At 44.3% G+C, this 144,179-nt stretch overlaps 1 protein-coding gene across 1 annotated transcript; it reads left to right on the top strand.

Annotated features, from left to right (window-relative positions):
* Positions 1-47,131: 47,131 nt before the first annotated feature.
* Positions 47,132-127,540, top strand: LOC309551944 (ADP-ribosylation factor-like protein 8B-A). Its single transcript, XM_082252675.1, has 7 exons — positions 47,132-47,462; positions 72,623-72,703; positions 94,349-94,422; positions 96,393-96,486; positions 111,251-111,318; positions 121,321-121,391; positions 127,337-127,540. The coding sequence occupies exons 1-7, from the start codon at positions 47,340-47,342 to the stop codon at positions 127,384-127,386; spliced, it is 561 nt and encodes a 186-aa protein (XP_082108801.1). The 5' UTR covers positions 47,132-47,339; the 3' UTR covers positions 127,387-127,540.
* Positions 127,541-144,179: the final 16,639 nt, after the last annotated feature.

The raw sequence follows: 144,179 nt of genomic DNA, 5'->3' as shown, positions 1-144,179 counted from the left end.
CTTCCACCTTGTATAATCTAATAAAGGTCTTTAGGGTACTCCACCTGGCTGCTTTAAATATCGCCTCTGGCAACACTTTAGTGTATGCTGCCCAAGACATTGCTGCTTTACTGGTGGAATGTGCCCTGATTTCCTCTGAAGGTGAAAGACCTGCTGAGATGTAAGCAAGTTGATGAGTTCAGTCCTGCTCAGGTAAGTTGAGAAAAGATGCTCTAAGTCCAGCCTTTGCAAATGCACATCTGCTGAGGATGAAGCAGAGGGATCAAAAGATGGCAGAATAGTCTCTGTAATGAAAAAGTATTCGGAAGACCTTTTTTGGCAGAAACTCTGGGAATGGTCTTAGTAGCACTTTATCCAACAATTGACAGAAGGGCTGCTGGCAGGAGAAGGCTTGACATTTGAAGACCCCATGGGCCGAACTAGTGGCCGTGGGACACACTGTCAGCAGAGACAGCTACCAAAGGGAACAGGAAGTGGATGGATAATATGGTCCTGCAACGAAGATGTTCAGCACCAGAGGAAAATCCCACTTTGGTAACACTGGCATGACAGGAGGCCTAATCTTCAAGGCTGGCTGCAGAAATGTAATCACCAGAAAGTTCCAGCCCAGCGGGTGCCTGTTAAAGCTGACAATGCCTGTTCTTTAATTATGTTGTAGCTCAACCCTAGATCTAGGGTTGACGGGGGAAGTTCAAGACATGGAAGGGTTTTTCCCAGTCTGATCCCTTCAGGATTATTCCAATCAGAACTTTTTTCTAGATTCTTTGAAGAGTAAATTTCTTAGGGCTCTTTGTTGCTTTTAGTAGCGTTTTGATAACCGGATCTGAGAGAGCTAACCCTTGAAACCTCTCCCTCTCAACTTCCAGGCCATCAAATTCAGATGACTGACATTAGGGTGTTTCAGTCGCTCTGGGCATAATAGGTCGCTTTCGCAAAACAACAGTGTTGATGGACACTCTAGCTTCTCAAAGAGGGAAGGAGACCAGGGCCCCCACAGTTAAAGGGGAAGTATCACGACTGCTGAGATGTTCTCCTACTGAAACATCAAAAAAGACCTGAGACCTGGAAACAGGTATACTAATCTGAACTTCCAGGAAAAGCAGAGGTCATCTTGACCCAGGGTTTTGCAACAGTAAAGTTGGGTGGAAAAGTTCAGCAGAGGGGCATTCATGGAAGATGCTGTGAGATTCATATCAGGAGAATCCCACTGCCATAATTTACTTTGAAGGCCCTTGTTGTTTAGTTACCACTTGCTGTTGCAGATAAATCAGTGACTCAGGGCATCCACCAAGGTGTTCTTCAGACAGGGAAGGTAGGCAGCTGCAAGATATTATAAACAAGTAGGAAAAAAAATCTTTGCAATCTGCAGAAGACATATGCCTCGTACACACGCAACGATTATCGGCCGACCGATCGTCCGACTTTTGTCCAGAGTGGTGTTTTGCTGGTTGGAATGTGCCTAGACTGCACGCGGATTTTCTCGGCCAACAAAAATCTACTTCAGAAGTGATGTCATATGCTGGTTTACTTTCCGTGTGTTTTTTCTTCTCTGAGCATGCCCAGTCTTGCTCACCAGATTTTTGTCTGCCGAAATCTGTACTGACTGATGGAAAATCGGCCGTTGTGTTGACGGCCAACAAAAATTTTATAGCCTGCGCACCAGATTTTTTTCGGCCGAAAAGTCGGAGTCGGTTGTCGGAAGCATCATACTAACAAGCCGAAAATTGGCCCGATCGGACGTTGGCCGAAAATTCCCGGCCAATAATCGATGCGTGTGTACGAGGCAATAGACTTCTAGCGCCTCCCTGGTAAGACACGTAATCCAGCCCAGTTTTGTTGTCCATTATGAGCCTTACAAAGCGACCAATAATGACTGGAAAAAACGTTTGAGAACCTGTAGGGCTGCCTGAAGCTCCAATAGGTTCAAGTGAGTGATGGCTTGGCTCCACCACCTGCCCTGGGAGTAGAGGCCCAGACAGAACTCCCCAGTCCTGGAGACTGGCATCTGAAGTAACAGTGATCCGATCTCCAGGGCTGAGGGGCACATGCCTAGCCAAGCACTGCAGAGCTGAATCCCAGGTCTCTAACTAAGCTTTACCCTCCCTTCAGCAGATTCAATCTGATAGTCAGACTGGTCTTCTTGTCGGGCTTAGCCCACTCCTCTTCTATCAAGTCTTTGATCTTGTATATAGGAGAGAGGGATGGCAATGTCCTCTTCAGGCATGGAAAGTATTTCCTCACCCTCTGTGGGGGGATCATCTGCCTCCTTCACCAACCCTATGGTCTCGCTGAACACAAGACAAGGGGAGGCATAATAGAAAAGGCAAAAGTAAACAAGGTCTCACAGGTCAACCCTGCGGACGAGGGGAATGGGGATTTTAGTGTGCCCAAGAAAACCAATTAAATAGAATACAAATGATAAAAATACAAATTTTATTTAAGGCAAGAAGATAAAAACATCATATAAAATTACAGAATCTAGACGGTGTATTGCAGTACATCCTATAATATGATGGATCGACGCGTTTCACCCATATTTCAGGCTTCCTCAGGATCCAGATGTGTAGCAGGCTTTTCTCAAAGTATGTATTTATACGCCCTCAATAGAAAAAATCAAACTAAAATTCATCGGCCGCTGTAGAGTCTGAACTGGTATATTCAAAAATGTCTCGGTCAGCCTGCTGTCAGCATGGATGCTGCACAGTGTGACCCCTCTGCATGTTAATATGAATGTTTTTCCTCTATTGGACATATAGCCTTAACCATAGATGATTCTTGGGACCTGTGAGCTCCTTTTTCCTGTGTATACGCTGTGTACATTTTTGAATATACCAGTTCAGACTCTATGGCGGCCGATTCATTTTAGTTTGATTTCTTTCTATTGAGGGTGTATATATATATATACATTCTTTGAGAAAAGCCTGCTACACATCTGGATTCTGAGGAAGATTGAAATATGGATGAAACGTGTTGATCCATCATATTATAGGATGTGCTGCAATACACCTTCTAGATTCTGTAATTTTATAAGATGTTTTTATCTTCTTGCCTTAAATAAAATTTGTATTTTTAAAATTTGTATTCTATTTAATTGGTTTTCTTTGGAACACTAAAATCCCCATCCCCCTCATTCGCAGGGTTCACCTGTGAGACCTGGTTTACTTTTGCCATTGAATTTATAGGGGATTGTGCTGGTACTCCTCTTGGACAGATATTTACTCTCCACTCAATCTTCATATAGGCATAATAGAAAAATGTACTACTACTTTTATTTACTACTGAGGGGCTGTCCTATGGGGTCAGGGGGGTGGCACTAACCTATACGTATGCTGACATGGGGTAAGCAAGAAAATTGTTTTACATTCTTTACTGCTGCATAGTAGGTTGTAGCAGCAATGCACTGATCATTTTCTTTCAGTGTGGGCATTTTGACACAGATAATTTAAGGTGTTATATAAGAGTGGCTATATAGTTACATAGTTACATAGTTACATAGTTAGTGAGGTTGAAAAAAGACATCAGTCCATCCAGTTCAACCTATGATGTGTGTGTGTGTGTGTCTACTGTTAACCACATATATTTTACTTTCTTACACCAAATATTTGCTGTGGCACATTTGTTTTTTTGACATGATAGTATTATTGGTGATAGCTGTACACATCTAATATAATAAAGTCCAAGTGTCTCTGCGTCCAGTCCCTGTGTCCGTGGGATTGCGCTACTGCGCATGTGCCCCACGGACAGCCGTTGGGACTTGGAGCGCAGAGACTTTGGGCGGCCGGCCGGCGCTGGGTGGGCGTGTACAGGAGCAGATCCCGCCCACTGGTGTGACAAGTTTTATAACACCTTTCAGCATCCTCCTCAGGATTGGCTGGCGTTCCGATCACGTGCTCAGTGAGTACGGGTGATGTTGCTAGGTGACAGGTGCCATGCCTGGAGTGGGCAGTCACCTGTTTGTGGGTGGGAGGAGATACAGGAGGTATCCCCGCCCCCCCGGTGTGCGGAGTTTATATTAGCACCCCCGCCCCCCAGTCCTCTCACACACTTCTCTTCGCTATCGGCGCCATGGCTCTCGCCCAGCAGTCACAGACTTGGTTCCCCACACACGTCCAGGTCACCGTCCTACAAGCCAAGGGCCTGAGAGCCAAGGGGAAGGTCGCCACTAATGACGCTGTCCTGTCGGAGCATCTGACGGACAGCGTCATACGCGGTAAATGACGTCACTCCAGCTGACTGCTCCGCTCAGCTGGGGTTGACGTCATTATTGTGCGTGCGCAGTCCGTCAGATGCATTTTTCGACGGGAGACAGTGCGGGAAGAACAGCTGACTGAGAAGAGGCGGGGAGGCATTATCTGACAGGACAGCGGCCGTGTAATGAGTTCATTAAAAGCAGCTTTTAAGTATACTAAATAATAATAATAAAAAGTAAATAATAAAAAATAAGAAATTAACAAATACTAAAAATAACGAAATACTAAAGATACATATTAAAAACCAAATATGAAATATTAGTATTAAAAAAAATAATATATATATATATATATATATATATATATTTTTTTTTTTTTTTTTGTTTTTATATATAAATGGAAGAATTAAAAAAAATATATATAAATACATATATATATCTACTATAATAAAGTAGAAGTGTCTCTGAGTCCAGTCCATGTGTCCGTGGGATTTCGCTACTGCGCATGTGCCCCACGGACAGCCGTTGGGACTTGGGGAGCAGAGACTTTGGGCGGCCGGGCAAAAATGTTGAAGCGGCGGGTGTGCGCGGGCACGTGGTGGGTGCGTGCGCTCGCACGCAAGAGCCGCTCGGTTAGCTCTGCGCGTGTCCCCGATGTTGCTAGGGCAACAGGGAGGCTATGCGCAAACAAGTCTGTTTTTACAAATGTTTGACTACATATGTTCTAGCGCCCGTTAATTTAATGGGCTTAATGTCTACATACATAAAAGGACAATGACAGTTTTCTATTCCCATCCCAAGTCTACTATTTAACATGAATCAGGGTATGGTAATGTGTTGAGTAAAGTCTTTAACAACTTCATTAAAATCATTATGTCTAAAAATGACAAGTAATTTATGTAGCTTTGTAGAACTAAGCTTTGTAACACCTTAATTTTACCTTCACAGTTGGTAACAAACATTGTTTAATTTTGTGCACATGATTCATCGTAATTCCACTGTTTAATAGGCAAGTTACCATCATTATACTGTATAACAGGTACAGGTTAAAATTCAAAAGATGAGTAATAATTTGTTTTGAAATATAACCCAGGATGTAACTGGTGAGAATGCTTAGATCTTCGTTTCTGAAAAAAGTATGCATGAAAAATACAGCAAGGATAGTTCTCAACTTACACCCCCAATTCCAAAAAAGTCAGAACGATGCGTAAAATCTACAAAAAGAGGGAAAAAACAAAATGCAATTATTTGTAAATTTCATAAACCCATATTTTTTTAATAGAAAACATATCAAATTTATACATTAAGAAAAAGTACTATTTTATGAAAAAACAAGGTAATTTTTAAATTGATGTCAGCAACACGTCACACAAAACGTTGGCAAAGGGCAACGTTTAACACTGCCTTTTATCCCCTCTTCTTTTAACAACACTCTGTAAACGTCTGGGAACTGAGGAAACCCATTGCTGGAGTTTTGGAAGAGGAGTCACAGTCTTGCTTGATGTAGGATTCTAATTGCTCAACAATACTGGGTCTTCTTTGTCAAATTTTTCATTTCAAGATGCTCCAAATATTTTCAATTAGTGAAAGGTCTGGACTGCAGACAGGTCAGTTAAGAACTCAGACTCTTTCACTACAAAGTCATACTGTTGTCATAGATGCAGTTTTGCATTGTCCTGCTGAAATATGCAAGGACTTTTCTGAAAAAATACGTAGTCTGCATGGGACCATATGCTGCTCTAAAAATTGGATACATCTTTTAGTATTCATTGTGCCTTTCCATTTGTGCAAGCTACCCATTCCGTATCCACTAATGCGCCCCAATACCACACCATGCAGGCTTTTGAAATGAGTGCTTATAACAAGCCTGAAGGTCGCTTTCTTCTGTAGTCTGAAGGACACGGTGCCTATGGATGCAAAAAAGAATGTCAAATTTTGATTCGTCTGTCCACAGAACAGTTTTCCATTGTGCAACAGACCATTTTTAAATAGGTTTTGGTGAAGAGAAGACAGCTGCGTTTTTGGGTCATGTTCAGATATGGCTTCTTCTTTGCATGATAGGGCTTTTCCTTGCATTTTCAGAGGACAAAATGTATTCACAGACAGTGATTTTCGGGAATATTCCTGAGCCCACCCAGTGATGTCCATCACAGAATCATACTGGTTTTTAATGCACTGTTGTCTGAAAGCCCAAAGATCACGGGCATCAAATATTGCATTTCGGCCTTGTCCCTTGTGCACAGTAATTTCTCCAGATTCTCAGAATCTTTTGATGATAGTATGTTCTGTAAATGATGATAAATTTAAAATCTTTGCAATTTTATGGTTCAAAAAAGGGGGATAGGTGGGACTTTAGAGTCATATGCCTCCATCCCTGGTACAGATAAAGGAGGAGGGAGGTTTGGGACATTGAATGAAGCATATGGCTATAAAGTGAGGAAAAATCAATGTACAACAGGTTTATTTGTACATATACACATATTGAGTAGTTTCAAAATACAATGAACAAATAGTATTGCTCATAAATAACACATAGTAAATGTATAGACAAATCGCCACACCACGTGGTGTGGGTGGTGTCATTCAATGACCTAGACCTCTCTATCAAGATACATTGATGGATAATGATTGTAAAAATGAGTAATCGATCAGATGGTAGTAATAGCGCAGCATCGAATAGGGCTCTACGCTTTTCGTGGGTTCTTTCCACTCATCAGGAGCTGATGCAGGGTAAATATGCTTGTATCTACAATAGAGTGCATATATATGTAGTCTGAGGTTAAATACAAAAAAGTGGAAAGAAATGAAAAGAGGAGAGAACCCCCCCCCTCCCCCCTGGTTACTCACAGGTCAGCTAAAGGTTCCAAATGAGGTGCTTCATTCAAAGTCCCAAACCTCCCTCCTCCTTTATCTTTGCAATTTTATGTTGAGGAACATTATTCTGAAATGTACTATTTTTAGACACATATGCATAGTTACATTAGTCCAAGCTGGATAAGCACGTATACAAATATCCATGCCTGAAATTCTTCTTTAAAAAACCAGAGAGTTGGTAAAAAAAAACAGGAGCACATTATTTTCAAATGCGGTTTAATTTTCAACTTTTTGGTGCACTGTTTTGCTGGGTTTACTCCCCAAAGGTTTTGTAAGCAGAAACAGAACCCTTTGTGGTTATGCTGAAAATGTTTGTCCCAAAAAAAAATCAATTTATATAAACCCCCCCTTTGCACAAAGCAGCTGTCACATAGTTTGGATCAGAGTGCATTCTGAAAAAGTGTATGAATTATTTAAACAGGTCTTTGTGTTCTGTTACAAAAACAGTGAATTGTTGAGTACGAGATAACAATTAAATAAAGGTAATAAAAGCCTAAAGGAAAAGAACAGACGTTTGACAGAAGCATTTAATGTTACGCCACACTGGGGCCTATTTTTAAAGAGCTAAAAGTTGCAGGCATTTCCTTGCACACTTCAGGAAGTTTGTCAACTATCCATTTCCACCACATTTGAAAAGATAACTGGCTTACTGCAAACATGGTGAATAGGTGCTGAAAGGACTACTGTAGAGTACAGTATATTCACTTTACAAAGTGAATTTTCCTTTAGCTTAGTAAATTAGATGATGGTTTCTTTGTGAAAATTCACTTTACTAAGAGTGCCTAATTATGTACAAGAAAAAAATAGGATTTTTGCTTGCATGTGATTGCATAATTAAAGTCAGCACAAAGTGCTGTGATATTTTAAATTTCCAAAGCAAACTTTCAGTAGAGGTGCATGATCCATGTCAGTCACTGCCAGAGTGTGTTGCGAAGAAGATAAGTACGCTAATGGCAAAGAATGCCCAATCGTGTACCAATAAAAGAAAAAAAAAATTAAGATTTTTGCAAGCACGTGATTAGATGATTGAAATCAGCACAGCGTCACCTCATTTAGTAATGTGAGACCTTAAAGTAGAACAGCACGAATACCGAAACAGAATGAGGAAAAAAACAAACTTTTTTTTAATGTTTTTATCAGATTTTATATCAAATGACTGGTTAGGTAAAGTGGAACTTCACTCTTCATCCCCCGTCCCCTCCTTTACATTTGGCACAATATTATTTTTGGGGGAGAGTGGCAATCGGAGTGTAAATTCGGCCCCCCCTCTTTTCCTCACAGCCTTCTGGGACACATCACAGGTCCCAGAAGCCTGCGGGACCAATTACAGGTCCCAGAAGACTGCGGGACCAATCACAAAGCAAATTGCGACTCGTGAATGCGAAATTTGGAAGCCGGGTGTGAAGTCGCAAGGATTCATTGACGGTTTCCATTAGTGAAGATGCCGGCGCCTTGACCCGAAGCCAATTTAAGAACCGGCTTGGGTAAGAGCTTCAGTATTTGTAGCTGCTGACTTTTAATTTTTTGGAGTGAGGCTAGAGCTCTGTTTAACCTCCCTGGGGGTATTCCCGAGTGTGGATCGGGGTGGAATTTCAGTGCAATTAGCGGTAACCCCGAGCCACACTCGGGGTACCGCCAGGGAGAAGTCGCTGGATCCTGGAAGAGGTTACTTACCTTGTTCCCAGGATCCCGCGATGTTTTCTGGCAGTGTACGGCGGCCAGATCTTCCGCCTGATGCTGTGTACCCCGGCTTCCTTTCACTGCGAGCGTCGCGTCGCAGGGGGGTGGAACCAGCGGCAAATTCAAAACATAAAACACACTGATATATTGTAATCCTATTGGATTACATTACTAAATAAAATAAATTGACCTTAGTTTGCCCCCCAGTGCCCTTGCCTGCAGTTTTACTGTACTTTATATATATATATATATATATACATACATACATATATACTTTAACTTATTTATAGTTATTTTTTATATTATAATTTATGATTTTGTGTTTAAAACGTTATCCTACCCGATATGTTATAAAGAAGAATGCACAGTAAAAGAAAAATCATATGTTAATAGTTGGATTGGGCTGCTCGTCCTTAAGAATTACTTGCAAAATAATGGTACCGCTTCCAGCACCTAAAATCTGAAATAATCATACCGCCAGGGAGGTTAAAAACTAGTCTTTCAATTTTCAGTTAGCCCCGGTTCACACTTATGCGATGCGGGAAGGCTGCGAATCCGCAGCCTGTTCCCGCATCGCAAACGCACCCCCGGCAGTTCACACTGCCATATGCGATACGCTGGGGGGTGTCAATGTAATCTTAACGACACCCCCAGTTTGATCGCATAGCGCAGTGCGATCTTGCAGTTTGCACAGGATCGGATCGCACAAGTGTGAACCGATGTGCGATCCGATCTTGATGCGGCTGCAAAAAAGAGTCCTGTGCGTGTTTGCTGCGGGTGCGGTGCGAATTTAGCCATACAAAGTGTATGGCTAAACTCGCACCGCACAGCTGATCGCCTTCTTCTGTAAGCATGTGGAAAGGCACAAATTCAGGAGCTTCTGCCCGAAGGGTTCCTCTTTCAACCAGTTCGGATGAAGACAGGTACGCAGTCGTGGGTTCTGGTAACTGAGATGACCACATCCAATCAGGTACCTCCTCTTCATCTTCCAGATCTTCAATTAGAGAATCTCCATCCCTCACATCTGGAAATTCTGTTTGAGATCTGGTAACTGGCCTGTGCCTTTGAGACGTTGAGGGGACTTCATGTGAGACTGGGTCAGGAGGTAGGCAAACTGCTTCTGAGAGAGGTAATAGGTGGTTCCTAAGCCAAGTTTTCAGTGGGCCCACTCTCCCTTCCGGCCTAATCTGATACACAGGAAGGTTTGGCAGCTGCTTACAAATGACATAGGGCTGGGATTTCCAACGGTCAGCCAACTTGTTTTTCCCAGGGATACCCAAGTTCCTCAACAACACTTTATCCCCTGGCTGCAAATCCTGGATCCTAACTTTTAGGTCAAAGTTTCTTTTATTTCTCAGCCCCCGTTGATCAGATGAGACTTGGGCTTTTTCATAGGCCGTTTTTAGGCTCTTCCTCAACCGGTCCACATACCCCTTGTGAGATGCTGCTGAGGTGTGATCAGGTGATATGCCGAAAGCCAAGTCCACTGGCAGCCGAGCCTCCCGACCGAACATTAATCGGTATGGGGAGTATCCTGTAACATCACTGACAGTACTATTGTAGGCATGTACGATGGCAGCTACATGTTTACTCCAGTGCTGTTTTTCTTCTGAGCTCAGGGTCCCCAACATGTTCAAAAGAGTCCGGTTAAACCGTTCAGGCTGAGCATCCCCTTGTGGGTGGTAGGGAGTAGTCCTAGTCTTTTGGATGCCTAACAAGTCTAGCAACTTCTTAATCAGCCGGCTTTCAAAGTCTCTTCCCTGATCTGAATGGAGGCGTTGCGGTAAACCATAGTGCACAAAGAACTTTTCCACTAATACCTTGGCCACTGTTGTGGCTTTCTGGTCTTTTGTTGGAAACACCTGGGCGTATCTGGTGAAATGATCTGTTACCACAAGGACATTCCCTTGACCACTCAAGTCAGGCTCCAGGCAAAGGAAATCAATGCACACCAGTTCCATAGGCCCCTGACTTTGCAGATGGCCCATTGGGGCTGCTTGACGTGGCAAAGTTTTCCTCTGGATGCAGCGAGCACAAGAACGACAGTATCCTTCAACTTCACCCTGCATACAGGGCCAGTAAAACCTGTCTCTCACAAGTTGGAAAGTCCTTTCAGGCCCCAGATGACCATGATTGTCATGGAGAGCAGCCAAGACTCCTTCCCTGAATTTAGCTGGTAGGAACAGTTGCCACTTCTCTTCCAGATCATCAGAGGGGCCCCTTCGGTAGACCACCCCTTGGCGTATCTGTAGCCGGTCCCATTCTTTATGCAACAATCGGGCTTCCCGAGGGGAGTCTGTTAGAAGCAGCTCAGGGCGCTGAGTCTCCATGGCCTTCAGCAAAAGTTTCCCCAAAGGGTCTTTTAACTGCTCCTTCCTCAAGTCCCCTTTCGATAGCCTAGGCAAACCTTCTTCTTCAACCTGGGTCACCCTGCAATAACACCTGGGTACTCCAGCAGCTGAGACCCCAATCTCTTCGGCTCTTGCTCCTCCACTGGATCGAAATTCCGTTCCCTGACATAGGGCGCGCACTCCCTCCGAGGTCAAGTGGGCCCATTCTTCAGTAAGATCGTTGGGGGGCATGAGACCTTCTGGAGAGGGCGTCTGCATCCCTATTCCCAACACCTGGTCGGTATTTTAAACTGAACATAAAGCTAGAGAGAGCAGCTAACCACCTATGTCCTGTAGCGTCCAGTTTGGCAGTGGTCAGCAGGTAGGTAAGTGGATTATTATCCGTTTTGACTATGAATTCTGCTCCATATAAGTAATCTTTCAGTTTGTCTACTACAGCCCACTTCAAGGCCAGGAATTCCAGCTTGTGTGTGGGGTAATTCCTCTCGGAAGGTATCAGACTTCTTCTCACATAAGCAACGGGCCGCAGGTGACCGTCATGCTCCTGGTACAACACCCCACCTAGCCCATCTCTGCTGGCATCGACATGTAGTTCGTAGGGTTTTGAGGGGTCTGCGTAGGCCAACACAGGGGCAGTGGTCAGGCTCTTCTTCAACTGAATGAAGGCTTCCTCACATTTCGAGGTCCACTGATCCTGAATAGATTCCTTAGGCTTTCTAGGCCCCATGGCGGGTTTCACTGGTTTGACTAGTTCTGGAACATCATCTTCCCCTTCAGTTCTGAGTAATTCATTGAGGGGTCGGGCAATTTTGGCAAACCCTTCCACAAATCTCCTGTAATAGGAGCAGAAACCCAGGAATGATCGGAGCTCAGTCACATTTGTGGGCCTCGGCCAGGAAGTAACAGCATCCAGCTTCTCTGGGTCGGTGGACACTCCTTCTGCAGACACAATGTGACCCAGGTAATGGACCGAGGACTGGTAAAACTGGCACTTCTCCGGAGAAAGTTTCAGGCATTCTTCATATAACCTCTTTAGGACCTTTTCCAACCTCTCTTCATGCTCTTCTAGGGTTCTGCTGAACACAATAATATCGTCCAAGTATACCAGTACCTCTATCAGGTTCATATCCCCAACAGTTCTCTCCATCAGTCTTTGGAAGGTGGCTGGGGCTCCTGACAACCCTTGAGGCATGCGGTTAAACTCAAAGAACCTCACGGGGTTGATGAAGGCTGTCTTCTCCCTATCCTCAGGGTTCATGGGGATCTGGTAGTATCCGCTCTTCAAGTCCATCACACTGAACCACTTGGCCCCTGACAAACTTTGTAAAGCGTCTTCAATCCGGGGGGTGGTATACTGGTCTGGAATAGTCCTTCTGTTCAGTGTTCGGTAGTCGATACAGAGCCTCAGGGATCCAGTTTTCTTCCGGACTACCACTATTGGAGAAGCGTACGGGCTCCTGGATTCTCGAATAATCCCTGTTCTCTTGAGTTCCCCCAACTGCTCCCGTAGATCTTCTAAGTCACCCAAGGGAACCCGTCGGACTCTCTCCCGAAAGGGTTTATCTTCATGTAGGCGGATATTATGGGTGGCACTCTTTGCACACCCCACATCGAATTCATCTTTAGAGAATATTTCTTTCCATCGAATCAGTTGGGCCCTGGCTCTCTTCTTCCATTCCGGTGGGAGGGCCGTATTTCCAGAGCAGAGCTCCTCTATGGTGATTTCGCCCCCGTCTTCCCTCTTCAAATCCGATGGGGCAACTGGGGTGGCCGGGGTCACCTGGCCCAACAGCACCCTGGCCGGCACCTTCACCGGAGTAGTAGCAGTATTTCTGACACTCACCAAAACCTTCCCATGACTTTTATGTAATGCCTTCAATGGGATCACTTCGGGGATCACTTCTATCCCTTTCTGTGCCTCCGATGGGCCTGATTCAAGAACCATGAAAAGGCCTGGCTGCTTCCAAGTGAGCTTGACAGAAGCCCTCAAGCAGGTCACCTCTCCCGGCTGCAACACCTTCTCTGTTTTATCCAGCTTCCAGATCTTTCCAACTCCTTCGGCAGGGGCCTTCTGTTCCAGTCCTAGACCTGCCTTAACATGGGATGAACTTTCAGAGTTGGGGCATCCTGTCCCTGGACTAGTTGTGTCAGCAATCGCCTGACTAGGTCAGTGTTGGTCCCTATAATGAGGGAACTCTTATTGGCCCCTGGTGGGCGAGGGCATACCACTGCTAAAGTATCGAAGGTTTCGGTTTTCCTGGCCAAGGAGGGGTCAAAAGTTAACTTGATTGGCAAATACCCGTCATAGGGAAAACTTTGTGTTCCAATACCCCATATCTCCAGGTCTTCCAGCCTCTGCAGGGGCAGATGTTTGAGGTGTCTATCATAGAAATCCCTATACAGGAGAGTCACCTGGGCTCCTGTGTCCAGTAAAGCCTTTGTATAAATTAATTCCACTTGGATTGAGACTACAGGGGAAGGCCCCACTAGATTGACAGGAAATTCTTTTGGAGTAGCCCTTCTGCCGGGCTCAGCTACCTGCACCCGTACTCCTTTCCTTTTTGAGTTTCTACTGGGCCTCATCTCCTCCTGGGCCTGATGTGCATTGATTTCCCGCCTCTTATCGGCCCAAGTCATGGAATGAGAGGCATTTAAAGAGGGCTTTACTCCCTGACTGTGGCTCTTGAATTTAAGGGATCTCTTGGAGTCCGTTAAAACTGTTGGGCGCCTGAATGACTCCTTCACCGGAGCCCTCTGAAGTTTTTCCGCCGGCTTTCGGTGTTTGGAGGCAGCCTCCTCTGGACTGGGACATACTCCTCTGACATGCCCTACCCCTCCGCAATTGAAACAGGTTATCGGCCTCCTAGATTTCTGTTCTGGTTCAACACTGGAACTAGGGTGTTTAGCGGGCTTCTCTTCTGCGTTTCTATTGGATAGAGCAGATGCCTGACTGTTCAGGATGGATACCATTTCTATTAGCTGTGACACCTGAGTCTTTAAGAGCTCAACTTGTGAGTCGCCTTCTTCTGCACTTATCACTCTAACTCGGGCGGTGGTTTCCCGTTCTTGGCTCTTCCTTTTGTTATCCAACATGACCTCTTCTTCCCGGACCATCCTGATCAGATCAGGGTATTCCAGAATGCCACCGTCCTGGCGAGTTCGCAACAGTATAGCAATAGGGTCTAGAGGTTGAGCTCCCCTCAGCACCTGTTGTGCTCGAGTCTCATCCACCTTCCGGGGATCCAACCCTTTTTTTAACAGAATCTGATGTATGATCCTATCCAGACGCCCAATGAATTCAGACAGTTTTTCTCCTTCCTTCTGGTAACAGTGCTCCAGTTGGTAAAGAAGTTCAGTAACCTTTTCTGTACGACCAAACACATCTTGTAGAATATCCAGATAGTCTTGTGCAGTACAATCCTTCTTACTTAGCTTGAGGTTGCGTACGGCCTCCAATGCAGGCCCCTTCAAACTCTCTGTGATTCGCTGCTTCTTATACTGTTCTGGTATCTCCCACTCCTCCAGGGCCTGAGTAGCGTTATCTAGCCACTCCTTGAATCCATCTTCCACTGAAGGTACAGGTTGCTTCCCAGAAAAAGTCCTGAGCTTCCTGTATCCAGTCATCAGATAGTTTGGAGGATCCTTGTTACATTTGGCTACTATTTCCCCCAGGACAGCGCATAGTTCTGAGCTAAGGGTAGTCAAAGGTGGTGCACTGAATCCCTCCTTTTTGGCACTTTCTTCTGTGCTCAGTCCCCCTGTAGTAGTGGGTATAGGGTCTTCCTCTGAACCTTCTGGATGTATCAGGAATAACTCTACTTGATCTATAGTTTTTATGCTGGTGCCCTTGAAGTGATCTGGGACCCCCTTCTTCCATTCACACAATGCGTAGGTGTGTTGATTGGTGGTATCTGTCCTCATGTCCATCACCCAAGTTTCCTGTCCTTGGAGTATGTTCTCAGAACTGAGAGTAGTTGTTCCTCTGTCCAGTTCTCTCCTTTGATTCCAATCACCAGACCATGGCCAATAAGGACATTTTCTTCTCTGCACCACCGGGCTGCAGTGGCAGGGTCCATTTCTGTGCGAACAGGGATTTTGTCACTGAGAGGGACTGTTGCAGGACCGTAGATATCCCAGGCGAGCCCCCACGTGTAGCACCACCCCCGCAGGAGCTGCTGATTAGATTATTGGGTCTACGTCCTGCCTTCCAACCCCTGAAATTGGCTTGAACCCTCCCTAGGCACAACTGACATGAAATGGGACTATAATACCAAATGGCTACAGGAGAACACAATTCAGGATATATCACCCCAATAAGTAATAATAACTTGTTACCTTTCTCCAGCCGCAGTCCCTCTGGGTGACACAAGGTGCAACACACAGACTTTTGCTTAACCAAAGTAGCTTTACTGAGAGTTAAAGTACAAGTTGACTCCAAAAGACATCACAAGAGTCAACTAAGAAAGATAAAGTTATTGACACAATAATAAACAATATGATTAAGATAGCTATTTTTGTATACTTATGCAACTAAAGGATAAGCTTTCTTTTACCCAATTCAGGCTATACTTTACACGCGCCTAGTCTCTTGTATCAGGTAGGCAGAACCTATTTAAATCCCACACACAGTTCCTTCCTTTTGGTTTGGAATATTCGCTAGCAATCGTTGGTGCACAAGCTATTTGTAATCCAAAAGTAAGGATATAAAGGGTGAGAAAAAAAAGTTACAATCACCCGCAATGTTACTGCGTAATTGGGCGTATTAATCTTCTTAGTGGTGCATATATAGGCCCCTGACACCTTATGTACTTGTGTTTAAATGCTTAGTCTCCTAGAAGGTGCACTAGGCCGCTGAGTGTACTGCGTACTATCTGAAGTGTAGTTAGCACCGGCTAAAGTTACTTTCTTCCAAGCGAGAATCAGATTTGGGCATGTGCCCTGCTCACCAAATGGCCTCTTTCTTCAGGAGCTCTCCACCTCCGATTTCTGTCACCAGCCGCGCTTGTGGTTAGATGTGGGCAACACCAGTCTCTGCAGAGCATCAATGGGTTCTCTGGGAAAGCTCCTTTACTGAAGATGAAATGCTTCCACTCAGTCACTTCAGGCCCAGGCTTCAGGCCTAGTCCGCAGCATCAGCCCACAGCACTTGCTTCCTTCTAGTTGTTGTGTGAGGAGCCCAGAGAGAGAGCCTGGCTCCTCCCTTCCTTTATAAAGCCTCCCCCAAAAGGCTGTGCGGTGAAGCAATGCACCCTGGTATTCCAACTGAATTGTGGGTATCGTAGTATAAAAACGTCTGATTAATATCACCAAGCTGCAGTGTGGCAGTTTGGCCACTAGAAACTTCTGATGAAAATCACCAAGCTGCAGTGTGGCAGTTTGACCACTAGATGGAGCCGAGTTCCTTAAAATGTCCAGCAGCAGTCTTTTACAACTTGTATAAGGGGAAAACCTCGCTACACATGTAATGAAGGAGCAGTGCACTCCGACATTACATGCGAACACCGCAGCCGCACAAATGTGAACCGGCTCTTAAAGTAAGAGTAACAGTGTGAATAAAGCCTTACTCCCAAACTCCCAGTACTTACTTCCAAAACTGGCATCAGCTTATGATGCCATATCCACTGGGTGAACACATGAAAACAATAGCTTTCAATGTTGGATAGCATATACTTGGACAATAGCTTGCCTGATCCAGCATGAGATAGTAGCAATCAGCCCTATAAGGGCCTTACTTGGGCCCTCTACAACCATGAACAGGGAATCTGACCTACTACTGGACGTGACATTCAAACATTTAATTGTCAGGCTCTGGACTAAGCATTACAAACACAATAGGGTTGATTTACTAAAACTGGAGAGTGCAAAATCTCATGCAGCTCTGCACAGAAACCAATCAGCTTCCAGTTTTTTTTTTTTTTTTTGTCGAAGCTTGATTGAACAAGCTAAAGTTAGTTGCTGATTGGCAGCTACCATGCACTGCTGCACCATATTTTGCACTCTCCAGTTTTTATAAATCAACCCCAGCGTCCTCATTCAAGTTGAATGCTGATACCACCATAACAACTTGATAAAAAATATACATTCCGCACTAATAAATATGCTACCAAAGTTAGTGTGTGCTGTAAATTGCCTCCAGCATTGCTCCTGTTTCTTCTTGCCGGAGAGGGCCATTTTGCTGAAGCCCAGAGCTCCAGCATTAAATTTAAAAAGCAGAAATAAACCCATTGATTTAACAATTTAAAAAAACGGTTACATTCCTGGAATGCCGGGATTGCTAACTGTAACATTTGCTTGTGTCCTCAACCAAACTGTCAAACCATCAAATAGCTGGTGTCATAACTGATCACATGTGCAGCACCATGACAGTTGCAGATCAAACAGAAGCAGCTTCTTGGCTGTAAAGTTTAGGGGGGTTTAATTTGGCTTTAGGGCTGTCAGCAGGTCAGCCTCTACAACCTCGTTAGTGCCTAAAAATGGACAGCAACTGAGCATGTGCAGAGTAGGGTGAGATGATATTACTGGATTTTAAACAGTATAGGCACTTATTTTAATGTTTTACATAGATATACCTGCAAAAAGGTCAGCCTGAAGTCATCCAGCAGGACTTAATTGTCTGACTAAATTTCCACTTTAAGCAGGAAAAAGACTTTCCTCCCAGTTTATTATGCAATCAGTTTTTTCAAGACATAGAAACATATTTATGCATTGTATATATAGATAGAAAAAGAGAGATGGATGTAAATAGAGTGTGTATATGCAATACGGAGATCAGAAAGTATTAGAAATGCTGCACTTACTTTATGAGCAGAGTATATTTCATTCTTCGTACTTAGCAATGTGGAAGCAGTAAAGTATTACACATAAACTGTGTGAGCAGTGAGTGTAGTGCGCATGCAGTATATAGCAGTGTGAATAGTGTACTACACATCTAGAATGTGGCAGTGTGAGTGGTGGTGCATTCAGAGTCACGTGACCTTGGCATTAATCAGTAGCAGACCACATGCATAGCTTGCTCTTTCTGAGCAGCTGTCGCCCACCTCTCTATTTTTTCCTGTCTGCCCCAGTCTCCTTTTTTCGCCCATAAAGGAGAGCTGAAGGGAGAGTGCGCAGGCATGAATCAAGCCACCTCAGTTGAGTGACAGAAGAAGCGAAGGAGCAGTTAGTCGAAAGGGAGCACAGAGATGGAATACAGAAGGATGGAGAAGATAGCTTCAATGAAGCATGGAACAATCAAACATCTAGAGCAGCCTTTCTTAACTTTCTGCTCATGGAACATTAGCATAATCAGTGAGTTCTAGAAAGTAAAAAAGAAACAGAAAAAAACGTAGCTTACCTAAAGTATAAGACAACAATTATATTATCATAAAACATAAACAATAATAATATTGCCCATTAGGGAAAAAAGACTGTCCCCTTGCATTTGTAGTGAAGATCTGGCTGGCTTTCTGGCAGGGGTGTTTGGATTAAAACAGTGGTAGCACATAACAAGAAATCATTTGACAGGTAAAAGAGCTCATAAAGAAAAAGAAAAGTTACAATAATATTTTAATGCCTATATGTTTTATGCATATTGTCTCTGCTCTCCCAATGCTTGAAAATAGTCTATTACAGTAATCCCCCGCTACATCGCGGTTCAGTTTTTGCGGTCCCGGTAATTCGCGGTTTTTTTTGTAATGTTATTTTACTATATAAATCATTAAAAATGAAAGATTTTTGTGTTTTTCATAGCTCTTGCTATGTCTCTCAGTATCTTTTATGTGTTTAAATGAGTTTCTATTGTTTTAAAAGTGTGTTTAAAGACCTTAAAATGCTTCTACACGTACAGTGACAGTAAAAAAATCATGCCTACAATGCATTTTAATAGGGTTTTTCTATTTCGCAGAATTTCACTTTTCGCGGCTGGGTCCGGAACGTAACCCCCGCAATGGAGGGGGGTTTACTGTATACCCTTGATGAAACTGTCGTCTATAGCAGCCTTTTTCAACCAGGGTGCCCAGGCACACTGGGGTGCCTTGAAGTTTCTTCAGGGGTGCCTTGGCAAAATGCCTAAAAATTGATCGAAAATTGTATACATGCCAGCTGGTGGATCAAGCCTGCCTGTTAGTTACACAAAGCCACAGGTTTCCATTATGCACCATTATGACTTTCTAGACACTGGCATCTTAACCAATGGCATCATCAATTAATAAGAAGGAAGTCTGTTGCCTCCACAGCATCCTTGTTCTACCCTCTTGTGCCCTCTCCCTCAGCACGGGGGTGACATTAGCTGATTGATGGAGAGAAATTGAGGGAGAAGAGAAACATTGGAATACTAGTCAGTACCAGTTTGCAATAGTCTTTTTGCTCTGGAAGAATAAATCACCTCTAACTTTGGGTGTCCTATGTGTCGATGGTTGCTGCATTATGTAAATCTATTAGAATATTTTTTTTACATTTTAGAATGGGGTGCCTCGAGACTGTCCATAATTTTAAAAGGTGCCTTAAGATTGTCGCGGGTTGAGAAACACTGGTCTATAGCCATCAATTAGGTTTCATTCCTTATTCAAAGGGAGAAAAACAATAAATCTGACTGGTTGCTATTGGCAACTCTTACATTGTTTTCCAGATTACGTTGCTTATTTTCACAGGTACCACAGTAGTCTTAGGATCAAGTTTAGCATTTTAACTCTCCTCCCCTCCGACTGATAGTAAATTAGGTAAATGCGGTAACTGATTATATTTAGTAATTTGAACAGCATCTTATGTTAATAAATGATTCTGCTACATTATTTGACTTAATTGAAGCTCTACTCACATAAAGCTTGTAATCCCAAAATGGAACCTTACTGGTTGGACCTGTTTTATTGCACACGGTCTCCACCCTGTAAAACTATAAGCAGTGCAGAGCAGCAGATGAAATATGCCGCCCATAATGTGACATCAGCTCAGGCTGGTCCTCTTGCTCTTCCCTTTCACTAAATATCAGATATTTCATCTTGTGTGCATGTCTGGAAGGACGCTGGGAATGCCACTTTTCATGTAACAGGGCATTACATGAAAAAACAGCATTGCAGTGTCACTACAGATGTGCATTCTTTACATTCTCGGGGATCTCTCCCCTCCATATGAAAACACTGCACCCAGGGCAGCTGCCTCTTTTGCCCCTCATTCTAGCCTTGTAGGATATTTTTCTTATAAAGGATGCAAGACAGCACCACCAGTTCAGAGCCTTTACACAACACAGTAATGGCTACTAGGAATGCCACTTTGTGAGACAGTGTTAGCAGCTGTATCCCACTAATATCAGTTTTGACCAAGCAGTTTTTGCAACACTGTCAATTCCAGGTCAAGATCCCATAAAAACAGTGGTGGTCGGACTGGAGGGGCCACATGTGTATATGCCCTGAATAAAAGTGTGGAGAAGTGGCAACGACAACAGAGGGTGCTAAAATAAGACTGCCTACACTAACATCTGACCCTTAGTTGAGTGACAAAAGCAGCTCCACTCCACCCTGGGGAAAATCCGGGAGATGGGCAATCGAAAAAAAACTAGAGCATACCCCTAGGGACTCACACCACACAAAATACATCTTCCAAGTACAATGAAAAACCTTATTAGATGTGAGACCCTTAAGCATGGTGTGGATTACTCCATCTGATGACCTACTGATCCATTTACCATTACCTGCAGGGCCAATGTAGAGTCACTAGGATTACCTAAGACCTCTCAACTTCTATTCAGTGTAGTAGCCACAGCAAATGTTTTGACAGTGGGTACACATATATAAGATTGCAAAAATCCCAACCCCAGAGCCACCAATGCTTCCACTGCATCTGCCCAAGGGTCCTTTGCCCTTGGTACATATTCATCCTCCTTTTAACTGAGTCACAACACCAGAAGATTAGTATATTGTGTTCTCCATCACTGGTAGATTTATTGAAAGATTTATTGAAAGAATCAACTGAAGGACCCACTCTCCATGACTCAATAATAAAAGGTCATTCAGGTACCCCACAATCTGCTTTCCTCTCAACGTCAAGATGGCTAACACTGGAGTCAATGCTTTGATAAACACATGCAGGGGCCATGGTTAAGGCAAGGCTGCAAACTGATAATGCTCCTCCCCTACCACCTAAGCGCAAGAACAGCTGGTGTCCCTGGTACATTAGGTATGCAACCTTGATATCTATGGATGGCAGAAAGTTTACCTGACGCAGGGATGCCAGTATGCCGCATGGCTCGATCCATCTTGAATTTCTATATTTTGACAAAAGGGTTCCATTCTTTAAGATCCAAGACAGGTTGTACTCCACCCTTGTTGGACACTGTAAAGAGGTTTTAGTAAAACCCCTAGAAACTTTTCACAGGTGGAACTGGAATCCCCATTCCCTGGGTCAGATGTCCCTCAACGGCCTAATGTAAATTTGATAACTACTGAGGAAAAAGTGTGGGTTACAGCCAACAAATCTCTGTAGAGGGGTGTCTGAAACCCGAGGCTACCAATCTGCGAACCTATTTATCAGACACATGGGTTTGCCAAATGTGCACTAGCAATCAACCCCCCGCCTTTCAGTGAACAGATGGGGCAAAACTTCTGTCACTCTCTCATTTTCTTTCCCTCTTGTTCTCTCACTGAATTTTTCACTCTCATTTTTGCTCACTTCCATTATCTCTCTTTCATTCTTTTTCTATCACATGCTTCTCTCTCTCACTTACTCATGGTAGATGAAATAGCAGCAACCCCGCAGTTCACTGAGCGTGCAAGCAATCAGGGAGATCTGATATTGTCATGTGACAATTTCAAAACTTTGCTTATTGGCTGTCTGGAGCATCAGAACCTATTTGCTATGAGAAAAGCACAACTATTGTGCTGCCTATTTACTAAGAGAAAACAAAGAGCTGTTACCAACATTACTGTAGCATTCAGTCCCAAAGGAGATGCTGTTTTTAGGGTCCACTGTTTTCTGTGCCCACAACTCTGCAAGTAGCACCATGCAGGCTGACATACCTGGGCTGAAGGTAAATATTTATTGCAAATATACTGTTTATATTGTATATACATTTAGTACCTCAACAATATAAAGGAAAAAAATAATGCACATATGGTATACACTTGGTGACAAACAAGTGAAACAAAGAACAGTCCTTAAACCCAATCCTAGGGGTAGTCCTGCCTAAAGGGAGTAGTACCACAATTATAGTTTTTCAGTCTATAATAAATGCCTTTCCCTGCTGGTCAGCACAATGAGGCCCAAAACTGATGATCGAGCACACAGGAAAGTTTCTCTAAACACTGGTGAAGGCAGCCACACTGTGGCCAGTGTCCTTTCAATGACTCTTGTGATGGCAGCAGATGACTTTTCTCTGTTCCCCATCAGCATAGGCGGCTCTCTAATTAGGCAAATTAGGCGGTAGCCTAAGGCCTCGCACCTACAGGGGCCTCGCGGCCAGTGGCGGAGCGACAACATTTAGAAGGGCGCAGTCAGGGAAATCTCCCAAGTAAAAGATTGTTTTAAATCTTCGGATATAAAAGTTGCAACAGTGTGCTGCAGTCCCTTCACTGTGGCTGCCAGGTGTCTGTTGTCCGCTGACACTTACCCCGCCTTCTCTGCCTGGGGATTGGCTGTCTGATCATGTAATTCTAAGATGTGGAGGAATCGGTGGGCGTGTGCCTGCATCAGTAGGCAGTGACTGCCCGGTGAGCTCACTCTGCTATCATCGGTTGTTGCTCTGGGAGTAGAGCTCTGCCCTGGCCCAGGAACATACAGGTAACCAGGCCCGACTTGTCACTCTGCAGGCTGGTCATAGATTTGTGGTGTCTACTACGCAAAGAGGGTGAGTAGCCCCAGGGAAGTTGGAAGAGCCTTACAATGGTTGGTGGAGGAGGAGAAGAAGAAGGCCCTGGGTGCCTTGGGAAGGAGAGGGTGGCTGGAAGAGAAGGAGAGGGTCCCTGGGTGGCTAGGGAAAAAAGGAGAGGGTCCCTGGGTGGCTAGAGGAAAAGGAGAGGGTCCCTGGGTGGATAGGGGAAAAGGAGAGGGTCCCTTGGGTGGCTAGGGGAAAAGGAGAGGGCCCCTGGGTGGCTAAGGGAGGAGAGGGCCCCTGGGTGGCTGAAGGAGAAGGGGAGGGCCCCTGGGTGACTGAGGGAGAAGGAGAGGGCCCCTGGGTGGCTGAGGGAGGAGGAGAGGGCCCCAGGGTGGCTGGGGGAGAAGGAGAGGGCCCCTGGGTGGCTGGGGGAGAAGGAGATGGTCCCTGGGTGGGCTGGAGGAGGAGAAGGAGAGGGACCCTGGGTGGCTGGAGGAGGAGAAGGAGAGGGACCCTGGGTGGCTGGAGGAGAAGAAGGAGAGGGCCCCTTGGTGGCTGGAGGAGAAGAAGGAGAGGGGCCCTGAGTGGCTGGAGGAGAAGGAGAGGGCCCCTGGGTGGCCCGGAGGAAAAGGAGAGGGGCCCCTGGGTGGCTGGGGAAGAAGGAAAGGGCCCCTGGGTGGCTGGGGGAGGAGGAGATGCCCCCCGTGATGCCAGAGTCAGTTGCCAGGGAAGAGAGTGGAGCTGAGCCAGTCCTGCATATCTGACATCAAAGCCAAACATGGGGGAGCTGGAGCCCTTTGCCCTACACAATGACAGCACCCGAGGTAGAAGGTGAGGGGTAGCGGGGCTTTGACATTATATAGAATATGAACTCTGTACATCATTGGTAGTTTTGGTTGGAGGTGTCCTTTAGATGTTTAACTCTGTTGTTTTTCCCCCCAGCTGTGAGGGACTAAGGAATGACAGCCCACTATGCTGGGACTTATAGTGCCCTAGAATGTGGAGGACTGAGGAATCTTCAGTCCCTCACAGAGGGCACTACAAGTTCCAGAATAGCAGGCTGCCATGCCTTTGTCCCCACAGAGGACACTACAAGTCTTAGCATAGCAGGCAGTAGTTCCTCAGTCCCCTACAGAGAGCAGTACAAGTCCAAGCATAGCAGGCTTCCATTCCTCAGGGAGGAATGGCAGTGCACTATACTGCAATATACAGTGCCCTCTGTGGGGACTCAGGTATGGCAGCCTTCTGCAGTGGGACTTGTCGTGCCCTAGACTGTGGTGGACTGAGGAAGGGAAGTGTAAGGGAGTCTCTGGAAACTCTGATGCAAGGGGGAGCTTTGGTGACCACAGAGTTCCCGTTTACACCAGAGTCCCCAGCTTTCCCCCTCAAATCAGGGTTCCCAGAACTCTCCTTAAATCAGAGTCTCCAGCATTCCCCCTTAAATCGGGGTTCCCAGAACTCCCCTTGCTTCAGAGTCCCCAACATTTCCCCTAAATCAGGGTTCCCAGAACTCCTCTTACATCAGAGTCTTCAGAGTTCCCTATTACAGTGTAAGGGGGAAACTCTGGAGACTCTGATGTAAAGGTGTTCTGTGAAATTTGATTTAAAAGGGGGACTCTAGTGTAAAGAGGAATTCTGTGGACTCTGATGTAAGGAGGAGATGCTTGGGGCAATCTGATTTAAAGGAGAACTCTTATGTAAGGGGGGACACTGAACTCTGATGTAAGGAGGGACTCAGGGAATCATGACCTATAGGGAAATGATGGGGACTGTGATTTAAGAGCAGACATATATATATATATATATATATATATATATATATATATATATACATACATACATATCCGATGTTTAATGATCTTTGATTAAAGAAGAATTGGTTAGAGAAAATTCTAGAAACTGTGAATTCATAGAACAAAGGTTAAGGCTTTTAATATATGCAATTTATACAGTTAATTTTTATCGCTTGAACTATTTTTCCCATTATGGGCGTGAGTGGGGCCTCATGTCCAAGTTTTGCCTTAGGCCTCACAAAGCCTAGAGCCGCCTCTGCGCCATGAGCAACTCAATCCAGTGTGAGACCACAGTGTTCAACCCTGATAGCTGGGCAGTGGGCTCAGACAGCATCAGTGACAATCTTCAATACCCACCGGTTTCCTCGCCTTCCCAGAGGCATTATGGGTTTTGCCAGCGACCAGATGCATACACTCTTTCTTAAAGTCCTCCTTGAATCACTCTGAGCCGGGGAACAAACCACCTACTTTTGCTCTCCCCAGCGCTCCAATGACTCTGGGATCTCTGCTCAGTCCACAAATCAGGCTTAAGCCAGCCATACATGTATCGATATTTGGCCGGTTCAGAAGGGACCGGCCAAATTTTTGATCTATGTATGGGCAGGCTGATTGCACACATTTCGATCCATCGATCAACTTGGGTACAACCAGTCTATTGGATTTTTTTACATGTGATTACTGCCAGCCGCTATAGCTGCTAGCAGTAATGATTATGTTCTGCCAGCCGTGAAGGCCCATCACCCTCGCTGGCTGAACACAGTAGCCCTGGGGGAGGCATTTCCCCATCAATACTGACTGTGTTGATGAAGGAATAGAGTGGAGGAATTAAGTGATTTTCTTTCCTTCCACCCGAGGAAAGAAAATCAAATCATCAATGGGTACCTTAGTCTGTCTGGAACTATCACTCCCACAATCCCCCCAGTGTTAACAGCAGTTTAAGAAGTTCACATCCTCTTCCTCTGCCTATCAGTGCAGGGGGCAGACTTAACGGCTACACAAAGCTCTGTAATAAGTCTCCAATTACAGCTATGCATGTCTTTCTGTAAACACAAGCAATGAAAGTGCAGCTCCTCTCTGCAAGCATTACGGATCGGAGCTACATCATTTATTTATGGAAAGTTCAAATTACCTACAAAGCTCCATTACAGGCTAAAGCTGACAGAGTTAAAATAACATGCACAATAAACACAATAAACACAGTAAAATAATGCAAACTTATATGTGCAGTAACTTATGTCAACCATATTTATCTTTCTATAATAAACTAAAACTGCTTTGGATTGCTGAACTTGGGTATATTATTGTACATTGCACCATAAACCATCTACAGTTTCAATCCAGCTAACAAAATTGTGCAACCATTACAGCCAGCACAAAAGTGCACAAATCCACATTATTGACGATTCCAGACGCCAAAGCATCGGAAATAAAACTAATGCCTCTCTGACCCTGGTATATACAAATAGTGCTTGTAAAACTACTTTTGCTCAATAAAATCTAAATTGTTTAAAAAAATAAAATAAAAAAAAATAGGGATACCTATAATCATAAAAATAACACATTTAGCCCAGTTCCACCTCATTCTCCCTCTCATTGCTGAAGCACAGGCAGGTCGCCTGCTTCTTGTAGCCCTCCCTGTTGTAGGTCGTGGGCTAGTTCACCTTCAATCATAAAGGTAGCTGCCAGTCTCCCCTCTCCGAATGCGGCTATCGCTGCAAAGGAGGAGAGCTGGTCCAAGGTTAGAGAAGGCTGCTATAGCGGTAGTCCTGCTAATGCCCGGCAGACAGGCAGCTGCAGCACAGCAGGAGGGAGGCTGCAGGCCTGGCTCTGGTCTACCCCTGATTCTTGAAATAGAATAGCTTAGACGACTTTGTCTTAATGACCAGCAAAAGGTTATGGGCTGAAAAGGTAGGCCCAGGTTTGTGATTAGAATCATGGCCTTCCTAAGCTGAAGCAAGAAGGTACTCTTTTTTCTGCTCTCCTCAGTAATATATCACTAAACCAGCGATCTACTGCTGCAGGGAGAGGATGGACAGTGCTGTAACTGCTCTGCCTAAGCCTTTATACTGACACAAAGTGCTATGATGTCACTACATCCCTAAGTAAACACAATCCAGAAAAAAATATTTTCCATTCTTTTCTTCATCATACTCCTCTGCTCTGGCATTCTGTAGAAGGATGAGAAACCTAGGTGCTGATTTTAGCTCCTGGGCCTAAGACTGGACCCTGACTGATGGCACTTTTGGCGCTAAAAGCCATCAGGACCCACAGGAGCTGCCCTGCCTTGAGTTTGTGCAGGGCAGACAGCCCTATGAGAGGAAAGCTGACCTTGTGAACACAGAAGGCTTTTGTGTTTACAGGTGACAGTGGTGAGTGAGGACTGGAGGGCGAGAGCCGATGGTGGCAGAATGGAATTCCACCGCATTCCAGCTGAAAAAAGGCCACATGAAATTGCCTGATGGGCTGGATTTGACCCATGGGCCTTGTGTTAGACACATGTGCCATAGACTGTTCAATAGTCCCAGTTGCTTAACTATTTGCAGACTTGTGGAGTGCTACACATGCTCAAAAAAACATCTTCATTGTACACAGGGCATGTGTATGTCCAGTCTCTCTGCCCTGCTTCTGGGGCTCTTCCTCCCAGTATAACGTAATTGTCCGCTCTGTTTAATCAAAGCATTACAGTATACACAGAGAAGAAGTTGGCAGCTCTAAAAGCCGGTTCACATTCATGCGGCTGCGGCGTTCGCATGTAATGTCGGAGCGCACTGCTCCTTCATTACATGCGATCGGCTGTGCGGTGCGAGTTTAGCCATACACTTTGTATGGCTAAATTCGCACCGCACCCGCAGCAAACACGCACAGGACCCATTTTTGCAGCCGCATCAGGATCGGATCGCACGGCGGTTCACACTGGTGCGATCCGATCCTGTGCGAACTGCAAGATCGCACTGCGATATGCGATCAAACTGGGGGTGTCGTTAAGATTACATTGACACCCCCAGCGTATCACATATGGCAGTGTGAACTGCCGGGGGTGCGTTTGCGATGCGGGAACAGGCTGCGGATTCGCAGCCTTCCCTCATCGCATAAGTGTGAACCGGGGCTAACTGTCAAAAAAGCAGTCTGAATCAGTGTTTATAAACAACACTGCTCCAGACTGTAATTATACAAAGATACAAATTAACATATTGTTACATTTGTATCTTGCTGTTCATTTATGTGCAGATCAAAGGAATGAACTTAGATCTGCAGATGATAACCAGTGTTTTATTTTTAAATAAAATGATTCTCTGTTTAACCCCTTATTACATATTGACCCTTAGTTTACTTTAACCAGCCCTAATTAACTCCTCAGTCCCCTTCTCTCTTCAACTATTATTTTCATGCTGATTTGGTGGTTTGTTTGTATTTTATTAGCTAATAATATTTAAAAATATTTGTTTTGTTTGTTAATACTTTTACACATTTCCCATTTTAAAAAGTGCAAAATTAAAAAAACAAACACTTTATTTAATTTGTAAATATGCATTGATGTCTACCAGAAACATAATTTTATTGTCATTTTAAACAGGGTAATTTGCAGAGTAAATTTGTTTATTTTTTAAATAATGCTGCTCAAAAAAAATAATAGTCCATTTTATTTAATTCTGCTGTGTGTATTGCAAAAAAAAAAAAAAAATCATTGTTGGAGAACATTATCATGAAAAGAAAGCCTTATCAATTCAGCACAACACTACTTTAACTGGCGACTGCGTGGTCATGCAATGCTGTACGCATCAACATTTTTATAATTTTTTTCACACAAATGGAGCTTTGTGTCTTTATTTTTTGCGATATAAACAGAAAAAGACCCAAAAGTTTACAACAAAAAAACCCAATAATTTTTACTTTCTTCTATAAAACATATCCAACAAGAAATAGATACCAGAATTTTTATTTAGTTTTTATACAACTAATGGAGGCAATCAGCAACTTATAATGGGACTGCGATAGTGTGGTAGTCAATCTGACACTAAGTGATACTGGGGGGGGGGGAACTGACTAACTGCCACTGACTTCTCCAGTAACAGTATTACAGTGATCATTGCTAAAAATATATATAATAAAAAGTGTAGCGCTAAACCAAATCTAATAACAAATATCATAAAAGTAAGTGTGCAAATATATCAATGTAAAAAATGCGCAAAGTACTAATAAATAACAAAATTGCACAGTAAAGATAAGACAGTGCAGTCTGATTATTAGTAGTAAAGTCCAAAGACTCAAAACATGATCCTCAGTGCAGGAAATATTGTAGAAATAAACCGTGCTACTTTTTGAGCTTCGGTCCTCATTGTGAAAGCTCCACCACTTATAAAAATCGCTGCTTACCAGAACATGTGGACTCAGTTACCCATACAGGTACTGGGTCAGCCACATTTAGAATATGTTCAGAGGATGGCTCCAAAATGTTTTGTCTTCAAAGACATCATCTGGGGTTTTAACCACTTGCCGACTGCCGCACGACTATTTACGTCGGCAGTCAGCCCCTCACAGGCAAAGCGACGTAGGGCTACGTCGCTAGCCTGTAAGGGTTTTGGGAGCGAGCGCGCCGCCGGATGCGCGCTCCCGCTCGGTCACGGACCCCCCCGCGCGTGTGCCTGGCGGACCCGATGTCCGCCGGGCACTCGCAATCGTCCGTCACAGCGGGAGAAAGGCAGGTGGCTAGTGTAAACAAAGCTGCCTGTCAGTCTCCCCTGTGTAAGAATGGTGATCAAACGGTTCTACTTTGTAGGACCGTTGATCTCTGTTCTTACACATCAAGCCACAGCCAATCACCGTTAGAATCACGCCCCTAGGACACACTTAACTCCTCCCTCTCCAATACAGTTAACTCCTTCACTGCCATTGTCATTTTTACAGTAACAGTGCATATGTATAGCACTGATTACTGTAGTAATGTCACTGGTAACCCCAAAAGTGTCAAAAATGTCAGTCAAGGGTCCGATCTGTCCGCCGCAATGTCGCAGTACCGCAAAAAAATCGCAGATCACCGCCATTACGCGTTAAAAAAAAACAACAAAAATGACAAAAATCTTTCCCTTAGTTAGTAAACGCAATAACCTTTGCGCAAACCAATTAAAATACGCTTTTTGCGATTTTTTTTACCAAACATATGTAGCAGAAAACAAATTGGCCTAAAATGTTAAAAAATTTAGATTTTTACATTTTTTTGGGGAATTTCATATAAAAAAAATGTGAAAAATATTGTTATTTTTGCAAAATTGATGCTCATTTTTTTGTTTATAGCGCAAAAAGTAAAAATCGCACAGGTGATCAAATACCACCAAAAGAAAGCTCTGTTTGTGGGAAAAAAAGGACGTGAAATTCATTTGGGTACAGCGTCGCACGACCGCGCAATTGTCCGTTAAAGTCACGCTGTGCGAATCGCAAAATAGGCCCTGGTCAGGAAGGGGGTAAAAACTTCCGGGGCTTAAGTGGTTAAGGACACACACCCTTAAAAGAGAATTATAAAAAAAAAAAAAAAAAAAATGATTAGTGCTTTTTTTTAACCACTACTATTCCCGTATACTGGCTTTTGAAATTTGCAAATGCAGCACCTTAGGCTACATTCACACCTAAGCGTATCATTTTCAGGCGTTTTTTGGCTGTTTTTCAGGCGTTTTTTGCAGGTGTTTGGAGGCAAGCATTGACATCTAACAAAAACGCTGGTAATCTGCCAAAAAAGAAGCTCATGTACTTTGAGCTTTAGGCATTTTGCTTCAGGTGACAAAACGCTTTTATGTGAACAGAGGTGATTGAAATGAATGGGATTTTGCTTGTTGGCCGTTTTGAAGCTTCAGAGATGAGCGTTTTACGAGTTGAAAAACGCTTAGGTGTGAATAGGGCCTTAGAAATTGGATGAAGGATTTGGCACTAGGACACTTTTTAAAAGATAAAAACTGCATTTTATATATAACTTTATAGATCAGACTAAAATGAGGGACAAATAAGGAGGAAAGAGGGACAGAGGAACTTTGTTCCAAATCAGGGACAGTCCTTCAAAAACAGAGACAGTTGGGAGCTATGCCAACATGCTTACCATTTTGAAGTATTCCATGTCCTAACCCCCCCCCCCTTTTCCTATTACAAGTTTCACAATCAATAAATCACAACAAAAGACAACCCCTAGGCAAGTGATGGGGAACCTTGGCACCCTAGATGTTTTGGAACTACATGTCTCATGATGCTCATGCATTCTGCAGTGTAGTTGAGCATCATGGGAAATGTAGTTCCAAAACATCTGGGGTGCCAAGGTTCGCCATCACTGTGCTAGGCTGTTTATTGGACCCAGAGTGAATGGATTATTGCTTGGGTGGATGGCGGCCTCTGTACTGTTTGGGTGAGAATAGCCTAAAATCAGAGGTGCCTCCAGGGGTAGTGTTACACAAGTATTGATATTGGGAGTTTTGACTTTATCTTTACTTTCAAATATGTCTGCTTATTATAGGTCAATGATTAGGAAAGTTCTAAAAAAAAAAAAAAAAAAGGTAGAAGGTCAAGAATGGTAGTCCCTGTATTTCTCTTAGCACAGATTTCCTTTAACTGGTCTGGCAATCACTTGTTTAGTGCTGTCCAGCAAAAGGCAGATGGGGACAGAGCAGGTATTGTGACAACATTCAACCAATGACATAAGTAAAATGATTCCAAAATGACACTATTAGGTGTGGGTTAAAATGATGTAAGTCTTACGTCAACCTTTTCTAAAGGTCAGCAAGGATAAAAACAAAGAAATAAAAAACTGCAGTAAAATCTAAAATCATTATTAATAAAACATCAGATTGCTCAAAGGAAAGAACGAGTCATGAACGAGGATTACAAGAATCTCATGCAAGTCACTCAGCTGAGTCATAACACAAAAGAAGATGTATGTCACTTAAATTCATTTTATTTTTTATGCAGATACATAGGTGGCCTAACTGACCAGTGAATTGTAAAGCAGAAATTCTAGAACCATGCAATCCCCATGCAGTACATTTCCCTCTATAGGCTGAATGCATTGTACTGTGGGATGCAGTGGGAGGGGGTGAAGGCCGGAAAACTAACATATTGCTGAAAATATTTTTTGCCTATTGAGTGCATCTAGGACGGTTCTCGGTCTTCCATGACACTCGCAACAGAACTTGAGATTGGACAGCCTGGTCTGTTAAAGGAAGTTTTAAAATAACAGAATTACTGATCAGATCACCAGGTAAAGATAAAGAAAAAAAAAACTAAAAGAGAAAACAATATGTATTCATATTTAAAGTGGAACTAAACCCATCCATTTAACTGTTTCTCACAACAGTTAAAGTGTTACTAAACCCACAACAGTAAAATCAGTCTGTATTTGCAGTAAAGCATGCTTGTTATACTCACTGTGGAACCTAAGGGGTAAATCCTCTGAATTGTGTAAAAAAGGCTGTTGGATCCTGTCTTCCCTGATCCTCCTCTTCTTCCACTGCCCGCTTAAGCCAAATCAATAGAAACTGGCTGACATTCGGCCCGTGTGTACTGCAGCCGTTCTGTCGAAGGGGCATGACCAAAAAAGGTCAGCCAATGGCTGAGAGCGCTGACCGCAGTGTTCTGGCGGGGGGGGGGGCTGACCCCTGTCAGAACACAATAGCACAGCATGGGAGATCCCTGTACTAACACCAGATTGTTAGTACAGCGGCTCCTCCTGAGCTGTCAGTTTTGTTTTCATCCAGCCCTGCTGGGTTGAACGAAAACAAAAATACTAGTGTGGCTTAAAGTGTTACTAAACCCACAACAGTAAAATCAGTCTGTATATGCAGTAAAGCATACTCACTGTGGAACCCAAGGGGTAAATCCTCTGCATTGTATAAAGAAGGCTGTTTGATTCTGTCCTCTCTGATCCTCTTCTTCCACAGTTCCCAAATTATCTCCTGATAGAACAGAGCTTTGATGACACTCTGCACATGCTCAGTTTGGTGTGTATTTTTTTTTTTTTTTGGGAGGTGCATGTGATCAGCACAGGGCCAATCAGCACTGTTCAGATAGAGGGTCAGGGTCCTGCAGCCTTATAGGACAGTCAGATTAGAATGAAAACTCTTCCTACAAGCTTTAACCAAACACTGATACAAGTCATAAGACTGTTATATACTGCTGATGAGAAAAGGTATTTTTTTTAAACAGATCATTTTTTATTAAGATTTTCATACAAAAAAAAAATATAAAAAAGAGGGGGCCTATACATGTGTTCAAAGTTATACATGTTATGTAGTACAAGTATAATAAAACACCAAGAAAGAAGCACGTTTCTGGGATACAGCTTATTAGTTAGATCAATGATTAATATACGTAATTTCTTTCTTGTAAACAATTTTCACAATTCACTTAAAAGAGGAAAAGACATGTAATATGCATTACCTGGTAGGTGAATGAGACACATATATAGGCCACAATCCTTTCCCTGTTCCCTAAAAATAGGGCGAAAAGAAAGGAAAAAAAAAAAAAGAGAGAAAAGGTATTTAGTAGTATATATTTACTAAAATAATTGCATTTCCATGTTCGGTGTAGTGTGGGAGACCAGATATAGTGAATGCAGGGTCCTGGGTTTAGTAATACTTTAAATTCAAGACTTGCCGAAAATGATAACTGTCAAATTTGCTGTTACCCTCAGCTATCAAATGGCTGATGTCAAAACTGATCACTTATGCAGCGCCAAAGCAACTACAGATCGGACAGAAACTAAGATGGCAGCTTCAATGCCTGTAAAGTATTGGAGGATTTAGTTCCATTTTAAAAAAATCTAAACCCAATGATTTAACTGTTTTCCAAAACAGTTACCGTATATTTTTAAAGCATGCCTTAGAAGGTAACCATTGAGCTACATTCATACTAACGATTAAGGCCGGTGCAAACAGTAGTGGCAGGAATCAGAGACTCCTGCTGCAGCTACCAGTGGCTAGGTGCAGCCGCTGGCCCCATTCACCACAATGGCAGGCTGCCTGCGACCGCAGTTATTTGCTATACACACATTTGTGTCCAGCAGCAATCACTGCAGGTAATCAAGGCCTGTGCAGAGGGCCATCAATAGCTGCGGCTACTGGCTACCTGTCATTATAGTGAACGGGGCCAGTGGTCACACCTAGCTGCCGAGAGCTGCAGCAGGAATCTGTGATCCCTGCCTTTACTATTCTCACTGGCTCTGATCGTCAGTGTGTATGTAGCCTTAAAGCGGAGTTCCGGGCACAGAAACCATTTTTCAACAAACATACCCCCGGGACAGTCAGGGCTAGTACATTCCACAATGGCTAGCCTCTGATCTGTCCCGGTTCGCACTTACCTGCAAGAAGAAATACTCACTTATAAAATTTCTTCCACAGCGTTGCCATCTCTGTTGTGGGCAGCTGAAGCCAGCGCGATCCTCTTCGGCGTCCTCTTCCGCGTCTTCTTGTCCCAGAATGCGCCTGGACCGGCCCCTCTCGTCACTTCCGGGGCGGCGCCGCATTCCTCCACAGCTTCTGGGCATGCCCAGAACCTGTTTAGCGGGGAATGCGGCGTCGCCCCGGAAGTGACGAGCGGGGCCGGTGCCGTCGCATTGATTGCTGGGAGCGATGACGTTCAGCTCCCAGGAATCATCGCAAGACAGGAAGTGACGTCTGAGCCGCGGCACCGAGGGAGGAAGTAGAGAATAGGTGAGTATATTCAATCTCCAATTACAAGGTGAGTAAAAAAAAAAAATGCCTAACTATCCAATTCCTTTTCAGGTGAGGGAGACCAAGCGGATGGGCACAAAAGAAAAGTTTGTTTTTGTGCCAGGAACTTTAAGCCCCGTACACACGTACCGAATGTCGGCCGAACGATCGGCCGTCTTTTGTCCGGTGCTGTCCTGTCGGTTGAAAGGTGCTAAAGACTGCACATGAATTTTGTCGGCTAACAACAGCCGACTGCAGAAGTGATGTCATGTGATGGTTAACTTTCCGTGTGTTTTTTCTTCTCTGAGCATGCCCAGTCTTGCTCATCTGCTGTTTGTCGGCCGAATTCTGTACTGACTGGCGAACAATCGGCCGTTCTGGTGTTGGCCAACAAAAATTTTAATGCCTGCACACCAGATTCTGTTCGGCCGAAAAGTCGCAGTCGGTTGTCGGAAGCATCATACTAACAAGCCGACAATCGGCCGATCGGTCGGTGGCCGAATATTTACGGCCGACAATCGCTACGTGTGTACGGGCCTTTAAGCTAGCCATAAATTACTCAATTTTCTTCAATTTCCTTTAGATTTACCTTCCACTATGTAGTGCAAGGGCTTGCCTGACTGCACACAAATTGAAAATGTTTAAGTTTGACCTCATATTATTTGTTTATGATAAATCTAAAGTGAAATTGTACGAGAAAGTTATATAATGTATGGCCAGCCTTAGAGTTAAGCCCCATACACACACGCAGATCGTCGTCATACAAATGTTCATCTTTTCTCCCCGGGATTTCGGTGTCTGTTGAAAAGTGCAAAGACAGCACAAGGACAGCACAAGAATTTTGTCTGCAGACTTCAGCTGACTGCAGAAGTGATGTCATGTGATGGTTAACTTTCCCTGTGTTTTTTATTTTCTGAGCATGCCCAGTCTTGCAAATCTGCGGTCTGTCGGCTGATTTCTGTACTGACAGGCAAACAATTGTCCGTTCTGGTGTCTGCAGACAAAAATTTTCATGTTTGCAAGAAAGACTCTTGTCCGCAGATTGTGTGCAGACATCTGTCGGAGGCACCATACTAACACGCATACAATCGGCAGATCTTTCGTCCGCCGACGTTTGTATGAAGACGATCTGCGTGTGTGTACGGGGCTTTACTAGTGCACTTATGTCAACTCCAAACCAAACTGTCAATGTCTGGTGTCGTGGCTGATCACATGTACAGCGCCATGAAAACTGCTGATCAAAAAGAGTCTAATATGGCAGCTTCCTTGGTTGTAAAGGGGAGGAGAGCTCTTCTCTAAGAATAAGTCAGTTGGAATATACTATATAGTACATTTGGGTGTGTTTAGTACCATTTTAATTGCATACACAGCTGTAGCCTCTGTTGCACCCTTTCATTGACAATAACTTGGAAATGCATTAGTATAGCAAGCTATAGACTGATTCCATGAAACAAGTGTAGCACTGCCCCCTTGGGAGCTGCTGAGTGTGGATTCTCCTGGGTTACCCATAGCAACAGTCTGTCAAAGGTATCACTTTAAAGAGGAAGTAAACCCTCCTCGGCACCTTGTACGTATAGGTAAGCCTATAATAAGGCTTACCTATAGGTACTGTAAATATCTCCAAAACCTGCACCGTTTAGGACATATTTACTTTGCATGCAGCCAGTGACATCACTGGCGCATGCGCTCTGAAGGAACGGCCTCTCTTTAAGACTTGGCTCAGACAATGAACAGTCAAGGGGATTTGGTTTTTGTGTTTTATTTTAGAACTTGGATGGGAGAAGGGATGAGTGGGATACTCCAACTTTAACTATGCACAATTTCTGAGGACACTAACTGTACTGAGTGCGGCAAGGCCGCTGCTTCACCTTGCCACTGCAGTGAAGTAGAAAATAGGTTCCTGACTGAATTTCTCTTCAGGGTCCTGACTTGGCACCCCCTTTCTCACTTCCTGTGCATGCTAGCCCCTTGTCCACTGACTCTCCACTGGAGTGGTCTCCTTCCTGGGCAGACCCCTGGCAAGCTTCCTGGTAATCACGGACACTGTTTTCCCTGGGTTGCTCTGCCTTCAGCTCCACTTGTCAGTATCCTGGACCTCCTGGCTCAACATCACACACTTGGTCCGCTAGGCCGACTGCCTGTGACCACTTTCCTTGCTGACAGGAGGTGAGACAAGCCATCACCCTCCTCCTGGGACCTGGCTTCCCGCCCAAAGATGCCCTGTCACATGTGCCCTTGGCTTTTATAGCCAATCCCAGGATGCACCACTCTCTGTGCCAACCCACTGGGACAGCTACAAAAGCCTGTGTGTCACTGGCTGGGATTCCTCCACTGTCCAACAAGCTCCTCTATTGGATACAGTGGGGACACTCCCTCAGACCAAGTAAATCACACATGGACAAATGTAACAGGCAAAACTACTGATCAGGCTCCCCTGAAAAGCAGATGGAGCAAAACTGAAGGAAGAAAACACTGCTCCAGGTGTGTGATGGTAGCTGGGAGGTGGAATATCACATGGAGTGCTAGCCCTGGCCCGCCTCCGTGGAAAACTTGTAAGAAAATAAACGGCTGCACATCCAGGAATTCCAATTGCCTTTAATTTCCAAGGTGATGACAAAATGATGACACCAAAGGCACCAACAGAGGGTCACGTAGACCCTATGTTGGTGTCTTTGGTGTTATCACTTTGTCATCACCTTGGAAATTAAAGGCAATTGGAATTCCTGGATGTGAAGCCATTTCTTTTCTTACAAGATGGAGCAAAACAATGCCTTTACCTAGCACCTACCTAGGAGGGTGCTATACAAGTACCAATCAGTGAGCTCATTTAAATAAATGGGCAGCCTTAGCACAACGCATGTAATATGCAATGTAAAGCGCCGCCGCCGCATCAGACTACATGCCTGTGAAAGAGCCCCCAAAGTTTTAAACTTTATTGAAGTGTCATTAAGCCTGACAAGTCACACCCTATTGTCGGCAATGGAACTGTTCAAATCTGTACAATGCCGACTTTGCAGTGCTGCACCGATTTGAAAAAGAAGTTCCTGCAGTAATTTTGCCGATTTAAAGCGGAGTTCCAGCCTTTTCACTCACCTGTCCAACGGTCCAGCGATGCGGCCGCCCGAAGCCTCGATCCTCTTCCCTCTGGTCTCGGCGGCGCCGGCATCACTGCTGTGGGCACCAGGCTGTGACAGTTTGCGGCTTCACAGCCGGGTACCCACTGCGCATGCGCGAGTCGCGCTGCGTGCCTTGATTGGCCGGCAATCTTCTGGGACCTCTGACATGTCCCAGAAGATTGCAGGGAGGGAGGGGGAGAGGAGAACTTCCGTTCAGGGCGCCGCGGCGCTCCTAGCGGAAGTGGGAGCGGGTACCTGTCAAAACTAGGTACCCGCTCCCCCCCCAAAAAAATGACATGCCAAATGTGGCATGTCAGGGGGTTAGAATACCTAAAGCGGAAGTTCCACTTTTGGGTGGAACTCCACTTTAAGGAGCAACTTGCATAGACATGTGAAATCGCACAGATGTCAGCCAAGTTTCACTGACATGCGGCTCTGAAATCGTGCGATTTCTAGTGAAGTCGCACAATTTCAAAGTCAGATTTGGTGTTACCAGGGGCTGAATGACATTTCATTCATCTCCATGCACTGCAGCACATTGTACCATGTTACGGTATGTGTAGTGCGTTGTGTGAAAATGTAGCATGTCTGCGCAAAGCACCTCAATGCAGCATTATGGTGGGAACAATAGTATACATTTTCTTTCTATGTGCCCATGCTTTGAATCTGAGCAGATGAAAGTGGTTCAGCCAGGAGCAGTGACATGGTTATCATTCTTAGAGTAAGACATCCTTTCGCAACCTTTTCAACACAGAGGAACTCTTGAAATAATTTTCTGGTCTCGGGGAACCCCTGCTAAAAATTAAAAATCTACAACTCATGACACATTAGTGTGACAGTCAGTGGGAAGAATGCTCCTTACTCTTGTCATCATTGGGAAGAATTATCCCCTTACATATAGCTAAAAGGAACAATGGTGTCATTGGGAACTTATCTGAGAGGCAGAAATTGCCCATTGCTCAAGGAACCCCTAGCAACCTCAGGAGGAACCCTAGGGTTCCACTGAACTCTGGTTGAGAAACCCTGGTGTAAGATCTCATTCTGTGGTTAGGGTTACTAGTAGGGTTAGGGTTTTTTTTGGCACAAGCACAAGTCCACAATAGTTTTACCTCTTGCCTCTCATGAATGCAGCGTTGTTCTGTTACACCTTCAACCCATTCCTGCACCGCCATCTTCCTCTCTTACATCATCAGTAGCTGGCTGTCTCCTCCTGGTTATTGTAGTGGGCCCCCTGATAAAGTGCCACAGTGTGTCATCAGGAGCAGGGATGAGCTCTGGCGTGTTCCAATACTAGTCTGAGCCTATCTAATTTATCCTACCAGGAAGTTGGCACGGCGATCCGCCAATCATAAGCCATGCCTATACACACCCAGGGGCTAATGTACCGCGAGGCAAGCAAGGTGTTTGCCTTAAGCTGCATTTTTCAGAGGGGCGGTGCCGCATCCAGGCAGAAGAGCAGAGGTGGCTCTTTGACCACTTGCCGACTGATATATAGCTTAATGATGCCTACAACGTGGTCGTCCAGTACTTGGAAGGAGTCTAATGAAGTTCTCCCAGAACTGGGTCCGCTGTGGCGCGTACCTGGCGTTCTGTGATTAATGTGTCCTTCGGACACAGCCGATTACAGCTCAGGGTAAAGAGCCAATGTCAGTGGGTCTTTACCACGTGATCAGCTGTGTCCAATCACAGGTGATCATGATGTAAACACACTTGCCAGTTATCAGCATTCCTTTCCTCATGCTGTCACAGCGTGAGGAGAGGAGAGAGCCGGTAACCGGCCAGTGTGAAAGAGGACATCTATTTCTTCACACATATAGAGCTTTCTTTTGGTAGTGTTTAATTACTTTTAATTTTACTAAAAAAAAACGAAAAAAGATCAAAAGGTTTTTCTCAGTTTCTGTCAGCAATTTTTTTTTTTAACCACTTGCCGACCGCCGCACGACTATCTACGTGGGCGGTCAGCCCTTCACAGGCAAAGTGACGTAGGGCTACGTCACTAGCTTGTGAGGGTCTAGGGAGCGAGCGCGCGCCGCCGGAGGCGCGCTCCCGCTCCCGCGTGGTCACGGACCCCCCCGCGCGTGTGACCGGCGGACCCGATCGCCGCCGGCCACTCTGCGATCGGCGGGGGAGAGGGAGAAAGTCAGGCAGCTTGTGTAAACAAGCTGCCTGTCATTCTCCTCTCTGTATGAGAGATGATCACATGGATCTACTATGTAGATCCGTTGATCACTCTGCATACAGTTGAAGCCACAGCCAATCACAGTTAGAATCACGCCCCTAGGGACACACACAGCCCCTCCCTCTCAAATAAAGTTAACCCCTTCACTACCAGTGTATTTTTACAGTAACAGTGCATATATATAGCATTTTTTTTTTTTTTTTTTTTCTTTTCTGTTACTATGCTGTATACATTGTTTTTTGAGTGGATATGGAATCTTTAAGGGTGATTTCCTGGAACACTAGAGGTTTGAATTCCCCACAGAAACGCTCTTTAGTGTTTCAATATTTAAAAGCGTTTAAGCCCCACATATGTGTCCTGCAGGAGACTCACTTGTTGGGTACTCGAACGCTGGCTCTTAAGAAACCGTGGGTTGGGCATCATTACCACTCTACGTTTTCTACGTATTCTCGGGGAGTCAGCGTTCTTATCCACAAGTCTCTCCCGTTCAGACTAATGGGTCTCTTCTCGGACCCGGATGGACGATTTGTTTTACTCAATCTGCAGATATCATCTTTTACTTTATTGCTGGTAGGGTTATATATACCTCCGCCGGCCTCAATCAGGCTGTTATATAAAATTTTTAAAGAAATTGCAAAATTTGAGAATGATAATATACTCATTGTGGGTGATTTTAATATGGTCCCAGATCCGAACATGGATAGAATGACTGGAGATTCTTCCTCTAGATCGGATCTCACTGAATGGGCTGAGATCTATGGGTTGACAGACCTATGGCGTTGGCACCATCCCCATGCTAGGGAATATACCTGCCACTCCGCCACTTATAAAACCTTCTCTCGAATTGACTTAATGTTTGCAAGTGGGTCATTACTATCTCGGGTGCGGGAGATTCGGGTTCTTCCTCGAGGGATATCCGACCACGCCCCACTTCTCTTAAAAATGGAAATATCTGGTAACCCCTCTCATAGATTATGGCGCTTATCCAGATATTGGATCGCTGATTCTGATATAAACCCTTTAGTCGAACCCCAGATAGCGGCCTTTTGGGAGATAAATCCGGGCACGTCATCAGTGGCCATGGTCTGGGAAGCTTTTAAGGTTTGCACCCGGGGGTATTATCAGACAGCTATTGGGAAGATCCAACGATATAGGCGAACAAATCTATTGCAAAAAGAAAAGGAAGCTAGAGATATGGAAAATCTATATGTCCAAACTAGAGACCCCACTCATTATACACGATCTCAATCCTTGACTAAGGAGGTAATGGGAATACGAACAGCCCTTACACAGAAAAAACTGCTCTCTCAAGCCCAACATATTTTTGTACATGGCGAGTATAACGGTAAAATGCTGGCGCAAATTTCTAGGGAACAGACAAGTGGGTATAGTATAGCACATATTCAGGATCAATCAGGCACTCTTCACTCTAATCCAGAAACTATTAATCACAACTTCACTGATTATTACCGGGCCCTATATAATACTAAGGTTAATTATTCAGGAGATGAACTCGATCATTATCTACAGGCAGTGGACTTTCCAGTCTTAACTGATAGAGATAGGGCCAAACTAGACGCCCCTATTACTCTTTTGGAGATCCAGGAAGTGGTGGCCTCCCTAAAACCCGATAAGACACCAGGACCGGATGGAATTCCTGTTGAATTCTATAAGGCACATATGGACCTTTTGGGCCCATATTTATTAGCCACTCTTCTAGGATCTCTAAAGGATGGGGAACTCCCTAAAACAATGAGCGAAGCGGTTATTGTTGTGATCCCTAAACCAGGGAAGGACCCATCACTATGTTCATCATACAGACCTATCTCTTTATTAAATGTTGATGGGAAGATCCTTTCAAAAGTCTTGGCCAATCGACTTAATAGTGTTATTACAGGATTGATCCATCCTGACCAAACTGGATTCATACCTGAGCGGGGTACTGATATCAATATCAGGAGATTGTTCACACATATTGGCGTCCCCTTGGCGTCGGGGGGAGGAACAGGTGTGGTCGCCTCCCTCGACGCCGAGAAAGCATTCGATTCTGTTGAGTGGCCATTTCTCTGGAAGATCTTATCTAGCTTCGGGTTTGGCCCTAATTTCGTCTCATGGATTAAGCTTCTCTATGAGAACCCTACAGCTAGAGTTCGTACTAATACATCTCTGTCGGATAAATTCCCTCTATTGAGGGGTACCCGACAGGGATGTCCGTTATCCCCAGCCTTGTTTGCCTTGGCTTTGGAGCCGCTAGCGATTATGTTGCGGGCGGACCCACAAGTCCGAGGCATTAAGGTGGGGGTCATTGAAGAGAAGTTGTCTTTATATGCAGACGACACCTTGATTTATTTGGCGGATGCATCCACATCATTACATAGGGCCTTACAATTATTTGACATCTTTGGCCGTTTTTCAGGTATAAATAATAATTGGTCTAAGTCCGTCCTTTTTCCACTACACCCATCGATATCTTTAATTGATACTCATACACCGTTGAAATGGGTACAGGATATGGTGTACTTAGGCATCAAAGTGGGTCCAACACTGGAGGTATATCAGCAAAATAACATTGACCCTTTAGTTTCACAATTAAATAAAAAGTGCGCGTCTTGGCGCATGCTTCCCTTGTCCCCCGTTGGCAGAATTAACTTAATAAAAATGAACTATCTTCCGAAATTTCTGTATTTCTTCCGTAACTCCCCCATTGATATGACTAGAACCTTTTTTTCGAGATTAGAAAGTATTATAACAACTTTTGTATGGGCCGGGCGTACTCCACGAGTCGCAAGACGCACGCTATACCTTCCTCTTGCAAGAGGAGGATTAGCGCTTCCTAACTTTAAATTGTATTTTTGGGCGGCTGTCCTGGTGACGGTCCGGTGGTGGTTCTCTCAGCCCAAAACTAATTCTGCAGTTACACTAGAAGCAGCACTATTGGGTTCATATGCGGCCCTTAGTAATCTTGTTTTTCGGGGGGAACAGGCACATCCTCAAATAACCAGTCTGATGAAGACTGTCCTGCGGATATGGACTCGGGCGCGGGTGATATATAACACACCATTGCATATATCCCCCCACACTCCGTTGTGGGGTAATCCTAATTTAAAACATTTATATCATCTCCCTGATCCACAGTTATGGGCTGCTAGAGGGATTGTGACTATGAAACATGTTATTAAAGATGGAAGACTTCAAGGCTTTAATGCTCTTCAGTCCACCCATTCATTACCTTCCACCATGGGGTTTCGTTACCGCCAGCTTAGTCATGCTATGCGGGCTCAGTTCCATGGCCCTGTTGTCCTGGAATCAGACCCCTTGGAGAAAATGTTAACTTTTAAGGTAATAGGGAAATCTCTCTCTGCTATATACTCCATACTCTCAACAGATCATAGTCAGTCCCTTGAGAAAACCTATAATAAATGGAAGGAGGACATTCCAGATCTGACTATTGAAGAGTGGGAGGATTCTGTTAATAATTATATCCCCTCAATGATAGCGGCTAGGGACAGATTTATACAACTCAAATTCTTACATAGAGCATATTATACGCCACAACGTCTTGCCAGGATATTCCCCACGAAAGATCCTTTGTGCATTAGATGTGGGCATGAAATAGGTACATTCTTACATGTTGTTTGGTCGTGCCCTGACCTGGCAACTTTTTGGAAAGAAGTGACGGACACTATTGGCGAAATCTTTGACATTATGATTCCTTTGGACCCAAAGGTAACTTTATTGAGTAACCTTACAGAACTGGCTGGGGATAAATATGCTAAAATGTGCATTACATATACCCTGTTTTATGCCAGGAGAGAAATCCTTTTGCGATGGAAGTTACCCGAACCTCCCACCCGATTATCCTGGATAGTTGCCATTACTAAGACACTCCCATTCTACCGTTTTACATACGGTAGTAGGAACTGTCCAAAAAAATTCGATAAAGTCTGGTCAGCCTGGATCGACGCTGTAGGTGAGCTAAAGTCACCGGTTCCATAATGATATAAGTAGGCTCTTATTATTATAATTAAGAATTTTTTTTTTTTTTTTTTCTTCTCTCCTTGTTTCTAAACTGGTTTATTGACATTCCCCTTCCCTCCCTCTCCCTAAGAATTTTTTTTTTTTTTTTTTTTTTTTTTTTTTGTGTGTGTTAGTAGGTACGGATAAAACTATTCCTTGTGCAGAGTAATGTATTGTATTGGAATGTTTGTGATGTTTATATGTGTAACAATAAAATAAAAATTTAACTGTTAAAAAAAAAAAAAAAGAAATGTCACTGGTAACCCCAAAAGTGTCAAAAATGTCAGTCAAGGGTCCGATCTGTCCGCCGCAATGTCGCAGTACCGCAAAAAAAATCGCAGATCGCCGCCATTACGCGTTAAAAAAAAAAACAACAAAAATGACAAAAATCTTTCCCTTTGTTAGTAAACGCAATAACTTTTGCGCAAACCAATCAAAATACGCTTTTTGCGATTTTTTTTACCAAACATAGGTAGCATAAAACAAATTGGCCGAAAATATTAAAAAATTTTGATTTTTACATTTTTTTTGGGGGAATTTCATATAAAAAAAAGGGAAAAATATTGCTATTTTTGCAAAATTTACGCTCTTTTTTTGTTTATAGCGCGTGATCAAAAAATCGCACAGGTGATCAAATACCGCCAAAAGAAAGCTCTGTTTGTGGGAAAAAAAGGACGCCAAATTCGTTTCGGTACAGCGTCGCACGACCGCGCAATTGTCCGTTAAAGTCACGCAGTGCCGAATCGCAAAATACCCTCTGGTCGTTTAGCAGCCAAATCCTCCGGGGCTTAAGTGGTTAATAAGTAATTTTTCTCCTACAATGATGTGCGCTGATGAGGCTGCACTGATTTTAACTGATAGGCGGCACTGATAGGTGGCACTTATGGGCAATGATAGGTGGCACTGATGGGTGATGGATGGCACTGAAAAGCAGAACTGATTGGCATAACCTATATGCACTGATAGGTAGCACTTATGGGTAATGATGGGTGGCACTGAAAGGCCGAACTGATTGGCATAACTTATGAGCACTGATAGGTAGCAATTATGGGTAATGGTAGGTGGCACTGATGGGAACTGATGGGCGGCACTAAAAGGCAGAACTGATTGGCATAACTTATGGGCACTGATAGGTGGAACTGTTGGGGTTGCATTGTAATCAGGGCACTGAGGATCAGTGCCCTGATTACCTTTACAAGGCTTCCCTGTGAGGAGATGCCACAGCTCTCCTCACACTCACGAAAGGAAAAGCCGCTAAACGGCACTTCCTTGTTTATACAGTGCCTTGCGAAAGTATTCGGCCCCCTTGAACTTGGCAACCTTTTGCCACATTTCAGGCTTCAAACATAAAGATAGAAAACTGTAATTTTTTGTGAAGAATCAACAACAAGTGGGACACAATCATGAAGTGGAATGAAATTTATTGGATATTTCAAACTTTGTTAACAAATAAAAAAAACTGAAAAATTGGGCGTGCAAAATTATTCAGCCCCCATTAAGTTAATACTTTGTAGCGCCACCTTTTGCTGCGATTACAGCTGTAAGTCGCTTGGGGTATGTCTCTATCAGTTTTGCACATCGAGAGACTGAAATTTTTGCCCATTCCTCCTTGCAAAACAGCTCGAGCTCAGAGAGGTTGGATGGAGAGCGTTCGTGAACAGCAGTTTTCAGTTCTTTCCACAGATTCTCGATTGGATTCAGGTCTGGACTTTGACTTGGCCAAAAGGTCGCAAAGTTCAAGGGGGCCGAATACTTTCGCAAAGCACTGTATGTGATCAGCTGTGATTGGACACAGCCGATCACATGGGCAAAGAGCCACAGCTGTGGCTCTTTGCCGAGATCGGGGTCACAGGAACATGGTGCCCTTTGGGTGCACCATTTAGTCTAAACTGGGCACCGTCATATGACCGCACCACTCTGCCGTCAAGGTAAGCTAAGAATGCAAAGTCGCATGACAAGTCGTACTCCGTGATTTCCAATGGGCACCGTTCATATCTGTGCAACTTCGAGTCGCAATGACTTCAAACTATAACCTGCACTTCTTTGGGTCGATTTTAACCACTTGCCGACCGCCGCACGACTATTTACTGCGGCGGTCAGCCCCTCACAGGCAAAACGTCGCTAGCCTGTAAGGCTCTAGAGAGCGAGCGTGTGCCGCCGGAGGCCCGCCGGGCACTCACGATTGTCCGTTACACTGGAAGAAAGGCAGGCGGCTAATGTAAACACAGCCGCCTGTCATTCTTCCCTGTGTAAGAATGGAGATCACACGGTTCTACTATGTAGGACCGTTGATCTCTGTTCTTACACCTCAAGCCACATCCAATCACAGTTAGAAACACGCCCCTAGGGACACACTTAACCCCTCCTTCTCCAATAAAGTTAACTCCGTTAACTGCCAGTGTCATTTTTACAGTAACAGTGCATATGTATAGCACTGATTACTGCAGTAATGTCACTGGTAACCCCAAAAGTGTCAAAAATGTCACTGGTACCCCAAAAGTGTCAAAAATGTCAGTCAAGGGTCCGATCTGTCCACCGCAATGTCGCAGTCCCAGAAAAAAAATTGCAGATCGCCGCCATTACTCGTTAAAAAAAAAAAAACAACAAAAATTACAAAAATCTTTCCCTTAGTTAGTAAACGCAATAACTTGCAATAACCAATCAAAATACGCTTTTTGCGATTTTTTTTACCAAACATATGTAGCATAAAACAAATTGGCCTAAAATGTTAAAAAATTTTGATTTTTACATTTTTTTTTGGGGAATTTCATATAAAAAAATGTGAAAAATATTGTTATTTTTGCAAAATTGACGCTCTTTTTTTGTTCATAGCGCATGATCAAAAAATCGCACAGGTGATCAAATACCACCAAAAGAAAGCTCGGTTTGTGGGAAAAAAAGGACGTCAAATTTGTTTAGGTACAGCGTCGCATGACCGCGCAATTGTCCGTTAAATTCACGCAGTGCCGAATCGCAAAATAGGTCAGGAAGGGGGTAAAATCTTCCGGGGCTTAAGTGGTTAATCCGTTTTGAGGTCCATAGACATGGGCATTGCTTTAAGTCCAGTCAAAACCGCGGCAAAATTTTTTTCGCAAAATCACACGACTTTTAGGTCGCATAAGTGTAAAAGGAGCTTAAATATGTACTCCCTCCTGGATTGTAAGCTCTAATGAGCAGGGCCCTCTGACTCCTCCTGTATTGAATTGTATTGTAACTGCACTGTCTGCCCTCATGTTGTAAAGCGCTGTGCAAACTAGTAATGGCGCTATATAAATCCTATCACACCTAATCCTACAATAATAATACTCCCCCTGGCTTTCATGTATCTCCTGCTCATACACTGTACATGGGTAGCTCACACATACGATGTGTACAGCACACTAAACCCATCCATGACCCATCACGTCACCCTGTAAGCACGCCCTTTGCTGTTAGTGGGCGTGAATACGCATCATGTGATCCCGCCGTCACCTGACAGGGTCCCGTGCCTTGCCTCCTTCCTCTATTGACTCGCTATTACTAAGCCACACCGGGTGCTGTTGGGCCGTGACGTCACGTTAGTCATATGACTGGCGGCCGCTTGGGACTGTGCAGCAGCCGTAGGGTTCCGGGGAGTCGGAGCGGCCGCGTTCAGCAGCACTAAGCAGTCTACAGTCCTCCTGCCTCGGCGGCACCATGCTGGTCCTCATCAACAAGCTGCTGGACTGGTTCAAGTCCCTGTTCTGGAAGGAGGAGATGGAGCTGACGCTGGTCGGGTTGCAGTATTCGGGGAAGACCACCTTCGTCAACGTCATAGCGGTAAAGGACCATAGCCAGCTGTGCTTACCGTGCGGTGTGACTGCTAGGCCTGTATATGTCTTCTACTCCCATCCCTATAGAGAATGCCCATCCCCCCATTCCTCCCCCTTTGTGTGAGTGCTCAGTGCCAGGCTCTTCTTCCTTGTCTACCTACCTGAGCCCCACCTCCCAAGCTCTGTGCCCCTTCCTGTACACTGGGCTCCATTCACCACAGTGTGGGGACCAGCAACTCCAGGAGACCTTCCACTCCTCCCTTGTGATGGGGCTGTGCCTGGGCTCATTTAGTCTGGGGGATTTGGGCAATCATTTGTAATTGCCCGATCCTCCTGCAGGCTCCTCTGTGCTCCCAGCCCATGTCTCTGCAGACTCCTCTCCCCCATGCCCTGGCAGTCTAGGGTCACCGGATGTCATCTAGATGGATGCCAGGACCATAGCTCTGCATTGGACATGAGGGTACCATGGGACAGTCCACTGCTGGAGTGCTGTAGGGTCAGCGGATGGTCTGGTAAGTGTTTTACTGCCTGCCCTGGGGCAGCCCCACTGCAAGGGAGAATTTTTAGCCACATTTGTGGTGAACTCTGAATCCCAGAAATTCAGCAACTTTGCACAATGTACAAGCAACTCCTGAGTTGAGGGCATGTTACTTCCGGGACTTATTTCTATTACTCATATGTGACAGGTTTACCACAATCCTGGAATACCCACTCTGGCTGTCAGGGACGAGTAGTACCCACAGCAGCTATGCTCATCCCTCCCCTCTACTGCCCTTTCACAGAGGCCTTTGTAATTTGAATTAATTTGTATAATACAAAGGCTTCTGTGAATAGGCAGAAGGAAGGGCCAGGCGTAGTTCCAGGGACACTGCTCTTGAAGGAATTGAGACCACAGTGAGCAGCAATGGAGCTCTGGAAGTTATCTCCCTGGAGCACAATAAATCTGTTAAGATATGAAAATGGAGATTGCTCATCCCTCCCCTCTGCTGCCTATTCACAGAGGCCTTTGTAATTTGTGAATTAATCTGTATAATACAAAGGCTTCTGTGAATAGGCAGAAGGAAGGGCAAGGCGTAGTTCCAGGGACACACTCTTGAAGGAATTAAGACCACAGTGAGAAGCAATGAAGCTCTGGAAGTTATCTCCCTGGAGCACAATAAATCCGTTAGATATGAAAAATAGAGATAAGTCGAGGCGGTGGCAGGAACCTTATTAAACTTAATTTGTGGTATCCCTGCGGTTTTTACAAAGTAGATGTATTCCTGGAATTCAGCTTTAACCCCTTTGAGCCAGCGCTACCCTGGCCCTTTTAAGTTTTTAGGGAGGCGGGGTTTCTGATCATATGATCAGCAGAAACATGATCTAAAAGCTCCCAATCGCATACCACGATCAGAAGCTTTCCATTGACAAGTGTCTGATCGTGAGTGTCTAGATGCAGATGGCCATCATCCCTAATTAAGTACCAAGAAGCTTTCCGTTAGCCGCCGGTAACTGCGCCAAGGGTGTGCGCTCTCAGCCCAGCTGTATTTGCTCTAATGCACGCAAATATGCGCCTGCTCGGTGCCAAGGCCTATTCGCCGAGAGGCCGCATATTTGCGCGTGGCCGGTGCAAAGAAGCTAAAGGACGAGTTCACCTTTTTATAAAAAAAAAAAAATAAATGTGTACATTTTTGCAGGCCAAAAAAAATATGCAATAATAAATTTTAGAACTGAAGCCTAGACAGCATGGCACCTGGGATCAGAAGATCACAGGTGATTTGTTAGGATCCCGCAGACACTGCCTACAGCTTTGTTTCTCAGAGCTCTGTATAGGCTGTTGTTTTCAGAGCTGTAAGCAGTGTGACAGAACTATGGGTGTGCTGATCAGTTCATTGAAAATGCAAGTCTGCTGCGGTGGCAGGTGGTACCCGTAGTTTATTCATGCACAAGAATCTGACCACACAACTGGGGTTTCGAACCCCTGCCTGATTTTCACAGAGAGAGGTGGCAGGGGCTGGCACATGTTCCATCTTAAATATGTGTGTAACATGTTCCAAAGGTGAACTTACCATTTACCAAGAGAACTGCAGGAGATGCTTCAAGGAGTTCAAAGATTGTTTATAGTTCAGGAGTAATAACGCCACTTCTCCTTTCTCATGTATAGTGGTCTGTACACTTCCAAGGTAAATGTACATATAAAGTAGACCACATGCAATCTGTAAAGAGGAGCCTCGACCCCCCCCCCCCCCCCCCTTACCTAGTTTCCTGGGTATTCCATGTCCACCATTGCCCTGCTGTTATGTGCTAAAGGCTGCCGCACACGAGTTGCACGTTTCCATCTTCTTCCCTTATGTCATCAGGAGCTGGCTGTCTCTTCTGGGTCTTGAAGCTGACTCCCTAATGACACATGACAGCGCATGTGCAGTGTTCTACAGTACCCCTTGAAGCCTCCTGGGATGCGCAATGTAAGTTTCTCAGGAGGCTTTGGGTGGCTGGGGAATGCCGTTCTTGCCTAGGTGAGACAGGTAATAGAGCAAGTTGTGCAATCCCAAAAATACTATATCTGCAATTTAATTAAAGGATGGGGAAGGAGCAAGATTCTTTAAAGATGGACTTTAAAGCGGTGTTCCAGCCTCCCCCCCCCCCCCCTCCAAAAATGAAAAGTCAGCAGCTACACATACTGTAGCTACTAACTTTTTATATTAGTGCACTTACCTGTCCTGGAGTCCAGCGATGTTGGCACCACAGCCGATGTTTCCATCGGCAGTCGGGTGCTCCCGCTGCCATTGCCGGTCAGGGAACCTGGCAGTGAAGTCTTGCGGCTTCACGGGCGGGTCCCTACTGCGATTGGCTCAGTGGCGGAGGAGGGGTCCTTACTTCGCCACGGTGCCGTTCCTGGAAGTGGGGGAAGGGTACCTGTCAAAAACAGGTACCCGTTCCCTCTGAACAGTGCTAAATTTGGCACCAGAGGGGGGGAGGAAGCAAATGAGCGGAAGTTCCACATTTGGTTGGAACTCCGCTTTAAGTCTGAAAACGAATTCCTGTTAGATCACTTCAGGCTGTCATCTTTTGTAGGTATAGCTATGTAAAACCTTAAAGCGGTAGTATCCCGCATTTTGACACTTTTACCTACAGGTAAGCCTATAATAAGGCTTACCTGTAGGTACAAATAATATCTCCTAAACCGGCATGGTTTAGGAGATATTTACAGTGCATGCAGCCGCTCGCGCGAGCGGCGCATGTGCTCTGAAGGTCCGGGGGGACCTTCAATTAGTTTGCCGGGAGCTTGCCGGAAAATCACTCCCGCGCATGCGCGGGAGTGACGTCATCGCGGCTCCGGCCAATCATCGCGCCGGAGCCGTCTCTTCCGGCCAATCACCGCGCCGGAGCCGCCGAACCCAGAAGAGACGGCGAGGGATCATGGCAGCGCCTGCAGCGATGTCCGGGGGTCCATGTCAGGGCTTCGTTCTAAGGTAAGTTACACATAATGGGCTAGTATGCGATGCATACTAGCTCATTATGCCTTTGTCTTGCAGGTTTTTATTTTTTAGGATTTACAACCGCTTTAAAAGTGTCTATACTGTTTAAATACACTCACCCTGCTCTGCGCATGCTCAGTTGCTCTCCTTCTCTCCTTATTTAGAGACTGCTAAATTTGGAGAGGCCAATCTGCTGACAGCCTTAACATGAAATTAAACCATCCTATCCTTTACAGCCAAGGATGCTTCTTCTGTTTGATCTGCAACTGCCATAGGGCTGCACAATGTGATCAGTTATGACACCAGCCATTTAGTAGTTTGACAGTTTTGGTTGAAGACGCAAGCAAATGTTACAATTAGCAATCCCGGCATTCCAGGAATGTAACTGTTTTTTTTAAACTGTTAAATCAATGGGTTTAGTTCAGCTTTATGATTTACTGCTGTTCAGGGGCTCTGGGCATCAGCAAAATGGCCTCCTCCAGCAAGAAGAAACGGGAGCAATGCTGGAGGCAATTTACAGCTCACACTAGGTGTGGTAGCATAATGTGGAATGTATGTTCTTTACTAAAGAACATTATTTTTTATTAGGTTGTTATGGGTAAAGTTCTGCTTTAGAGAAGAAAAGGGAGTGAAGGTCTGCTTTAATAGTGCATTTTGGAAGTATCTTTTATTATGACACACCAAGCAGTGCAGTCAAAACATAAAAACATTTAGGGGTGTCTAGGGCAATGTGATGTATAAATATGGCCTGACTGCTTCAGTGTTTTCATGGTCTACCATATTCTTGCTGGTTTACATGTACACATGTGAAGATGGATCTAATGGCTTACTTCACTTCTGGGTCTTTTAAATATGGTTGTAGCATGAAACGGGGCCATATTCTCAACCCCTCCCAATCCTTAAACTGCCCCCCATATATCTGGGTGATGGGGTGCTTCTACCTGCAGCCTTCTGTCGGTTTTTGAATTTGACACTATTGTGCGTGGCTCTGCTCACATTATCCATTCACAGATCTGCCGCCACTCAGAGGGACTCAGAGCCTCAAAGGAGCACAAGTGTGGTGACGTTATGCTCTTGTAGTTTATTTCCTCCAACGCCATAATGGTACATCCATACCTCCAAATGGACCTGGGGCTTGAATATAAATCCTGCAGGAGCACCTTTCCTCTCTTGCACTGGAGTGTGTTTTGGAGAACTGCGTGGCCTGATTCTCAAACTAGGTCTTCTTTTTTTTTTTTTTGTGTTCTGATTGCAGGCAAAGGCTCTGGACAAGGTCCAGGTGCAACCACCCAAGAGGAAATGTGCAGTTTGCGGGGCAAAGCTAAGCTCCTCATGGAGTAAAGTGGTTAGCCGCATGTGCATGGACAGGTTAGCGGAAGATGACCCAGTATATCCTCTCAAAAGATGCTCACTTAAGTTAGAGATGAGCTTTACTCTTCCTTCAGTTCCTTCAAAACCCTGATTGACAAGATGCAGACTCCTACTCAGTCAGGTCTCAGATAGGACTGCCATTTTGGCTGGAGCTCTGCCACAGGGTGCAGGGAGTGAGGAACCAGAAGTGTAGACTAGGTCTCCCCATATCTGACAGGAAGAATCAGGATCAAGGGAAGAGTCTAAGGATGGGGAATCTGTCAGGGGCTCTAGGTACAAGTTATCACTAGAAGATGTTGATGATTTGATGTTGATGATTTGTTACAAGCTATCTGTCACGCTTGAAATTGAAGAGAAGATGCAATTGTCAAAGCATGATGTTATGTATGAAGGAATGCATAAGAAGGCCAGGGTTTTTCCTGTGCACAGCTCTCTTCTATATACAAATTAGAATGGGAGAATACTGAGAGGAAACCTTTTTTTTTTTTTTTTTTTCTTCCAAGCTACCTGAAAAGGTTTCCTTTTTGATAACACGGTGCAGCCTTGAAACGAGTATCTTAAGTTGGATGCGCCTCTCAAAAATTTCCATAAAATATGGATCTAGCCTTTGATGACAAGGGTACCCTTAGAGACCCCATGGATAAGAGGGGGATATCCTTTTACACAGGGCCTGGGAGGCATCCATTATGGGTCTTACATGGGCTTAAGCGTCTACTTGTGTAGCCAGAAACCATGAGTTCTGGCTTGCACAGATACAGACTCTGCTGTCTGCCGGGACAGCAAGGGACCAGATCATTACATTTTTTCCAGGCAGTAGGTTTTCTGGCTGATTCCTCGGGTGAGTCGATTAGGATGGCAGCTAGGATCTTGGCTTTGATTAGTTCGGCCAGAAGAAATCTCTGGCTTAAGACATGGTCAGCAGACTCCTCTTCTAAGTTGCATCTGTGTGGTCTTCCCCTAGTGGGTGACTATCTTTTTGGCCCCGGGTTACAAGAAGCTCTGGAGCATACGGCTGACAGAAAGTTGTTCCCAGAAAAGAAAAAGAATCCTTCTCCCTGAAAATGGGTTTTGGGGGCAGGCAACAGGTTCCACGAGAGGAGGCCAGACCCAAGAAGCCTTGGACAGGCCTCAAAGGCAGAGGTGGGGAGGGGTGATCTTATTTAACCCTCCTCCACAGCCCACCAAACTTCAATGACTCCTGTCGCAGAGTGGGAGGACTATTAAGTGCCTTCCTCCCAGAGTGGACAGGGATCATCATCACTTCAAGCCCTTTTATTTTGGATCTGGCGACTAGACTGGAATTTGATTCCCAGCCGCCAGATTGTTAGCACCAGCCTGCCTAGAGATTGAGTAAAAGCAACTGCCTTGGGTCTCCAAATAGGAGACTTGGTAGATCAGAACGTTCTGGTTGCGAGGGCAGGGGTTTTTACTCCCGTATCTTTGTGTTAAAAAAGGCCTTGGGGAAATGCCGCCTGATATTGATCCTTCGTTCTCTAAATCACTTGATCAAATACAAACTCTTTTGCATATAATCAATATTTTTCCATACAGTATCTGCTTTACCCAGGGTGCTTTATGGCAGCGCTGGACTTAAGGATCCCCACTTGCACATCCCTATTGACCCAGCATACGAAAAGATTTTACGACTAGCTGTAAAATTGGGATCAGAGATCCGTAATTTTCAGTTCCAAGTAGGGATGCACCGATCCGATATTCGAATCGGATATCGGCGCCGATATGGCCATTTTTGATGGATCGGTAACCTTGACCGATCCACTGGCCGATCCTGTTTTTGCTGAGTAACGGCTCAGCCATCCCTTACTGGGTGCAGTAGTATTATGGGATGGGAGCCGCTACTTCCTGTATAGGTCCGGCTCACAGGCGGAGTGATATCAGATGCACTCCGCCTGTGAATGGAGGAACCACACACATGCGCAGCGGCTTTGCTCTGTACTGCAGCTGCTTGCTTTGTGTGTAGCTCCGGATCGGTATCAGCGATTTCACAACGCCAGATATCGGTATCGGATCCAAAAAAGTCGGATTGGTGCATCCCTAGTTCCAAGCGCTGCCCTTCATTCCCACGCATCTTTACAAAGGTCCTGGAGGAAGCGTTGGCCTAGTTAAGACAAAACTTTATTATGATCATCCTCTACCTGGACATCCTTCTAGTAGTGGCAGTCGCATCAGAAACTAGACGGGTCTCCAAGTTCTTTGAAGGTATGATTCCCTCCAAGGTAAAGAGAACCGTGTGGTGGTGGAGGTTGCCACTTCACCTGGCCTAGGGCTGGACTGGGAAATTCCAATATCTCATAACGACGGATGCAAGCTCTTATGAATGGGAAGCCCATCTACACAATGAGATAGCGCAGGGAGAATAGTCCCCAGGGGAAGCAAGAGCATCCTCAAATCAAAGAGAGCTTCTGGCAGTGCAGAGGGCCTTAGCGGTTTTTCATGCAGAGGTCAGTGGTCACCATCTGCAGATTTGATCCGACAAATTGCAACAGTAGCGTACCTCAACAAACTGGGTTACAAGAAGTTAGACTTTACAATTCACAGCCCAAAAGATTTTATCTTGGGCCGTGGTGAATCTAGCCTCCATTTCAGCACTTCATCTGAAAGGAACTCAGGATTGTTTGGCAGATTACCTCAGCTGCTACCATGTGTTTCGGGACAATTGGTCCCTCAACCCGGAAATTTTTACTGAGATTGCTAGCAGGTGGGGTTCCCTGGAGATGGACCTGTTTGCAGCCCAAACTAACAGCAAGACAGATGATTTTTTTTTTTTTTTTCCCCTGAATCCAAGGGATCAGTCTCTAGGGATCAACGCTTTTAGGAATCCCTGGTCATTCAGCCTTTGCTAAAGCCTTCCCTCTTATCAGACTAATCCCAAAAGTTCTTTGGAAGTTTCTTCTGGAAAGAACCAATTTGATCCTGATAGCCCCCTTTTGGTCCAGAAGGCCATGGTTTTCACTCCTGCAGGCCCTAGCCTCAAAACCTCCAGTGACTCTCCCTATGAGACAGGACCTGTTGTCCGGTATCCCATCCTCAGGTGGCATCTTTAAACTTAACAGCTTGGTATCTGAAGAGCAGTTACTAAGCCCCAGGGGTTCTCGAACAAGGTTGTCAAGACCCTAGTTAATTTGCGGAAGCCTGTCGAAAGAGCTTTATACTCCAGAATTTGGAAGAAATGGAACTCTTGGTTGTCTGAAAATTGAAGATTTTCTCCCAATGTTCCATCTATTCTTGAATTTTTTCAAGATGGTGCTGACAAGGGTATATCCCCTAGTATTTTAAAGGTTCAGGCTGCAGTAGAGCTGCACGATTAATCGTATGAAAATCACAATCTCGATTCACCCCCCCTGACGATCTAAACCTAACATTTGCTGATTCTTTGCATAGCAGAGAGAACAGCTGTGAAAAAAAAAAAAAAAGCCTCCAGGCAAATGCCTATCAGCATTAAAGTCTCCCAGTAACTATAAACAAAAATGATTACATTGTATCTTTTCCTTCCCTCTGCCAGGGAGAAAGGAAGTTTAAACTCTTAAAGACTAGACCTTTCTCTGACACTTGTTGCTTGCAAGTTAAAATCAGTTTTTTTTTTTGCTAGTAAAGTACTTAGAACCCCCAAACATTTTATATATTTTTTTAGCAGAGACCCTACAGAATAAAATGGCGATTGTTGTAATATTTTATGTCACACTGTATTTGCGCAGCAGTCTTTCAAACGCAATTAATAGACTTTAATGAATAAAAAAAAAAAACGTAACAGTAAAGTTATCCCAATTTTTTTTTTTTGTTACACAGAGAATCGTGAGAGAATCGATCTTTATTCCAAGCTAAAAAATCGTGATTCTCATTTTGGCCAGAATCGTGCAGCTCTAGGCTGCAGCCATTAGTGTTTTCCTCAAGTACTCCCTTTTTGGAAAAGCCTGGGTCAGCCAATTGCGGGCTCTCTCAATTGGGGTTTTCCCAAAGGTAGCCACTTCCTTTCATAGAGCACAGGATACTGTGCTATTTACCGTTTTGTAATCTTCCTAAAAATGAGAGGGATTTTTCTATTGTCCATTGACAGACGCAGCTCCATATCTTCTTAGACCATAGGGTTATGCTCCTCCCATCAGGACTAGGACACTAGGCAGGAAAAAGCTTTACCACGCCTATGTGGGCTGTCCCTGCAGGCATAACCCCACACACTCTGCTACAGCTTCCAGTTTGTTTCTGTAATTTTTTTTTTTTTTAAGAGTTCCTGGAGAACTACAAGCAGCAGCTGGCTGAGGTTTCGGACTGGATAATCTAGATCCTTAAGGTCTCCTATCCTGGTCAGCGAGCGTGAGCAGGTTATAGTCCAGCACTAGGCCTCGCCATGAAAGAGCCCCAAAGGATGGGGACGAGCCCACGAGTGGACCGTCTCGCTGGGAAATAAAGACCTGGAACGCCCTGAGTTGCAATGTACCCCCTGGCTGGCAGCATCCCCCACCCCGGGTAGGAGGTCTGTTTGGATTGGTGCCCACCTTGTACCGTGGTATGGTTAGTAATGCTGTCCCCCCCACTCCTCTAGCAGTCTCAGGGTTTTTGTGCTCATTATTTTCCATTGACATGTATGGGCAGCCATTTTCTGTTAGTTCCCCATAGGAATGCATAGGGCGGCCATTTTCTTGTGGTCCAGTTCGCTGGACAGGCAGCAGGCATAGCACAGTTTAATCTAGCAATGACCCAGGCATTTCTTCTGTTTCCATTTGTGTGTTTCATGTGTCAGAACATTTTTGCTTTCTGTTTCACAGAACGTTTCCAGCAAGCCTCCTGAGAGGTTGGGTAATGTTTTTGGGGTCCCCTGTAGGTTTTCCCTACTCACTCTGTACTGGATTGGGATTTGTGATAACGCTAGTGCGGTGCTAAGTTCGCGATTTGCAATCTTTTTAAAGTGACACTGCAATATTTTTAATCAGTGAAAAGTGGAGTCCCAGGACAGTGTTTCACCTGCAGACCCCCTCAGTGTGGCTGCAGAGCCCTCTGGGTCACAGTCTGTCTGCTTTTACAGCAGTTCTTGAAAGCCTGGTGTCAAAGGTAGATTTTGTGTTCAAACGTATTGATAGCCGCAAACATCCACCTTCACCTGCATTGGTGGTATCCTCAGATTCTGTTCTGAGGCAGATATGGCCGCCACCGATGCCCCCCATCCTGATGGATCTGTGTCCTTGCATTCTGATGGTGGAAGCACTCCGTTCCATGCGGGAAACTTTAAAAATGGCAGAGGAATCTACAGTGTCGGGTACGCAGGTGTCTTTTGGCTTCTGCAAAGCCCAGAAGTTAGACAAGGTGTTTCCTTGTCTGGAGCATTTTGATATTGTAAATGAACAATGGCGGCGCATCAAGAACATGATAGTGGTGCCCTAGCGCTTTAAACGCTGTTACCCCTTTGCAAAGGCGGTTTCCACTCGATAGACCGTGCCACCGAAGGTGTATCACCAGGTTTCCAGATTTAAATAAGTCTCTACTGTAGTTCAGGTGGAGGAATCCCCGGCTTTTACCGACTCCGTGCATAGATGGGTGGAGTCTCTGTCCTGCCATCTACACCTCTTGGCGGGTTCCCTACTCGAAAACCAATTTTTCTGAACGTACTGGTGTCAGACACTGTCACTGAATGGAAAAAGTTACCTAAGGGGAACTTAGAATCTGAATAGATTCCTCCAGCTCTGATTGAGCTCCTGAACTAGATGGCTCAAGCCCTTGTTTTCGTGTGATGCGTCCTTACATGCGGCCCCACCCCTAGTGGCCAGGGTGTCTGCAGTGGGGATTTCCATTAGACGCATGGTGTGGTTAAAAAGCTGGTCGGCGGACCAGGCTACAAAGTAAGCCTTGACGGACCTACCCTTTACGGGAGAGAGGTTGTTTGGATCTTCTCTGGATGAACTGATCAAAGGGCTTACGGGTGGGAAAATTACTCTTCTCCCTCAATCATCTAAAGGCAAAGCGCCACGTCATAAGCGGGGGGCCTTCCTTCACTGCTCATAGGCAGCTTTTTCTTACCTCCAGGTCGCAAGAAAAAGGAAAGCCATTCAGGTCCTCTGGGGGTTCCAAGAAGCCATGGTCAGGTAAATCCAAAACCGGCCAGTCTGGTTCTGCAGACAAATCTTTGTCTGCATGAAGGGGTGCCCTCACCCGCTTCTGGGGTGGGGGGACGTCTTCGCTTCTTTCCGGAGCCATGGACTTCCCTGATTCAGGACAAATGGGTTCGCAAACTGATCTGATCAGGGTACAAGATCGAATTCTGGTCTCGACCGTCGGACAGGTTCTTTCCCCCCTCCAATCTCCAGACCAGTTAAGGGATCTACAAGAGGCGGTACAAGTTCTGCTTGCACAAAGAGTGATTGTGCCAGTTGCCTCTCAAACGCTTTCAAGGTTTTTATCAAACCTGTTTACTGTGCCCAGAAAAGATGGCAAGGTGCGTCCAATTCTGGATCTCAAGGCTCTGAACCGCATTGTGTGGGTACAGTGTTTCGGATGGAATCCATTCGCACGGTAGTGGCGTCCCTGCACCTGGGAGACTTCTTGGCCTCCATAGATATCAAGAACGCATATCTACACATCCCTATCTACGCTGGGCATCAGCGATTTCTTCGCTTTGCCGTTGCAGAAGAGCATTATCAATTTGTGGCGTTACCCTTTGGTCTTGCCTCCGCAACCAGGTTTTTTTTTTTTTTTTACTAAGTACTGGCCCTGGTGTTGGCATTACTGCTCCAACGGGGGATTGTGGTACTGGGGTACCTGGATGATCTCCTTTTGAGAGCGGACTCTCATGCAGCCCTGTTGGGTGATCTGCCGCTCACTGTCGGAACTCTGCAAGAGTTTGGGTGGAATATCAATTTCAAGAAATCCACCCTGATACCCTCTTTGAGGCTGGACTATCTGGGCCTGACTCTGGATTCCGCTTTGGCAAGGGTCTTTCTTCCCCCGGCCAAGCTACAGAAGTTGCATGGGGGGATTTGGTTGCTGTTGGCAAACAATCTGTCCTCTCTGCGGATTTGCATGCGGGCTTTGGGTCTGTTGGTATCAACCTTCTGAGGCGGTTCCATTACCTCAGTTTCACATGAGACCTTTACAAAGGGAGATTCTTGTCAAATGGAACAAGGATCCTGATTTGGTTAAGCCACAACAGTCTGCTCTGTTTGTGGCTTCAGTAGCTGGCGCTGTGCCAGGGCAAGTCTTTCCTGCCGTTTTGGACGGTGGGGACTATGGACGCCAGCCTGTCGGGCTGCTGGGACAGCTCTGTGCCCAGGGAACCTGGACAGAAGAGTCAAAAATACCGATCAATGTTTCGGAGCTTAGAGCAATAAAGCTGCGTCTGAGCTACTGGACTACTCTCCTGCGAGATTGAATCCGAATCAGACAACGCCACAGCTGTGACTTGCATCAATCATCAGGGTGGCGCCAAAGAAGTGACCGAGATTCTGGTTTGGGCAGAAGTTTGTTCCGGCCCTTTTTTTTTTGCTGTGCACATTCCATGTATGTGGAACTGGCAAGCGGATTACCTGAGTCGTCAGGTGTTGGATCAAGGGGAATGGTCTCCATCTTGAGGTGTGTTTTTTTTTTTTTTTACTCCCGTGTCCAGTGTGGGACACCCGAGGTCGATCTATTTGCTTCTCATCTCAACAAGAAGGTTGAGGTTTGTAGCCAGGTCTCGGGATCCTTTGGCCGATGCCACAGATGCACTGGTGGCTCCTTGAGGTTGGGATCCTCCGCTGAAACTCCTGCCGAGGCTTCAACGCAGGATAGAGGTGGAAGGGATTCCGGTTGTTCTGGTGGCCCCAGACTGGCCTCGTCGGTGTTGGTATGCAGACCTAGTAAGGTTGGTCGCCGATGCTCCTTGGGAGACTTCCTCTGAGGGAGGATCTGCTGTCTCAAGGGCCGATCTTCCATTCTGCTTTACAGTCGCTGGCTTTAATGGCTTGGCTGTTGAAAGCCAGATGTTGAGAGATGGGGGTCTTTCTGACTCTTCCTACACTCTTGAAGGCCTGGAAGTCGACTGCCAGTAAGCTCTATCATCGTACATGGAAATCATACATTTCATGGAGTGAATCGCGCACCCTCGCTTGTTTTCAGTAGCTAGGGTTTTGACCTTTCTGCAAAAAGGGATTGAACAGCGGTTGGCTTTGGGCACAATCAAAAGCCAAGTGTCGGTTTTGGCTATATATTTCCAACGCCCGTTGGCTATGAATGCCTTGATTCGCACTTTCATTGAGGGAGTATGCCATTTGACTCCTCAGACTCTCCCTGCTACCTCCATGGGATCTTAATTTGGTATTAATCTGTTCTTCAAAAACCTCCCTTTGAGAACATTGGGGAGATTTCTCTGCTTGCTTTGTCTCAGAAGGTTGCATTTTTGGTGGCTATCACTTCTGCCCGCATAGTGTCTGTCTGAATTGGCGGCGTTGTCCTGCTGCTCCCCTTATTTGGTGGTCCACAGAGATAAGGTGGTACTCCAACCTAATCAGTCTTTTTTTCCTAAGGTATGGTTTCTGATTTTCATTTGACTGAAGACATTGTGCTGCCTTCACTCTGTCCCCAAGCAAATTGCCTTGCATTCTTTGGATTTGGTTTGGGCGATCAGGGTTTTACCTGGCAGCTACTGAATCTTTCTGAAAATCAGATGCTCTTTTTGTCCTTTACCAAGGGACCTCGTAAAGGATTGGCTGTGTCTGCTGCAACCATATCCATATGAATCAGGCAGATGGTGGTTGAGACTTATTCATTAAAGGGTCAGGTTCCTCCTTTCCTTGTGAAGGTGCAGTCTACTAGGGCGCTGAGTGCCTCTTGGGCTTTTCTTCATCGGGCGTCAGTGATGTGAGTTTTCAAGGCGGCAAGTTGGTAGTCTGTGCATACATTTACATAATTCTACAGAGTAGAGGTGTTGGCATCCCCAGATGCCTCTTTTGGTTGCAAGGTTTTGCAGGCTGCTGTTTTAAAAGAGAACCTTTTTTGTTCTCTCTAAGCGTGTGTGTGTTGAGCTCCATGTTACCAGGTTGGCTACTTTGGGGGGGAATTACGTTCTTCTTTGCGTTGTTGTTTCCACCCCCTCATGCATATACTGCTTTGGGACGTCCCTATGGTCTAAGAAGATATGGAGCTGCGTTTTGTCAATGGACGATAGACAACTGGATTTTTTGTACTTGCTGTAAAATCCCTTTGAAGTCCATTGACAGACGCAGCACCAGCCCCCTCCCCTCTAATTTTGAGTGAAATTTTTTTTTTTTTTTTGTCTCCTAAACACTGCTTGCAATGAAACTGGAAGCTGTAGCAGAGTGTGTGGGGTTATGCCTGCAGGGACAGCCCCCATAGGCGTGGTAAAGCTTGTTCCTGCCTAGTGTCCTATCCCTGATGCGAGGAGCATAACCCTATAGTCCAAAAAGATATGGAGCTGCATCTGTCAATGGACTTCAGAGAAAAGGATTTTACAGTAAGTACAAAAATCCAGGTTTTTTTTGGGGGGGATTTTGGAAGGGTTCTTCTCGCATACCTAGAGGTTACCAAAACCTTTAGGAAATCCTAAGGCCTTTTTTTGTACTTTTTTTCAGGGACACACACGGGTAATGGAGCCTCTAAGGTCACCATAGCCAGGTGGATGAAGCAGATAATTGCTGACGCCTATAGAGTTATGAATGTCTCTGCCATTTGTCAATGCGTATTTAACAAGAGCCTTATCCGAGTCCTGGGCTGGAGCCTCACCGAAACAAATATAAGGCGGCCACCTGGTCTAATTTTTCTACCTTTTGTCAACGTTATCGCCTGGACCTACCCTCTCCCCAGGAGCAGGCGTTTGGTCAAAAGGTCCTCCAGGCAGCAGTCCCTCCCTAGACTGGTAAGTTCTTGCTCATTGGCTGTCCTGGAAGACGACTTGAGAAAAGCTGAGTTAGACTTACCTGTAGCTCTTCCAGGACAGCCAGATTCCCACCTGGTGATGCCTTATAATATTAATTCTACATATGTTTTGCATAGATGTCCCACAGTTCTTGAGAAATACTGAATGGGGGGGGGGGGGGGGCGCCAAGAGGACCGCTTTTTATCTGGTGGGGTTAATGTGTTTCCTGTCCTGGTAGGAGGAGCCCTACTCTATTTGCCCACTCTTTGCAAAAACACTCCAAATCTTTAGATTGCAGGGGCATCTCCTGTGCACAGCCCTCCTCAGATCACCCCACAGATTTTCAATCGGATTCAGGTCTGAACTCTGGCTGGGCCATTCCAAAACTTTAATCTTCTGCTGAAGCCATTCCTTTGTTGATTTGGATGTATGCTTTGGGTCATTGTCATGCTGAAATATGAAGTTCCTCTTCACGTACAGCCTTCTAGCAGAAGCCTGAAGGTTTTGTGCCAATATTGACTGGTGTTTGGAACTTTTCATAATTCCCTCTACCTTGACTAAGGTTGTTCCAGCTGAAGAAATCAGCCCCCGAAGCATGATGCTGCCACCAACATGCTTCCCTGTGGTGGTCTTTTGGTGGTGATCCGTGTTTTTGCACCAAACCTCTCTTTTGGATTTCTGGCCAAAAAGTTCAACCTTGGTTTCATCGGACCATAACACATTTTCCCACGTGCTTTTGGGAGACTTCAGATGTTTTGTTTTTTTTCAAAATTTAGCATGTCTTGGGATGTTTCTCTTAGTAAGAAAAGGCTTTTATCTTGCCACTCTACCCCATAGCCCAGACATATGAAGAATACGGGAGATTTTTGTCACCACGCAGCCAGTACTTGCCAGATATTCCTGCAGCTCCTTTTTGTTGCTGTAGGCTTCTTGGCAGCCTCCCTGACCAGTTTTTCTTCTTGTCTTTTCATCAATTTAGGAGGGACGTACAGATTTTGGTTATGTCACGGTTGTGCCATATTTTCTCCACTTGATGACTGTGTTCCATGGTATATCTAATGCCTTGGAAATTCTTTTGTACCCTTCTCCTGACTGATACCTTTAACCATGAAATGATCTATATCACACAAGTGAATACTCCCCTCCACATTTTTGTAAATATTTTGTCTTTTCATGTGACAACACTGAAGAAATGACACTTTACATTGTAGCAAAGTAGTGAGTGTACAGCTTGCAAAACTGTGTCCATTTGCTGTCCCCTCAAAATAACTCAACAACACACCGCTGTTGGGCCCCGTTCACATTGCAGCGACCCGACTTTGCCGGGCGACCTCACAGGTCGCGGCGCGCTGCTCGCCCCGCGACCTCGGAGCGGCCGGCACGGACTTCATAACATTGAAGTCTATGCAGGTCGCTCCGGGTCGCCCCAAAGAAGCTCCGGACCCTTTTTCTAAGTCGGAGCGACTTGTGTCGCTGCTATTAGAACGGGTCCATAGCTTCTGTATGGCAGGCGACCTGTGAGGCGACCAGGTCTCCTCACAGGTCGCCCCAGTGTGAACGGGGGCTGAATGTCTAAACCGCTGGCAACAAAAGTGAGTACATCCCTAAGTGCAAATGCCCAAATTGGGCCCAAAGTGTCAAAGTTTTTGTGTGGCCACCATTATTTTCCAGCACTATCTTAACCCCCCCCCTTGGGCATGGAGTTCACCAGAGCTGTACAGATTGCCACTTGAGTCCTCTTCCACTCCTTCATGATGACATCACAGAGCTGGTGGATGTTAGACCTTGCACTTCTCCACCTTCCGTTTTGAGAATGCCCCACAGATGCTCAATAGGGTTTAGGTCTGGAGACATGCTCGACAAGTCCATCGCCTTTACCCTCAGCTTCTTTAGCAAGGCAGTGGTCGTCTTGGAGGTGTGTTTGGGGTCATTATGTTGGAATGGTAAAGGGAGGATGACCAGCGCTATGGATTAAAGATATATGAGGGGACAGATAGATAAATAGAAGGTGTGAGCTGCCACCAATCAACCCTTAAGTGCAAGGGTGAAAGTGAAATGTATAATGTGGCGATTGGTATCGGCGCTACCTTACAGTATAAAAACGTGACTACCCCAAAGTGTAGGTGAAGATATATAAGGGTGTCAGCAGAAAATGTTTATTTGTGAGGAAATTAAATGAGATAATACGTGTGTGTTTATTAAGTTTCAAATAAAAAACAAATATAGTGATACATGTGCAATATGCATATCAAAAACGGTGGAAAAAAATATATAATGGGGGGAGGGGGGGGGGAGGGTGTTCCCACAACCACAAGTGTTATATCAGGTATATACTTATTCCTGATATATTTGTGCCACACAAGTATTGAAAAATAAACAGGTGCTGCTGTGCAGAGTTCGAAAATGACCACAACCACAAGTGTTATATCAGGACTTCCCTGATATATGTGCCACACATGTGCTAACAATAGGCAAAAGCTGCTGTGCAGAGTCCAAAGAGTCCACTAGGTGGCGTCTGCAATACGACCTGTGTAGCTGTATGGGGGGTCTCTTCTCCGTATTTGGGGGAGCACTTCCGAGCCGGTGGTCTGGTGCCCTAAATGCTCATAACGAAAGAAGGCCCCAAAGTGAATAGATAATCCATACAATAGCGGCAAAAAAGCGCAGTACACTCACTGTTAAGATGATCTGGATCAGAGTAGACAAAAACAGTCCGCGCCGGGATGCTTCCGCGTTCCACGGCCGACAACCGGAAGTGACGTTGCACGTTCTAGACTCCGCCCTACGCGTTTCGTCAGAGGGACGTCAACTGGAGCGGCCACTCCAGTTGACGTCCCTCTGACGAAACGCGTAGGGCGGAGTCTAGAACGTGCAACGTCACTTCCGGTTGTCGGCCGTGGAACGCGGAAGCATCCCGGCGCGGACTGTTTTTGTCTACTCTGATCCAGATCATCTTAACAGTGAGTGTACTGCGCTTTTTTGCCGCTATTGTATGAATTATGTATTCACTTTGGGGCCTTCTTTCGTTATGAGCATTTAGGGCACCAGACCACCGGCTCGGAAGTGCTCCCCCAAATACGGAGAAGAGACCCCCCATACAGCTACACAGGTCGTATTGCAGACGCCACCTAGTGGACTCTTTGGACTCTGCACAGCAGCTTTTGCCTATTGTTAGCACATGTGTGGCACATATATCAGGGAAGTCCTGATATAACACTTGTGGTTGTGGTCATTTTCGAACTCTGCACAGCAGCACCTGTTTATTTTTCAATACTTGTGTGGCACAAATATATCAGGAATAAGTATATACCTGATATAACACTTGTGGTTGTGGTCATTTTCGAACTCTGCACAGCAGCACCTGTTTATTTTTCAATACTTGTGTGGCACAAATATATCAGGAATAAGTATATACCTGATATAACACTTGTGGTTGTGGGAACACCCTCCCCCCCCCCCTCCCCCCATTATATATTTTTTTCCACCGTTTTTGATATGCATATTGCACATGTATCACTATATTTGTTTTTTATTTGAAACTTAATAAACACACACGTATTATCTCATTTAATTTCCTCACAAATAAACATTTTCTGCTGACACCCTTATATATCTTCACCTACACTTTGGGGTAGTCACGTTTTTATACTGTAAGGTAGCGCCGATACCAATCGCCACATTATACATTTCATTATGTTGGAATACTGCCCTACAGCCCAGTCCCTGAAGGGAAGGGGTGATGCTCTGCTTCCGTATGTCACAGTACATGTTGGCATTCATGGTTCTCTCAATGAACTGTAGCTCCCTAGTGCTGGCAGCACTCATGCAACCCTAGTCCATACTCTCCCACCACCATGCTTGAGTGTAGGCAAGACACACTTGTCTTTGTACTCCTCACCTGGTTGCCGCCACACGCGCTTGACACCGTCTGAACCAAATAAGTTTATCTTGGTCTCATCAGACCACAGGACATGGTTCCAGCAATCCATGTCCTTAATCTGCTTGTCTTCAGCAAACTGTTTGCGGGCTTTCTTACGCATCATCTTTAGAAGATTCTTCCTTCTGGGATGGCAGCCATGCAGACCAATTTGTTGCAGTGTGTGGTGTCTGGTCTGAGCGCTGACGGGCTGACCCACACATACCCCTTCAACCTTTGCAGCAATGCTGGCAGCACTCATACACCTATTTCCCAAAGATAACTTCTGGATAGGATGCCCTGGTCGACCATGGCGAGGCCTGTTCTGAGTGCAACCTGTCCTCTTAAACCACTGTATGGTCTTGGCCACCCTGCTGCAGCTCAATTTCAGGGTCTTGGCATCTTAAAGCCTAGACCATCCTTATGTAGAGCAGCAATTTTTTTTTTTTTTTTTCCAGATCCTCCGAGTTCTTTGCCATGCGGTGCCATGTTGAACTTCCAGTGTCCAGTATGAGAGCGTGAGAGCGATAACCCCAAACTTAACACACCTACTCCCTATTCACACCTGAGACCTTGTAACACTAACGAGTCACATGACACCGGAGAGGGAAAAGGGCTAATTGGGCACAATTTGGACACATTCACTTAGGGGTGTACTCACTTTTGTTGCCAGTGGTTTAGACGTTAATGGCTGTGTTGAGTTATTTGAGGGGACAGCAAATTTACCCTATTATACAAGCTGTACATTCACTACTTTACATTGTAGCAAAGTTTTCTTCAGTGTTGTCACATGAAAAGATATATATGTAATAAAATATTTACCATAATGTGAAAGGTGTGTGTGTTTATAATATGTGGGCATATGTGTAGCAATTTGTGATAGATCGAGGTACAATTGATTTATCATTGATTTAAAATGTCAAACCGTGCAACAAACATATATACTATTGTTTTGCACATTGCAATCCACTAAAAGTATGAATTAAAAGTATGAACTGAAAATACAACCTATCAGTCATATCCCAAAATGTTCTATTAAAAAAAAAAAAAAAATCTTATAAAGGATCTGCATTACGATTAGCGCTCCAAAACATGCAGATGTTTGATCAGAAGCAATTGTATAACTCTGCCATGGGTGATTGATGTGGCTAAATGAATATTTTGATCAGGAGCTTTGTTCTGTTTTTTGCTTTGTAATTTTTCTTTGTTACATTTTAAAGTATAACTAAAGTACGATTATCACTGAAAGTAAAACCTTTTGGGTTGTCAACAGGGGATAGAGGGGGAAATCTTCCAATGTCAATGGGCACACTAGCTCTGGTGACCACCAAGGATTCCCTCACTTGGAGGGATTTCCTCTCATTATGGTGATGGGACAGTGAAGGTAAATCTTCAGAAGAAGATGCAGATGGCAAAAAACTTGTTACCCTCTTCTTACTCTATCCAAAACGAAAAAAATCACTGTGCAGAACTTAAATGAACACGTGTGGCTTGACATGCTGTGGTAAGACAGGGAAAGAAGCAAAGATAAAGCGCAGTTAATGGAATCCACCTTGCATTGGTCTGACATCAGTGAAGGGAAGTTATTGGTTTATGTGGATTTTCTGTATGGCCTATTTCACTTATTGCTGTGTTTCTACAATAGGCTTGATGCTGTCTTTTGTTTCCATGTCTTGGCTTCTACATTATGACTTGTAGAGTTTTGTGCTGTTTTCCTATAAATCTGAACACTGCTTTTCCTGCCTGCTTGCATATGCCCCTCCCTTCCTTTCCTTGCTGATCATCCTTTTTGGGCCAATTGGGGGTGCCCTTTGCTGTCTTTCTGGGGCCCTCTGATCCATGACTACCTTTTTGGCAGGGCTGTTTGTTGAGCCTCAGTGTATTTGAAACAACTGATGCCCTGAGCTAGATAGTACACTTTGTTGGGTTTACAGTGGTGGAAGCACCACATTTTACTGCCCCCCCTCGCCAACCTGCTTTCTTTATTATGTTTGAGAATAGTAACTTAATTCATTGCACATCATCCTATCTCGCTATCTTCTGAAAGTCCCATCAAATCCATAATTTCTCATGCTGGGAATTGCCCCTTTACTTTTATGCCGTTCTGTTTTTCGTTAAAAGTAAATGTGATTCCTTACCACAAGGAGCATTATTATTATTATTATTTATTATTATTATTATTATTATATTTCAGGATTTATATAGTGCTAACAGTTTGCACAGCCTTGTCTGGATCTTCCATAATGTATACTTGTTTAGGCCCCTTAACACTTTTTCGACTTGTCCTGCGACTTTGGACTGCAAAGTCTCATAAGTTTTATACTCCATGATTTTCAATGAGTACCGTTCATATCTGTATGACTTCAAAGTAGTCCCTGCACTACTTTGGGCCCTTTTTTTTTTTTTTTTTTTTTTTTTAATTTTTTTTTATGCTTTTTGAGGTTCATAAGCATTGCTTCAAGTCCAGCCAACATCGCGGCAAATAAAAATTGCAGTAAAATTGTGCAACTTTTACAACCCATGAGTCTGAAAGGGGCCTCAAAGTATAACTAAGCCCCAAAACAAAAGTTCTATTATCTTGTAGCTTAAAGTGGTTCTAAAATCAGGACTGCATGCAACCCCCCCTTTAATGCTTACCTTAGCCTGTTCTTGATCCAGCGATTTGCACAAGAGCAGAGATTTAAATACACTAACAAATTGAAGCCAAACTCCAGCTCACACGTTATAAGCGGGTTCAGTAAACAGTTTTTTTCCTTTTTGGAGAAAAAAGGCTTTTACATTAAGATTTTTTTTTTTTTTTTTTTTTAATCACCTCTGCCAGTGGTAAATGATTTTTCCATGTAATGGATACAATCTGCTGGAGAGCTTGTGCTTTTGAAAAACTGGATCACCAGATCTAAATAGACAAGCGAAACCCTAAAAAAAAAAAAGGAAATGAATGCAGCTTAAAAAAGTAAACTAGTACAGCCATCACATCTAAGAAATGGTAAGCTGCAATATGTTTGCTTTGGGGTTGAATAGTGCTTTAGACTTTTAGGTTTAGTGGAACTAAACACTTTTTATTCTTTACAGCCAAGGAACCAGTCATATTAGCATCTGTTTGATATGTAGTTGCCATGGTGCTGCACCAGTGATCAATTATGAAAACAGCCATTGGAGGGCTTGAGAATGGGGGTTGACAGGGATCATTCATGGTATGCCTTGAATGTAAAAATGTTGTTTATACTCGGTGCAGCGCTTTAATAACTTTCTATAAAAAAGAAAATTGAATATATACCAAACCTATCAATCAACATGCTTTCAAAAAATGGATAAAATGCTAAACATGTGCCAGTAATAAAAAAAAAAAAAAAAAAAAAAAAAAAAAAAAATAAAAAGTGACAAATGATGTCCACTTTTCTTAACCACTTCCAGCCCAAGGACGTCATATGCTGCCCCCCCTCCCGCCGCCCTCTGGTGCTTCTATCAGCTCGCCCGTGCGATTGGCAACCTGGAGAAGAAATCCGCCGGAGGCAGAAGTTCACCATAGAAAATACAGAGGACCAGATGATCCCTGGCAGTCTCTGACTCAGGGCCGCCTGGGGGCGACTTTTTGTCAAATCCAGCCTGGCAGTTGTAAATACTGCCGCGATCTCGGCTGAGATGGGGTTTTTCTTTTTATCTTGGTCTTTCCTGCCTAGAGGAGAGGTGTGGGGTACTTAAAGACCCCAGCTCTCCATAAAGAGGACCTGTCATGCCCTATTCTTATTACAAGGGATGTTTACAATCCTTGTAATAAGAACAAAAGTGATAAAAAAAAAAAGTGAAAGTGTAAAAATTCAAATTTCAAAGCACCCCCGTGTGCTAGCACACAGAAGCGAATGCATACATTCGTCGCGCCCACATATGTTAAAGGTGTTCAAACCACATGTGAGGTATTGTCGCAAACATTAGTGCTAGATCAACAATTCTACCCCAAGACCTCCTCTGTAACTCTAAACTGGTAACCTGTAAAAAATGTTAAAACCTCACCTATGGAGATTTTTAAGTTTTCATTCCAGGAGTGTGCCCAATTTTAAAGCGTGACATGTTGGTTATCTATTTACTCGGCGTATCATCTTTCACATTAATAGAAAAAAAATTGGGCTAACTTCAGTGTTTTTTGTGTGTTGTGTTTTCCCCATGCTTTAAAAATTGCTGCGCAAATACTGTGTGACAAAAAAAAGTTGCAACGACCATTTTATTCTCTAGGGTCTAAAAAAAACATGTATAATGTTTATGGGTTCTGAGAAATTTTCTAGCAAAAGAATGATGATTTTTTATTTATTTATATATATATATATATATATATATATATATATATATATATATATATATATATATATATATATATATATATGGGCTGGGCGATATGGCTGAAAACTGTATCACGATATCAGTGTTTCATATCGGTCGATATCGATATATATATATATTGATATTTTTTTACCCATTTAAAATAAGGACCCTAGGGTGAGAATGCAGGGCGGCGGGCATGGTGCAGGAGAATGCAGGGTGACTGGCATGGTGCAGGAGAATGCAGGGTGACTGGCATGGTGCAGGAGAATGCAGGGTGACTGGCATGGTGCAGGAGAATGCAGGGTGACTGGCATGGTGCAGGAGAATGCAGGGTGACTGGCATGGTACAGGAGAATGCAGGGCACTGGCATGGTACAGGAGAATGCAGGGTACTGGCATGGTACAAGAAAATCCGGGGTTGTGGGCATACTACAGGAGATGCAGTGCTGTGGGCATGGTACAGGTAGACCATGCCCGCAGCACTGCATCCCTTGTAGTATGCCCGCAGCCCTGCATAACGGCAGGTAGTGAAGCTGTTTCACTTACCTGTTCCAGAGGCGCCTTCGTTTTAAAAATGGCGCCGCCCGGCGCCGATACGTCATTGCGCATTCGCCTTCACCGCTCGTGTAATTTCGGCTATTCCCGGCCTCTCCCGAGCGGTGGCGGCGCGTGCGCAATGACGTTGGCGCCGGGCGGCGCCATTTTTAAAGTTTAAACCCGTCGGAGCGGACTTTTCCATTTATCGTTCAAGTTTTCTTATTGCTATCGAGCACGGGACTATCGCGATACATATCGGTATCGTTTTATTGCCCAGCCCTAATATATATAATATAAAAATATGAGAGGTGTGCCAAAATAGGCCAGGTAAATCCAATACAGTGTAATGTGTTGGAGTTCCACACTTAAACAATGTTCCTCTCCAACCACCACCGTGACCAATCGGGTGTACTCTCACCTGTGCTGATGTACCTCCGCATACAATAGGAGGTCCGAAAAGACTTGACCGCCGCACGACTATTTACTGCGGCGGTCAGCCCCTCACAGGCAAAGTGACGTTGAACTACGTCGCTAGCCTGTGAGGCTCTCGGGAGCGCGCGCCGCTGGAGGCGCGCTCACGGACCCCGCCGCACCCGATATCCACCGGGCACTCTCGATCGTCCGTTACACCGGAAGAAAGGCAGGCGGCTAATGTAAACCAAGCCGCCTGTCATTCTTCCCTGTGTAAGAATGAAGATCACACGGTTCTACCATGTAGAACCGTTGATCTCTGTTCTTACACTAGTAGCCACAGCCAATCACAGTTAGAAACATGCCCCTTGGGACACCCTTAACCCCTCCCTCTCCAATAGTTAACTCCTTCACTGCCAGTGTCCTTTTTGCAGTAACAGTGCATATGTATAGCACTGATTACTGCAGTAATGTCACTCGTAACCCCAAAAGTGTCAATGGTCCGATCTGTTCCGCCGCAATCCCGCAAAAAAAAAAAAACGCAGATCGCTGCCATTACTCGTTTAAAAAAAAAAAAAAAAAAAAGACAAATCTTTCCCTTAGTAAACGCAATAACTTTTGCGCAAACCAATCAAAATTTTTAAGGTTTGACACACTGGGGTATCTTTACTTGGTGCAACCCCATATTTTATATTTCACCAAAAAATGGGGTAATCAACGTTTTTTTTAATTTTAGGACACACAAATGTAGTCAGTGTATTTTTTTACTGAAGTTTTGCGTTCTCTAGTCCTTTGCATTGACATAAAAAATTGGAACTACCACTACTTTATTCTGTATGGTGTATGCTTTGAGAGAAAATATATCACACACACACACACACACACACACGTACGTGTGTATGTTGGGGCCTTTTTATATAATCTTAAGACCTCCAAATTTTATTTTTTTAAGACTGTGTTTAAAAAAAAAAAAACAGTATGGGTGCTAGAAGAAGCCGGTGAAAATCTGAAACTTTGTATAATAGTTTACAATGGTTTATTTTCCAGTTAGCACATGAAAGAAATACTACACATAGAAAATCAATGGAAGACTGTAGTCTCAAATTGTTCATAGTGGTCATACATTCTCCCAGTCCCATATTGTAGAATGAAAGAGCCTTATTACTTCATATATTTTAATAAATTGGAATTATTGAAGTGTGATTTGCAAGTTAAGTGTGAGTGGTGTTGTGTGGGTGTGTTTTTTTTTTTTTTTTTTTTTTTTTTTTTTTACATGGAATTAATATTTTGTTTCTTTTTAGTCAGGTCAGTTCACAGAAGACATGATTCCTACTGTTGGCTTCAACATGAGAAAAGTTACCAAAGGCAATGTTACTATCAAGGTAAGATTTTTCTGGGGTATTTTATACAGTAGCTTCAGAGTGGTTTGCAGCTCCTCTTCCCGCTCCTTTTTTCCACTTGCACAATCATGGCAGGGGATAAATTATGGGAACCCATTCACAAAACAATTTTTTTTTGTCAATGGGCATGGGGGGGGGGGGGTAGAAGTAGAGGGGCTGCTGTGTGGCAGAGCAAATTCCTTGTAGCAGAGCACTAGGAATGTAGTGATGGGGGTACTCCTTGTGCTTAGTAAACATGTAAATAACAGAAGTCTGAGGTGGCTTAGACCTTGTTGTATTAACTCTTTTTATCACTCAGCTTAATTCTAAAATGTATTCCAATTTCTGGAGTTCCACTAGACTAACAGCTAACCCTTTGATCGCCCTTGGCATTAACTCCTTCCTAGCTAGTGTCATTAGTACAGTGACAGTGCATATTTTTTAGCACTGATCACTGTATTGGTGTCACTGGTCCCCAAACAGTGACAGTGTCTGAATGTCTGCCCCAATATCTCAGTCCCGCTATAAGTTGCTGATCACCACCATAACTAGTAAAGAAACAATTAAAAATATCCCATAGTTTTTAGATGCTTTAGCTTCTGCACAAACCAATCAATGTACACTTATTGGGATTTTTTTAAACAAAAATATGTAGCAAACTACATATTGGCCTAAATTTTATGAAGAAATTTGATTTTTTTTTTTTATTGGATATGTTTTAATGCGGAAAGGAAACCATTTTATTTTTTTCAAAATTATCAGTTTTTTTTTTTTTGCAAAAAATAAAACCCACAGAAGTGATCAAATATCTTCAAAAGAAAGCAATATTTGTGGGATGGGACATACATTTTATTTGGGTACAGCGTGGCATACCTGCACAATTGTCAGTTAAAGAAGCGCAAAAAATGGCCTGAAGGGGTAAATCTTCTATGGCTGAAGTGGTTCAAGAACATCTAGAGGGGAATATATGAAGACTGAAGCAGCTGTGTATGGCACCAAATCAGCTTCTAACTTTCATTTTCGAAGCTTTACTGAAGTTGAAACCGGTTTGGTTACTATGCACAGATGCCTCTCGCTACTGTCTAGCTATTCAGGCTGTCTGCCCCAGGTGTGGTAAACACCCCTGTAGTTTGTCGTTGTAAAGATAGATAGATGGATATATATATATAATGTATTCCCGAATGCTGGCTATGATAAATAAGGGGGTTTCATTATAATCCAGTAATGGATCTCCGCTTGGGAGCTTATCACGCAGCAAAATTAAAAACTTTTTTTTTCTGAGAGAGAAACATGCAAAGTGCCACTGCTGCCTTCTTAAGCACCTGCCAGTTGGCTGACCAAATTGAGTGAAGCTAAAGTGTCAGCATGGTAGCCAAGCAGCTAGCAACTGTTAAAGGATGTCAGCAGCAATAGCCTTATTTATATAGTCCTCCTCTGTTACTGCTGCCTGCTTGCACATGGCTGGCATCTCATGGACTGGTGTAGAGGGGGAGCCACTCATAGGCTGGTGCAGAGGGGAGACGACTTAAGGGATGGTGCAGGGAGAAGAATGACAGGCAAAGCGGCAACTAATTTGGAATGGGGTTTTATAGCTGGTACTCCATGTCTTCTCCCCAACCGCTGACTATAGAGGGGATAGAGCCAGAGTGGGCAGTTATCAGGTTTGGTCCGGAAGGAAAAGCAAAGCAAGAGGTGGATATCAATTAAATGGGGATAGGGAGGCAGACTGGAAACTGTTGGCGGTGGAGGCAAATTAATGTCTGTGGGGGTGCAGTGAGCAATGTTCCCTCTAATTTTTTTTACTGTGCTGAGCAAAGAAAAAAATTTCTGAGCGCAAACCTTTAGACTGAGCAATTTCATCAAAAATCTTATATTGTCACAAAAAGTGCATGTTGCCATTAACTAATGGGCTATAGTTTGATAGAATATTAGTAAATCATATTAACTACTCATCCACAGTGTCCATACAAAATGCAGAGTGCCCACTGCATTGCGCCCCCCCCCCCCCCCCCCCGCGAGACCCATGCACTTACCTCACAGCAGCTTCTTTTCAGTCCCCGCGTCTCCTCAGTCCTCACGCCTCCTCCTCGGTCAATGGCATAGGGTTTGCCTTTTCGGCCAATCGGGAAGTTGGAGGACCCGCTCCCTGATTGGCCAGGAGGAGGATCCGTGTGACAATAGCGAAATTTCATTCGCTATTGTCCCACAATAGGCGGGCTCGGGGAGCACTGCTCTGCTCCCAGGCCGCCACAGTAAAACCGCGGCCCAGTTACCTTCACGTCGTCTGCGGCTGCGCGGTCTGAATTTGTGCTGCGCAGGACCTTCAATTAGACTGTGCGTCCGCGCATGTGCGCAGCTTAAAGGGAGCATTGGCAGTGAGACACTAGAACAGTAAAACAGTGGGGGGGGGGGGGGGGCTTTGGGTTAAGGACAATTAGTAGAACTTAGTGATTCAGAATTTTTTTTCTTCGCACTCCTACTAGTGAGTCAGTGCTGTTAGAGGAGCTGTCATTCTTCCCTGCCACTAAGTTAAACAAAGGGGCAGGATCATCACTGGGTGACCCCTCCCCTTTGTTTACCTTAGCTGTGGGGCAAAATGAGAGCTCTGCTTCTCCCAGCACTGTCTCAGCTTGGGATAATGTTCAGGACTACAACAGCTAATGCAGACTGCCTCTGCCGGGGAGAACCGGCAGTGTCATTAGTAGCTGGCAAGCAATGAGGCCTCTGTACCTCTGTACATCCTACCTCCCCTGCCAACCCCCCCCCCCCCCCAACTTTCTCCCTGCACACGATGTCCCCCATTGTCTAAAGTAAACAAAAGGGCATGGTCACCAGATGTCACAGGTTGACCCCGTCCTTTTTGTTTAGTGATGGGGGAACCTGCAATGTCATTGAAAGCCGGCAAGCGATGGGAGCAGTCGGGTTCAGCAGGCTTTTTTTTTTTTTGTGCGAGCCGGTGGGGCTGTTCATCGTGATTGGCATGGACCTAATTTAATGGGCAGCGTGATTGGCGATGGATCTACATTGGGAGGACTTTTCAAAAACAGCGTTGTGTGTTTTACAGGAGTAATTTCCTCATGAATAAGTAGGGATATACTCATTCAGTGGCATCTGGGGGCCCCCTTTTAGAAACGGACCAGGTTTGTGAGGAGGAGGCCCCCTGTCTTCATCAGCATGGGGACAATGTCCTTTGCTAGGGAGTTCCCCCCCCCCCCCCCCTCCCCATGTTGAGGGCGTGTGGCCTGGCTATGTTCAGGAGGCAGGATGCATGCTTGTATCCCCCTCACTTTCCTGGCCAGCAAAGCTGCATGCTTGGGTAAGGGTCTGGTATGGATTTTGAGGGGGGGACCTCATGCCAGTTACTGATCTGAACTGAAAGCCGGTGTAAAAACCTGATTTGTGATTAAACTGAATTTCGGTTTAAAAACTCATCACACCCAAGTGAAAGGACCATTAGGCAAATTCAGGTACTGATATATTTTTGGGAGTGCCAAATAGTGGCATCAGTTTAATTGTAAAAGACAAGCATACACCTCCTCAGGTTTAAAGTGAGGAGGTGTATTTACCTTCACTTTCTGTCTCTTAGCCAAAACAGGAAGTGAGAGGAAATCCCCCCCCCCCCCCCAACGGACGCGCACCAGAGCTAGTGACCCTCATTGAAAGATTTCCTTGGTTACTGTTCTGGGGACAACCCTAAATTTTAGTAATTTTACTTTTGATATTAATGGTAAACAGGTGTTCTAATCCCTCTCCTCTATCCAAAACTAAAAAAAGGAATAAAAAAATGCATTTAGTTATTATACTTGAGTGGTTTTAAACCTCAGACCTGAAATCTAAAAAAAAAGCTTATACCTCGAACTAGTGTGCACCTGTCTCAGTCCAGAGCACTAAGTGTCATTTGTCTGCCGCTCCGTTCCTCTCCTATCTGTAGGAGTCACTTCTGACAAATTATCCCCACAAGAACCAAAAAAGGTCACCAGGGGAGAGATCTCCAGCACATAGCCTGTGATTGACAGCAGAGTGCTGTGTAAAGGAGGATATGTTCCTTCCTTCCGATCATCTCTCAAACTCTGCAGAGCTCAGTGAGGAGAGACAGAACTTCAGCACTCTGGTCTTAGAATGAATGTAGAGAAGACTGCATATGGACATATACAACTTATGTAGGAAGATTTGTTTTATATATGTATCACCTGAAGCCAGGCAAAACTTTGTCTTTTTTTGGATAGAGCAGGTGATGGTTATATTTTTACCATTTGGTTCACATTGGGGAGATTTTCATTCACTTTCTGTCCCATAGCCAAAACTGCCAATGAGAGGAAATCCTCCAAAATGAGGGATTCTCTACCCTGTTGCAAGATTTTTATTTTTTTTTCTATTACTGTTCTGGGGGAAACCCACAATTTTGGGGGTTTTTCTTTTACTTTTGGTTATAAAGGTAAACATGACCGAGAGGGTGAATCTAAACTCTTTCCACTCTACCCCAACCCCACTCTACCTACAAAAACTGTAGCTGCTGACCTTTTAATAAAGTCTTGTCCCAGGATCCAGAGATGCTCACTAAGCTGTCCCTTACCACGGGCTTCTCTCCCCGGTGCCAGCATTTTAACTGTGGGCGCCCAGCTTTAACAGCTTGCCCTGCACTTTGCGAATGGACCTGCAGTCTTCTGTGACGTGTCCCAGAAGACTGCCGGCAAGGAGGGGGAGAGGAGAAATTCTGGATGGATCACCTAGGTGATCTGAGCGGAAGTGGGAGTGGGTACCTGTCAAAACCAGGTACATGCTCCCTCCACCCACAAAAAAAGTGCCATTTGTTGAAGAGGAGTAGGGGATGGAGGCTTGGAAGAGGAGGAGGGGATGGAGTCTTGGAAGAGGGGTAGGGGGATGGAGTCTTGGAAGAGGGGTAGGGGGATGGAGTCTTGGAAGAGGGGTAGGGGGATGGAGTCTTGGAAGAGGGGTAGGGGCATGGAGGCTTGGAAGAGGGGTAGGGGCATGGAGGTCTTAAAGCAGAAGTTCCTCTTGGGTGGAGATCCGCTTTAATGTGCTTTTTAAATATTTGCTTCCAGCATATGTTAACCAGGCTGTTTTCCCACAAGTCTGCAATGACCCATAATTGTGTGGGACAGTGCTTTCAGCTTTAGGACAAATCCTTCTGTATTTTTGAAGCAGCATTGGGCTATGTTAAACCAATGCCAGGAGTGTTCTATGAAATTGTGTGCATAATGATACATAGAAGTTGCCTCTCACAAACCTCACTCTGGTGTGTATATGCTGTCCCTGGTACTCAGGAACTGTTCAGTGTAATTGGCATTTAGCTATGGACTGTAAGTGGGCAGACGTTCTAAACCAGGTGTCTCCAAACTATGGCCCTCCAGTTTTTTAGGAACTACAATTCCCATCATGACTAGTCATGTCTGTGAATTCAGAGCTTTACAATGCCTTATGGGACATGTAGTTTTGCAACAGCTGTAGGGCCGTAGTTTGGAGATCCCTGTTCTAAACTATTATTGTTAAAGTATAAATGCCACTGACACAAATTGCAATTTTATGTCTTGATAAAAACGTTTTGACCGAACTTTTACACCGAGAAGTCTTCAAAACTGTAACCCTGAGATTGATGTGTAGTTTCTGAGCTGTTGCTGATGATCTTTCAGTATTCAGTCATATGATTGTAATCTTAGGTCATGTGCTAGTTGTCCTATAAATGTCTGTTGCATGAGCTAGTTCTTCAAATGACTAATACTTATTTAAAGAAGCAGTTTTTTTTTTTCTTATCCTATTTTTAAATTTTAAAGCAGTTTTAAGGGTTTTTAGAGGATTTCAACATTAAACTCCTAACTCTGGAAGGAGTAGGCCTAAAGTGGTTGTAAAGAAGTGTGTATGTATGTATGTATGTATGTATGTATGTATGTGTGTGTGTATATATATATAATAATAATAATAATAATAATAATAATAATAATAATAATAATAATAATAATATTATCAAGGTATACACACCTGCTCTGTGCATTGAATTGGTATTGCACAGCCCAGAACCTCTTCTGGGGTCACATGCTGGCACTCTTGGCACTTTCTCTTCTTGTGTGCTACCATTGGAAGTGCGTTCCAATGTTGGCATACCTGTGTGCTTGCTCCAGAGCCATGCTATGTGTGCCTATTGACTCCAACCCCTGCTCTCAGGATTGGAGTGACAGCAGCAGGAGCCAATGGCTCCCTCTGCTCTTTCTAAACCTGTGAGGAGAGATAGACTAGTGCTGCTGTAGACTGACACAGCACTGGCATGAGATGGTGCTCAGGTAAGTACAAATGGAGGTGAGGTGGTGGCACTACTTGTGGAAATTTTTTTTTTTTTTTTTTTAACCTTCATGCAGGGAATGCATTCAGGTAGAAAATATCTAGCCTTCAGAAGCATTTTAAAAAATTTGACTTTTGTATATCCAATGTGCAACATTTACTTGGTTTTATGTATTATGTGAATCAATGAATTAGAAGGATGCGATGACAAGTTGAAGAAAATTTGAGTTTCTTTAAAAATGCAGCGCATAAGTTGGCCCACCCTTTGCAACTATAAACAGCTTCAACTCTTCTGGGAAGGCTGTCCTAAAGGTTTAGGAGTGTGTCTATGGGAATGTTTGACCAATCATCCCAGAAGTGCATTTGTGAAGTCAGGTACTGATGTTGGACGAGAAGGCCTGACTCAGTCTCTGCTCTAATTCATCCCAAAGGTGTTCAATCAGGTTTGGCCCCTTAGTTCCAGTGAAGGAAACTCTTGGGCATCGGCATACCAAGACATTTTTAGACAAGTTCATGCTTCCAACTTTGTGGGAAAAGTTTTGAGGATGGCCCCTTCCTGTTCCAACATGACTGTGCACAAAGCAAGGTCCATAAAGACATGGGTGAGCGAGTTTTTGGGGTGGAGGAACAGAGTCCTTACCTCAACCTGATAGAACACCTTTGGGATTAATTCGAGCGAGACTGCGAGCCAGGCCTTCTCGCCCAACATCAGTGCCTGACCTCACAAATGCCCTTCTGGAACATTTAAAAGGTATAAATTCACCCTAACTGGGAAAACAAGGACAATAGAAGGTATCTGGCATTCCTTTATAGTGAACAGTTGGTCGAAATACCAAAATAGCATAAACAATGAGGAATGGGAAAAAGATGAGACAGTAGGTATAAAGTGCCCCAGACGGTATGCAGTCTAAAGAAAGCTACAAATTCAAAAAACTTGATTTAAAAGTGTAGAAAAAATGTAAAACTCCAATGTGTTTTAGTAAAATAACAAACCCACAGCGGGCCCAGTCACACAACAACTTTAGGGGGGTAAGTGGATTTTCAACTTGGGTACCCTTTCCCGAACAGTATGAACCGTGGGCTAAACTTTGGGGTCTTTCTGGACCAGTAGTTCTCTGCTAGATCCTTGAAAAAGCAGAATGTTCCATAATGAAGGTATACTTTATCTGCCTAAATGAGTACTACCCCCCCCCCCCCATTCTATCTGCACAGTCAGCAGTTATCTTTATTTTTATGTTGAGTTTTTATAAGTGTTCCCATCATGGAGTGCATTGCGAGGTCAAAATATGGGCCTCACGTATGCTGTTATGCCCCTATGGTAGGCAAATGCATCACATCTCTTGACCTCTATAAATAGACCTCTCTAATGTGTGCCCTGGAGGTTCTGAAGAAACTTTCTGAGATTCAGGGCTAGCCAAACATATCAACCGTGGGATGCACCACCTAGACCCCATGGATCACACTACAACCGTTGGAAGGGGATAACGGAACCAAAAGATCTAGGAACCTTCTTGACCGAGTTTTTGAGCAGACCGTTTGCTGTATACACAGTGAAGCTAACAGGAGTGTTGGGACTGAGATGATTGGCGTTGTTCCAAGTAACTGCTGGAGAGCTAGTGCCCCAAGATGCAACTGACGGTACTTAAATTGTTGGGATTACCTTTTACCCTGCGTGTACTGCTGATCTACTTACTAATGCCCCGTACACACGCATCGATTATTGGCCGTGAATTTTCGGCCAACGTCCGATCGGCCGATTTTTGGCTTGTTAGTATGATGCTTTCGACAACCGACTTTTCGGCCGAACAAAATCTGGTGTGCATGCTAAAAAATTTTTGTTGGCCGTCAACAGAACGGCCGATTTTTCTGTCAGTCAGTACAGATTTCGGCAGACAAAAATCTGATGAGCAAGACTGGGCATGCTCAGAGAAGAAAAAACACACGGAAAGTAAACCAGCACATGACATCACTTCTGAAGTAGATTTTTGTTGGCCAAGAAAATTCGTGTGCAGTCTAGAGCACATTTCAACCAACACAACAACACTGGACAAAAGTCGGCCGATAATCGTTGCGTGTGTACGAGGCTTTACTGTGAGTCCCGCTGAGATCACACGGCAATCTCTCTTGGCTACATACCACTTACCACTTTGATTTTGGACTCTCAGTGATTGTAATTACCACTTAGGATCATTAATTACCACTTAGGATCATTAGTGTATTTCAGTCTGTGCACTGGAGGAATTTAGTCAGTATTTCTGCTCCTCTATATAAAACTCGCCCATGAGATGAACATTTTAGGCTGATGATTATAATCAAAATAAGGTACAGCGCTAGTAAGTGATAAGCATCAATACTATTATGCAAATCAGCTAAATAAAGTGCTTGAGGATGTTTGAAAATATATAAAGTGCAAAGGTAGGTGCAAAATAAGATAAAGTGCATCAAAAGGTTTTAAAGTGACAATGTGCCGAATAAATCACATGGTGCATAAAGCATACATAAAGTGCAAAGGAATGTCCAAAAATTCTTAGTCCATAAATAGCTTCTTTTGCCCTGTGCAAAAAAAAAAAAAAAAGATTTGGAGAAGGTGCTTGAAAGTGCTAGTGCTTCCGCCACCACCTAAAAGATGGTCTCGCCTTTAAACTCTGACACATGTTTTACCACTAGGACGAGTGGGCAGTTCCTCTAAGGGTTAAAGATCCTCTCCTAAGGCTCGTTTTTCTATATGGGTTGCTCAATGGATAGGATATATTAGCTTCTGGTCATTCTCAGCATTATCCGGTGTATCATACAAAAGAGACAAAGAAATCGAATGCTCTCCAAAGTACATTTGTTTGGGCATTCGCATTAAAAAAACTCACATGGGGTGGCACTTTTTAAGAAAAGCAGACTATCAGCGCTCGTCTCATCACTCAGACGGAGCTGGCTGCTGGGTTCCTGGTTCATATGGAAGTCTCCGCCCCCCTTTTTGCACATTTTAAGTTGATAAGCACAGTACGATGCACCATAGTTTGAATTTTGGAATGCCTGAATAACCGCTTCCTGGAATTACCTCTCCTGGATGTACGGATAGTGCACCGTTGTCCCTCACCGCTACGAGAGGACTACTCAAGTTCCAATCAGCAATATGCTCTTATCCATACAGTGATCGATGTAGGAACCCCCTACCATGAGTTGACTCTGAGATGATGGTTTTTGTTGCCACCTTCATGGACACAATCATGGCCTCTACTTACAGGATGCTTTAAACACTGCTCAGTTGAGCCAATGACCTGATTGATGCGAATACCCGGTTAGACAACTTGCCTCTTAAAACTGTTGTTTGACTGGGTGGTGTGTTTATTTACTAATAACGTTGTGGTGAAAGGTTTTAACATTTTTCCATGCTACTAACATGTGATTTTTTTTTTTTTTTTTTTTTTTTTTTTAAAAATGTAGTCCAATAAAATTTATCTTTAGACCGCATACTGTCCGGGGGTACTTTATACCCATTGTCTCTTGGGTCTCGTTCCCATCCCTCATTGTTTATGCTTCTGGAACATTCCCATAGAGACACTCCTAAACCTTGTGAACAGCCTTCCCAGAAGAGTTGAAGCTGTTATAGCTGCAAAGGGTGGGCCAACTCAATATTGAACCCTACGGACTAAGGCTGGCCATAAACTATACAATTTTCTTGTTCAACTTTCCTTTAGATTTACCAAAACCATGTAATATAGGATCAAACCTAAACACTTTCAATTTGTATGCAATCAGGCAGGCCCTTGCACTACATAGTTTAAGGTAAATCTAAAGGAAATTGAATAAGAAAATTGTATAGTGTATGGCCAGCCTAAGACTGGGATTCTGTTAAAGTTCATGTGTGTGTAAAGGCAGCCGTCCCAATGCTTTTGACAATATAGTGTATCTGCACTTATAAATGAACGCTGTGCATTCCAGTAATGTTCATTAAAAAAAAAAACAATATTTTTATATTGAACTACCAATAATACCTGAACCTATTGCAGTGACAAATGCGTGTATTTCCCTGCACAGCACCTCTTCATCTGGGAGAGGGCAGAACTCTGAGCCTCTGAGGGTTGTTCTCCATGCACATATGCTGTTAAAATGCTTAACATGCTTATAAGAGGAGAAAGCAAATTGATGACATGTAGCCTATCACTTATTGTCTAGTCACAGGCTAAAGACGGGTTATTAACCAAGACCTGTTTATCTGCAGAAAAGTGAGGTCACTGACCTGGCTTTACTGTTTGGCATTGATGTCTGCATCACAAGATTGACTGACACAACATGTTCTCTTACAAATGCCAATATACACTCACTGGCCACTTTATTAGGTACTCCTGTTCAATTGCTTGCTAACACAAACTGCAAATCAGCCTATCACTTGGCGGCAGCTCAATGCATTTAGACATCTGGATGTGGTGAAGATGACTTGCTGAAGTTCAACTTGAGCATCAGAATGGGGTAGAAAGGGGATTTAAGTGACTTTGAATGTGGCATGGTTGTTGGTGCCAGACGGCTGGTCTGAGTATTTCAGAAACTGCTCATCTACTAGGATTTTTACACACTACCATCTTTAAGGTTTATAGAAAATGGTCAGGAAAAAGAGAAAATATCCAGTGTGCGGTGGTTGTGTGGATGGAAATGCCTTTTTGATGTCAGAGGAGAATGGTTCAAGAGATGATAGGAAGGCAACAGTAACTAAACCACTCGTTACAACCAAGGTATGCAGAATACCATCTCTGAACACACAACACATCGAACCTTGAAGCAGATGGGCTACAGCAGCATAGGACCACACTGGGTGCCAGTCCTGTAAGTTAAGAACAGCAAACTAAGGCTACATTCACACAGGCTCATTAAAATTGGACAATAGAAAATGGAAAAATGTTGCTTGGTCTTGGTGAGTCTCCATTTCAGCTGCGACATTCAGATGGTAGGGTCAGAATTTGGTGTATACATGAAAGCATGGATTCATCCTGCCTTGTATCAACGGTTCAGGCTGGCGGTGGTGTAATGGTGTGGGGGATATTTTCTTGGCATACTTTGGGCCCATTAGTACAAACTAAGCATTGTTTAAATGCCACTGCCTACCTCAGTATTGCTGCTGACCATGTCCATCCCTTACAGTGTACCCATCTTCTGATGGCTCCTTCCAGTAAGATACTGCACTATATCACAAAGCTCAAATCATCTCACCACTGGTTTCTTGAACATGACAATGAGGTCACTGTACTCCAATGGCCTCCACAGTCACCAGATCTCCATCCACTAGAGCACATTTGGGATGTATTGGAATGGGGGATTCGAATCATGGATGTGCAGCTGGCAAATCTGTAGCAACTGCGTGATGCAGTAAGTCTGTATGGACATAAAGCCCTAAGGAATGTTTCCAACACCTTGTTGAATCTATGCCACGAAGAATTAAAGGCAGTTCTGAAGGCAAAAGGGGGTCCAACCGGGTACTAGGAAGGTGTACTTAATAATAATAATAATAATAATAATAATAATAATAATAATAATAATAATAATAATGATGATGATGTGGCTGGTGAGTGTATATGCAGTGGCATACCTCTTTATTCCTGGCCTGTTTGGACAGTATGACTGTCTGTTGTTTGCTGACTTGACAAAATCACCAGGCAGCTTAACTACCTCACATCTGTGCTACAGCCTATATACGGCTGCAGCGTGGACTTGAATTTTCGGGAGGCCGGAGGCACTGATGAGCACTGACTGGCAGCACTATGGGCACTGAGTGTGGGCACTGATGGTGCTGCCCATCAGTGCTCAGCAGTGCCATCCGCCAGTGCCGCCTATCAGTGCCGCCTATCAGTGCTCATCAGTGCGGCATATTAGTACCTCCTCATCAGTGCCCATAAGTGCCACCTCATCAGTGCCCATAAGTGCCACCTCATCAGTGCAGCCTATCAGTGCCACCTCATCAGTGAAGGAGAAAAATTTATTTTCAAAATTTACTCGCGGAAAATAATTTTTTTTTTTTTTTTTTTTTTTTTTTTTAAGAAATAAAAAACCCAGAGATGATTACATACCACCAAAAGAAAGCTCTATTTGTGTGAAAAAAATGATAAAAATTTCATATGGGTACAGTGTAGCATGACCGCGCAATTGTCAGTCAAAGTGTGACAGCGCTGAAAGCTAAAAAAGATATTAATGATCTTTATAATATCAGTATGTGCTGTAAATTGCCTCCTGCAATGCTGCTGTTTTTTCTTGCTGCAGGTTGCCACCTTTTTGAAGCCCATATTGGTCTCTAACTCTCCCCCTCTCCTTGGTCTCAAACTGTCCCTTTTTTTTCTTTTGTTAAAATTAAACTTCAGATCAAACCCCCCCCCCCCCCCCCCCCAACTCTTCCTTCCCTCTGCAGGCTCTCGGAACACGTCACACATCCAGGAGGCAGCAGGGACCATTCACAGGGAGCAGTGGGCAGCCGGCTGGGAAGCTGCAAGTAGTAATTCATCTGCCCGCAGTTAAGATAATGGCACCTGTACCCCAAAGACCGGCAAAGAGCCGAGTCAGTTGCGGACCTGGGGTAGTTAGGTGTGTTTTTTTTTTTTTTTTTTTTTTATATTTTAAAAGTCAACAGTTGCATGTACTGCGGCAGGGCAGCCCTTCAGCGTGACACCTCGTAGTTCATCTTGATTTCCGTGTCTGGGGTGCACATGCGTGCCGCCAGCAACCCCGCTCTTGCTGTAATTGGACACAGCAGGAGCCAATCAGCGGGTTCGGCACCCGATGTGCACCGATGATCGTTCCCAAGCAAGGCAGAACAGTGGTCTGCCTATGTAAACAAGGCAGATCGCTGTTCTGTGAGAGGGGAAGATGGGAGATCCTGTCTTTCTGCTAAGCACAAACACGCATCTGTCTTCCCCCTGTCAAAGCACCCCCCCCGCACAGTCAGCAAGCACTCCCCAGGGACCACATTTAAGCCCTTTTATTGCCCCTGATGTTAACTCCTTCCCTGTCAGTGTTAGCACAATGACCATGCATATTTTTTAGCACTGATCACTGTATTGGTGTCACTGGTCCCCAAAAGTGTCACTTAGTGACCCATTTGTCCCCCGACATGTCGCAGTCCCCATTAGAAGTCTCCGATCACCATTACTAGTAAAATTTAAAAAAAAAAAAAAAAGTTCCATTAAAAAATTCCCATAGTTCAGACTCTATAATGTTTGCACAAACCAATCAATATACGCTTATTGGGGATTTTTTTTTTTTTTTTACCAAAAACATGTATCAAAATAAATATTGACCTAAATTGATAAAGATTTATTATTATTATTATAATTATTATTATTATTATTATTTTTGATAGGTTTTATAGCAAAAAGTAAGTTTGTTTATTTATTTGTTTATAGTTCAAAAAATAAACTGCAGAGGTGATCAAATACCACCAAAAGAAAGCTCTTTGTCGGGGTAAAAAAGACATCAATTTTATTTGGTTACCGCATCGCATAACCGCGTAATTGTCAGTTAAAGTAACGCAGTGCCATATTGCAAAAATTGGCCTGGTCATGAAGGGGGGCTGAAGTGGTTAAAATACATTTCTAGTCTTGGTTGTAGGTCTTGGCTCAGATAGCGAGGAAGGCTGACAGAACCTTTAGCCTCGGTTCACATTACTGCAGCTGCGGCATTCGCATGTAATGTCGGAGCGCACTGCTCCTTCATTACATGCGATCGGCTGTGCGGTGCGAGTTTAGCCATACATTTTGTATGGCTAAATTCACACCGCACCCGCAGCAAACACGCACAGGACCCTTTTTGGCAGCCGCATCAGGATCGGATCGCACAGCGGTTCACACTTGTGCGATCCGATCCTGTGCAAACTGCAAGATCGCACTGCGATATGCGATCAAACTGGGGGTGTCAAGATTACATTGACACCCCCAGCGTATCGCATATGGCAGTGTGAACTGCCGGGGGTGCGTTTGCGATGCGGGAACAGGCTGCGGATTCGTAGCCTTCCCGCATCGCATAAGTGTGAACCGGGGCTTACAGTGCTGAAGTTCACAGGATGCCCAGAAAGGAGGGGAGATAAGACAAGATACTATCCTACTCTTTGTATCTCTCTGGCAGCAGAGTTTTGCCCTGTCACCTCTCCTGCTTTTCTCTTCTCTGTCCCTGCTCTGTGCCCCCCCCCCCCCCCCCCCAGCCTCCAGTCAGGCTCTGATTTTAGGCACATTGCTGAGAATCGAGAGCAACTGAGCCTGTGCTGGGTGGGACAGCAGAGCCTTACTGTATTTTAAACAGTATAAGCATTTATTTTGTTATGTTTTTACATGGCTATACCAGCAAAAGGGGCCAGCCTGAAGTGATCTTTCAGTACTTAAATTTAAAATTAAATAGTTGAAAAAAAAAAACACAAGTCCATCCGGTTCAGCACATCATATACACACGCCTATAACCACAATTGATCCAGAAGAAGGCAAAAAAAAAAAATCAAATTTGCTCCAAGAGACAATCTGGATATTCCTTGGATCAATGTTACCTATAAGGCCTAATGCACACTAGACCTTTTTTACAGCTTTTTTTTTTTTTTTTTCCCCTTCTGTAGCCAGTAAAATTCCCCAGCATGTTATCCTGTGTGTCTGTGCACATCTAGGTCTTTATCAGCGTTTTTTGGCAGGGGTGTCTTCTGGCTGGAAAAAACCCCAGAAATAGTGGGTTTTGAGTTTTTTTTAGCTGTAAAAATACTCTGCTAAAAGCTGAAAAACACTGCTATTCGGGATTTATCAGCATTTTGCTAAAAAAAAGCTACAGCTGAAAAAACGCTATTGCAAAAACGTGGAAAAACTAATTTTACAGCTAACTCTACTGACCTTTTTATAATGTCCAGTGTACGTGAGGCCTAAATGTTAGTATCCAGTTATTTTCTGCATTAACCCCTTAGCGCTGACGGAATGCAAATATGCAGCCTCGACTTTAAGGGGTTGTACCGGGGTGATGCCTAAAACTAGAGGCATCACCTGGGTACCGTTGTTCAGAGCCGACGGTCTGCTTTCTTGTAATGACTGGTGTCATTACAAGGAGCGGGAGGGGATGCCCCCCCTTTCCTTCCGCGTCTCCCGTCCCACCAAGTCCGCCAGCTGGTCGAAGACCTGAACAAAGCCTAATTCAGCTCTAATCAGGTCTCTAATGTAAAAACTCCGGAAGCGATGTCATGACATCACTTCTGGTTACTGTAGCCTTAAAGGCGCCAGATATAATAAAACAGCCAAACTTAGCGTTTTGAATGCTTTTAAGTGAAGAGGAGGGGTTTGGGGTCTTTTACATCCCTCCATAAAGAGCACCTGTTACTCCCTATTACTGTCACAAGTGTGTGTGTGTGTGTGTGTGTGTATGTATGTATGTAAATCAATGTTTTGGGGTTCGAAGTAATTTTCTAGCAAAAAAAACTGATATTTTTTTTAACATGTAAGTGACAAATGTCAGCAAAAAGGCCTAGACTTCAAGGGTTTAAGCGACATTGTGTCACTTCTACAATCCCCTCTTATTACATTAACTGGCGCTCGGCATTCAGGTGACCGGCCACCTCTGTCAGATAGCCACAGCTGGAGGGCCGAGAAACTCCCACTGATGTCAGCTGGGAGGAGGAGAGAGGTGGCTGGTCACAAGAGTATAGAATGGCTTATTTTTACAAAACCACATACACTGGGCACATCAGTTAATGTAATAGAGGGGATAGTAGAAATAACACTCACAAATTATTGCAGCAGTCTGCCCTAACAGGAGGGGAGGGAGGTGGATAGTGTCTTACAAACTGACCACGGTGTTAGGGCTCAGCAGCCATTATAAACCGTGGTCAGTTTACAGGGGGTAAGATAGAACCAGGCAGGATTAGCCAGGTATTTCATGTGATGCAGGGGGCCAAATTACACAGCACAAACACTGTGCTGTATAACATGCCTTTAAAGGAGATATATATATTTCTTTGGCCATAACCAGCTCCTGAGGGAGTCTTTCACATTTTAACAGCTCTTACTTTCAAGAAGCCTTTCCATACTTGGAGGTTAAATCTCTTTTCCTCCAGATGTAAGGAGTGCCCCCTTTGTCCTCTGTGATGACCTTAACCACTTGCTGACCAAATGATGGCTACAGCACGGCCAGCTAGATCTAGGAGGCTTTCATATGACTTCCTTCTGTGATCGCGGGGCACAGGCGGCGTGCTCCAATCAGCGGCTCTTTGCCACGTGATCAGCTGTGTCCAATAAATTTTGTTTGGTCACAGTGTTGCATGACCGTACAATTGTCATTTAAAGTGCGACCGCCCTGAAAGTTGAAAATTTGGCCTGGACAGGAAGGGGTTGAAAGTTTCCAGTAGGTAAGTGGTTAAAGTGAATGCCTACACCGAGTTCACTATATGGACCACTTTTGTATTTTATATATGTTGATCATATCCTCCCTTCATCCCCTCTTAGGAGAATAAATTCAGCTCCACTAATCGTTCCTCATAGCTGAGCTCCCCCATGCCTCTTATCAGTTTGGTTGCCCTTCTCTGCACTTTCTCCAGTTCCCAGATATCCTTTTTGAGAACTGGTGCACAAAACTGAACTGCATATTCCAGATGAGGTCTTACTATTTTTGATTTGTACAGGCGCAAAATATCTTGATTAAGACACAAGTTGGAATTCAATGTAATTTTACTGCATATACGGTGCAGTACAGAGGCTGCTATTCTGTACTGCACCGTATATGCAGTTAGAGGCGATCGAGTGCTAAAATCTTTGCTTTCGTATTCGCGGCGATACCTCACGTGTGGTGTGAATACAAGTTTACGTATGCGTTCTCTTCAGCGCGCAGGAGGGATTCTGCAAGGGATGTTGTGTTGTGTTTTTTTTTTTTTTTTATACGATCACTTCTATTCCTATTGCATTCCTTATAATAGAAATAAGGATGATGGGTCCTTTTTTAAAGCGGTTGTAAACCTAAAAAAACAAACAAAAAAAAAAAACGACCAGAAGATAATGACTTTCTAAAGCCCTAGGACTGCTTGAATTAACCACTTGCTGACCAGGCATTTTCTGGTACTTGTTTTCTGGTACTTGTTTGGTACTTACCTGTAGTTTAAAAGTGGAAAAAAGCTGTATACTACCGCTTTAATGGAGAGATAAAGGGTTTAAAAAAAATCAAAGGATCAGGAAAAAAAATATATATATTTGACGAGACTGGTCATTGTGTGCATGTGACAACAATATCACAAATTATCCACAAATATAGCTTGTATGGGAGGGTTGCAAGAAAAGAGCCGCATGCAGTCACGACTGAGCTTTGCCTTTGCAATTATTTGGCCTCAACACCAAACGATCTGTCTGGCGGAAATCCAATACAGCTTTCCATCCAAATAACCATTCCTATCATTTCCGACAGAACACACCAGTCAGCGCTCTCAGTGGTTTGCCAATACAAAAAAAGTATTTGTATAGTGTAGAGTTTTTTTTTTTTTTTTTTATTTTAAAGTTCACACTGGCATTAAAAGCAGGCGTTTAAAAATGCCCCTCAACTGCCTATTTGCAAATGATACAATGGACAACACACAGTGCTGTTCACACTATCAAAACATGAAGTGTTACTGTCGCTTCAAAATAGAAACCTTTAACGCCCCCCATTCAAGTCTACGGTAACACTTGCAAAGGCTCTGACAGACAGGTGCGGTTGCGGGACGTTATGTATAGTTTATTGCCTGTAATGGAATCGGCATTTGGTTTTAAATGCGCCTTATTGCTCATCTATTGCTTCAAAACTGCCCATGGTGCATTTTGAGGAGCATTTTTAACTCGTCATTCATGCTTGAAAAAAGCCAGTCTAATGCTCATTATAGCGAGTAACGCCTGTACGAACGCTATAGGAACATTTGTTTAAGCATTAGAAATTTTGTAAAGTGTGAACACGCCCTTACGGTGTATGTTGTGTGTTTTTTGTGTTTTTCTTTTTTTGGGGTTTTTTTTTTTTTCCCCCTTCATAGGTCATGTGACTCAAAAATCACACCAAAAAACACCACACAGGTGCGATTTTTTTTTTTTTTTTTTTTTTTTTTTTTTTTTTTTTTAGGTGTTTTTGGTGTGGGTTTTTTTATTTTTTTAACCAAATATGCACCAACAATGCAGAAAGCAGAATTTTTAACACCAACGGGAGCGCAATGGATCAGTGTGGAGACATACATTAAATTTAACCACTTGCCCTCCTGGAAGGTTTTACTCCCCCCTTCCTGACCAGGCACTTTTTTGTGATACGGCACTTCATTATTTTAACTGACGAATGTGTGACGCTGTACCCAAATAAATGTGTCCCTTTTTTTTTTTTTTTTTTCACACAAATAGCGCTTTCTTTGTTCACCTCTGCAGTTTTTATTTTTTGCGCGATTAACAAAAAAAATTTTTTTTTGTTTTTTTTTTTTTCAAAATTAATATCTTTCTTTCTGCTATAAAACAAATGCAATAAAAAAATCGAAATTCATCAGTTTGGGCCAAAATGTATTCTGCTACATATTTTTGGTTAAAAAAAAAAAAAAAAACCCAATAAGCACATATTGATTGGTTTGCACAAATGTTATAGCATCTACAAACTATTGGATAGATTTACGGAATTTTTTTTTCTTTGCACTTTTAACCACTTCAATACAGGACCCTTTCACCCCCTTCCAGCTTTCAGGGCTGTCACTTTTTGAATGACAATTGCACGGTCATGCTACACTGTACACATATGAAATTTTTATCATTTTATTCACACATAGAAAGATCTATCTATCTATAGAGCTTTCTTTTTGTGGTATTTAATCACCGCTGGGTTTTTTTATTTCTTACTAAAACAAAAAAAAAATTTTGAAGGGAAAAAAAGTGTTTATTTTTCTGTCAGTAAATTTTGAAAATAAGTAGTTTTTCTCCTTCACTGATGAGGCAGCACCGATAGGCTGCACTGATGAAGTATTAATATGTGGCACTGATGGGCAGCACAGATGAGCAGGCACTGACTGGCAGCACTATGGCCACTGATGGTCACTGTTTTTTTTACTTTATGTAATCGGGGTACTAATGATCAGTGCCCTGACTACCTGTCCTATACTCTGCTTTGAGGAGGTTAATCACAGAGGCACTTTAAATAATGGCAGCTGTGTACTGACTCCTACTTAACCACTTTACCACTAGAGCATTTTGCTGTCTTACGTCTGGGCCACTTTTTGCGATTCGGCGCTGTGCGACTTTAACTGACAATTGCGACGCCATACCCAAACGAAATTTACGTCCTTTTTTTCCCACAAACAGAGCTTTCTTTTGGTGGTATTTGATCACCTGTGTGATTTTTACTTTTTGCGCTATAAACAAAAAAAGAGCATAAATTTTGAAAAAACAACATTCTTCACATTTTTTTTTCACATTTTTTTTATATGAAATTCCCCCCCCCCCCCCCCAAAAAAATGTAAAAATCAAAATTTTTTTTAAATTTTTGGCCAATTTGTTTTCTGCTACCTATGTTTGGTAAAAAAAATTCACAATAAGCGTATTTTGATTGGTTTGCGCAAAAGTTATTGCGTTTACTAACAAAGGGAATGATTTCTGTCATTTTTGTTGTGTTTTTTTTTTTTTTTTCTCGGGACTGTGACATTGCGGCGGACAGATCGGACCCTTGACTGACAATTTTGACACTTTTGGGGGTACCAGTGACATTACTACAGTAATCAGTGCTATATATATGCACTGTAACTGTAAAAATGACACTGGCAGGGAAGGGGTTAATTTTATTGGAGAGGGAGGGGTTAATGTATGCCTGGTGCTTACTGACGTGTGTGGGGGGGAGGTGACTGAGTGACACAAGGACAGATCCAGGGTTCAGCTATGCTGAACCCTGCAATCTGACCCTGCCTGTCACTTGGGAGATCCGCCCGCTTGTGTTTACACAAGCAGGCGGATCTCCACACTAGATCCCCGACCGTGGAAGAGCAGAGGCGATCGCCGCTGCTCCTCCCCTGGCCCGACTCCCGCTGTAACTGAAAACAGCAGGAGCGAGGCTCTGGCGGCGCGCGAGCGCCGCCCACAAGGGGAGTGTCTGATGACGTAGTACTACGTGGTCAGACGATAACGAGCCACTTTGCCGCAGCAGTACTACGGTACTCAGCGGTAAAGTGGTTAACATGAGTTTGAATGGGAGTGCTTAATTCTGAACACAGCTACATCTCCAGTTATAAGAGGGTGTGCACACTTCTACAACCACCACTCCCCCCACCCACCCCAAAAAAAAAAGTTTGTTTTTCAACTGAGCTGTACAGTTTATAGGTCACTTTTTAAAGGTGGGAAGAGTAATTATTTTTGTCTTTTTGTACATAACAGAAACCTGACATTTTAACAGGGTTGTGTAGACTTCTTATATCATGTAATATGTGTGTGTATGTGTGTGTATGTATGTATGTATGTGTGTATATATATATATATATATATATATATATATATATATCTCTCTCTCGTGTGTGTGTGTGTGTTTTTATTTTATATATATATATATATATATATATATATATATATATATATATATATATATATATATATATATATATATATATATATATATATATATATATATATATATAAAATTAAAGATAAGAGTATTACATGTAGAGCCAACGCATTGTGGGGGAATTGTCCCCCCCTTAATGGGTTGTATTTCTTGGACAATGGTTGGTTAGACTTTGAGAGAATTAGATGCAGGCAGTGGCTTTGCAGGATTTCGGTGTTGTGGAGCAGCAGAGAACAGTACAAGTGTTTTTCTCTTTTTTTGGTGAGGTAGAGAGGAAAGATGGTTACATTTTTTTTTCATTGCAAGAAGAAGAAAAAATTGTGTAAATGGCAACAGTGCTGAGTGAGTCAACCTTTTGGTCCATGTACAGGAAACTGTGTAGCACAGGACTTGGAAGATCAGTAGCACAGAATACTACATTCATTGTCCACTTCCCAGCAGCTTCTTAGGTGTGAGGCATGAATACTACTTTGGTCCAAACTGGGTCAATGTAAGTATGCAATAAAGATCTCACCTGGAGTTCAGCTTTAAGCATCGCAAGTTGAGTTCCTCCAGTCTGGTATAGAACTACATGTTTTTATTTTATTTATTTTTATAAAGCACTGCACATTCACAAGCTGTTGGCGCTATTTAAATTTTTTTATTTTTTAATACATTTGCAAAAAAAAGTATATAACTTTTTTTTTTTTTTTTTTTATTATTATTTAATCACCTTTTATACATTAATAATAATGTTGATAATTTTACTGGAATGTTATACATGAGATTTCTAGGTTTTTTTTGCCCCTTGATCACTTTTTATTTTAATACATTTTTATTTATTTCTAGGTTTGGGATATTGGAGGTCAACCAAGATTTCGCAGTATGTGGGAGCGCTACTGTAGAGGTGTTAATGCAGTTGTGTAAGTACATTATTTTGTTCCTTTTACACTTGCCAAACCGTTTTCGCTGTTGTAAAAGTGTCTTATAAGATGATTACTTTTTTTTTTTTTTAAAAGTTTAGCCAAGGATGGTGAAGCATTAAAATTTTAGTGTCCTGTTTAATATTTTACAAGCTTAAAGTTATAGTATGCTTAACATGTAAACGAAAACACTGTATAATTCCATGAGGGCCCACAAAAAGCCCAAATGGAAAAGATTGTGCGAATGTAAAAGTACTGGATTCCCTGCACTTTTTGGATCCTAGAGTGCCTGGCTGACTGGATGTGCCATGTGAGACGCACATCATCGGTTTCACTGGTTGGTTCTTTAGATTGTTGTGCTTGTTTTTGTGACTTATTTAGATCTAATTTTACTAATTTTATTTGCATTACTTCAGACGAATACCTTTAGTGCTGTAAAAGACATTATGCTGTGGAGAAAATAAGTAAAGATTGTAGGCAACTTTTGTAACTACGAAGATCTGTCCAAGGCCTGAATATGCAATTAAGGAATTCCTTGCATGAGGTGCTCCTCTGTTGTTGCTAAAGATTAAAGTGTAAATTCACCTTTTACAGAAAATCTAACCACTTCACTGGTCCGGAGATTTGAAACCCCCGTGCCTTAAAGCGGTTGTAAACCCTATATAAAAAAAAAAAAAAAAAACCTGCAAGACAAAGGCATAATGAGCTAGTATGCATCGCATACTAGCCCATTATGTTTAACTTACCTTAAAACGAAGCCCCGACACGGACCCCCGGACATCGATGCGGGCGCTGCCATGATCCCTCGTCGTCTCTTCCGGGTTCGGCGGCTCCGGCGCGCTGATTGGCCGGAAGAGACGGCTCCAGCGCGCTGATTGGCCGGAGCCGCGATGACGTCACTCCCGCGCATGCGCGCGGGAGTAATTTTTCCGGCAAGTTAATTGAAGGTCCCCCCGGACCTTCAGAGCGCAGGCGCCGCTCGCGCGAGCGGCTGCATGCACTGTAAATATCTCCTAAACCGTGCCGGTTTAGGAGATATTATTTGTACCTACAGGTAAGCCTTATTATAGGCTTACCTGTAGGTAAAAGTGTCAAAAAGCGGGATACAACCGCTTTAATCGCATGTCCATATTGCTTAGCCAGTATAGATTACAGGGCTTCTATTTGGTCAGCACTGTCACATGGATGGTGCTGACCAATCAGAAGGCGTCTAGTTTGTACTGTCAGCACTGCGAGGAGAGGAGAAAGCCGCTGAGATTTCAAATCTCCAGACCAGTGAAGCGGCTTGTTGGTGTCTGACAGCAGGGGATTGCTGTAATCTGGTACAGCGGTACGAAGTGTAACGGAAAGGGGGTTCGGTGTAAAGACACCCTTCAGTTCCTTTGTAACGCTGAACTTGCACATAAAAAAAGAGTAAAAAAAAAAAAAAAAAAAAAAAATAAATAAATAAATATATATATATATATATATATATATATATATATATATATATATATATATATATATATATATATATATATATATATATATATATATTACATACAGAATGTAGCAACACAGCATTAAGATGCAAAGTGTGTGTGTGTGTTTTTTTTTTTTGGGTGTGAGACTCCTACTTGCCAGCTATGATGTGCAGAGAAGGAAACGTATCGTATGTAGATGGAACGACTACTGTACAAACACCCTGTTGGTTTTTCCCACTCGAACAGCACTGCAGGCCTGTAATATATTCCCTGTAATGCTGTGCATTGTATTCTGACGGCAATGAAGTACCACCTCCTAATTGAGCAATTGTATTCTGACAGCTGGTTGAACAACAAAAAATAAATCGCTAGGCTGCCTAGGGTAAGGATAGTTTTTATGTATATTTTATTTCCTTTTATACATGTCCAGATCTAGAGTCCTTTTTATTCTTTTTTCCCCCAAACAAAACGTATTGCTGCAGTGAGATGCTTGCTTTATTGTTTCAGGTACATGGTAGATGCAGCAGACTTGGACAAAGTGGAAGCATCTAAATATGAATTGCACAACTTGCTAGACAAACCACAGTTGCATGGAATCCCTGTAAGTAAATGTTTTGTATTTGTCATAGTCTAATAAAAATCATAAAAAATCTATGTACATGTATAATTTTAGGTTCATTGTATGTATAAACATTTTTATCCTATGACAAAATTGTATCTAATAATATAGAACTTGTATATTGGGTCAAGCAAAATAATGGGTACTGTTAAATCTCCAAACTCTGTGCTTTTTTTTTTTTTTTTTTTTATTTTAAAAGCCATCAATTAAACGCACTGTTGCTGGGGGCATGTGCCACATTAACAAAGTAGATAGATCTGTTATAAATCTATCTAAGCCACCTGTGCCTGTTTTTCAGGATGCAATAAAACTGACATGAGCTCGGTACCTAATTACCAAAGGGATTGCAGCAGTTTTTGACATAGAAAATCATTATGCCACGCTTTTTGAATGGCTCAAGTCACTTTTACGGAACAATAGCCTATGCAGTCAGAGGGCCCAAATAGATCTTAAACTGCTGCTGTGTAAAACGCTCATAAAATTTGTCATACCTGTAGGCTACAGTGCATCCGGAAAGTTTTCACAGCACTTCAATTCTACAAACACAACGTGAGACGTTTGTTTGAATTCTTTGCAAATTTATTAATAAAAAAAAAATCACATGAACATAAGAATTCACAATTTGCTCAATACTTTGTTGAAGCACCGTTGGAACCAATTACAGCCTCAAGTCTTTTTGAGTATGATGCTTCAAGCTTGGTATGCATATTTTTGGGCATTTTCTCCCGTTCTTCTTTGCAGGACCTCTCAAGCTCCATCAGGTTGGATAGGGAGCATCTGTGCACAGCCATTTTCAGATCGCTCCAGAGATTTTCAATCGGGTTTAAGTCTGGGCTCTGACTGGGCTACTCAGACATTCAGAGTTGTCCTGTAGCCACTCCTTTATTATCTTGGCTGTGTGCTTAGGGTCGTTGTCCTGTTAGATGAACCTTCACCCCAGTCTGAGGTCCAGAGCTCTCTGGAGCAGGTTTTCATCAAGGACGTCTCTGTACATTGCTGCATTCATCTTTCCCTTGATTCTGACTAGTCTCCCAATTCTGCTGCTGAAAAACATCCCCACAGCATGATGCTACTACCACTATGCTTCACTGTAGGGATGGTATTGGCCATGTGATGAGCGGTGCCTGGTTTTCTCCACATATGACGCTTGCCATTCAGACCAGAGAGTTTAATCCGTTTCGCCAGACCAGACAATTTTGTTTCTCATTGCCTGAGAGTCCTTCAGTTGCCTTTTGGCAAACTCCAAGCAAGCTATCATGTGCTCATTTATAAAAAAAAAAAAAAAAAAGTTTGAAAATATTTTAACCACTTACCGGGCCATAGCCGAATGACGCCTAAAGCGTGGTTGGCTTATTCTGCGAGGGTGTACAATGACGTCCTCCCAGAATCTCTCTTCCTACGCGCACACAGAAGTGTCCGTGCTAGACCCGGCGCATCACAGATCATAAAGGGCTAATGACAGCGGCCCTTTACTACCTGATCGCTCCATCTAATGATTGGGTTACACCCTCAAGGGGGCTATGTCCTAGTATGCCCGTGTGTGTGGTGTTGTGTTTTTTTTTTTTTTTTTTTGAGGGTTAAATAGGTGTTCCTTTTGTGGACCTTTGGCCAGCGTCTCCTTGCGGGTCTGTGGTCGGTGAACCCCCCCCCCCCCGCCCTGCTTATGTTCTCAGGGTGAGCCTAGTATATAGCGACTCTGATGGGTTTGTGTCCACACACTTCGGGTGCTCTGACAGTAATGATGATTCCTCTTTTAATGAGCATGCAAAGGCACTGGTGGATACACTGATTGTATCAGTGTGGGTAATTAAAATATTGGGATGCTGCTGCATCAGAGGCGCCGGTCCCCTTGGGGCCAGCAGTTCCTTAAAAGCGGCAAAGGTATTCCCCTTTTCCCGCCTTCTGTGACAAAATTGTTGCGAATCAGTGGACTTGTTCTAAACTCAATATGGCTGTGCCTGAGCTTTACGATTGACAGTATCCTTTTGAGGAGTCTCTGTTGAGTACTTGGGCAGTCCCACCTATGGGGGACTCTCAGGTTTCCTGGCTGAATAAATTCACCAAGATTCCGAGGGAGGAGTCTCCGGTTTAAGAAAAGGAAGAAAAAAAAAAAAAGATGCGGCCCGGCTATAAGATCGAGTTTTCGATCTTCTACTCTAGTGCGGTTCTCTCCTTCCAACCTGCGTTTTTTTTCTAGACTGCCTGCTAGGTCTCTTCGGGGCGGTGAAAATCTTGCTGCTACAAGGGGTAATTGTTCCGGTCTCAGAACTGTAACGTTTGTTTCATGGCTTTTATTTCAAACACATTTGCAGGTCCTAGGAAGGAAAGTTTTTGGTACGGCCAATCTTGGACCTACAGTTCTGCACCTCTTTGTGTGGGTACAGATTTTTTTGAATGGAGTCCATTCGTATGGTAGTGGCATCCGTACCTCAGAGGGATCTTCTGGTCTCTAGCGATATTAAGGCTTACCATCCTATTCCATTATGTCGGTCATCCGCACTTCCTCCGCTTGCCGTGGGCAAGGAGCATTGTCAACAGGTATCCCCTCAGACCCTCAGGCTTTCACGAGTGTTGGCCCCGGTGTGGGCATTGTTGCGTCAGCGGGGGGTTATGGTACTGGATTACCTTGATGATCTTCTACGAGCAGAGTCTCCGACTGTTCTGACGGGCAACCGGGAGATTACTGTGCGAACTCTGGAGGAGTTTGGTTGGAAATTTTAATTTCCAGTTATTGGCCTTGTTTCCTTCAATCTAGTTGGACTGTCTGGGTCTGTTCTGGATTTGGCCATAGCCAGGGTGTTCCTCCCATGTGACAAGTTCCAATATCTGTTTACACGAGGCCTCTGCAAGAGAGCTGTCTTGCTATGTGACGCGAGGATCCACAGTCCCTAGATAATCTGATCCTGTTGAGCCAGGGTACGAGAAGGTCCCTGCTTTGGTGGCTTTGCTATCCGGCGCTTCGACAAGGTGACACTTCCTTCCCCTGTACTGGAAGATGGTCACCATGGCTGCCAGCCTGTCCGGGTGGGGTGGCGTGTTTTTTGACACGGTTTGTGTTCAGGTAGTCTGGCCTCTGAAAGAATTCAGACTGCAGATTAATATAATGGACATCTCGGAGGTGTTTCATTAGTGGTGTCTCTGGTGGGGAATTTCCGAGTTTTCTTCCTGTTGGCTTCTCGTCTCCAAAGGAAGGTGTTTGGGTTTGTGGCACGATCTCGGGATTCTCTGGTCATCGCCACGGACGCACTGGTGGCTTCATTGTTGCCGGGGTCGTCTGAAATACTTTTCCTCTTCTGGAACTTCTGCCAAGGCTCTTGTGTAGGCTCGAGGCAGAAGGGAACTTCGGCCATCCTAGTGGCTCCAGACTGGCTTTTCCGGTGTTCGTACGCAGATCAGGTTGCGGTTGGTTGTTGAGCCAACAGATCACCTCTAAGAGGAAGTTACTAAGGGCCAGTCTTCCATCTTGCTTTTAGACGCTGGCTTTAAAGAGGTTTTAAACACCCCCCTTAAAGATTTTTGCCTTAAGGTACGCCTAAAATAAGGCTTACCTATAGGTACTGTAAATATCTCCTAAACTTGTGCCGTTTTAGTAGATATTTACATTGCATGCAGCCGATGACGTCATCGGCGCATGCGCTCTGATGGAACGGCCACCTGTGCCGTGGTTGGCGGCTCCCATGCGCATGTGCGGGATTGATGTCATTGCACCTCTGGCCAATCAGAAGGCCAGAGGACGTGAACCAGGAAGGACAACGGCCGAAAATGTCTGCTGTGTTATCGGTTAGCGGGCAGCACTGTGGGGCTTCGTTCTAAGGTATTTCATAATGAGCTAGTGTGCAACGCATACTAGCTCATTATGCCTTTTTTGCCTTTCAGGTTTACAGCATCTTTAACAGCTTGGTTGTCTAAGCCAGGTGCTGCAGGCTAGAGGGTTGTCTGAAACGGTGGTTCCCACGCTGCTGCAAGCTAGCAAATCTACTTTTAGGTAAATTTACCATCGCCTTTGAGGAGTATACTTTGCGGATGTGAATCCCCTAGGGCTCACTCTCGCTCCCTCCGGTGATTCGGAGTTGGCTTCCTCCAGCTGGGTGTTGAGCAGCACCCAACCTCGAGTACCATCTAGGCCCAGATTCGGCCATTGCCGGTTTGCTTTCTTCTTCCTTTGGCCACAATTTCTGTGGTACGCACCTTTGTTCAGGGGGTTCACCACTTTGCTCCCCAGTACAGTCTCCGTTGCCCTCGTGGGACCTCAACTTGGTGCAGGCGGTTTTTGTTAACCGCCATTTGAAAATATTCGTGGGATTCCTCTGCTTATATTGTCCCAGAAGGTAGCCGCCTTGGTGGATTTTTCTTCTGCACCGAGGGTGTCGGAGCTGGCAGCTGTCTTGTTGTTCACCTTACTGGTGGTTCTCCGAGATGGGAGTGGTGCTTCATCTCTGCCAGTTTCCTTCCTAAGGTCGTCTCTAGTTTCCACTTCAATAAAAGCATTGTGTTGCTTTCCTTGTGTTCTAAGCCTAAGCATCCTAAAGAGATTGCCTTACATTCTTTGGCTGTGGTTCGGGCAATCGGTGTACCTGGCGACCACAGTTGTTCAAAAAATTTGGTTTTCCTGGTTGTCCTTACAGATGGTTCCCGTAAGGGGCTGGCCGCGTCTGCTGTGACCATTTACGATGGATCAGTCAGACGATGGTGCAGGCCTATTGTATTAAATGTGTATCAGTAAAACCTCGCGCTTAATGGTGTAAAATGGATAAATGTAAATTAAATATAAAGTGTCTGTGCAATTGCTAGCTGCAAATTAAAGTGCATGTGCCTTTTTAAATTAATGTGAAACCAGTGTTGCAGCGCTGCTCATTATTTCAAATTAGATACTTATAAAATACTTATAAAACGTGCAAAATATATAGATTAGTGCAAATGTGCAAATACAAAATGTGCGAATCTCACAAACACTCAATAAATAATCAGATGCATAAAAATTCATAATTGAGTAAATGTTAAAATTCATAAAGTCCATAATGTCCATCAACGTGCAGATATATTGTTGTGCTCCACTGTGTGCATCAATAGGGGTGCTCCCCCCCCCCCTTGTGGCAATCTACTTACCACAAAACGCTCCATCAACAGCAGTTCAATAATGTAATCACAGCTTGCCTCGCCAGCCTGGACACAATGATCCTGTCGGAATAGATCCTTTCTATGGTCCTTAATATATAATCCGAGTTCCCTCAGACAAAAGAAAAAAGGCCATCCATGGTGAAGTACATTCCACACAAAGTTTATTAAGATCAAGGAAGTTTACTCCTAAACATGGGTAAAATATAGGCGATATGGGAACAGGCTCTCGCAGCGTGCGCTTCACCGGCCGGAAGTGACGTCAGGTCCGCTCAGCCAATCGCTACACGCGTTTCGCCGTCCAATCATGGCGTCTTCTGTAGCTGCTAGGGAACTCGGATTATATATTAAGGACCATAGAAAGGATCTATTCCGACAGGATCATTGTGTCCAGGCTGGCGAGGCAAGCTGTGATTACATTATTGAACTGCTGTTGATGGAGCGTTTTGTGGTAAGTAGATTGCCACAAGGGGGGGGGAGCACCCCTATTGATGCACACAGTGGAGCACAACAATATATCTGCACTTTGATGGACATTATTTATGGACTTTATGAGTTTTAACATTTACACAATTATGAATTTTTATGCATCTGATTGAGTGTTTTTGTGAGATTTGCACATTTTGTGTTTGCACATTTTGCACTAATCTATATATTTTGCACATTTTATAAGTATTTATCTAATTTGAAATAATGAGCAGCACTGCAACACTGGTTTCACACTATTGTATTAAAGGTCAGGATCCTCCGTTTTCCTGTTAAGGCGCATTCTACAAGGGCGCTTAGTGGGTCATCTGGCGTCAGTATTGCAGGTGGCCACCTGGTCGTCCGTGCACACTTTTACAATTTTATAGGGGTAGAGATATGTTGGTATCTGTTGCTGCCTTTGGCCGCAAGGTTTTGCAGGCTGCTGTTGGAGAGGATTAGCCCTCTTTGAGGGTGTACATTTTTGCAAGGTGATCTTAAGTTGTTTCCTTGTTGAGCTCCTGTTTTACCTGGTTGGCTAGGTTTTGGGACTGCCCAATAGGCGCAGTTGGCCTTTAACTTTTGTTAACCCTTTTCCACCTAGTGTCCTACTCCTAGGAAGAGCAGCATAACCCATCTGTCAAAGAAGATATGAAGCGGTGTCCGTCAATGAACATCAGAGAAAGGGATTTTACATTAAGACAAAAATCTAGTTATTTTATTTAAAAAATGCCACCAAAAGAAAGCTCTATATGTGTGTGAGAAAGGACAAATATGTCAAATGGGTACAGTGTTGCATGAGTAATTGTCATTCAAAATGTCAGAGCACTGAAAGTTGAAAATTTGATCTGGTTAGGAAGGGGGTATAAGTGCCCAGTGGGTAAGTGGTTAAACGTTTTTAATATTGTCATTATGGGGTATTTGTAGAATTTTGAGGAAAATAATGAATTTAATCCATTTTGGAATATGGCGGTAACATAACATAACCCCCTGGTTGTATTGGCCTTCGCCAAATTGAAAGCTTATGGGTGGGGGCCATGAATGAAGGATTATTTTTACTAACCGCAGAGGAATCTTCACACGGAACACATCCCACTGACTGTAAGTTTTATGTCCCTTGTGCTGATTTTCTTAATTTTACCCACACCTAGGCTTTAAGGAAGATGCAATTCTTAGCATAAAAAAAGGCTCCGGAACTTTTTATGGCATTATGTTAAAGGCGTGCCCCAAAGATGCCCAATAGGCATTTTAGCAGTGATATGATGTTTGGTAGGCCAAAGGACTTTCAGATAAAAAAAAAAATAGATCTGCTTTACCAGATGGTATGAAAGTGGGCCACCTCTTGGCAGACTTTAAAACAGAAGGGTATGTAAACCCAGGGAATGTATGACTCTCTATCAGCATCGGTAGAAGGCATGCCCACTGCCCTTTAAAACATTCAATTTGGTGTTGTAGTTCTCTGAGGGGTAGAGTAAAAGGAAGCTAATAAAGCCCAACTGTGTAACTTAAAAATTGTCCCTTTTCAATGTGGCTGCGCCTGAATATCCAAGAAGGGGATTGGGGCTGCTCTGTGCAAAACCACTGCACAGAACAGGCAAGTGGTAACGTATTTATTTTTAAATAAAAGCAGAACCTACAGTATATGTTACTTTAAACTGTCGATGTTCTACTTCTGACCACTAGAGAGAGTGATTTACTAATTTGAGTTATGATCATAGTAAACCCATGTTTGTTCACAGCACTTGCTGCCAGTGTCATTCTTCCTTTTAATCCAGTCTTTTTTTTCCGTCGCCTCTGTTATTTTTAGTTTGTGTTTTGTGTGTTTTTTTTTTTTTTTTGTTTTTTTACCTTGCTGATTTTGCTGTTTTTCAGCTGTCCAGCAAGCTGTCCAGCTAAAGTGTCAGAGGGCTGAGACAATCCATTTAAACACTGGCAGGGGTGCTTATAATGTTCAGCTTTTATTCATTCATTTTTAAAACCTTTATCCCAAAAAAGAAAACTGCTTCTGTAATTGCTTAAAATGTGTTTATCTGGATTTGGCCTTTAATTTGTTAGTCACTTACATACCCCCCCCCCCCCCCTCTTCAGATAATGCTGCAATTCAAGGGTGACTCCTTTACTCCTCCATGGATAGCAGAGACAACCTAGGACAGGAAGTGTGTTACTGGAGGGATAACCAGGTAAAAATAAAGAAAAGCCCAAAAAATGTAAAACTATTGCAGCCACCACATTTATAGTGGAAATGTAACTAACTGTATCTGAGCACCACAAACTGAAAAACATTGTATATTTTACTATCCCAAGCACACTCCTGTCTCCATGCTTTATTTTGAGAAATCACTTTGTTAAAGTAATAAAAGTGATGCGCCAGATACAAAAAATGCACAGTGATAAGTAATGCAGGTGTCCAGGGTGTCAGAGAAATTCAAAAAACCACCACAATGAGTGAATTCCTCCACCATGTGAAATGGTCTCTCACCTCAACTCAGGACCCAAACGGATCAGCAACAGCATGTAATCAACAATGCAGACACAGATCAGACCAGGGAGGATCTCTCCAGCCCCTTCACCTCCGGATATAAATCAGGCATATGCAAAGGGACAAAATGAAAGAAGAATCTAGTGCTCTCTGTAAGGTTGCCCACAATTTTATTAACATATAGTGGCTGTACTCACATTTAGAGAGCACTCAGCAGTGCTAGCTCGTAAGGCAGAAACACAACGGCAACAGGTAGATGCACAGCATCGGTTACGCAGGCTCCGCCCCCTATACGCACATTGACTTCCTCAGTAAGGGTGGAGTCTACGTGTCATACCCTGCATTAAGAAGGCAAGGCCAGCTGGAGAACCGGACCTCATAGGCTGTTGTGCATCAAGCCCGCCCCTAAAATTACCGAAGCCGTGGGACACCGGAACTGCAAACCCTGCAGCCGAAACTGCAGTGTCACCTCACGGCGGGGCCAAATACATATTCAGGCATATATACAAATCTATAATCTCAATAATAAAAAGGTATATACCCCAGAGACTGCGCAACTGAGCTGCCATTCTCCCTGTGCCTACAATGCATATTAAAATACATAATCATCAAATAAAAACATTACAATATATTTAAAATTCATAAATGTATACCACTAAAAACATAAAATGTATATTAAATGGATACAGCCACCAAATAAAATATATAAAATTCTAAAATCAATAATAATCCATATAAATAAGAATACAATATCTACCCCAAAAGTCAAACCTATGTCAAATCGGCTAACAGTGCAAGATGGTATGGAGAACATAAGTATAGGTCAAGAAAAAAATAAATCAATCAGGAGGAAATATATCATTAATAATTTACTATCATTGATAAAGCAGTTCAAATCAAAGTCTATATTGAGTCCTCTGGGTGCCAATACTTTGGCCTCATAGACCCAAAATGGCTCTCTTTTACTTAATTGTTAAACACCCCCCTAGCACCCCTGCAGGCGCATGCTGAGCTGTGTATGTCGATAGACTGACACGGTGAATCTCTGCCCACAGGATTTAACTAACAGCAGCAGGAGCCTGTGAGCTTATGGCTCTGCTGTTCTGTCTCTTGTGAGACCAAGAAGAGCGCAGTGGTGCTGCAGAAGAGACAGCGCTGGATTAATGGGAAAGGTCAGGTAAATGTTTAAGGACAGAGAGAAATGAATGCATTAAAGTTATTGTAAAGCTTAAAATAAAAAAAATAAAAAATCAATACTTGCCTGCCCTGTGCAATGTTGTTGCACAAAGTGGTTCCTTTTGGGCTTGCTTCTGAGCCAGGCTGTGTGCGTCTTAATGACATGGAGACTTAGCCCCCCCCACTATCTGCCCTCAGAATTTGATAGCAGCAAGAGCTGCTGCAGGAAATGTAATATGAAAAAATGTTCAGTCTTTAGAAACACTTAAAAAAAAAAAAAAAAAAAAAAAAACTTTTAATCCCCTTTAAGGATTGACATTAATTTTTTTTTTTTTGGGGGGGGGGGGGGATTTAAATAACAAAAGTACTTCAGAGTATGGAAACCATGTTGGTGTTGCGCTATTGTAAAATCAGTGTGATCAATATTAAACGTAGTAAACTTGAATACGCAAATGCATATATGATCCAAATTAAAAAACCAATAATCACAATCCAAAAAATAATCAGTGCCAACAGACTATAAGCTGCACCACTAATATGTGCTTTTAACAATATAGTGGCTAGTATCCAAAAGGTCATGTGACATAACATTACAGTGGTACTAAGAATAGCAATCAAGTAAGTCCATATATAAAATGCGTCGTGATTTGACAACCGTGCATCCCTTCACCATTGAAATTTATTGTCTGTCTTCTCCCCAGTGATGAGACCTCTATGTGCTCCTTAGCCTCTCGTCTTGCTGCTGTAAGGTAACGGCATGTGTAGATATCTTTTTGCTGTTGCCTGGTCTGCCCCCTCCTGCTTTTAGGGGTCCTCTTAAGATCTATCAGGTTAGTTCAGTGGTTCTCGACACCAGTCCTCAGGACCCCCTAACAGTCCAGATTTTAAGCATTACCTTGGGGAGATGCAGACTAGAGTACTACAATCACTGAGCGGCAAATTATATCACCTGTGATGTATTTCAGTTATCTTGCAAACCTGGCCTGTTGGTGGGTCTGAGGACCGGAGCTGAGAACCACTGGGTTAGTTGATCTCTCTGGTTTCCTCTGTTATACTTCTTGTGGGCCCTCCTGATGTGCTCTCCAGCCACTTCACTGACTGCCCAGTCTATCACATCATGCAATGTATGGAAACCCGCAGCCACCAATCTCGCTCTGATCGATGGAGCGATAGATAGGTTGGCCACCTCCTTCCCTTTTCTATGTTTATTATTGATCACATTGATTTTACAACAGCGCAACACCAACATGGTTTCCATTTTAACTTTTTATTATTCACGGATTAGCTAATTCAGTGTTTGCTGCAGTTATCCAGCTTATTTAAAGTGATAGCGTGGGAGCACTCAGTTTACTCTGTAAAGTATTAGGAGATTAGAAAGAGATAAAAAGTTGACAAGCCCCTTTAACAAATGAAATATTTGCAGATGGGTGTACTTTTTCCAGTGAAAAATAGTGCATTAATACATCCTGACCAATTTATTGTGCAAGTAATTGAACATTACTTGTGTAGGGTCTTGTTGGTAAAGATTCTCATTAATAGTTTCTTCTTAAATTTTCTTTGCTTTGTTGCCTAATAAAATAAGCATTTTTACAATGTTTAGTTGAAAATGTACATTTTTCTCCCTGCGATTCATTGCTCAATTTTGAAACCAATATGCCTCATATCCCTTCCCAGCAAAATTATCTAGAAGTGCTTTTTTTAAGGAAAGTAGGTCTTTATTTAAAAAAAACGAATTTTTATATAGTTGGTAAGGTTGAAAAGACACCAGTCCATCCAGTTCAATCTGTGGTGTGTGAGTGTGCTTGTGTTTATGTCAATAGTACATTGTATATCCCTGTATGTTGTGATCGTTAAGGTGCCCATCTGATTTTTTTTTTTTTTTTTTTCATGCTCCCTGCTGATAGGACTGCTTGTGGAAGAGAATTCCACATCCTTGCTGCTCTGACAGTAAAGAACCCTTTATGCAGTTTAGGGTTAAACCGCTTCTCTTCTAATTTTAGTGAATGGCCGTGTGTCTTTTAAAATTCCCTTTCACTGAAAAATTGTACATGTATATCTTGTCTCCTATCCGGAAAGAAGTTAAATGTTTGTAGTCTTTCCCCATAACTGAGATCCTCCGTCTTTTTTTTTTTTTTTTTATTGGCTTTGTTGCCCTACTCTGGACTCCCTCCAGGTCGGGGACATCCTTCCTGATGACTCGTGCCCGGAATTGGACAGCATACTCAAGATGCGGCGGGACTAGATTCTTGTGGAGTGGGAGAATTATCGTTTTTATCTCTGGAGTGAATCCCCTTTTTTAATGCATACTAATATTCTGTTGGCTTTGCATGCAGCAGCTTGGCATTGCATGCCATTGCTGTGCTTGTCATCTACTAGGACCCCCAGGTCCTTTTCCATCCTAGATTCCCCCAACAGTTCCCTAGTGAATAACTTGGTAATTTCTGTAGTTCTTTTGAAAGACGAAAGATTGGATCATGTAACAGAGTGTTCTGTGTTATGCCAAAAATAGACCATATTCATAACCAATGCATCATCAACTTGTAGATAATTTGTGCAATCAGGATTTTTCATCCAAATAAACATTTATGGATGTCTCTAAAAACGAATGCAACTTTAAATGGGCATATGCTGTTACATGGGGAATATCTCCTTTTTTATAATCTATTGTACTCCTTTCTTTTTTTTTTTTTTACTCTTTGCAGGTATGCCTGCCTCTTATTTTTATTTACACTGCATTGAAAATGTTCATGTAGTTTAAAGGTTCAGTATTTAAGTGTGTGTGTGTGTGTGTGTGTATATGTATATGTGTGTGTATGTGTGTATGTATGTATGTATATATATGTGTATATATATATATATATATATATATATATATATATATATATATATATATATATATATATATATATATATATATATATATATATATATATAATCTAAAATCTTTTTTTTTTTTTTTTTTTCTTGATAGTGTAGGGAAGGGTTGAAACCCTCTCGGGTTAGTTTGCTGGTTTTGGTCAGCTGAGATAATTTTACTTCACTTTTTTAAAGTTGATTTACAAAGGATGTGAGAATGTTAACATCAAAAAGTTTGATGGTTAACTATCCAATTATGTAAAAGGCAAATTCCACTATCACTAAAGTGTGTAATAGTTAATTGTATGGCTATTTAAGCAAAGGCTTTATGAAGCATGAATTTTTATTGCAGTTTTAAGTGGCTTTTTTTTTCTCCTGTTCTCCTCAATGGGCACCTCCAATGAACGTCAATTCTCCTCAGTCTAAAGCTAGCTGCATTTTAACCACTTGACATCTATAGGCCAACTATAAACGTATTGGAAATCAAGTGGTTAAAACTAGCTCATAACTCCAGTAGCAATTGTGAACTTGGTACCATTTGTTATTTAGCTGGCCCTCCAGCTATCTAGTGAAAATCTGGACGGTGGTACTTTAAAGGGACATATGATGCTCTGCGTAGGGGGAAAAAGTACTCCAACGTGCAGTAATTACCATGCGTTGTTTTGCAACGCATTTGTAGGAGGTCCCGTGGGTTAGTGTAGTATGGTAAGCTAATCAACATCGAATTGTACTTTTTTTTTTTTTATATATATTTTTATATTCTATAACCGCACACTAATTGTATGATTCTTTTTCAGCTAGATTTTCTGTTTTGCCCTTTTTGGGGGGGGAGGAATAAAAATATATATATATATATATATATATATATATATATATATATATATATATATATATATATATATATATATATTTAAACCACTAATGGACCAGAAGGTTTTTTCCCGCTTATTGACCAGGCCATTTTTTTTGCAACATGGCACTGCGTTAGTTTAACTGACGGTTGCGCAGCCATGCGATGCTTTTTTTCCCCCCACAAATGGAGATTTCTTTTGGTGGTATTTGATCACCTCTGCTGTTTTTTTTTTTTTTTTTTTTTTTTTTTTGCTGCGCTATAAACAAAGCAACCATTCTAATTTTACTTTTTGCTATAAAACATTCCCAATAAAAAAAGAAAATTATGCCAATATGTATTCTGCTAAATATTTTTGGTAAACAAAATCACAATAAGTGTATATTGATTGGTTTGCGCCAAAGTTATGGCCTTCTTTTTTTTTTTTTTGATTTATTTTTTACTAGTAATGGCGGCGATCAGCTTTTTTTTTTTTTTTTTCTTTTTTTTTGTGGGAGTGTGACATGGCGGCAGACAGATCGGACACCTAACTGACACTTTTGGGGGCACCAGTGACATTACTACAGTAATCAGTGCTAAAAATATGCACTGTTACTGTACTAATGACACTGGCAGGAAAGGGGTTAACACTGGGGGCGATCAAAGGGTTAAATGTATGCCCAGGGGATGCTTTCTACCTGTGCAGGGGGATGGGCTCACTGGATGAACAGAGACCTGTGTTCCTAAATGGGAGGAACACTAGATCCTTGTGCTCATCACTGACAGAACAGTGGTCTGCCTTGTTGACAGACTGGTGTCCTGTCTCCATAGGGAGCAATTGCGGGTGCCCGGCAGACATCGTGGGCGCCGGACTTGCTCATTGACTCCCCCCTCTAGCCAATCGGCACGTGTGCGTGCCCACACTAACTGCTACAAAAAGCGACGTACATGTACGTTTTTTCGCATAACGATGCTGACCTGCGACAGTATAACTAAAGCAGCTGGTCGAATAGTGGTTAAGGAATATGCTGCAAATGCCACTCTGCCCTCAGGCTACTGATGGGACCGAGAAGGAGCAACCGGTGACTACTGCAGTCTCTGCTATTGGCAGCGTGTTCCTTGTTAGCATATTGAATGCAGCACGCCTGATCCAGTTTTGCATCACTTTCTAGTTTTGCCGCTATACAGCAGATCACATTAAAAACAAAATGTAATTATTCACCTTTTAGAACCTGTTACACCTGTGTTTGGGATTTAACATCTTCAAGAACTCCCCTGAACCTCTCCCCCGTTGCTGCTATCACATTTTAAAATGGTCGATCAGGGATCCGCGAATAGTCTTGTCTGCCACTACAGCAGCAAGTTTGTAGTTCGCAATTGACTACGAGTGTGATTCTAACTGAAAGCCGTATGGAGTTGTGGGCAGAAGACTGGAGGGAGAATGTGCAGGAGCCTGACATTGCGCCTACTATCCACTGATCACTGGGGCAATAGTTTGAAGGCTACTGTAGGAAAAAAAATTATTTTTATTCTCTGCAATAATATGTGCATTCTTGTTGTGTCTTTGTTTTTTTTATTTTTTTTTTTGTTTTCACAAAATTCACTTGTATTTCTAATTTGGATTTAACTGGGAAACCATGTGAATTGTAGATGTTGTATAACTCAGGTGAAAACGTGTATAAATAGAACCTATGATATACATATAGTGTATGAAATACTGTATCCTTTAGTGGGTTGATCCTATTGTGTGTAAATAATGTACAGATGTGTTATAAGTTTTTTCATCTTTTCATAATTTTTATGAGGACATTTTATTTCTTTGTTAGGTTTTAGTACTTGGAAACAAGAGAGATCTTCCTGGGGCTTTGGATGAAAAACAGCTTATTGAAAAACTGTAAGTAAACAATTTTTTGGTATTATTGTAAAAATCACCATTCTAATGCCCAGTTGGGTTTACTTTAGTGTGGTAATATAGTTTTTGACCATAGTACATTTGTATAATTTGAGCCTGTTCACACACAGTGCAGTGACTGGCGCATTTATCTGCACTGGAAAAATGCCAGTCACCGCTGGGGCAACAATTGTGAAGTGAGCTGCAATAAAATGCAGCCATGCGCCACTTTATTGCAGCACACTGGCTACACACAGCAGCACAATGCTCCTCCATTTCTGTGTGGTGACATGAATTGGAGTGTCACTTTGTGTGCTTCAAAGTTAAAGGAGGAAAAAAAAAAAAAAGGGAGCTTCTGTGATGCGCTGAAACGCACATCACACTGTCCCCTCACCAAAGCTCACTGCAGCAGAAACCGACAGCGGCCCACACACTAAACTGCTCCCATTTAGTGAGCGTGCACTGTGATCGGGCTCTATTAAGATTTCTTGCTTTGATTTGTCTAGAGGTACGTTGCATAGGACAATTACTTTGATCGAGTCTCTCTTCTGCATTCCTACTGGAACTTGTCTCTTCAGTGTTCAACTTTCCATTGGGGTCATCCTCAGCCTGGCTTTTGGAGTACCGTGTCTGAATCTGTCTGGACTAGACATGTGGGGATAGCCTCGAAAGTATATATACATTCATTTCCTTTATTTTTTCATTCATTGTTTAGGTGTCAAAAAAAAAGTTATAAGAATGCTTTCAGAAATAGAAATGTTAATAGATTTTTTTTTTTTTTCTTTTTTGTTTTAATCCACAAAATGGAAAAAAAAAAAAAAACGGAAGAGAAATCAAATATTTGGTGTGACCACCCCTTGCCTTCAAAACCGCATCAGTGCTTGTAGGTACACTTGCACGCAGTTTTTGCTCTGCTATAGCCGCTCAGTTTTTTTTTTTCTGCCTAGTCAGGAGTAAGTTTTTAGTTCCTGGGATCTTTGGTCCTGGCAAAAAAAAATTTATATATGGAATTTTTTTTTTCCCTCCCTTTTTTTTTTTTTTTTTTTTATTTTTATTTTTTTTCTCTGGAAGATCTACAATCAACTGCCGGACTCGGCGACGGGCTGGATAATTTAGATCCAGTGGTCACCCCAGTCTGGCCAGCGAGCATGCGCAGGCTTAAGCTCCGCGCTAGGTCGGCCGCGACATTGCCCCACTGAACGGAGGCTGGCCCTGCAAGTTAAATATCTCACAAGGGTCTGGTCTGGTCTGGCCTTGGCCTGAGTCGCAGCGTTGCTTCTGGTGGACAGCCCCCCCATTTCGATTGAGAGGAGGATCTGTCTGGAGCAGTGCCTGCCTGGTTCCTGGTATAGTGAGTATCTGTCTCCCCCCCCCCCCCTTCCGTGGAGGGTTTTGGGGTCGATGCGGGCCTCTCCATGGGAAGGTCGGACCCCCGGGTTCTCCCCCTTCCTAGCACCCCCTTTATTAGTATAATAATAGTAGGCCGCCTCTGATGGATCCAAGTGATCTTGGTCTGGCAAGTCAAGAGCGGGCTTCTCCATACCCGCAGAAAAGGCTACTTTCCCATGAAGGTGCGCCCTCACCCATATCTGGGGTCGGTGGATGTCTTCGCTGGTTCCCGGACCCGTGGACTTCCCTGGTACATGATCAGTGGGTCCACAAAGTCATACGATCCAGGTACAAGATCGAGTTTCATGCTCGCCCTCAGGAAAGGTTCTTTCCTTTCAACGTGCGACTGTCCCTAGTCTGCTTACAGGCCCTCTTTAGGGTGGTGCAAGATCTTTTCTCTGTCGCTCATTGACAGACGCAGTCCTCTTGATTAGTAACACATTGGGTTATACTGCCCTCTACAGGAGTAGGACACTAGACGGAAGGAAAACGTTCTGGCCACACCTTAGGGGCAGTCCCAGAGGGTATATCCTCTCACTTCCTGCTACAGGATGTCCGTTTTTTTTTCTGTCTAGTTAGGAGTAAGGACCTAAGTTTCTTGCTGGGATCTTTGGTCCTGGCAAGATTTTTTTAGAAAGACTTTTTTAATAGACAGCTTTTTTTTTTTTCTCCAGTTGTCCTGTGAGATCTTCAAGCAAGTACGCTGAACTGGGCGACGGGCTGGATGTTGAGATCCAGTGGTCACCCCAGTCAGCCTGCGAGCGCGTGCAGGCCCTAGCTCCGCGCTGGGTCGGCCGCGACATAGTCCCACTGGACAGGGACTGACCCTGCGATTTAAACGTCTCGCCTGGACGCCAACGACCAGTTGGAAACTAAGTCACGGTGTCCGTATTGGTCGACAGCCATCCACTTCGGTGGAGAGGGGTTCTGTCAAGAGTTGGCGCCCGCCTGGTTCCGGTATGGTGAGTAGAATGTTCCCCCTCTCCCCCTGACGGGTTTGTTGGTGGACGCGGGCCCCTCCTTGGGATGGTCGGACGCTCAGGATCCTGGGTCTCCCCTCTAGCCTATAACAGGTCACAGATCCCCCAATTGAGTGTGATTGTGTGAATAAAAGACCAGGAGGCTTGGTTTGGGAGCTGACTATCTAAAGTCACTGTATAGTGGGCACTGTTAAGGGACTATGACTAAGGTCAGTGGCAATACTGTGATGATGGCCATTTACAAAGAGCATCCTACCTGATAAGATTGCAAGACAGGCCAATGCCTGGACGGCCGCCGTCCTCTCGCAGGCCGCCGTCCTCTCGCAGGCCGCATAGGCCGATAGCTCTTTCCCCGGAGGTCGCGCGGGGCCGCCATCTTGGCGTAGCCTCATGTCTCCAGCATGGGGGCGGCCATTTTGGAAGTGACCAGTTACCTCGTGGAGAAGCTTGGGAGGCGTGTAAAGGGGCGAAGCCGCCTCCTTTACCCGGGAAAAGTGCCAAAAGACTTCCTGTCTGTAAGAAGACAGCGCTGAGGCAGGTTGATAGAAACTTCTGTGCATCAGGTGGTGAGCCTTGGGGTCTCTCTCTCTCTCTCTCTCTCTCTCTCTCTCTCTCTCTCTCTCTCTCTCTCTCTCTCTCTCTCTCTCTCTCTCTCTCTCTCTCTCTCTGTGGGGTCCAAAGCAGGTAACACTGAGGGGCGCTGTTGCGCTGGGGGGATTACAAAAAAATTTTTTTTTTCTTTGCAATTATTTTTGTGTTTGCTGGCAAAGTGTCTTGTATAATCATGGACCCTGCCACACATGTATCCCCACCTGATCCCCCTCGAGGTGGCCGCAGGACCCTCCAGTACCCCACTTGGATTGATGCATTATCTTGGCCTGTCAGGGACGGTGGTCAAGAAAACGACCCCCGTCTACCCCTATTTCATCTGATACTTCAGATACGGATTCTGAGCTGGTCACTGCAGCTGCAGGTCCCTCTTCTGGGGCTGCTGTCTCAGGTACGGTCTCCTCAGACAGTGAGGAGGACGTTTTTGCCTCCGCCATAGCACAAGAAGAGCGTTGGTGGATGCACTAGTTGTGTCTGTCCGGGAAACCTTAAGTCTTGAGGTTACACCGGCAGAGGTAGCTGAGACTGAAATTCCTTTTTGGTACTAGTTAGCCTACCAAAATGGCGAAGGATTTTCCTTTGCACAAATGGGGTCGTCTGAAACGTATCCCTGCTATTTCCAAACGCATGGCTAGGCGCTATCCGTTTGAGGAATCCCTCCTTAAAAGATGGACGGTACCACCAGTGGTGGACTCACCGATTTCCAGATAAAGCCACTATTATCCCGTTGGAGGACGCTCCGTCCTTTAGGGATCCGGTGGATCGAAGAGTGAAAGCGGAATCCCGCTTCATTTTTTCCCTGATAGGGTCAACATTTAGGCCAGTGGTTGCCATTGGTTTAGTTTCAAGTATGGGTTGGCTAATCTCCCCTTTCAAGGGGATCGCCTGTTTGGGTGAGATTATAAAGGATCTCACTGGGGGGCAAGAGCACTCTCTTGCTAAGACAGCCTGATGCGGCCCCACCCATCTCCTGGGGTGGGGGGACGTCTTCACCTGTTTCTAGATCCATGGTTTTCCTGAATCCCGGACAAAGGGGTTCAAGAGGTCATACAGTCGAGATACAAGATCGAGCATTCGATCACTTCTACCGGTGCGATTCTTCCCTCCCAACATTCGTATGCTACAGGGAGCGGTAGTTCCCGTTCCTTGGATAGAACGTTTTCAGGGGTTCTATTCGAACCTGTTCACAATGCCCAGGAAAGAGGGCAAGGTGCGTCCAAATTCTGGACTTGGGAAAGATGGAGTCCATCCGAACAGTGGTGGCCTCCCTGCATCAGGGGGATTTCCTGGCGTCCATAGAAATTTAGGATGACTATCTTCATATCCCCATCTTCGCAGGACATCAGCGTTTTCTTTGCTTTTCCCAAAGATCATTCCTGGTCCCACCAGGAGACTGAACTTGGCAAGAGTGTTTCTCCTTGCGGAGAAACTCCAGAAGGTTCAGTCAACGAATCGGATGTTGCTGTCCGTCAACTGGCTGGGACTGATGGTGGCCTCCTTAGAGGTAGTACCGTTTGCCCAGTCTCATACCTGAATTCTCCAAGAGGAGATTCTTCTCAAATGGAATCGGAATCTCGATTCTCTGGACAATCGGATCCGGTTGAGCGAGCGGACCAGGGAGTCTCTGGTCTGGTGGCTTCGGTCTCCGATGCTCAACCAGGGGAAGTCATTCCTTCCGATAGTATCCAGGTTACCAATAAAGGTATCGGAACTGAGAGCGATCAGACTTTGTCTAATTTACTGGACCGAGCAGCTCTAGGGCAGCCCGGTTCGGATCCAATCAATGCCATGGTCGTGGCTTATGTCAATCGCCAAAGGGGCACCTAAAGTGTCCTGGTGGCCATCAAAATGACCAGCATCTTTCGTTGGACGGAACGGTTTGTTCCGGCTCTCTCCACAGTATTCACTCCGGGGGTGGGAAATCGGCAGGCAGATTTTTTCAGCCGTCAGATTCTGGATCAAGGGGTATGGCCTCTTCATCCAGAGGTTTTTCACTAGCTGTCCCTTCATTGGGGCATCCCGGATGTGGATCTGTTTGCGTCTCGGCTCAACAGGAAAGTGCGGAGGTTTGTAGCTCGCGCCCGCGATCCTCTAGCGGACGCAGCAGACGCGCTGATCGCCCCGTGGGGGCAGTATCAGCTACGGTATGCCTTCCATCCTCTCAAGTTACTGCAGGAACTTCTTCGCAGGATAGAGGTGGAGGGAATTCCAGTTATCCTGGTAATTCCGGACTGGCCTCGTCGAGCCTGGTACGCCGACTTGGTGAGGCTAGTCACGGACGCTCCTTGGAGACTTCCTCTCAGGGAGGATATGCGGTCTCAGGGACCGATCTTCCATCTTGCTTTACAATCGCTAGCTTAATGGCCTGGCCATTGAGACCCAGGTACTGAAGGACAAGGGATTGTCAGCCTCCGTTATTCCTACTCTAATTAAAGCAAGGAAAGCGACTTTCAGCACATGGAAGTCTTATATTGCGTGGTGTGAATCTCTTGGATTTCCTCCACGTATTTATTCGGTGACCCGAATCTTGGCTTTTCTGCCACAGGGGGTTGAGCAGAAGCTGTCCTTGAGCACGATCAAGGGTCAGGTTTCAGCGTTAGCAATCCTCTTTCAGAAACCTTTGGCTACTCATTCCTTGGTGCGGAATTTCATCCAGGGAGTGCGGCACCTGGCTCCGCCAGTGCGCGCGCCCTTACCGCCCTGGGATATTAATCTGGTCAGGGATATTCCCTTGCATACATTATCCCAGAAGGTGGCCTTCTTGGTGGCCATTACTTCTGCACGCAGGGTGTCAGAACTGGCCGCATTATCTTGTCGTTCCCCATATCTGGTGGTTCATAGGGATAAGGTGGTTCTTCGTCCGAATCCATCCTTCCTTCCGAAAGTGGTTTCAGAGTTTCATCTGAATAAGAATATTGTGTTACCTTCCCCATGTCCTAAGCCTAGCCATCCTTGGGAGGTTGCATTACACTCCTTGGATGGGGTTCGGACAATCGGGGTACACTTGACTACTACAAACTAGTTTCGTAAAACGGATTCACTTTTTGTGATCACGGATAGCCCTAGAAAGGGGTTGCCTGTTTCTGCCGTGACCATCCCTAGATGGATCAGACAGACGGTGGTACAGGCTTATTCTATTAAGGGGCGGGATCCCCCGTTCCCTGTTAAGGCGCACTCTACTCGGGCGCTTAGTGTTTCCTGGGCCTTCCGCCATCAGGCGTCAGTGGTCCAGGTTTTCAAGGCGACTACTTGATCGTCGGTTCATACCTTTACAAACTTTTATAAAGTTGATGTGATGGCATCGTCGGATGCCTCTTTTGGCCGCAAGGTTCTGCAGGCCGCAATTTGAGGAGACCGGTGGTCTACCTCAAGGGTTTTTTCCGTTGGATTTTCAGTTGTCTCATTCTTTGATTTAAATGAGCTTTTAAGACTTCTAGTCGGCACCGGTTGGGCCTTCTAGAGTTGAATTTTTCGGTTATCCCACCCCTCATTTGTGGCACTGCTTTGGGACGTCCCAATGTGTTACTAATCAAGAGGACTGCGTCTGTCAATGAGTGACAGAGAAAAATGGATTTTCGTAAAATCTTACCGTAAAATCCTTTTCTCTTAAGCTCATTGACAGACGCAGTACCCGCCCCTCGGTTTTTTTGAGTGGGGTTTGGTTAAATTCTCTGACACTGCTTTGTGACATAACTGACATCCTGTAGCAGGAAGTGAGAGGATATACCCTCTGGGACTGCCCCTAAGGTGTGGCCAGAACGTTTTCCTTCCGTCTAGTGTCCTACTCCTGTAGAGGGCAGTATAACCCAATGTGTTACTAATCAAGAGGACTGCGTCTGTCAATGAGCTTAAGAGAAAAGGATTTTACGGTAAGATTTTACAAAAATCCATTTTTGCTTCAAGGGGTGATTGTCCTGGTTCTGACTGCGAAACGTTTTTCAGGGGTTTTTACTCAACTTGTTTAGTTCCCAGGAAGGAGAGCAAGGTGCGTCCAATCCTGGACCTCAAGGTGCTAAACTCTGCTTTGTGCGGGTGCGGAAATTCAGGATGGAGTCCAATATGTCGGTCATCAACGCTACCCCTGCTTTGCAGCGGGAGAGGAACATTATCAGTTTGGGGCGTTACCATTTGGTCTTGCCCCCCGGGTCTTCACTACAGTGTTGGTCCCGGTCCTGGCATTTAGGCCAGCGGGTGATCGTGGTCCTGGGCTAGTTATACGATCTCCTTCTGCAAGCAGAGTCTTCTGTGCTGGCAGAAAACCTGGATGGCGTTCGGCTGTATTCTGAATCTTCGGAAGTCAGCCTTGGTCCCTTCTATGAAACTAGACTATCTGGGACTGACTCTGGACTCTGCCTTAGCCAGAGTATTTCTTCCTCTGGACAACTTCAGACACTGCAGGTTGCAGTTCGGCTCCTGCTGATCCGCAGATGGTCGTCATTCCGGACTTTTATGCGGGTACTGGGCTTTATGGTGTCAACCTTTTTAAAGGCGGTCCGGTTAGCTTAATTCCATGTGGGGTCCCTGCAACGGGTGATTCTCATCACATAAGTCAAGAATCCACAGTCTCTGGACAACCAAATTCAGTTGAGCCGGGGTACGAGAGCCACTGATTTGGTAGCCTTCGTTTCCCGACACTCCGGCAGGGGAAAATCCTTCCTACCCTTGTACTGCCATCACCACGGATGCCACCCTGTCCGTGTGGGGGAGGCGTCCTTGGCAGAGGTTCTGCTCAGGGGCCTGGACCCTGGAAGAATCCAGACTACCACTCAATGTCCTGAGTTACGTGCGATCAGGCCGTGCTGGAACATTGGATGGATTGTCTACAAGGCTGTCCAGTGCGCATTCAATCAGACAATGCCACGGCCGTGGCTTATGTCAATTCATCAGGGCAAGTCTGATCATTGGAGGACAGCAGACTGCGTTCCCAGCATTGCTATGGGGAATGGACCACTGTGTTCGCTTGCTTAGTTTGATCAGTTTTTAATAGGAAAAGAGGGACTGGCAAGAACACCAGGGATTTCACTCAAAGGAAGCAATGAATACAAAGGGAACAGGATGCATTTTCATACATGGTATAGCAGATACATATTCGGAACATGACACTTTGGGCTAACCAATGCTTTATTGACCTTGGCTGTATGTTTTGAGGGCTGTTGTCCTGCTGCAAAATAACTTTGGGGCCAATCGCACGCCTTCCTGGTGGTATGGCATGATTGATGAGTATCTGCCTGTGTTTCTCAGCATGGAGGACACCATTGATCCTGCTCAAATCTTCAGCTCCATATGCAGAAATGCAGCCCCAAATTTGCAAGGAACCTCCACTATGTATAGACCGATTATTGGCAAGGCTGATATATCGGGGGGCGATATGCACTTTCCCCGATATATCGGTATTGGCCCCGGAACTGGCCAATATTGCCGGTATTTTTGTGACGTCATTCTGCCTTCTTAGGCTGCCTCCCTCGCCTTGGACAGCCTTGTCTGGAGTCGGGACTAGTCTCGCGGGAGTGTATCACAGCCATACGCCCACCCACATTAGCCTGGTGCCAGCCACCCACAGCCACAGGCCCTGTACCAGCCATCCACAGGCCCTGTACCAGCCAGCCATCCTCCCACAGCCCCTGTGCCAGCCAGTCGTCCACAGCCCCTGTGAAACAGAAGGGTGGAGCCGCTCAGGTGTATGTCTCAGACATGGTGCTGGTCGGATCCGTCATCCAAAGACATAAGCAATTGAAAATATGAGACCGCACTCTGGTCACGAGTTGAAATCAAAAAGTGGTTCCTTTTATTCCTCAAAGATAAATGAAGGCAGACAGTGTACAGACAGACGTGCAAAGTTGACGTGTTTCACGACATTCCCAGTCGCTTACCCATAACCGCACTGTGTGGTTATGAGTAAGCGACTGGGAATGTCGTGAAACGCGTCAGTGTACAGACAGACGTGCAAGGTTGACGCGTTTCACGACATTCCCAGTCGCTTACTCATAACCACACAGTTCGGTTATGGGTAAGCGACTGGGAATGTCGTGAAACACGTCAACCTTGCACGTCTGTCTGTACACTGTCTGTCTGCCTTCATTTATCTTTGAGGAATAAAAGGAACCACTTTTTGATTTCAACTCGTGACCAGAGTGCGGTCTCATATTTTCAATTGCCCACAGCCCCTGTGCCAGCCACCCACCACAGGGTGTCAGCCAGCCACCCACCACAGGCCCTGTGCCAGCCAGCCATTAAGCATTAAACAAAAATTAACATGTTCAGTACCAGATTTGTGTTAAAATGTGTCTTTATTTTTCAAAACTTAAAATGTACAAAATATCGGCCCGTATCGGCTGATACCAATACGCTGTGACCAAATTATCTGTATCGGCCCTGAAAAAAACAGATCGGTCTATCCCTAACCTCCACCATGCTTCACTGTTGCCTGCAGACATTTATTATTGTACCGCTCTCCAGACCTTCACCAACAAACCTCTTCCTGCTACGGCCAAATATTTCAAATTTTCACTCCTCAGTCCCACTTACAATATTCAGCTCAATGAGAATGAAGTTGCTGCATTAGCTTTCCCCATAAGAGGAACACCCATAGTTTAGACCTCAGCCCTGAGTTGAAAGTTGGCACAACCAGAAAAACCTGTGCTTTATCAACCACAGTGCTAGAAAAGAAACATGGACTGTGTGCTGTATGCACTTAAATACAGTGCATCTGGAAAGTATTCACAACGCTTAACTTTTTCCACATTGTTACAGCCCTATTCCTAAATTGATTAAATTTTTTATTTTCCTCAAAATTTTGCAAACCATACTCCATATTGACAAAGTAAAAGAAGTTTGTTTGAAATCTTTGCAAATGTGTTAAAAATTGAAAAAATGAAGAAAAAAATCATATGTACATGAAGCTTTATTTATTTTATCATTTAAAAAAAATGTATAGAATTGATTGAACATTTTTAAAGGCATGTAATTGTATGGTGCTGCTTTTTACTTTGACTAACTTTAAATCTTTTTTTTTTTTTTTTTCTTGTAGAAATCTTTCAGCTATTCAAGATCGAGAAATTTGTTGTTATTCTATTTCGTGTAAAGAGAAAGATAATATAGGTAGGTTTTGGGTGTTATAAATGCTCACCAATTTTTGGTCATTATGACACATTTCTAGTTTAGACTTCACGATTTTCTGTTTGTGCCTTTTTTGTACAGATACGGTATATAAAAGTTGTTTGCACACATTTGTTTTATGGCGTTCAAGGAACTTTCAAATGTTTTTTATAGTGATGTAAAAGGTATTTTACCTTTTTTTTTAATGCATTCTCTACACCAAGGTAAAAAAAAATTCTTGAGGAAACTACCGCCCTCTGCCAGAAAGTTGTCAATGGGAAGAAGGTTACATAGTTACATAGTTAGTGAGGTTGAAAAAAGACATCAGTCCATCCAGTTCAACCTATGATGCGTGTGTGTGTTTGCTTTTAACCGTACATTGTATACCCCTGTATGTTGTGGTCTTTAAGGTGTCCATCTAATAGTTTTTTGAAACTATCAATGCTCCCTGCTGATATGACTGCTTGTGGAAGAGAATTCCACATCCTTACCGTTCTTACAGTGAAGAACCCCTTACGCACTTTAAGGTTAAACCGCCTTTCCTCTAGTTTTAGTGAGTGGCCACGTGTCTTATTGTATCTCCTTTCTCTGAATAGTTTGTTCCTTATGCTCGGGTCACCAGTACAGTATTTGTACATTGATATCATATTCCCCCTCAATCGTCTTTTCTCCAGAGAGAAAAGGTTCAGGGCTTGTAGTCTTTCCTCATAGCTGATGTCCTCCATTCCCCTAATTATTTTTGTTGCCCTTCTCTGGACTTTCTCCAGTTCCAGCACATCCTTCCTGAGGACCGGTGCCCAGAACTGGACAGCATACTCCAGATGTGGCCGGACCAGAGTCTTGTAGAGTGGGAGAATAATCTCTTTATTTCTGGAGTGAATCCCCTTTTTTATACATCCCAGTATTCTGTTGGCTTTGCTTGCGGCGGCTTGGCATTGCATGCCACTGCCAAGCTTGTTGTCTACCAGTACCCCCAAGTCCTTTTCCATCCTAGACTCACCCAGAGGTTCCCCCCCTAGTGAGTAGCTTGCTTTCTGGTTTCTGGCCCCCAAGTGCATTACTTTACATTTATCAACATTAAACCTCATCTGCCATGTAGTTGCCCACCCCGTTATTTTGTTCAGGTCTGCTTGCAAGGTTTCCACATCCTGCATAGAAGATATTGGCATGCCTAGTTTAGTATCATCTGCAAATACTGAGATTGTGCTAGATATCCCCTCCTCTAGATCATTTATGAACAAATTAAACAGGATTGGTCCCAGGACAGAACCCTGGGGGACCCCACTTTCCACACCCGCCCAATCCGAGTACTCCCCATTAATCACCACCCTCTGTACTCTCCCCTGGAGCCAGTTCTCTATCCAGTTACTCACCTTCTGATCCATACCTACCTTCCTTAGTTTGTACAGTAATCGTTTGTGGGGAACGGTGTCAAAGGCCTTTGCAAAGTCCAGATACACCACATCCACAGGCTTACCTTTATCTAGGTGGCTGCTCACTTCATCGTAGAAGGTTAATAGATTGGTTTGGCACGAACGATTTTTCATGAATCCATGCTGATTACTACTTATAATACCGTTTTCATTACTAAAGTCTTGTATGTGGTCCCTTAACATCCCCTCCAAAATTTTGCAGACTACAGATGTTAGGCTGACCGGCCTATAGTTACCCGGGATATATCTCGGCCCCTTCTTAAATATTGGTACCACGTTGGCTTTTTTCCAATCAGCTGGCACCATACCCGTCTGTAAACTATCCTTAAAGATCAAGAATAAAGGTTTACCTTCCAACATGGCAATGACCCAAAGCACACAGCAAAAATGACCACAGAGTCATAAACCCCATTGAAAATCTGCAGAATGGCTGGCTTGAAGACCGTAGTCCACAAATGGTCACCATCAAATTTAACTGAACTTGAGCAGTTATGCAAAGAAGAGTGGGCAAATATTGCAAAGTCTAGATGTGCAAAGTTAGTAGAGACCTATCCCAACAGAATAAAGGCTGTAAATAAAGCAAAAGGTGATCCAACAAAATACTTACACAAGGGGGTGATCCTTTTTCCAATTCAGTAATTTTTAGTTTTTTAATTTATTTATTTTTTGACATGTTGGTGTTATATCTTTCACTTGGATGTTAAAAGTTGCACGAAGTATATACAGCTGGATAACACACAAACACGATCTGTCTTCATTTCAAGCTGCAAAGCAACAAAATGTGATTATTTTAAAGGGGCGGAATTCTTTTCAATACCCACTGTATATGTGTCAATAGATGCATACAGCCCGGCTTGGTAGCAAATCTGCATGTTTGCTTCCATAGCAAGGGCATGCTATGGGAGCAGACATAGAAGAGGAGCAGACAGCGCCGGTGGGGGACACCAGAAGAGGAGGTTCAAGGCTGCTCTTTGCAATTGCACAGAGCAGCTAAGTGTAACATGATCATTATTTTAATTTTAAAAAAAAAGTTAAGCCTTTAACACTTTGTGGAAAGAGGTATTCCCTTTTGACAACAATATCTTTTTGAAATGAAATAATTTTTGTAAATGCAGTTACCAGGAAGATTAACTTGCAATGATTGGTGAATGTTAAATTCACAGTTTTAAAAATTATGCTGCTAAAATTGTTTCTAAAAAGACAAGCAAAGTTATTTAGAAATACTTTTAAAGCTGATCTCCATGTTGTCTGTCACTTTAAATAATTTTTTTGGACCAAGCTGGTCCAAACAATGGTTTTCTTTTACAAGGTGTTGCACTGGCTATAAACGCTGTATAAACTGCATGTAGCTTCAGCTACATACAGTACACAGTGCTGGGTTCTGGCTGTGGGACAGACTTCCCATCTTACACCCAAGCTTGTGACCCACTCCTGCTCCTTTTTGGGGGACAAGCTTTGTTTTGTGGCGATTGCTGCGTGATTTATCCCGACAAAACCGCACCTTATTTTAGGTGCCATTGAAAATGTATTTTGTATGTTACGAATAAAAGTCTGATTTTGCACGAGATCTCAAGACGCCAAATGTGCACTGAGCCTTAAGCTTTGCAGCAGAAAAAACTTCTTGTAGGCATTTTGTTCAAATGTCCAACTTGTTTCTGACAGCTTGAATTTTTGAACCCTTCATGCAAAATTCCTTACGTTGTAAGATGTTTGTGGGCTTCCTTGCATACACTGCACTGCATACACCATCTTTTGCTTGTATGTTCAATGGAAAACTGGAGTCCTGCTCCAACACTGTAATGGATGTTTGAATTGGTGTAATATTCAGATTGTACATGCATGAACTTTGACCCCAACTAGTGCATGTGTTATCTGAATACACTGCAGTTAAATTTAGTGATTGACTGATATAGTTTTTTTTAGTGCCGATACCGATATTTTGGTCATCGGATATCGGTATGGGCCGATATTTTCAGACATTTAAAAAAAAAAAAAAAGTTTTTATTTTTCACAGGTACTGTTGTGGAGGGATCTGGGGGTCTAAAAGACCCCAAACCCCTCCTCGGCACTTAAAAGCATTCACAACGCCAAGTTTGGCTGTTTTGAATGCTCGCATTTTTTTAAATTTGCCACTGAGTACCCGGAAGTGATGTCATCACATCACTTCCGGGTTTTTTTTTTACATGGAGGCTTGATCAGAGCCGAATGCGGCTTTGATCGGATCTTCTATTCTGTGGCCGTGCAGGTAGGATGCCCGGGTCTCCGGTGGGACAGGAGACCCGGGGAGGGGGGGCACCTCCCCTCCCGCTCCTTGTAATGACAGCTGAGCTGCTTCTCAGCCGCATCGGTTGTCATTACAAGACAGCTGACCGTCGGCTATGGATGCCAGTAATGGGGTGATGCCTCTAGCTGCAGGCATCACCCCAGTACAGGCACTTTCCCGAAATATCGGCAATATCGGTAACCTCAGGGGCCGATTCCGATATATCGGGGAAAGTGCATATTGGCCCGCCGATTATATTGGCATTGCCAATAATCGGTCGATCCTTAGTTAAATTTATGAGTTCTTTTAACATCAAGGTCCGCTCTTCAGTTGAATTTGCTCAGGCCCCAGTCAGGGAAAAATCGGCAGCTGTTTGAAATCTACATTTCTTGTAGATTTATTTTCCCAACATTGAAGTGATTGCTATCAAGTCATTTGGAGATCTTTTTAAACCCCTTGCCAGACCTGTATACACAACTTTCTTTCTGAGGTCTATAGCTTTATTGATCTTGGCAGAATGACCGCATACATGTAAATAGCAGGTTCTAATCATTCGCACCTAATCTGGAACGCCAGAATCTAATTTCATGGGTTTGATGTGGTTAATGTAAGGGTTTTCTTACTTTTGCCTGTTCAAATATGTTGAAAAAGTCAGCAATATCCATGCCGTCTACCTACTTTTTTTCACACTACTCTAGTAAACATTAGAATCCAATGCAAAAAAAAAAAGTAATTTAAAGGGTTCGTTCACCTTTTCAGAAAAGGTGAACTCTCTCCCTTTACCCTCCCATTCTCACTGTGCTTACCTCCTTGGGTGAGAAGCTGTCAGTGCCAACACAGCTGGTGTAGTGGTGCAGGGATTTGTCTCAGTGCGCATGTTCCCTTTCTTCGCATAAGTAAGCAGTGTCTACGCACATATTTCTTAGCTGTTTTGAGACGGTTGTCTTGCCTGGTGTCGGTGCTAAGCCAGAGCAGGTCACTCATCCTGTGGCATTGTCAGCTCTTTTCAGGCCCTCCCTCCAAGCTGTCAGTGGAAGCTTCAAGTCTATGATCTGATCCACCCAAAAGCGTCAGAGAGTGGATTGGATCCTTAACTGACAGGTACTCCACTCCCTTTGCTTAACCTGGGGGAGGACATGAAAAATCTGAGGCGACATTACAGGACATATGACCAGCTTTGGCTTAGCCCCTTCTCCTGCCTGTGCCATGCTTCAGTAATTGTGACCCTATTGTGAAGAATGTATTTATTACTTTTATTCCTAAAGTGGTTCATGTAAATGAAAGTGTTACTAAACCCGGGCTTGACAAATTTGCTGTGAATCTAGGAGCCAGTTTTTTTTTTTTTTTTGCCTTCTGGGCACTTTTAGCCCTTCCTGCCCAGGCCAATTTTTTAGCTTTCAGCGCTTTCACACTTTGACAATTGTCGGTCATGCAACACTGTACCCAAATTAAATTTTGTATAATTTTTCAGACAGAGCTTTCTCCTGGTAGTATTTAATCACCACTGGGGTTTTATTCTAAGCTAAATACTTGAAAAAAGACAAAATTTTGAGAAATAAAAAAACCTTCATTTGTTATAAAAGTTTGCAAAGGAGTCATTTTTCTTCACTAATGTGCGGTGATGAGGCTGCATTGATAAGGCAACATTGATTAGGCACTGGAGGGACACCTATGTCTGATGTGCAGACCCGACTCTGTGCCCGTTCAGGAGGGAACCTGAGCGCCGGAGAAATTCCCTGCGAGTTGGTGACTGGCTCGGGGCCACTGCTGAGCTCGTTCAGCGGGAGGGAGGAGAGGGCCGTACAGGGGACACCGCTACTTCCCCTACCTGTCTACTACACTACAGCCCCGCATCTGCCCTAGCCCGCCATTCACAGTGCCATCCTCCCTGTGCTTCCACTCGACTCTGACCCCCCCCCCCCCCCCCGCCACCTGTCGGACGCACGGCAATGTTGCGCCTCCTCCCTGCCATGCTAGACACTGGGGCCAACAACCCAGGCACCAAGCCGCATTTTCTAGTCGCCGTTGCCTGGGGTTTAGAATAGCTTTATGGATTTGAATACTGTTTTTTAAAAAGCCTTTTTATCAATCGGTTTAATGCTTTTTTCTTTTCTGTTCTAGTATAACTGAAAGTGTTTTTTTTTTTTTAATTGCTTACTTATTTTAATTCTGTTGAGAAATGTGTAGGAATGTACACTTGTGTTTCCTGTTTGCAATTACAAATGTTCATCCTCCTGTCTTTCTTCCTTCAGACATTACATTGCAGTGGCTTATTCAGCATTCCAAGTCCCGGCATTACTGAGGTCCCAACACCTGAACCTTCTTTTCCCAGCGTCTTTTCCATTCTGCCTCCCCTGTACCGGCAGGAAGGCGAATCAAGGCGGCTGCTACTGGAAGTCACACATCATTTGGAGCAGTTTATGCAAACTTACCATTTTTTTTTTTTTTTTTTCTTTCGTTCTTCAGTATGAAATCAGACGTGGTTTGTTGATATTTTATACTTTTTCAACCCCTTTTAGCACTAAAGGATTTTCAGGGCAACGTTTAAATTCATTGGATTACTTGTTCAGCTAAATTTGGTGCATGTCTAAAGTTAGCCACATACAGTTTGCTCTGCTCTGTGTTGTTCTGGTGGTAGCTGTGTAAAATGAAGTTCCTTTTTTCATTCCCCCCCCCCCCCCCTTTACAATTGCAAATATGATTTTCCTTCTTGTGTATTTACTGCTCTTTAAAAACATAATTACTCCTCCACTCTCCTTCCCTGTACTGGTTTTTTATGTTTTGCCTATGTATAAGCACTTACATGACATTGTTCCACTCTATCAAATCTATTCCTTTATTTGTATTTTTATTTTTTTTTCCCCCTGTCACAGAACATCTTATGCTATATAAAAACCAACGGCAGGTTGAACTTGAATGTGTATGTATTTGCCTTGGAAACTTTTTTAATTAAGTTGCTGTAAATATTAATATAACTCATCAGGGTTGCCTTAAATGTATTATGCATAATGGTGTGTGTCTGCCAAAGGTATTTTCTTGAGAATTTCAATCATTGGGAGGAAGTCTAGATTATGTTTACAGCTTATCTTTTTTTTCTAGTTTCTTTTCACATTTGACAGTAATATATAAACATCCTTCCAGTACTGCGTGTAGAATGTTGAATAATGCTATTTTTATACCCCCTTGCAACTCTTTGCAGCCGTGTCACTCTACTTTCATGACTATGACAAGAACGTCTTTCTCCTTTTGCCTATTCCTTATCCCTTTTACACTTCCACCACAAGTAAAAACTGTCTGGTGTAAATTTAATTTTTCTGAGGCAAATTGGTGAACAATTTTAAAGAGGCCTTCAAAAGTAAATATTCATATTGCTAGAAGAGGCATCGGCTATTTCTGTGATTTGAAACCGATTTGCCACTATTATGGAAAAGCACTTTAATACTCTTTCCTTTTTGTTTTTTCTATGCATTGTTCTCAAGGCAGTAATTCACATTCATTATGGACATAGAGTTTATTATTTGTGGCATCCCTGTTGTAGTACAGTATGTGGATGTAGTGAAAATGATTGTCTGAGCCTATATTAACTTGCTGCTCTATAACAACCTGCCCCGGGGCACCAAGCTCAACTCATCATACTATGGATATAAATTATGACGAAACTATGAAATGTTGATGTTTGTCCATGCATGTCGGCTTCTATTAATTGTTATACTTGGATGAACTTTATTTCAATAAAAAAGGTGGACAGTTTTCTGTGATCCCAGCTTGTATTTTGTTTTTGTGTTGCTTCCCCAACCCCCCCTTGATGAATATTTCTAAATTGGCTAACACTTTTTTTTTCACATTTTTTAAGGGGTTTTTTTTTTTTTTTCGTTGACTTCCTTCCTTCCTTCCTTCCTTCCTTCCTTGACCTTCAGTGTATTTAGTTCAACAAAAGTACAGCAACAAGAAGTTTTTTCCTATGAAATGCCTCTAAATGCACATAACCACACTGGTACGCAAGTGAGGAAAATGTGGGTAAAGTAAAAAAACTGCACTTTGATCACATTGCAAAGGAGTTCAAACTGCATTTAAGAAGCACACGTTGAATGTTGGAATTGTGGTGTGGACAAGCCCTTAAAGTTAACCTGTGAGAATAGAGGCATGGAAGAAACCGTTACTGAGCACTTTCTGAAAATACTGCTGATCTAGGCACCACCATTTTCCAAAGTTTTCTGAATGACCTAGAACAAGCATATGGTGTATAAGTCAAAACTCCTGGTTTGCATGCCTGTTCTGATTTTGGCTCTGAAAGTTTTGAGGTTATTTTAATGAACCTACCAATCAAACCACTTTTGGAAGAATGGGTGACTGCTTAACATGTTTCCTTCAAGAGCAATCTGGATCCCCCAGAGCCTATTCTACTCTAAACTGTATGCTTCAATCCTTGTAGTATTAAAATGAGGGAAGAAAGTCTAGCAGTGATGGCGAACCTTGCCACCACAGATGTTTTGGAACCACATTTCTCATGATGCTTATGCACTCTGCAGTGTAATTGAGCATCATGGAAAATGTAGTTCCAAAACATCTGGGGTGCCAAGGTTTGCCATCGCTGGTCTAGGCTTTATTTGCCCAGGCAAGCTATTAACCCATTATTCTAATGGGAAACCTCACTGGTCCAAAGGAAGGTGGGCCAGACCAGCCTTTGATATTAGGAAATGTTGCAGATTCCAGATAACCGCACATCATATTTTGTTGATCCCACAGCCTTCTAAAGCTGGATACACACTATACAATTTTCTATAGATTTTTTCCTTTAGATTTACCAAAACCATATAATAGGTCAGACCTAAACACTTTCAATTTGTATGCAATCAGACAGACCCTTGCACTACGTAGTTGAAGGTAAGTCTAAAGGAAATCAAACCACAAAAGTTGTTGTATAGTGTGTATCTAGCTTAAGTCTTAAAATATATGTTTGATAAAACAAACCTGAAATGTGAAACCTATTTTCATAAATGTTTCAAAAATATTTTCTTATCATACAAAGGGACACAGGTTGAATTATTCAGACACTTTTTGGTTCTGTTGCTGCCTTGTAGATTGAACACTAGCAAAGCAGATGCAATGACAGCCTAGCCCTTCTCACTCTCAGCCTGCCTAATTTTTTTTTTTTCTAGTGACCTAGGACAGCAGTTGTCTTCTATGAGAGAAGAAAAACATTTTCTAATTTTAAGATTCTTTTGAATCTAGCAAGTTTCTTTTATCTGGTGCAGAGCTGGAAGGGGTGTGTCTGATTGTCGGCATTGCCACTGAAGCCGTACTCAGATACTGGTGAGAAAAAGAAGCAGGATCAGTCTGTAATGTGTGCATTAGCTCTGCAATCTGCTGAAGGCACTCACATAGGTTTTATATGTGAGGCAGTCCTAGAGTACTTTAAAGGTCCAGGCCATGGTTCACCCAAATGATGGAACCCTGTACTTACGGAATCTTTAAGGGGTTTGCCTGCTGTGAGCTGCATGTTCCCTGGCTCCTACCACTCTCTTTGTGCTTGTTGGAAACTGCAGGGCTTTCCGGGGACCTTGATGTGCTGAGTAGGGCTTTTGTATTTAATTGCAGGGAGCTTGCTGGTTCTCATTTGTCCCAGTCCCCCTAAAAGGTTAGATAACTGTGCTCGGGCTGTGACCCTTTTGGTCATGCAGCAGGGAAGGGCAGCTCCACAATATTGAGTCCCCCTCCACCGTGACCCTAATGCACATGTGCACAAGCACAACAAATTTTTTTCCCCCCCATGATCTCCACATTTGATTGAAACCTTTAAATACATCAAGGGGGTGAGTGTGTGTGTTTTTTTTTTTTTTTTTTTTTTTTTTTTTCCTATTGTTAAACGCCCTGCGTGTGCCAGACATCATGCGGTTTTTAAATTTTTTTTTTTTTTCTTGTATCCACCGGATTCTTTATTGGATTAAAAACAAACCATATCAGATATTCATGTTGGTGACAGTAAATCCTATGATCAAAGGATTGGCATGGATCAGGGCAGCCAGCGGCTCAATGGCTGTCACAAATAACAGGGAGAGCGGGCGCCCCTGTCTAGTCCCAAGTCCCAAAATGAAGGCAGGTGAAACCCTATCAGCACACCTGTTAGCAGCCTTAGGGGCATGGTACAGAGGTTGAACCCATTTAATGAATCTTTTGCAAAAAAACAAATTTGGTCAACACTGCCAACAGATATTGCCACTTATGCTATCGAATGCTTTATTGCTGTCCAGGGCCAGTAGCGCACGTTGGCCCATATTATCTGCTGGTATCTGTATATTGCTTAATAGCCTAATAGCCTTCGTAAGTTCAAGTCTGTGAATTTGTGTGGCATAAACCCCGCTTGGTCAGAGTGTATAATAGAATAACCTCATTGAGACACATGGCAAGTATTCTGGCTAAAAATTTAACATTGCTCTGCAGCAGTGAGATCGGCCTATAGGACTCTGGATCCAGTGGGTCCTTACCCTGCTTCAGGAGCAGAACAATGTTAGCCCTTGATATAGACTCAGGTAGGCAGAATAGATTCCCTATATCTCTTGTACACCTCCATTGCAATACAGTCGACCCCAGGGGCCTTGGACGTAAGGAAAGAGGAAGCCACCCTTTGCACCTCATCCAAGGTCAATGGTGAGTCTAGTTTAGACCGCTGACAACTCATCAACGTGGACAGCTCCATAGTACTCAGGTACAAGGTCAGTTCCTCCATGGATTACGGACTTTGGGACTGGTATAGGGTAGCATAAAAATGAGTCGGCTCCTTAGTTATAAGTTCAGAGCTGTTCACTATACAACCATCAGAGACATGTATGGCACCCATGGCGTGGGCAGACTGGTGAGACCTAGATATTCTAGCAAGTAAATGTCCTGTCTTCTCTCCCTCTTCATAGACCAAAAAGTTTACGTTGCGCAGCGGAGGTTTTCAACTGATCCAGAGAATCCTGGGCCAATATCCACGCCTCCCTTGCGGATTCAAGTGAGGTAGAAATCTATTGTAGTTCCAACTGTCACACCTGGCTTTCAACCTGTAACACAAACGCAGATGATTTTTTGGTAGCGTTGATTTCAGCTATAAAGATTCCCCTTAAATGTGCCATAATGAATGCCACCTAGCAGATTGTATCCTCCCCAATTCCTAGGTTGGTGAGGAAGATGTTTTGTATTTGGGCATCTATACGCTCATGAGAGGGAAATAAATAAATATTCCAAGCGAGACACTAAGGGTATGCTTGAAGTATTACCCAAGCAGAGGTCAATTCTAGATAGGGAGCCATATGATTTGGAGAAACAGGAAAACAGTTTGTTCAAAGGGTATTTAAATCGCCAATAGTCAATCCATCCCACCTCTGAGATTATTTTACCTAAGGCTGTAGTTCTGCCCCCATTATGCTGGAGAACAGGCGGATGCCTATTTAGCAGCGGGTCAAGGTAGCAATTGAAATCCCCCAGAAGGAATACTGGGGTATCTGGTTTATCAGCCGGGTACGACAGGGCTCCCTTATCACTGCTCCCGAAAATGGAGGTGGTTTATATAGAAAAGCCTGCACAATGGTAATGGCATACAGTTCAAAGTGTAAAAAAATAAAACTCCCCATAGAGTCTACCCTAAAGCTCAATTCCCAAAAGGCCAGGGCCCTGTGAATCAAGACACTGACCCTGCATGAATGTGTATGTGTGGAGTGGTAGCTTCCCAGTAACCGTGCATAGCTAAGTCATGACACTGAATCCAAAGTAAGATGAGTTTCCTAAAAACAAACTATCGCAGGCTGGAATATCTTTATACAGGAGGAGATCATGGTCCTCTTCAATGAGTCCTGAACACCATGGATGTTTCATGCACTAGAGGAATGTCAGCCATGATACAGCAATTGAAATATATGTAGGGAAAAAAAAAAAAACAGTCTGGGCGCATCCATGTGTACTAGTCCAAGTTGGCTCAGGAAATGAAGTAGAATCATGGTAGTAAGAAAATTCCCAGGCAGCAGCCTGGAAGTATGCCATCAACTCTGGAAGGACATAAGTAAAGGGAAAGAGAATAGTAGCCACCGGTCACAGGGAAATGGAAAACGGCAACATAGTTGCGGGCACTGGTGGAACTCCGTATCCAACTCTGGAAGTCACATAAACATGTGTAGTATTGAAACGGACTGACCCAACAGGGGTCGTCAGGGCAAGTTTTGTCTACAGGACGAATTGAAATATGCAACAAAAGGCAGAGAGGCAGCCTTCTCTTTATGCTATGTATTATGCTATGTATTATGCTCTAGAAAGCTTTTTCGTAGATCTCACATTTTTAGGGCGAAGGAAACGGCCCTCTAAGTGAAAACAGTAGGGCAGGTCAGCACTCATCCATGGTTTCCCATCAATGTTGTGCGCTTTGCTCATTGCGATCCAACCAGGAGGCGGCATCAGAAGCGGATTCAAAGAAGTGAGCTTGGCCTCTTGCAGTAATCCTCAGTCTGGCCGGGGCGAGCATGGCGTAGGGCAATTGAAGGTCACCCTCTTACGTTGAATCTCCGTAGAGAAATACGGATAGAAAGAGACTCTCGGGCCATTGCACTATATATTTGCTTTTCCTCTGGCCAATTGTAGAATGATCTTTCGATCCCTGTAGTTCAGCATTTGCACGTAGGTTGTTTACCAGGGAGCAAAGGTCTAGGTGGAGTGCGGTGTGCCCTCTCTACTGCGAATAGAGGGGGTAAAGGCTTCCTTGCCAAACAGCTCCAGCAGCCATCTCTCAAAAAATGCTGTGGGGTCCCGGCCCCCCACTTTCTCTGGAAACCCCACAATACGCATGTTACGGCAGAGATGGTTTTCTATATCATCCATCTTTCTCTGTCGCTCATTGACAGACGTAGTCCTCTTTGATTCACATCAATTGGGTTATGTTGTCTCCGCAGGAGTAGGACTAGGCAGAAAGAAAAAACGTTCTGGCTCCACCCTAGGGGCAGTCCCGGAGGGTATATCCTCCCTCTCTCTGCTACAGGAAATCAGTTTTTTTCTGTCTAGTCAGGAGTAAGGACCTAAGTTCCTTGCTGGGATCTCTGGTCCTGCCAAGATTTTTTTTTTTTAGAAAAAATATTTTTAGGTAGTTTCTCCAGTGTTTTTTCCTGTGAGATCTTCAAGCAAATTACGCCGGATCTGGGCAACACTTGTGGTCACCCCAGCCGGCCTACGAGCGCGCGCAGACCATTGCATCGTGCTTGTTCGGCCGCGACACATTCAAGTAAGTATGCGGGGCCGGGCGACGGGCTGGATGTTGAGATCCAGTGGTCACCCCGGTTCTGCCTACGAGCGCGTGCAGACCAGAGCTCCGCGCTGGGTCGGCCGCGACAGAGTCCCATTGGAGGGACTGACCTTGCGAGTTAAAAGTCTCGCTTGGACGCCAGGAACCAGAGAGTCGAGGCGTCCGGAGTGGTCAACAACCCCCCACCCCGGTGGAGAGGGTATTGTGAAGAGAGGGTGCCTGCCGGTTCGGTATGGTGAGTAAATGTTTCCTTTTCCTCGTTATGAGGCATTTTGGAATATGGGCCCCTCCATACATGGTCAGTATCCTTCTGACACTAAAAGTCCCCCTTGTAAATACAGCATGTGTTTGGTGGGCAAGCGGACTTGGTTTGGGAGCTAACACTCTACCCAGCAGACTGCAGTATTACAGCAGACATAGGAGGTATAATCCTACCTTGACTGTAGTGGACCTCCTGCAGAGCGATAAACCGCTATTAGCGTGGTATGCAGGTGAATGTGCTGGGAAGACGATACTTCGGCAATCCTCCGCCATTTTGCTGTAGACCAGGTACACGAATGTCCGCAGGTCACGCCGGCTGCCATTTTTTTGGAGTCTATTGTCTCCCTTATGGGGGCGGCCATGTTTGAAGAGCCCAGCTAACTTCGAGGAGAGCTGGGAACGCCGGAAGGCGTACACAGGGGGCGGAGCCACTTCCTTCTACCCGGGAAAACGAACACAGTTCTTCCCAGTCTGTAAGAGACAAACGCTGACTGCAGTTGTTAGGAAACTTCTCTGCATCGGGTGGTGAGCCTTGAGGGTCCCTCTCTCTCTCTCTCTCTCTCTCTCTCTGTGGGGGTCAAGAAGCAGGTACACTGAGGGGCGCTATTGCGCTAGGGGGATACATATAAAAAAAAAAAAGTTTTTTTCTGGCAAAGTGTCCTGGGTTAACATGGACCCTGCCACTCATGTATCTCCACCGGATCCCCTCGAGGTGTCTGCAGGATCCTCCAGCACCGAGCTTACGATTGAATCATTATCAGCTATTATGGAGACCTTTGTGTCCCGGGTGGAAGTGGCTTGTCAGGGACAGGGCGCAAGGAAGCGACCCCCGCCTAACCCCATGTTATCTGAAACTTCGGATTCAGAATCTGAGCCTATTTCTGCAGTTGCAGGTACCTCTTCTGGGATTGGTGTCTCGGGTACTGTCTCCTCAGACAGTAAGGAGGATGTTTCGGCATCAGCCATAGCCTAAGAGGAAGCGTTGGTAAACGCGCTAATTGTATCTGTTCAAGAAACCTTAAGATTACAGGGTTTTCCGTCGGAAGTAGCTGAGACTGAGATCCCCTTTGGGACTAAAAAACGCATCAAAGTGGCGAAGGTTTTTCCATTGCCCAAATGTTTTGGCAATCCGATCAAAGAAGAATGGAGTCTGCCAAAACGCACTTCTGCTATTTCTAAACGCATTAACAGGCGTTATCCGTTTGAGGAAACCCTCATTAAGAAATGGACAGAACCACCTGTGGTGGATTCACCAATTGCTAGATTGAATAAAGCCACGGTTATTCCATTAGAAGACGCTCCGTCTTTTTAAGGATCCGGTGGATCGCAAGATAGAAGCTATGTCTCGCACCATGTTTTCCTTGATTGGATCAGCTTTCAGACCAATAATTGCTATTGGGCTGGTTTCACAGACTGTAACTGAATGGACCAAATGGTTACGCCGGGACTTAGAAGAGGTCCCTCAGGCCGTATCAGATTTGTTGGAACAGATGATACAGGGGTTACAGTTTGTGTGTGATGCGGCGTTAGACGCCACTCCATTATTGGCGCGAGCATCAGTTTCAGCAGTGGTTCTCAGACATACACTGTGGCTAAAAGGTTGGTTAGCCGACCAAGGTTCCAAAAAAGCATTGGCTAATATCCCCTTTTCAGGAGAGCGTTTATTTGGAGCCAACTTAGATGAGATCATTAAGGATCTCACGGGAGGAAAGAGCACCTTTTTACCGCAAAATACTAAGGGTAAAGGACCTCGTCAAAGACGAGGGCCTTCTTTTTCTGCTCACAAAATTTTTTTTCGTCCCGCGGGTGAAAAAATTAAGTCCTCCAAAGCTCCTTCAGGAGGCTTCAGGGGACGTTGGTCGGGCAAGCAAAAGCCCGCCCCTTCCAGACCAGAAGATAAGTATACTAAACCCTGAAGGTGCGCCCCCACACATAACTGGGGTGGGGGGACGTCTTTGCCGGTTCCCGGATCCATGGCTCTCCAGAATCCCAGACAAGTGGGTTTGCGAAGTCATAAGGTCAGGGTACAAGATCGAGTTTCGATCTCTCCCACCGGCGCGATTCTTCCCTTCCAATATCCGACTATCCCCGGATCGTTTAGAAGATCTGCGGAGAGCAGTCACGGATTTACTACAACAAGGAGTGGTAGTCCACGTTCCTTGGACAGAACGTTTTCAAGGGTTTTATTCAAACCTATTTACAATACCCAGGAAAGAGGGCAAAGTGCGTCCAATTCTGGACTTAAGGGCACTCAATTCCTTTGTCAACATAAGAAAATTCTAAATGGAATCCATTCGCACAGTAGCAGCCTTCCTGCATTCAGGGGATGTCCTAGCGTCCATAGACATCAAGGACGCCTATCTTCACATTCCCATTTACGCAGGACATCAGCGGTTTCTACGTTTTTCCGTAGAAGAGAACCACTATCAGTTTGTGGCGTTACCTTTCGGTCTTGCCACGGCTCCTCGGGTCTTCACGAAGGTGTTGGCCCCAATGTTGGCACTACTGCACCAAAGAGGCATATCGATTCTAGGTTACCTAGACGATCTCCTGCTTCATGCAGAGTCTCCACAGACCCTGCTACAAAACATAGAAATTACTATAATTTCTTTACAGGAATTCGGGTGGCTGGTGAACCAGCAGAAGTCATTTCTGGTTCCCACCCAGAGGCTCGAATATCTGGGTCTAATTCTAGACACATTCAGGACAAGAGTTTTCCTTCCGGTAGGGAAACTCCGGAAGATTCAATCAGCAGTCCAGTTGTTACTATCCAACAGCTGGTCTTCCCTTCGGACTTGCATGAGGGTTCTGGGGTTGATGGTGGCTTCCTTCGAAGCAGTCCCATTTGCCCAGTCCCATACCCGAATTCTTAAGCAAGAGATTCTTCTCAGATGGAATCGGAATCCCTGGACTATCGGATCCGATTGAGCAAACAGACCAGAGAGTCTCTGGTCTGGTGGCTTCGGTCTCCGATGCTCAGCCAGGGAAAGTCATTTCTGCCAATATATTGGACGATAGTGACCACGGATGCCAGCCTATCCGGATGGGGAGGAATTCTTGGTCAGTTATCCGTTCAGGGACTTTAGTCCCCGGAAGAATCCAGGTTACCGATAAATGTATTGGAACTGAGAGCGATCAGACTTTGTCTGATTCACTGGACCGAGCAGCTCCAGGGCAGCCCGGTTCGGATCCAGTCGAACAACGCCACGGCTGTGGCTTATGTCAATCACCAGGGGGGCACCAAGAGTGTCCGGGCGGCCAAGGAAGTGGCTTGCATTCTTCGCTGGGCGGAACGGTTTGTTCCAGCTATCTCTGCGGTGTTCATTCCGGGGGTGGAGAATTGGCAGGCAGATTATCTCAGCTGTCAGACTCTGGATCAGGGGGAATGGTCCCTCCATCCAGAAGTTTTCCACCAGTTGTGCCTACGTTGGGGCACCCCGGATGTGGATCTGTTGGCATCACGATTCAACAGAAAAGTACAGAGATTTGTGGCTCGCTCCCGCGATCCTCTAGCAGAGACCGCAGACGCGCTGGTCGCCCCGTGGGGGCAATACCAGCTAATGTATGCCTTCCCTCCTCTCGGGTTACTGCCAAGACTTCTTCGCAGGATAGAGGAGGAAGGAATTCCAGTAATCCTGGTAGCTCCGGACTGGCCTCGCCGAGCTTGGTACGCCGACTTGGTCAGACTGGTGGCGGATGTCCCGTGGAGACTTCCTCTCAGGGAGGACCTACTGTCTCAGGGACTGATCTTCCATCCTGCTTTACGATCGCTGGCTTTAACGGCCTGGCTATTGAGACCCAGGTGCTGAAGGACAAGGGTTTGTCAGCTTCAGTTATTCCTACTCTAGTTAAAGCAAGGAAAGCGACTTCCAGAAAGATTTATCATCGCACATGGAAGTCCTACATTGCATGGTGTGAACCCCTGGGGTTCCACCCACGATCTTATTCGGTTAGTCGAATATTAGCTTTTCTGCAACAAGGGGTTGAGCAGAAACTGGCCTTGAGCACTATCAAGGGTCAGGTCTCAGCATTAGCTATCTTCTTTCAGAAGCCTTTGGCTACTCATTCCTTGGTGCGGAATTTCATCCAGGGGGTGCGACATCTGGCTCCGCCAGTGCGCGCGCCGTTACCACCCTGGGATCTTAATTTAGTATTGTCGGTTCTTCAGAAACCTCCCTTTGAAGATATTAGGGAGATTCCTCTACCTACGTTGTCCCAGAAGGTGGCCTTCTTGGTGGCTATCACTTCTGCACGCAGGGTGTCAGAACTGGCTGCATTATCTTGTCGTTCCCCATATCTGGTGGTTCATAGAGATAAGGTGGTTCTTCGTCCGAATCCATCCTTCCTACCAAAAGTGGTTTCAGAATTTCATCTGAATGAAGAAATTGTATTACCTTCCCTGTGTCCTAAGCCCAGTCATCCTCGGGAGTTTGCTTTACACTCCTTGGATGTGGTCCGGGCGATCAGGGTATACTTGAAAACGACAGACTCGTTTCGCAAGACGGATTCACTTTTTGTGGTCCCGGATGGACCCAAAAAGGGGTTGCCTGCATCTGCCGCGACTATTTCCAAATGGATCAGGCAGACGGTGGTACAGGCTTATTCTATTAAGGGTCGGGAGCCCCCGTTCCCTGTTAAGGCGCACTCCACTCGGGCACTTAGTGCGTCATGGGCCTTTCGCCATCAGGCGTCAGTGGTCCAGGTGTGCAAGGCGGCTACCTGGTCGTCGGTGCATACCTTTACAAAACATTATAAAGTTGATGTAATGGCATCGTCGGATGCCTCGTTTGGCCGCAAGGTTTTGCAGGCCGCAATTTGAGGAGACCAGTGGTCTACCTCGAGGGTTTTTTTCCGTTGGAAATTTTTATTTGAGTCTCATTCTTTGTTTATAATGAGCCTTTAAAACTTCTAGTTGGCACCGGTTGGGCCTTCTAGATTGGATTTTGATTTCTGTCAATCCCACCCCTCATTTGTGGCACTGCTTCTGGATGTCCCAATTGATGTGAATCAAAGAGGACTACGTCTGTCAATGAGCGACAGAGAAAATCGGATTTTTGTAAGATCTTACCGTAAAATCCTTTTCTCTTAGCTCATTGACAGACGTAGTACCCGCCCCTCTATCATTGAGTTGGGTTGGGTTAAATTCTCTGTTACTGCTTTACAACAGAACTGATTTCCTGTAGCAGAGAGAGGGAGGATATACCCTCCGGGACTGCCCCTAGGTTGGAGCCAGAACGTTTTTTCTTTCTGCCTAGTCCTACTCCTGCGGAGACAACATAACCCAATTGATGTGAATCAAAGAGGACTACGTCTGTCAATGAGCTAAGAGAAAAGGATTTTACGGTAAGATCTTACAAAAATCCGATTTTTTTCTGTCTAGTCAGGAGTAAGGACCTAAGTTCCTTGCTGGGATCTCTGGTCCTGGCAAGATTTTTTTTTTTAGAAAAAATATTTTTAGGTAGTTTCTCCAGTGTTTTTTCCTGTGAGATCTTCAAGCTAATTACGCCGGATCTGGGCGACACGTGGTCACCCCAGCCGGCCTACGAGCGTGCGCAGACCATTGCATCGCGCTTGGTCGGCCGCGACACATTCAAGTAAGTATGCGGGGCCGGGCGACGGGCTGGATGTTGAGATCCAGTGGTCACCCCGGTTCTGCCTACGAGCGCGTGCAGACCAGAGCTCCGCGCTGGGTCGGCCGCGTCAGAGTCCCATTGGAGGGACTGACCTTGCGAGTTAAAAGTCTCGCTTGGACGCCAGGAACCAGAGAGTCGAGGCGTCCGGAGTGGTCAACAACCCCCCACCCCGGTGGAGAGGGTATTGTGAAGAGAGGGTGCCTGTCGGTTCGGTATGGTGAGTAAATGTTTCCTTTTCCTCGTTATGAGGCATTTTGGAATATGGGCCCCTCCATACATGGTCAGTATCCTTCTGACACTAAAAGTCCCCCTTGTAAATACAGCATGTGTTTGGTGGACAAGCGGACTTGGTTTGGGAGCTAACACTCTACCCAGCAGACTGCAGTATTACAGCAGACATAGGAGGTATAATCCTACCTTGACTGTAGTGGACCTCCTGCAGAGCGATAAACCGCCATTAGCGTGGTATGCAGGTGAATGTGCTGGGAAGACGATACTTCGGCAATCCGCCGCCATTTTGCTGTAGACCAGGTACACGAATGTCCGCAGGTCACGCCGGCCGCCATTTTTTTGGAGTCTACTGTCTCCCGTATGGGGGCGGCCATGTTTGAAGAGCCCAGCTAACCTCGAGGAGAGCTGGGAACGCCGGAAGGCGTACACAGGGGGCGGAGCCACTTCCTTCTACCCGGGAAAACGAACACAGTTCTTCCCAGTCTGTAAGAGACAAACGCTGACTGCAGTTGTTAGGAAACTTCTCTGCATCAGGTGGTGAGCCTTGAGGGTCCCTCTCTCTCTCTCTGTGGGGGTCAAGAAGCAGGTACACTGAGGGGCGCTATTGCGCTAGGGGGATACATATAAAAAAAAAAAAAAAAAAAAAGTTTTTTTCTGGCAAAGTGTCCTGGGTTAACATGGACCCTGCCACTCATGTATCTCCACCGGATCCCCTCGAGGTGTCTGCAGGATCCTCCAGCACCCCCTTACGATTGAATCATTGTCAGCTATTATGGAGACCTTTGTGTCCCGGGTGGAAGTGGCTTGTCAGGGACAGGGCGCAAGGAAGCGACCCCCGCCTAACCCCATGTTATCTGAAACTTCGGATTCAGAATCTGAGCCTATTTCTGCAGTTGCAGGTACCTCTTCTGGGATTGGTGTCTCGGGTACTGTCTCCTCAGACAGTGAGGAGGATGTTTCGGCATCAGCCATAGCCCGAGAGGAAGCGTTGGTAAACGCGCTAATTGTATCTGTTCAAGAAACCTTAAGATTACAGGGTTTTCCGTCGGAAGTAGCTGAGACTGAGATCCCCTTTGGGACTAAAAAACGCATCAAAGTGGCAAAGGTTTTTCCATTGCCCAAATGTTTTGGCAATCCGATCAAAGAAGAATGGAATCTGCCAAAACGCACTTCTGCTATTTCTAAACGCATTAACAGGCGTTATCCGTTTGAGGAAACCCTCATTAAGAAATGGACAGAACCACCTGTGGTGGATTCACCAATTGCTAGATTGAATAAAGCCACGGTTATTCCATTAGAAGACGCTCCGTCTTTTAAGGATCCGGTGGATCGCAAGATAGAAGCTATGTCTCGCACCATGTTTTCCTTGATTGGATCAGCTTTCAGACCAATAATTGCTATTGGGCTGGTTTCACAGACTGTAACTGAATGGACCAAATGGTTACGCCGGGACTTAGAAGAGGTCCCTCAGGCGGTATCAGATTTATTGGAACAGATGATACAGGGGTTACAGTTTGTGTGTGATGCGGCGTTAGACGCCACTCCATTATTGGCGCGAGCATCAGTTTCAGCAGTGGTTCTCAGACGTACACTGTGGCTAAAAGGTTGGTTAGCCGACCAAGGTTCCAAAAAAGCATTGGCTAATATCCCCTTTTCAGGAGAGCGTTTATTTGGAGCCAACTTAGATGAGATCATTAAGGATCTCACGGGAGGAAAGAGCACCTTTTTACCGCAAAATACTAAGGGTAAAGGACCTCGTCAAAGACGAGGGCCTTCTTTTTCTGCTCACAAAAAATTTTTTCGTCCCGCGGGTGAAAAAATTAAGTCCTCCAAAGCTCCTTCAGGAGGCTTCAGGGGACGTTGGTCAGGCAAGCAAAAGCCCGCCCCTTCCAGACCTGGAGATAAGTCTACTAAACCCTGAAGGTGCGCCCCCACCCATAACTGGGGTGGGGGGACGTCTTTGCCGGTTCCCGGATCCATGGCTCTCCAGAATCCCGGACAAGTGGGTTTGCGAAGTCATAAGGTCAGGGTACAAGATTGAGTTTCGATCTCTCCCACTGGCGCGATTCTTCCCTTCCAATATCCGACTATCCCCGGATCGTTTAGAAGATCTGCGGAGAGCAGTCACGGATTTACTACAACAAGGAGTGGTAGTCCACGTTCCTTGGACAGAACGTTTTCAAGGGTTTTATTCAAACCTATTTACAATACCCAGGAAAGAGGGCAAAGTGCGTCCAATTCTGGACTTAAGGGCACTCAATTCCTTTGTCAACATAAGAAAATTCTAAATGGAATCCATTCGCACAGTAGCAGCCTTCCTGCATTCAGGGGATGTCCTAGCGTCCATAGACATCAAGGACGCCTATCTTCACATTCCCATTTACGCAGGACATCAGCGGTTTCTACGTTTTTCCGTAGAAGAGAACCACTATCAGTTTGTGGCGTTACCTTTCGGTCTTGCCACGGCTCCTCGGGTCTTCACGAAGGTGTTGGCCCCAATGTTGGCACTACTGCGCCAAAGAGGCATATCGATTCTAGGTTACCTAGACGATCTCCTGCTTCATGCAGAGTCTCCACAGACCCTGCTACAAAACATAGAAATTACTATAATTTCTTTACAGGAATTCGGGTGGCTGGTGAACCAGCAGAAGTCATTTCTGGTTCCCACCCAGAGGCTCGAATATCTAGGTCTAATTCTAGACACATTCAGGACAAGAGTTTCGCTTCCGGTAGGGAAACTCCGGAAGATTCAATCAGCAGTCCAGTTGTTACTATCCAACAGCTGGTCTTCCCTTCGGACTTGCACGAGGGTTCTGGGGTTGATGGTGGCTTCCTTCGAAGCAGTCCCATTTGCCCAGTCCCATACCCGAATTCTTAAGCAAGAGATTCTTCTCAGATGGAATCGGAATCCGGAATCCCTGGACTATCGGATCCGATTGAGCAAACAGACCAGAGAGTCTCTGGTCTGGTGGCTTCGGTCTCCGATGCTCAGCCAGGGAAAGTCATTTCTGCCAATATATTGGACGATAGTGACCACGGATGCCAGCCTATCCGGATGGGGAGGAATTCTTGGTCAGTTATCCGTTCAGGGACTTTGGTCCCCGGAAGAATCCAGGTTACCGATAAATGTATTGGAACTGAGAGCGATCAGACTTTGTCTGATTCACTGGACCGAGCAGCTCCAGGGCAGCCCGGTTCAGATCCAGTCGGACAACGCCACGGCTGTGGCTTATGTCAATCACCAGGGGGGCACCAAGAGTGTCCGGGCGGCCAAGGAAGTGGCTTGCATTCTTCGCTGGGCGGAACGGTTTGTTCCAGCTATCTCTGCGGTGTTCATTCCGGGGGTGGAGAATTGGCAGGCAGATTATCTCAGCTGTCAGACTCTGGATCAGGGGGAATGGTCCCTCCATCCAGAAGTTTTCCACCAGTTGTGCCTACGTTGGGGCACCCCGGATGTGGATCTGTTGGCATCACGATTCAACAGAAAAGTACAGAGATTTGTGGCTCGCTCCCGCGATCCTCTAGCAGAGACCGCAGACGCGCTGGTCGCCCCGTGGGGGCAATACCAGCTAATGTATGCCTTCCCTCCTCTCGGGTTACTGCCAAGACTTCTTCGCAGGATAGAGGAGGAAGGAATTCCAGTAATCCTGGTAGCTCCGGACTGGCCTCGCCGAGCTTGGTACGCCGACTTAGTCAGACTGGTGG

The sequence above is a fragment of the Pelophylax lessonae genome, assembly GCF_965119305.1.
Source record: "Pelophylax lessonae genome assembly, chromosome: 4".
NCBI classification, from domain to species: domain Eukaryota; kingdom Metazoa; phylum Chordata; class Amphibia; order Anura; family Ranidae; genus Pelophylax; species Pelophylax lessonae.
Note: the sequence above shows the minus strand (reverse complement) of the source record. Positions and strands in the feature narration are given on the sequence as shown.

Excerpts from the sequence above, each read along its gene's own strand:
- LOC309551944 (XM_082252675.1), top strand. The coding sequence starts at position 47,340 with ATGCTGGTCCTCATCAACAAGCTGCTGGACTGGTTCAAGTCCCTGTTC. Across the intron at positions 72,704-94,348 it reads AAGGCAATGTTACTATCAAG|GTTTGGGATATTGGAGGTCA; the intron begins GTAAGATTTTTC and ends ATTTATTTCTAG. Across the intron at positions 121,392-127,336 it reads TAAAGAGAAAGATAATATAG|ACATTACATTGCAGTGGCTT; the intron begins GTAGGTTTTGGG and ends TTCTTCCTTCAG.